The 144,179-nt window shown below is 42.1% G+C and overlaps 1 protein-coding gene across 4 annotated transcripts; it reads right to left on the bottom strand.

Annotated features, from left to right (window-relative positions):
* Positions 1-48,841: 48,841 nt before the first annotated feature.
* On the bottom strand, positions 48,842-140,719 carry tspan11 (tetraspanin 11). Of its 4 annotated transcripts, none has more exons than XM_060903680.1 (9): positions 140,530-140,719; positions 130,399-130,493; positions 116,247-116,438; positions 94,461-94,535; positions 91,256-91,360; positions 77,365-77,523; positions 73,338-73,424; positions 58,345-58,469; positions 48,842-50,066 (listed from the first exon to the last, which is right to left on the bottom strand). In XM_060903680.1, exons 2-8 carry the CDS (start codon positions 130,483-130,485, stop codon positions 58,392-58,394), a joined length of 783 nt encoding a protein of 260 aa, XP_060759663.1. In that variant the 5' UTR covers positions 130,486-130,493; positions 140,530-140,719; the 3' UTR covers positions 48,842-50,066; positions 58,345-58,391. The 4 variants fall into 4 exon arrangements, with proteins under 4 accessions (XP_060759663.1, XP_060759662.1, XP_060759666.1 ...); XM_060903679.1 differs by having other exon boundaries at positions 130,399-130,490; positions 140,530-140,718; XM_060903683.1 differs by having other exon boundaries at positions 58,345-58,420; positions 130,399-130,490; positions 140,530-140,717.
* Between the last annotated feature and the right edge of the window lie 3,460 nt (positions 140,720-144,179).

The raw sequence follows: 144,179 nt of genomic DNA, 5'->3' as shown, positions 1-144,179 counted from the left end.
CGCGTTAATCAAATTAACATTTAACATTTATTATTAACATTTAACATTAACATTTATTCGCGTTAATCCCTGCCTTTAGCACAGTGTAATAGAATTCACATACATCACTTAATTGTTCTGTCACCTCCAATTAAAGTGATGTTCAAAGTGTATGCTATGAGACATGCAACGGTCACTGATTGTATGCCACTGAATGTGAATGTAGCCTATACCAAGATAACGGTATGATTCGCATCGTCCGCAGTGCCTGCGCCACAATGAGTGTCTATTTGAGTTACATGGGTTTTGAAAACAAAAAAAACACCTTTAGTGCTCTAATGTGTACATTTTTTCGGGGACACCCTGTATTTGAGGAAATGTCTTCCTCTCTTAGTAGGCCCAATATTCCTAGCCACATGTAACCAGAAATAAAACATGTGCACATATTTTCCACAATAGGATTTTAATGACAAATGTATTCTAGCAGGGTGCCAGGGAACAACAGGAGGCCCCCAGTCCATCCCACCCGAGCAGGAAGAGGACCCCCAGCCGAGTGGATCCAGCGTCACTGTCACCTGCCCCCCTTCTCCACCGCCTGCCCCTGTCGCCAGGTCCACAGGCCGGGTGCTGACGCGCGCGGTCCTTGAGTCGCAGGGGGAAATTTTAAAGGGGATAGAGGCGATTAACAACAACCTCGAGGGAATCCGCGAGGAATTGAAGGAACTGAATAACACATTAAAAGAATATCTTAAAAAATGAATGGTGTCCCGTGTCCCGTCTGTCCTTACCTTTTCACATTGTGGCTATTAAGCGCTGCCGGGTTTGTATGCCATGTCGCTGTGGCACCTCGTTGTGAGGCCCAGGGTCTGGGTCCTCCGGCAGGTCTCGCTCCATTATTGGTACGCCGTGCCGCTGCGCCACATTGTGTAACACACCACACACCGCGGTTGTGTCTGATTTGTACGCACTTGGAAATCGTTTCATATATTGATCTTGGTAATTATGTGATAAGGCTACCCCACGCAACATCAACTAATAATATTTCAGTCTGACACCTCGCGGCAAATGCGCAAGGAAGATCTATTAAGCTAGCTGCAATGCATGGTCCTGCATGTGCATTCTTTAATTTAATTAACCAATAGTCAATGGGAATAATATCGAAATGATATTGCTGGGGTTTCTCATTTCCCGTAATTCCAATATGGAAGGGATGGTTGATGGATCTGTTGGCATTTACCCAACAGTCTCGCATTATGTGTCTCGACAATGTCGTATGACTGACATACATTTCAATTCACGCATCCTGATGTTCCGATGCATTTTTGGATGCCTCTTATCGCCATGTCATGACTCTTGACCGAGTAGGCCTAAATGTAGTTGCGTTGCTCTGCCTCTAAGTGTCGCCAAGTACCAAGATGCACCAGAAATGTGCGTACGCCAGCCATGAGGTTTGCGTAGAGTACCGCACTTTTCCACACCAAGTCAATCTTTGTACATACGAATGTTTGCGCAGAAAGTGACGTACGTAGCTTTTTTGTGCGTACGCAAGCTTTGTACATGAGGCCCCTGGCGACTTGTCCAGGGTGTACTGGGATAGGCTCCAGCTTGCCTGGGACCCTGTAGAACAAGATAAAGCGGCTAGAGATAATGAGATGAGATAAAACCAGCAACATACAGTATCTTGAGCATAAAGATAATGATAAACACAGATATATGCTCATTAATTTTTTTTTCTAATCTTGAAAGAGTCTTGTTTAATTTTTGATTCTTTTTTGAAATAATTAAACAAGACAATTTTAAGGTTGAAATATATAAAAATGTTTCACAATAGTTTCAATAATCAGATATTTCACAATTATTTGAAAACGAGAAAAACAATTAAACACTAGAAAAGCACTCGGAGAGCGCAGACCTCTGCCAAGAATCCTTTAAAAAAAAAATCCGGGATCCAGAAGGTGATCCGGATCACCGCCAAAATTTAATGGATTGTTACTTGTGCCCAGTGACACCTCTGGAAAAAATTTCAGAGCAATCCGTTCATTACTTTTTCCGTAATGCTGCTAACAGACAAACCAGCAAACAAACAAACAAACAAACCAATGCTACCGAAAACATAACCTCCTTGGCGGAGGTAAATACTGGCTGGCACTGAGTGGTATATCAGATATATTCCATTCAGCTAGCATGATATTGAATGAGTTGAAGACAAGTAGCTGAATGGAATATATTTGATATAGCATGAAAAAAGCCAGCCAATATTATTATTATTATTATTATAGGGTTCATCAATTTCATTTCTATACAAGTTATATCCAGGTATATACCATACACCTGGGGAATATAACTGTCAGTCATGTAATAGGAAGCACTTTCCATAGGATATGTACAGTTCCCAACAGCATTATTTTCTGAATTTGTTTGATCTCACTAACTCCTGGTATTCTCCCAAGGTACTCACTTATTCCCTTTTTTATCACCCCAAGCGCTCCAATTACGACTGGGGTCATTTTAGTCTTCATGCCCCACATTCTCACGGTGGTGTAGTGGTTAGCACTGTCGCCTCATAGCAAAAAGATTCTGGGTTCGAGCCCCGTGGCCGACGAGGGCCTTTCTGTGTGGAGTTTGCATGTTCTCCCCGTGTCTGCGTGGGTTTCCTCCAGGTGCGCCGGTTTCCCCCACAGTCCAAAGACATGCAGGTTAGGCTAATTGGTGGCTCTAAATTGACCGTAGGTGTGAATGTGAGCATGAATGGTCGTTTGTCTCTATGTCGCAGCCCTGTGATGATCTGGTGACTTGTCCAGGGTGTATCCCGCCTCTCGCCCATAGTCAACTGGGATAGGCTCCAGCTTGCCTACGACCCTGTAGAACAGGATAAATGGCTACAGATAATGGATGGATAGATGCACCACATTCTAGACACTTTGATTTCCAGATCTTTGTATTTTGCTAACTTTTCAAATTCTTTCGTTGACACATTTTTGTCTGATGGAATGATGATATCAATCAGGGAACATTGTTTGGTGCTATGGTCTTTGACATGGTCTTGATATGGTTTGGTGATATCAGGCGTATTGTTGCTTAAGGCTCTGTCAGTCATGATTGGCATGTCCCAGAGGATCGTGACCATGTTGTTTTCTTCCACTGTTTTTGGTTGATGTTCATACCAGCTTTCTTTAGTTTCAATATTGTAGTGTTTGTTGATATTTTGATGGATATAGGCAGCAACATTATTATGCCTAGTTATGTACGTACTCAGTTTTAGCCAACACTGGACATCCTGAAATAATACGATCGACTGTCTCTTGAAAAGATCCACATACTCTGCACGTAGGATCTCCGCCATCATTTACGATGTGGTGGTGGTAAACATACGTTGGCAGGCTTTGATCCTGTGCTGCTACAATAAATCCCTCTGTTTCTGATTTTAATCCTGAGCTTCTTAGCCATTCATGTGTCCTTCTAATATCTGCATCTGGTTTCTGTGTTCTCTGTGGAAATTGCCTGTGTAATGGTTTTTCCATCCATTTTTCTTCAAGTTTCGACAGTCCAGCTCTTTTTGCTTTTGTTCTCTCATTATCTCATCTCATCTCATTATCTCTAGCCGCTTTATCCTGTTCTACAGGGTCGCAGGCAAGCTGGAGCCTATCCCAGCTGACTGCGGGCGAGAGGCGGGGTACACCCTGGACAAGTCATCACAGGGCTGACACATAGACACAGACAACCATTCACACTCACATTCACACCTACGGTCAATTTAGAGTCACCAGTTAACCTAACCTGCATGTCTTTGGACTGTGGGGGAAACCGGAGCACCCGGAGGAAACCCACGGGGAGAACATGCAAACTCCACACAGAAAGGCCCTCGCCGGCCACGGGGCTCGAACCCGGACCTTCTTGCTGTGAGGCGACAGCGCTAACCACTACACCACCGTGCCACCCTTCTCTCATTATTATTATTATTATACATTCCTTTCAGGTGTTCGACGCAGCTTTCTCTTTCAAAATTCTCTCAAAATCTTCCATTTTTAACAAAGCAAACCTGGCGGCCATGCTTGTTTACAAGTTGTCACAGTCATTCACAAGCACAGAAGTTTTACATCTCTGATATGAGATGTCATGTTGTCTTGACAACCATGTAATATCGTCACCATATTCAATGCTCATTCTCCATTGGGTAGAGTGACGTAATACATGTAGGATAAGCGATATGCTAACAATATTGCATGCTATCAAACCAAATGAACGAAACCCGCTAGAAGGGAACAGAACACACGTTTTTATTCCATCGAAAAAGTGTCCTGTATGTATAATAATTCCCAATACTGTAGAGATTTTCACATGCAGAGATATTATTGCTGCAATTTGTTGCTGATGTTTGTGGATTTGCAGTTAATTAATTTATAATGAACATGCTGTAAAGTCTTTTACATTTAGATCAACTGTAATATATTCAGTACATTTTGTGAACCCAAAGCAAATTTAAGCAATATTTTAAGAAATCTATGTGAACCGGTTTGTCTTCCCAAACCAAAATGCATATATCTGAGATGCTACAGAAGATTGCTATGGATGTTGCTCAGCACTCTAAAGTGATATGGCAAGGTTTGGCATGAGATAGCCTGATAGAGCCAATGCAACCTGATGTGCAGATCTGAAATATGGAAGCTGATAATAGTGGTTATTCTATCCACATTCACTGGATATGAGCAATCGCACACTCTGATTGGCTACTCTACTACTAGGCTATCAGTTCATATACCGTCAGTAGAGAAAAACAAAATGGCGGAGCGTGTTTCTGAACCAACTGAGGACAAAATAAAAACTTTACTCGAAAACAAACACCACCCTCCCCCCCAAAAAAGCAGCAACAAAATATGGAATATAAAGTATAGTTAGTTTTTTGTTTCTTTTTTATCAGACATCTAGTTTTTGGGTTTGTTTACCTGACATGTTTCGACGTACGACTGTCGTCTTCCTCAGAGTGTCACCGGATGTTATTGGTGACGCATCTTTTATCAGCTGATGTTTCCGAAGGCGTGGCCTTCCTGTCTGGATTGACAGGTCGGTCACGCCTTCTACTGTCAGTTCGTCCCCTGCAAGATGGCACTCCAGGTATGGGAGAGCATGTATGCTCCCTCATCTCGGTTGATGGTCCTCGGGCTTCGCTTACGGATCTCTATGGCCTCCCTGATCCAGCGCTGATGTTTATTATCTTCTGTGCGGATGACTCTGGCATTCCCCCAGTCCATAATATGATTTTCCCTTTTGCAATGATCTGTTATGGCTGACTTATAATTTTCCTGTTGTGCCTTTTCTTTTATTGTTCGGGTTTGTCTTATAGCTGTCTCCTTTTCGCACTCTTTCTTATGTTCATTTTTTCTTGTGTTGAAACTCCTTCCTGTCTCCTCAATGTAAGTTTTATTGCATAATTGACATGGAATCTCATATATGGTGTTGCATCTGTTGTCCGGATGTATTCTGTCTTTGGGATGAACCAGGATCTGACGGAGTGTTGTGTATGGTTTGACAGGTGTGTTAATGTTGTGTTTCCTCATTGCTCTTTGAATGCGTAGAAGGCGTGACCGACCTGTCAATCCAGACAGGAAGGCTACGCCTTCGGAAACATCAGCTGATAAAAGATGCGTCACCAATAACATCCGGTGACACTCTGAGGAAGACGACAGTCGTACGTCAAAACATGTCAGGTAAACAAACCCAAAAACTAGATGTCTGATAAAAAAGAAACAAAAAACTAACAATATTTAATATAAGACATAATGAACGTAATCGAAAGATGGAAGGAAAGTATTTGATAGTAAGAACGTATCTTTTTTTATTTTTATTCTAAGCGGAAATGATTTTGTCGGACGTTTTGTATAAAGTTTTTATTTATCAAATTTGCAAAAAATAAAAATGCTCTGTTTCTCAAAATCCAGTGAATGTGGATAGAATAAAATAGTTATTCCACTCAATCTCGTTGTACATGGCTTATAGCCGACTTGTCGCTACGCGCCTTGTCGGCTATCAGTTCATGTATGACTCGATTTCATGGAATAATTGTTAAATAGTCACTATTCGCTAAATTATACATTCACCACTCAAAGATAAACATCATATCTTCCCGTCACCATGTAATATACTTTATGTATGTCATTGTAACATCAAAGCTTCAAAACCCTACAAAGGCCACATACTTCTACAGTAGGCTTCCATGGGAACATCCACCAAAAGCATCTAAAAATGGAGCCTCAAACATGGAAAACAAGGTCATGGGTCACAGAGGTGACAGGTCAGGGGCATTCATCACATGTTCTTGGTGCTTACCGATGGCTTCATCAGATGTTAAGTGTCATGTTATTGGTTTTACTGTCAACATGGGTATGAGAACTATAGTCTACACTGAAACCTCTTAATAAGCCCCTGAGTAATCCAGAAAAGCAGCGTGTAATAAGAGATGGAAGTGTTAAAGAGCGGACATGGAGTTCTTAAACTGGGACAAGTGCACCCGGATAGAAATCGCGATAGCAGACACTGCGGCGGCGCTAAGGCAAGATTCTGTAGCGAGATACTGTAGCTTAATGATTTTATTTAGCCTGGGTGCTGATGGGAGGGTGATGATTTATTAATAGAGAGGGATTGAGCCGAGCTGTTAGATTACCATGTTTATTCCTAGTGGGATTTTCCTGCCTATTTCAGGTGTCGTTGAGAGACAGCATGCAAACAGGGGTCGTCTTTCCAGCCTGCAACCCAGCTCGGATTCCTTCCCCCGTGTACTAACCTTTGTCCTTTGCCCCACACATCACAGTGTATTCCCATATCAGCACTTGGTTCATGACCGGGAATGGAAAACTTGAAGCGGAAAGTGCTAGCACATGATTTTGTGCCAATCTGTCCACTCTGTCAGGCTTGCTCTGACTGTCTTGGCTGCATCTCTACACCCTGTGGGTCTCAAACTGCTATTATATGAAGGTGAGTCCTCTCCATTACAGGAATCAGACACTGCACTGGAGGGGTCCGTAATTAAACACATCCAGTGTTGGTCATTTCCAAATACCATCCCTAATTGCCCCTTATCTGAGGTAATTACTGCCTAACAGGAGAAAATGACTCTATATCATGTGGCGAGAGGGTGTGTGTGTGTGTGTGTGTGTGTGTGTGTGTGTGTGTGTGTGTGTGTGTAATTCACAGAAAGATGGGTACTGAGGGCCAGTGGATGTAAGAACTGCTTGTGATGCAGTGGTAATGGCCTAGTTCTGTACTTGAGCAGGTGCATTAATGTTGAAAACACACACACACACCTCTAATAAAAGAGGAGATTAGAAACACAAGAGGGCAAGTAGCTCAACCATACACCTTGTTGAATCTAATGCTGAAAGAGACGACACAATAAAAACATGTTTTGGCTGGTTTGGGGTTGTTTTGGTGGACATTAAGTACACACACACACACACACACACACACCAGAAAAGAGCTGGATATCGGCTTTTGTGGAGACACACATAGATCATGCAGTCTGAACCAATAGATTATACACAGACGATTGAGCGCTACCTCTATCTCAGCGCTTTTGGACCTGCTGCTGCTCTAAGCATATCACTCGTTCGTTCTCTCTCCCTCTGTGTGTGTGTGTGTGTGGTTACACAGCACTGGAGGATCGATGCCTTATTCTGTCTGACACAACTATGTCGATTCAGCATATACCCGAACAAAGACACACACACACACACACACAGTGCACAAACTGTGGCAAACTCTTGCAAACTCTCTCAAGGTCGGTTCGCTCATTACAGCAGCCCATGGGACCTAAAAACCCATGTCCTACTTTAATGTCATGCTCTAACACAAGAGGTGAAGTTATTAAGTAGCACAAAGAGTCAACACAAGCCTTGCAGAGTCCTCCTCAGTTCACAATGATAGTTTCCCGTCTGAAAAAAGGACGCTCATCAAGGTGTCTTAATGAACTACTGGCTATTTGTACAATCTGTCTTGTTAAATTTTTTGACTTAAAGCTGTACTGCCTTTCAGATTTTTCAAGTGTAGGTCATAAAAAGAATTTTCCCCGACATCCAATTATTTTTGTTTCGTGGAGCAAAAGCTACTGAATTCGAATCACAGACTTCCAATTTTTTTAGGTTTTTTTTAATAGAACAATTAATGAATTTAGAGCCACGTGGCCCTAAATTCTCTGCCATTTTTTCCTGCTTCACCATGACCCAATTCAAGATACTACGTCATGCATCACGTGGTGGGCTTTCCCCGTTCACGCAAGGCATTGTGGGATACAAATTTGAAACAGGAGAGAAAAATGGAGGACATGAGTGTCACAGTCCGGTCCAGTCCATCCATGCCTGAGTTTGTGGGACTTCCATGCCGGCTTCAGGCCGGATCTGGGACAGGAATTCAGTCCTGCCTTGCTGAAGGCCATTTTCCTGAAGCGGCACTCACACACCTGCTACCACTCTTCTCCCATCAGCCAGGGCCTTTTTAAGAACTGTCTGGAGCTACAGAGTTGCCAGACTGTCTCTTGTAGACTTTCCTCGCCTCGCCTCGCCACAGCCCTTTGGTATTGTGTCTTCTTGATTCCCCCTGCCTGAATTGTTCCTTGTTTTTTGTCTAGTTTTCTGTCTAGTTTTTGCCCCTGTTTTACCTGCCTATTCTTTTGGATTGTGTTTTTGCTTCCTCTGCCTGGATTTCCCTTGTCCCTGTGTTCTTCGGTTTTTGTGAAGATTTTTCTGTCCTGTTTTTGTCCCTGACCGTGCCTACAGTACCTGCTCATCTGTGTTTTGACCTCCTGGCCCGTTCTTTGACCACTGATTTTTGCCTGAACCCTACTGTACCTCTGTCCTCTACTTCATTAAAGAAGTTTTTTTCTGTATACTGCCTGTTTTGAGTCTGCTCTTGTGTCCTCACTTCACCTCAGCTCGCCATTTCTGACAGCACAGTCTGGCCAACATGGACCAAGCAGATTTCGCCCAGCTAAAAGCAGCGGTGCAGAAATAGGGAGCTCTCCTTGGGACCCACCAACAGGACATCCAAAAGGTGAATCAAAATCTTGTCACCATCTCTGACACTCTCAATCTTTTTGCCACTCAGCTACAACAGCTTCAAGTAATGTCTGTTCCTCCACAACCCCCTCCACCTACCGCTCCTCCAGCTCCTGCTCCAGCCCTCTTCAGAGAGCCAAGACTTTCCGCCCCACAGCCATACGATGGAGAACCAGATACCTGCAGATCATTTTTATCTCAATGCTCGCTAACCCTTGAGCTTCAACCACTGGCCTTCCCTACAGAGTGTTCCTGAGTGGCCTACACCATCCTCACTGACAAAGCTAGGGAGTGGGGAACAGCCATGTGGGATGCCAATGCACCATGCTGCGCCAACTTCAAGGATTTCAGAGAGGAGATGAGGCGAACCTTTGATTGCTCCCTGTCTGGCACAGACACAGCAAGAGAAATCATAGGGCTGTGACAGGGTGCCAGGTCTGCTTTTGACTATGCAATTGAGTTTCGCACTTTGGCGGCATCTTGTGGCTGGAATGAGAATGCCTTGTTTGACACATTTTTGAATGGGCTGTCAGACTCCATCAAGGATGAGCTGGTCTCACGAGAACTGCCACCTGATCTCCCCGGTCTCATGGACCTCGCCAGTTGTATTGACTCCTGGATCAGACAGCGGGTGAAAGAGAGAACTCGGATTAGTCTTGCTCCCCCTCAGCCCCCCATTCCTTCCGCTGAGCCAATGCAGGTAGACCGAGCCCACATCTCACCTGAGGAACGACAGCACCATCAGGACATGAGGGCATGTTTTTATTGTGGACAGCTGGGGCACTTCTGACTATCTTGCCCTCTAAAAGGAAGAGCCTACCAGTGAGTTTAGGGGCCCTGGCGGGCAATGTCCAGAATCATCCCCCTACCAGTCGACCGCTACTCCCAGTGGTCATTATCCATGGCAATCAGCCCCATGACCTCCAGGCACTCATTGATTCAGGGGCTGACAGAAACCTGATCTGTTCGACCAGTGCCAAGCACCTGGGGATTCCACTACTGGCTCTGAACCCATCCCTCACTGTCCTGACCCTTAATGGTACTGGTCTGACCACTATCACCCGTAAAACAGCCCTGGTCACCTTAAGAATTTCTGGCAACCATTCTGAATCCATCCAGTTTTTTGTCATGAGTAATCCCCATGTGCCCATAGTTATTGGTCTGCCCTGGCTAACTCTACATAACCCCCATGTCAACTGGACTAACAACACCATTTTAGGATGGAGTCAATTTTGTTTATCATCGTGCCTGAGATCTGCCCTCCCTCACGCCGAGCTGCTCCAGCCCACCATTGGTGAATATCCTGACCTCTCTAACATGCCTCCCAAGTATAATGACTTAAAACCTGTGTTCAGCAAGTCTCAAGTGGTTTCCCTTCCTCCCCATAGGCCCTATGACTGTAGAATTGACCTTCTCCCTGGGACTGCACCACCTAAGGGGTGACTTTACTCGCTCTCTCCTTCTGAAAGGCAAGCCATGGATAAATACATCACTGAGTCCTTAGCAGCTGGAATTATTCGTCCCTCCTCTTCTCCTGATTCAGGATTCTTTTTTGTGGAGAAGAAGAACAAATACTTGCACCCTTGCATTGATTACCGGGGGCTAAATGGCATCACCATCAAGAACTGTTACCCCCTACCTCTTATGTCTATGGCATTTGAGTTACTCCAGGGAGCCTAGATTTTCACCAAGCTAGACCTGCATAATGCTTACCACCTCATGAGAATCAGGGAAGGGGACAAATGGAAGACGGTGTTCAACACCCCCACGGGCCACTACGAATATCTCGTGGTTCCGCTCGGCCTGACTAATGCTCCTGCGGTTTCCCAGGCCCTCGTTAATGATGTCCTGAGGGACGACCTTAACCTTTTTGTTTTTGTTTATCTGGACAATATATTGATTTTTTTCCCCGCTCCCTTGATGAACACCACATCCATTTCAGGCAGGTCCTTCAGTGACTCCTGGAAAATAAACTCTTTGTTAAGGCTGAGAAATGTGAGTTCCATAGAAGTTCTGTCTCCTTTCTGGGTTTCATTATCTCCCCTGCACAGATTCAGATGGATCCCCTGAAACTCAAGGCAGTTGCTGACTGGCCCACCCCGTCCTCTCGGCGAGAACTCCAGTGGTTTCTTGGGTTTGCGAATTTCTACAGGCGATTGATCAGGAACTTTAGTATGGTGGCTGGGGCACTCATGGCTCTAACTTCCACCAAGGTCCCTTTCAGCTGGGGGGAAGGGGCCAAGAAGGCGTTCTCCGAGCTCAAAAGAAGGTTCACGTCAGCACCTATACTCACCATTCCAGATCTGTCCTGGCAGTTTGTGGTTGAGGTCAATGCTTTGGAGTCAGGGGTCAGGGCCATATTGTCCCAAAGATCGGCTAGTGACAACAGGCTTCATCCTTGCTCCTTCTTCTCTCATCAGCTTTCCCCCTCTGAGAGAAACTACGACGTTGGCAACAGGGAACTGCTGGCTATTAAACTGGCCTTGGAAGAATGGAGACATTGGTTGGAGGGGTCAGACCTTCCCTTCATCATATGGACAGATCACAAGAACCTCGAATACCTCTGGACTGCCAAGCGCCTCAATTCTCATTAGGCCCGATGGTCTCTCTTTTCTCGCTTCAAGTTCACACTTTCCTTCCACCCAGGCTCTAAGAATGGTAAGCCCGATGCCTTGTCCAGAATGTTTTCTCCCCTCCAGGAGGAATTGACCTCCCCTGAGACCATCCTTCCTCCACGGATGTGGGGTCATGGTTCCAGAATGGCGTGCCACCCAGGAGTAGCCTGGACTCTGGCACTCATCCGACAACGCTTTTGGTGGCCATCCATCAAGGAGGACATCCAGAGGTTTGTGGCAGCTTGCAACATCTGCACCAGGAACAAGACTGGCAACAGACCCCCTGCTGGCCTGCTGAGACCCCTTCCTGTTCCCCATCAGCCCTGGTCACACATAGCCCTAGATTTCATCACAGGACTCCCTAATTCAGGTGGCAATACTTGTGTCCTCACTGTTGTCAACTGTTTTTCTAAAGATGTTCATTTTATCCCTCTGCCCAAGCTTCCCACTGCCAAGGAGACCGCTGAATTGCTGATACTCCATGTTTTCCGTCTACATGGACTCCCCTCAGACATCATATGAGACCGCGGACCCCAGTTCTCTGCCCAATTCTGGAAGTCTTTCTGTAAACTCATTGGTGCTTCTCACAGTCTGTCTTCAGGTTTTCACCCTCAGACCAATGGACAGATGGAACGGGCCAACCAGGAGCTGGAAGTGGCTCTCAGGTGCATGGTGTCCAAGGATGCTGCCTCCTGGAGCAAGACCCTTCCTTGGATAGAGTATGCTCACAACTCCTTACCCACCTCTGCGACAGGTCTTTCCCCCTTCCAGTGCTCTCTGGGTTACCAGCCACCACTCTTCCCCATCCAAGAAGAAGAAGTTGCCATGCCCTCTCCCCAGGTGTTTGTGTGCCACTGCAGGAGAATGTGGGTGTTGACCAGGAAAAAGCTCCTACATTCTGTCAAGATGTTTAAAGAGCAAGCCGACAAACACCACTCGGCAGCTCCCATCTATCGGGTGGAGCAGTGGGTAATGCTCTCCACTTGCCACCTGCCCCTCAAGACGGTCTCCCGCAAATTGGCTCCCAGGTTCATAGGACCTTTCCCCGTCTCCAAGGTAATTAATCCCTGCTCTATAAGACTGTCTCTGCCCGTAACCATGTGCCGTATTCACACAAATTTCCATGTCCCCCAAGTCAAACCCCTTGTCTTCAGTTCCCTGTCCCCACCCTCCAAACCCCCTCCTCCTCCTAGGTTCATAGATGGTGGTGAGGTCTTCACTGTCAGAAGGTTGCTGAAGGTACAACACCAAGGCAGAGAACTCCAGTACCTGGTTGATTGGGAGGGGTATGGTCCTGAGGAGAGAAGCTGGGTTCCTGCCAGGTTCATCATGGATCCCACCCTCATCACAGACTTACACCCTGAGGCACTTCCTAAGGTGCCTGGAGGCGCCTGTTGAGGGGGGGGGGGGGTACTGTCACAGTCCGGTTCAGTCCATCCATGCCTGAGTTTATGGGACTCCCAGGCCGGATCTGGGACAGGAATTCAGTCCTGCCTTGCTGAAGGCCATTTTCCTGAAGCAGCACTCACACACCTGCTACCACTCCTCTCCCATCAGCCAGGGCCTTTTTAAGAACTGTCTGGAGCTACTCCAGTTGCCAGACTGTCTCTTGTAGACTTTCCTCACCTCGCTACAGCCCTTTGGTATTGTGTCTTCTTGATTCCCCCTGCCTGAATTGTTCCTTGTTTTTTGTCTAGTTTTCTGTCCAGTTTTTGCCCCTGTTGTACCTGCCTGTTCTTTTGGATTGTGTTTTCGCTTCCTCTGCCTGGATTTCCCTTGTCCCTGTGTTCTTCGGTTTTTGTGAAGATTTTTCTGTCCTGTTTTTGTCCTTGACCATGCTTACCTGCTCCTCTGTGTTTTGACCTCCTGGCCCATTCTTTGACCACTGATTTTTGCCTGAGCCCTACTGTACCTCTGCCCTCTACTTCATTAAAGAAGTTTTTCTCTGTACACTGCCTGTTTTGAGTCTGCTCTTGTGTCCTCATTTCACCTCAGCTCGCCATTTCTGACAGTGAGTGTATGAATGAAACATGAAAGACTGACTACAGTAACGGAAAGCGAGAAGAAAACATGTTACCAGTATGTTGCGAAGGAAAGGAAATGCAGGACCAAACTAATAAATATCAGCGGTCAGCAAACACCTCGGTGTGATCAGCTGTTCATTTAGTGACAGAATGATGGAACTGTCAGTGCACTGTCAAAGGTAAACCTGTGCATGCGCACACGGACTTTCTCTGTCTGCTTCACTGCACGAAGCGAGCGATTTCATGCACACTATTTGCTCGGGGATCCCCTCAAATTAAATAACTTCCCAGCCACTGATATTTTGTGAGATATTACAGAAATAAACATATATCACAATGACCAAATTTCAGAAAGAACTAAATTTCACTGATTTTATGAAAACGAAAGGCCGTCTCGCTTTAATCTCTATTACCAGTATCTATAATGTACTTGTGATTGACATGGACAAAAATTTCAGTATAACTCACTGGCCAGAGAAAAGAACAAAAATAAGCTTAATCTCACTTATAGTGAAAGTCTAAAGAATGTTGTTCGGGTGGTCAAATAAACAATAATGCAAAGCTAACTAAACTATATAGGAACATATTGCTGCCTCACCAGAAAAAGAAAAACGGATAAGTGCCATGTTATAATGTGAAAAGTTTATTCTGATAAGATATTTTCATGTTATTACAAGAACTTTTCTTGTTATAACAATGTACTATTTACCTTCTAATAGGGTGACCAGATTTCCCTAGTCTGAAACCGGGACACTTTTGCGCGCAACCATGCTCGTGCACACACACCTTTTTTTACGTAAACGTGACACTCAGAGAGGTGCTATTATCATTTTGTTGAAGCTCACATTTATCAACATCTCACATGAAATAAAACAAACAGGCATTTTGTTATCTAGTAGCATAGTGGTATACAGATCAGTTAAATTATGGTCAGACAACAGATTTTGTAATGGCTGAGAATAGGCCAGGCTATGTCCATCGGCCAAATTTAAACTAATTTATTTCACCTGTTTGTGAGAACACCAAGAAGAATGCATATGCACATGTAGGCTATATCTCTAAAATTGTATGCACTATAGCATGAACTTAAAAAGTAGATATGTGACCTCAACATAGCCTCGGTCAGAATCAACCTTACTAACCATTCCCCACAACTGAATGAATAAAGCAAGAAGATGTGTACAAAAGTGAACACTTTAATGGAAGGTGCAACAAGCTGTTCAACACAGCAATATGGCCAAACTGTCAGAACGGTATGTTAAACAGAAACAAAAAAGAGACAAGTGATTTGAGAATATATACCTTTCTTTTTCTCTCCTCCTGTGTAAAGTCCACAAGCGGAGGCCATCTGATCTGCTTTAATATCAACAGATCTTCATTTAAGGTACGTGAATCTTTTCATCATGGCACACCTTCAGCCTGTTCAGTGTGCTGAGTGCAGGATGTTTAGTCATTCTTCCTCCGTCACTAGCGATAGCTCTATTAGCTTTACTTGTGATAAGTGCAGATTAGTTAGCTCTCTGACGGAGAAGATTTCAGTGCTAGAAGCGCGTGTCCAGGCTTTAGAGCAGGTTAGTGAGCGTGAGAACAGTGTAGTTTCTGTTAGGGAAAGTCTGGACGCCCTAGGTGGAGTTAGCAATCCCCCAACTCCGGCATTAGAGCCCTTACAGCGGGGCGAATGGGTGACGGCTCGGCGGCATAAGCGTAGAGCCAAAGCTACCGCAGAGGCTCGCCCACGGGAGCACCACTCCTCTCCGCGTCACGTGTCGAACAGGTTTGCTCTCCTTAGTGATGCACCCACTGAGAAACCTGAAAGAGCTCTGGTTATAGGGGACTCTATCATACGGCATGTGAAATTAGCTCAGCCTTTAGGGGCACCAGCAGCTTTAGTCAGGTGTATACCGGGAGCCAGGGCGCCGGACATAGCAGGTAATCTTAGGGTCCTAGGCAAGCACAGGTTCTCAAAGATAGTTATCCATGCAGGAGCTAATGATATACGCCTTCGTCAGTCTGAGGTTACTAAGAGTAACTTTGTAGAGGTGTTTAAATTAGCGAAGGCGATGTCCGATGCTGTAGTATGCTCTGGCCCCATCCCAATGCGGCGTGGCGATGTAGCTTACAGCAGGTTATGGTCGCTGAACTGCTGGCTGTCCAGGTGGTGCTCTGAAAACAGTGTGGGCTTTATAGATAATTGGGCTAATTTTGAGGGCACTGCTGGCCTGTTAGGGCGGGACGGTATCCATCCCACTCGGGAAGGTGCTGCTCTCATTTCCTGCAGCATAGGTCATAGTCTCAGAACAGGCCTAGTTAATTTCTGACAATCCAGAGCCAAGGCCAGGGAGCAGACAAACAGGCTAAACCGACTGTCTGCTAGCTGCACAGAGTCGTCACTCAGGGCCCACTACATCGAGACTGTGTCTGTTCCCCGAGCTCAACAAAAAGGTAGAAATTTTCAGAGAGTTTGTTCCAGTAACCTAATCAATATAAAATTAGATCAGACTGACTGTACAGCTGCTGCCAGCACCTTTGATCTAAAGGTGGGGCTATTAAATATTAGATCTCTTACATCTAAAGCGCTAATGGTTAATGAACTCATTACTGATCAGGAGTTTAATGTACTGTGTTTAACAGAAACATGGATTAAGCCAAATGAATATATAGCATTAAATGAAGCGAGTCCTCCTGGATACAGTTATATACACCAGCCTCGTCTAACTGGCAGAGGAGGAGGCGTCGCGGTTATTTATAACGATTATCTAGGTGTAACACACAAACCTGGTTATAAATTTAATACATTTGAAGTTCTTCATACTCATATAATGTATGTAGCCTCGAAAAATAAGTCTACCCAGTTAATTCCATTGCTTATTATTTACAGGCCCCCGGGGCCATATTCTGAGTTTCTTTCTGAATTTGCAGATTTTATCTCAGATTTGGTTATTTCCTTAGACAAAGCTTTAGTTGTCGGAGATTTTAATATTCACTTTGATAACCCAGAAGACCCTTTAAAAACAGCATTTGTGTCCATCTTAGATTCAGTCGGGATTAAGCAGAATGTCATAGGACCGACCCATAATGGTGGTCACACCCTTGATCTAATACTAACATTCAGATTAAACGTAGACAATATAGTCATACTTCCACAGTCTGAAGTTATCTCAGATCATTGTCTCATCTCATTCAAAATATGTCTGAGTAATAATATATGCACCTCACCACGCTACTGTATTAAACGTACTTTCACGTCAACTACTGCACAGAGCTTTATAAATGATCTCCCAGAGCTGTCAACTTTGATTGGGTCACTGTCAGCCCCTGCAGAACTTGATCAGGCAACTGAATGCTTAGAGTCAACATTCCGCCATACTTTAGATAATGTAGCTCCTCTAAAAAGGAAAATGGTCAGAGACAAAAAATTAGCACCCTGGTATAATGATGACACTCGCACTTTAAAACAGACCACTCGAAAATTGGAACGTAAATGGCATCAAACAAAATTGGTAGTGTTCAAATTGGCGTGGAAGGAGAGCTTCCTGAAGTATAGAAAAGCTCTTAGTGCTGCGAGATCAACATATCTCTCCTCCCTAATAGAAGATAACAAAAATAATCCTAGATTCCTATTTAATACTGTAGCAAAATTAACCAGGAATAAGTCCACTATAGACAGATGCACACCTGCAGTATGTAGTAGCAACGACTTCATGAATTTTTTTAATGACAAAATTGAGAATATCCAACAAAAAATTCAAACTACTAATTTAAGGTTAGACAATGAAAGTGACCTTGTAGTTAACAATATAACTGTATCAGATCATCAGTTAGAATGTTTTACTCCCCTAAAAGAAACTGAATTACTTTCATTAATCTCTACATCAAAAGCCTCAACTTGCGTACTAGATTCCTTACCGACACATCTATTCAAACAGATAATGCCTGGAGTAATTGAACCGCTTCTAAAAATAATAAATTCTTCACTTATGATTGGCTATGTACCCAAATCCTTTAAACTAGCAGTTATCAAACCCCTGATTAAAAAACCTGACCTTGATCCCTGTCAGCTGTCCAATTATCGGCCAATATCAAACCTCCCCTTTATCTCCAAGATCCTTGAAAAAGCTGTGGCACAGCAGTTATGCTCATATTTACATAGGAATAACATCCATGAAATGTATCAGTCAGGATTTAGACCTCATCATAGCACAGAGACAGCACTGGTTAAAGTAGTAAACGACCTACTGTTGGCGTCTGATCAGGGCTGTGTCTCGCTACTTGTGTTGCTTGACCTTAGTGCAGCATTTGATACCATTGATCATTCCATTCTTCTGGATAGACTAGAAAATGTTGTGGGAGTTAAGGGAATGGCCCTCTCCTGGCTCAGGTCTTATCTAACGGATCGTTATCAGTATGTTGATATAAATGGTGATATTTCTAGACGTACCGAGGTAAAGTTTGGTGTTCCACAAGGTTCTGTCTTGGGTCCACTGCTTTTTTCTCTATATATGTTACCTCTGGGCGATATTATTCGTAAACATTGTATTAGTTTCCACTGTTATGCTGATGACACACAGTTGTATGTCTCTGCAAAACCTGATGAGAGACACCAGCTTAATAAAATTGAGGAATGTGTTAAGGACATTAGACACTGGATGCTTATAAATTTCCTTCTGCTTAACTCTGACAAGACTGAAGTACTTGTGCTAGGACCACATACAGCTAGAAGTAAGTTTTCTGATTACACAGTAACTCTGGATGGCCTTTCTGTTTCTTCACGTGCAGCAGTAAAAGACCTCGGAGTGATTATTGACCCCAGTCTTTCATTCGAAACTCACATTGATAACATCACCCGGATAGCTTTCTTTCATCTCAGAAATATTGCAAAGATAAGAAATTTAATGTCATTGCATGATGCAGAAAAACTAGTCCATGCTTTCGTTACCTCCAGGTTGGATTATTGTAATGCCTTACTGTCTGGATGTTCCAATAAGTGCATAAACAAGCTCCAGTTAGTTCAAAATGCTGCAGCAAGAGTCCTTACTAGAACTAGAAAATATGACCACATCACGCCTGTCTTATCCACACTGCATTGGCTCCCAATCAAATTTCGTATTGATTATAAAATACTACTATTGACCTTTAAAGCACTGAATGGTCTCGCACCACAGTACCTGAGTGAACTTCTGCTCCTCTATGACCCGCCACGCCTACTTAGATCAAAAGGTGCAGCCTATCTGCTGGTACCTCGTATAGTGAAGGCTACATCAGGGGGCAGAGCCTTTTCTTACAAAGCCCCACTGTTATGGAACAGCCTTCCAAGTAATGTTCGGGAATCAGACACAGTCTCAGCATTTAAGTCTAGGCTAAAAACATATCTGTTTAGTCAAGCCTTTTGTTAATGGTGTTTGAGGTAAAGGAGTAGATCTGGAGGGTCCTCAGACATAGAGTGTTTTGGTAAACTGGGATGTATGGATGCTGTCAGTCCCCACTCGCTTGCTCACTCGAGTTTGTTGACGGTGCAGTGGCTGGCTGCTTTATGTCCCGGGGCTCCCTCATGCCTGTGTTACCTTCTGGCTCTCTCCTTTTAGTTATGCTGTCATAGTTAGTTGCCGGAGTCCCTGCTTGTACTCGGTGCAATATGTATACTGTTCCTACTTATTCAGGTGACATTGGGCATACCTAACCACCTGTGTTTTCTTTCTCTCCCCCCCACTCCAAATCTGTCCCTCTGAGTTACATGGAGTCAACAGGAAATCTTTTGGTGGAGACGGTGGGGACCTCGACTGGCTATCGTAGCCTGCAGGGAATCGGCCGTCAGACATTCTGTCGCATGTCCCAGACCCGGTGAAATGTAACTGAATTGTCTTGGCCAGGCCTAAGGGTCCCATCTGCATCTCATCATTGCTGAGGAGTGTGCTCCCATCACCCAATCAAGCATCCAGCCAGAGCAGGTCATGATATATTTTTTTTTTACCATATTAACATGCCATTGTGTGTCATGCCTGATGTAAAGACTCTCGTCTCTGCGAGCCTACCACACAGATTTAATACTTGTCATTTTTAGGGCATACCTAACAACATGTTTTCTTTCTCTCCCCCCCCCCCCCCCCAATCTGTCCCTCTGAGTTACATGTTGATCCTGGGATTGAGATGCTGGCCTCTTCTGCCCCTCGGACCTGCTTGATCCATCCTGGTGCCCTGTGTCTGGTCGGAGTTTTATCGCCCCACTCCTGTGAAGGACGGCCCCATGAGGACAGTTGAGGGTTATACCTGTTAAAACTGTTAATATTATAGTCAGGCTGTCTGTTGTTGCCCAAATGAGGATGGGTTCCCTTTTGAGTCTGGTTCCTCTCGAGGTTTCTTCCTCATGTCGTCTGAGGGAGTTTTTCCTTGCCACCGTCGCCACAGGCTTGCTCATTGGGGATAGATTAGGGATAAAATTAGCTCATGTTTTAAGTCGTTCAAATTCTGTAAAGCTGCTTTGCGACAATGTTTATTGTTAAAAGCGCTGTACAAATAAACTTGATTTGATTTGATTTGATATACCTACGGAAGCCGAGAGAGGCCCTTCATATAATCCTTTTTTTTATTCACCTTGTTATCCCGAGATAACGACATAATTAATTCAGGATCTCAAGAAAACAACACAACTAATTCAAGATCTCGAGAAAACAAAACCATTATTCCGAGATCTCGAGAAAACAAAACAATTATTTCATGATCTCGAGTAAACAGCTGAGAAATGGTTCATTCAGGTGCGCCAAGAGACTTGTGATATGCTGACTTTGGGGCTATTTCTCATTCTGTATAGACGCAACTTTGGTCATTAGAATGTCTGGAATAATCGATCACCTAATAAGGCAATATTTTGATCAGGGGTTGACACAGGGAGAGATTGCATTAAGTCTTTTAATAAGGGATAATTTCAAAATTAGTCCCCGGCACCTCCGCAGAAGACTGGCCCGGCTTCGTCTCTACCGACGGAGATACAGTGATCCAGCTGAGATCATGAAATAATTGTTTTGTTTTCTCGAGATCTCAGAATAACGGTTTTGTTTTCTCGAGATCTCGAATTAGTTGTGTTGTTTTCTTGAGATCCTGAATTAATTATGTCATTATCTCGGGATAACAAGGTGAATAAAAAAAGATTATATGAAGGGCCTCTCTCGGCTTCTGTAAATATACACTCAAGCAAAACAGCAATAAAGGAGGAGAGGGGCGACAGCCCGAGGAAAGCCCCCACAGGAGCACACAGCATTTGCAACATAGGCTACCCAACTCAGTACAAGAACAAAGCACTTACAGTGTGTGCAGTAGGCTTCGTGCGCATTGTTCTGCACCTCTCGGAAGAAGGGGTAGGTGCCCTGTAAATCTTTGGAAAAGGTACATTTTCTTTTCGGCATAATTGCTGCGGCATTACTGCTGCTAGCTGCTAGACAAAGAACATTCGCGCCAGTTAATGTTTATTTTATTGTTGCATGGCAACACGTTCTGTTGTCTGGAATAATGTGGCTAAATAAACACCCATGCCACAGGGCCAGGGGGCAGTAACCAGGAAAGTTTGCGATTCCTGTCAATTCATCAAAATAGTAAATGCAGACACTTCTCCGCTAATGATTCCCACGCTGCTCAGTCGCAAACGTCGCAAGTGGCGAAAACCGGGACATATCCGTGTCCCGACAGACTTTTGTTGGGACTCGGGACACACAACCCCAAATCGGGACTGTCCTGGTAAAACAAGGACGTCTGGTCACCCTACCTTCTAATGACATGAAACATTTCATGCTAAAACGTGATAACATAATAGAAAACTGTTTGCCATATAATCTAGAGATCACTAGTTTGAATCCCGATGATGCCACAGCCATCCATGGTTGGGAGCTCAAGAGAGCAAAATTGGTCTGTGCTTTCAGGGAGGGAGGGGTGGCAGACTCTCTCACCCCTGTGAATTACAGCGACACTAGCCAATCATGGGTGTCTGTGAGCTTGTGCATGCAGAAGTGGGTGGATAGCGCATTCCTCTGAGTGTGTTACGCCAGCCCCGAACATTGTAACAGAAGCAGCAGTTCGAAATGATGCGGTTGGTTGGTGTTCACCTGCCTCAGAGGAAGCACGTGATTGCCTTTGTCCGCCCTGGTTGGTAGCCATCATGTCGTAGGGGAGAGTTGTCTGGTGTGAGGGAATTGGCCATAGCTAAATTAGGGACAAAACTAGGGGGGATTACCGGTACGTAATAAATTTGTTATAACACGAAACATTTGACGATATCAGGAGACAAGTTGGTCTCAGGCAGAGATGGACTCTCCATGATATGTAAAATCCTTCTGACTGTGTGCATACTTATTACAATATCATCCACTGTGTTCAATAACAGCAAAATCTTGCCATGTCTCAACCCAAGGACGAAGTAGAACTTAATCAAAATCATTGTAAACGAGCCGCATTCCTCAGTTTATCCATTCTCCACACACTATTTCCTCATTCAAACATGGGTTTCACCTTATAGCCTAGCAATATAAATTAACTTGTTATAACATGAAACCTTTTATGTTATAACAATAATTTATCATGTTCTAGAAGAACAACAACAACTTTATTCATCACATGTACACTTAAGCACAGTGAAATTTCTCTTTGCATTTAACCCATCTGAAGCAGTGAACACACATGAGCAATGAGCACACACACACACACACATACCCAGAGCAGTGGGCAGCTATACTCCAGCGCCCGGGGAGCAGTTAAGGGTTAGATGCATTGCTGAAGGGCACTTCAGCCCAAGACTACCCCATGTTAACCTAACCACATGTCTTTGGACTGTGGGGGAAACTGGAGCACCCAGAGGAAACCCACGCAGACATGGGGAGAACATGCAAACTCCATACAGAAAGGCCCCCGTTGGCTACTGGGCTCGAACCCAGAACGTTCTTGCTGTGAGGCGACAGTGCTAACCACTACACCACCAGATAACAATGATAAATAGTATATTGTTATAACAAGAAAGGTTTCAACAAGATCAAAAACAGCTGCCTTATAGACCTGCATCATAGACTTTAAAGACATTAAAGACTTGCGTTATAAATTATTTTCGACTGAAAAGATTTTCTGTTAATTTCTCAGTACAGGGAAATATATCCATCCATCCATCCATCCATTATCTGTAGCCGCTTATCCTGTTCTACAGGGTCGCAGGCAAGCTGGAGCCTATACAGGGAAATATATCTGAATCCCTATTCAAGGTAATGACAGATTAGGTTGAAAAATTGTCCTGTATTCCTTTAAAAGCAGTGATTACTATTGGTATAATTAGTATTATGCAGAATATAACCTCCTTATGCCCTGTGTCCCCAGAGAAATCCCTTTACTCTTGTGTGAATTGAAAAAAAGAGCAAAATTGTATTAAAGTGTTTGCCTGTTATTAAGCATCCTCCTCCCATTATGTGTGTGAAATTGGATGGAAAGTGACAGCATGAGTGCATCTGACAATTTAAAGTGAAGCACTCAGAAAGCCACAGTGCTCCTGCATTACACACTCACTCAGATAATGGCATTTCATTAGCATAGCGGCGGTCTGAATCCTACACACCGGTTTTAAGGAAGACATCTGTTGTGTGCTTATATTATGATAAATATCTTGTGAAAACACTACAGAGTATGGATTTAATGCAGCTTATGGTACTTTCTGTATGCACACAGCTTTCTTCTTGCTTGAATGACTTCTAATGTTTGAACACTATTACAAGTTTTATACTATTTCTATATTGAATGGGGGCGGCATGGTGGTGTAGTCACTCATGCTGTCACTGTCGCCTCACAGCAAGAAGGTTCTGGATTCGAGCCCAGTGGCTGGCGAGGGCCTTTCTGTGTGAAGTTTGCATGTTCTCCCCATGTCTGCGTGGGTTTCCTCCGGGTGCTCCGGTTTCCTCCACAGTCCAAAGGCATGCAGGTTAGGCTAATTGGTGGCTCTAAATTAACCGTAGGTGTGAATGTGAGTGTGAATGGTTGTGTGTCTCTATGTGTCAGCCCTGTGATGATCTGGTGACTTGTCCAGGGTGTACCCCACCTCTCGCCCGTAGTCAGCTGGGATAGGCTCTAGCTTGCCCGCAACCCTGTACAGGATAAGCGGTTACGGATAATGGATGGATATATTGAATGGCAAAAAAATTTCCAGTTTCAATAAATGGTTACAGATAGTGACATTGCATTACACCCATGGTGTACAGATTTCAAAAACCACAACCCTATATTTAATGTTGTAATTAAACCTTTAAGGAAATACTAGATGTAAATAGTATTTACATGTATAGTATTTAATAGTAATGTAATAGTATTAATTATAAAGCCATAATTATTAATTATAATACATTAATAGTATTTAAATGTAATAGTCTGCGAGGTCACAAAGGACTCCAGGGTAACTTCTAAGCAACTGAAGGCCTCTCTCACATTGGCTAATGTTAATGTTTATGAGTCCACCATCAGGAGAACACTGAACAACAATGGTGTGCATGGCAGGGTTGCAAGGAGAAAGCCACTGCCCTCCAAAAATAACATTGCTGCTCGTCTGCAGTTTGCTAAAGGTCACGTGGACAAGCCAGAAGGCTATTGGAAAAATGTTTTGTGGACGGATGAGACCAAAATAAAACTTTTTGGTTTAAATGAGAAGCGTTATGTTTGGAGAAAGGAAAACACTGCATTCCAGCATAAGAACCTTATCCCATCTGTGAAACATGGTGGTGGTAGTATCATGGATTGGGCCTGCTTTGCTGCATCTGGGCCAGGACGGCTTGCCATCATTGATGGAACAATGAATTCTGAATTATACCAGCGAATTCTAAAGGAAAATGTCAGGATGTCTGTCCATGAACTGAATTTCAAGAGAAGGTGGGTCATGCAGCAAGACAACGACCCTAAGCACACAAGTCGTTCTACCAAAGAATGGTTAAAGAAGAATAAAGTTAATGTTTTGGAATGGCCAAGTCAAAGTCCTGACCTTGATCCAATCAAAATGTTGTGGAAGGACCTGAAGCGAACAGTTCATGTGAGGAAACCCACCAACATCCCAGAGTTGAAGCTGTTCTGTACGGAGGAATGGGCTAAAATTCCTCCAAGCCGGTGTGCAGGACTGATCAACAGTTACCGGAAACGTTTAGTTGCAGTTATTGCTGCACAAGGGGGTCACACCAGATACTGAAAGCAAAGGTTCACATACTTTTGCCACTCACAGATATGTAATATTGGATCATTTTCCTCAATAAATAAATGACCAAGTATAATATTTTTGTTTCATTTGTTTAACTGGGTTCTCTTTATCTACTTTTAGGACTTGTGTGAAAATCTGATGACGTTTAAGGTCCTATTTATGCAGAAATATAGAACATTCTAAAGGGTTCACAAACTTTCAAGCACCACTGTAAGAGTGTAACAATTGTGTAGTACGCTGTGAGAGCAGTACGGTGTGTTTTGATTGGCTGAGAGCAGGAAGCAGTACAGTGTGTTCTGATTGGCTGAGAGCAGCAGAGAATCAGAACCATGTTTATTGGCCAAGTATGTTCACACACAAGGTCAAAATCAAGGTCAAGGTCACCAGAAAGGTCAAAATCGGTTTTTCACGATATCTTCCTTCATATTCATCATAAGTGCTACCGGGCAAGGTTTGTTTTACCTGGCAACACTTGTTGTTGTTTTTTTTGCTTTTTTCACTGATATGCAGGGTAAAACCAAACCAACCAATTTCACTCTGATTCAGACTCAGTAAACAATCCAATAGGTGTGAAAGCATCCTTAAATATCATTCTAATGGAAATTCAGTGAACTCAAGAAGTTATAAATGCTGTTGTGTTCTACCCGATGTAGGTAGCATAGAGTATATAGTGAACAGAAAGCTATTTGAGATTCAGCCCAACTGTGTTTTGTAGGGGGTTTGACTAAAATGCCTTTGCGAATACAAGTTAAAAATGGTGTGTGTGTGTGTGTGTGTGTCTATATATATATATATATATATATATATATATATATATATATATATCAATGCTAGGTAACTAAATATTAATTACTATCGGTAAATAACTCTAAATATGTCTAAAATGTACGTGCTATGCTCATTATTTCTTTTGCATCCACAGTCAGTATTATTTTAGATCCAAATTTATAGAAAAGGCACATATTTCATGAAAAAAAGGTATGAAGACAGAAACACTTTCGCAGCTATGTGGATGTCAGGGTGCTTGTTAATTCTTGCCAGCTCGCTCCAAGTGCTTGAGTGATGTCTCATGTCTCCATCTCCCTGTGGCCCTATTAAGCAGCACAGCCTGTCCAAACGTCTCTGCCGTCCAGCCGCCATGGATCTCCCTGCTCTCCCTTCACAACCTGAACAAGGTTTGGACAGAGCTAAAAACCTGCCATCCCCCAACTGTTTCAAATGAAACAAGAGCGCCGCTACACTCCAGCATGGTCCCTCCGCAAGGTGTTCTTTTCTGCCAGAACCAAATCAATATCGACTTTCTGTCTCCGCCTAAACAAAGTGACCATCAGCTCCTGGCCATAACATCTGCCCGAGGGTTTTTAGTCCCCATTCATCAAGATCTTTCATAATATTTACAGCATGCAGCAGTATATGAGGTCTGCACACATGTCCCATATGGATGAAGGTGTTTAACAGATGGGAGAGGTTGACATGTATAAGTATCTCCCATAATTTCTTGCTCTTAAACCATTCCAAGGAGTCTGTTGCTACTCTGTTCCTCACCATAAATGTGAAGTGACGTAGTAGTATTTTGGTGTCACAGAATTCGTGGGAAAATGCGTAGATGATTTAGTGGATGATTTAGCACTTCAGGTTTATAAAACTACACAGGGCACAATGCCAAATATATTCAGAATAGGAAAAATCCTGTCAAGCTGATACGTGCAGCACATGACTATCAAGGCACCCAAGGCAACAATAAAAAAAATATATTTTCCTGCAACCTTCAGAGTTTCTTCCAAAAGCTAAATAATATCCTCCATCCAGAAACATCCCCTGGGATTGTTTGTATGAAACTTTCCAAAGCAAGCTCCTGCTGATGTTCTTTCTTTCATACCTTAATGAATTCCAGTACTGCACAGGAAGCTAATCCAGGATTGATGATGACTGTCTTCCACTGAGGTGCATGATATTCTGTATATAGGTTGCTGATTTGCACTGACTGGGGATTCATTGAGAGAGTGTGAATTATTGAGAACACTTCTTGGATGATGTCTATGAGGGAAGAAAAGACAAGACAAATCTTGGCAGCTGAATAGCTGGAAAACATTACAAGCTGTGGAATTTCTACATTTTTAAATTTCACTTTACTCTACATGAAGCACTTGCGTCTGTCAGGACTTACCATAAATGAGTGCTGCAAATATCTTGTATGAAGAAGTTATAAGTTCAAGTCTCTTCTCCAGAAAATTATTTGAATTCAGAACATGTAAAATATATCTCTATAACAGGGCTCGACATTAATGGTGGGCCGACTGTCCGGGACAACCACATGTTTGGTCCGGACAAGTTAAATTGACATCATCTGCCTGTCTGACAGGACAAGTTGAAGATCACCATTTTTATAGTAATTATTCAAGAGTTACATCAATAAAGTTCCAACAAAAGTAATTCTATCCTCTCAGTGATCCAGCCATGTTATTGTTTACGAAATTCCACAGAAGCTGAGTACAGCAGGTGTGTGTGTGTGTGTGTGTGTGTGTGTGTGTGTGTGTGTGTGTGTGTGTGTGTGTGTGTGTGTGTGTAAAAATAACCACATCGTAGTATCTAATTATAGATTATTAGACTTTGAATTCATCAAAATCAGAGAAATGGTGTTCAAATACTTCAGTGAAATAAATATATAATAATAATAAGTTAAATTTATATAGCGCCTTTCAAGAAACCCAAGGACGCTTTACAATTATAGACAAAGAAAAAATAAATAAATAAAAATAAAAAAATAATAAATAATAATAATTAAAAAAATAAAATAAAAAGTAAAAAGTCCACTGAGTAGGGGTCAGGATGTAATTCCCGTGGTGTAGCAGCCACAGTCCCACCAAAAGGCGCACGAAAATGAGTCCCACATCTCCAGCACCGCCGCCGTGACGCCATCAGCAACATCGCTCAACACCATGCCATGGATCCACAAAGCGAGCACAGAAGCTCCGCCACACAGAGCGCTGGTGTGTCCCAAACCGCCTGCACAGCCGCTGCGACGCCACCGAGCAACATCGCTCGGAACATCACAACAAGCATTAAAGCACAGAGCACTGGACAACCACGAAGTAAAATGAGCAACAGGCTCACTGCAGTCCATAGCTGAGAGCACAGGCATCACCCACAGTGAACCAAGGCCTGGAGGGAACCGACACCCAAAACTGGGTCTGGAGCTACACCACAACCAGCGGACAAAACACTCAAACAAACATCAAACTACACAAACACACAGAAAAAAATAAATAAATAAATGAAAATAGAAAAAGAAAGAAAATAAAAAATAAAATAAAAAAAGCTGTGGTGAGAAGCGGCAGCCAGAACATGCATGACGTACTCTCAACCGGAAACGGAAACGAAAGAAAAAAAAATGTCATTCGGACATTCATTGTATTTTTCTTTTGTATGGTTCACATTAACCATCACAAACGTCGCAAAATATTTCGTGGGAATTTTACAACAGTGCCGAACTCACTTATGGTTTGTTTTCATTCACAGTGTGATTCTGTCACCCTTATCATGTCCAACTTGTCTTCTTTCAGCTTCATTTCGTCAAAAGAAAGTGAAATAGACAACAATCCCAATTCTTAAAATTGCATATCAGGTAATGGGTTATAACAATACATGCACCAAAATTTGGCATTGGATAGTTTTTGTTTATTTTTACAGTTAAAGTTTGAGTCTTATTTAAACATTATAAATCATTAAAATATATGATTATCATAACTATACCTGCTTTTTGATAAACTGTGTTAATCACTTTCCTTTCATTGAACTAGCAAATCAAGTCAAAGTCCCTCTCATGCCAAAATCTAGTCTTCCCAGGCAGTCTCCTGTCCCAGTACTAACCAACTCTTTAAGGCGTATGGGTGTGGCGCCGATCTCCGTTTCGATATTCCTCGCTTGTACAGCTAGGGTTATAGTGGGGGGCTAGTCCTCTGGTAACCATGAGAGTTTGACTCCCCCACTCACATCTGTATAAGGTACCATTCTTATGATGGTCTTTGGTATGACCCGACCACGAGTAGAACTCGCGATCTCCCGGTCGAGAGGCAGACACGCTAACCGCTAGGTCAACTCACAGTGAACTAGTAAATGCACTGTGATAAAAAGGTTATCGTCTGGACAAGGGAAAAATCTTGCTGCTTGTCTGACTGGACAAGCAGATTAAAAAGTTAATTTTGAGCCCTGTATAATAAGTAGGACTAATGAAGGATGGACATATCACTAGCTTGGGTGCCCAGGACAAGCAGATTTCATGTCTGAACTATTAGTTTTTTATTCATAGAAGCCTGATGGACAAGTACATAGGTTAAAAAAAATCAGAAAAAGAGACAATAAGTCCTCCCATATCAAGAGAAAATAAAGACACCAGCTAGACCCGAATACATTTTACTCATAGCCAAAATGCTGGTCAAAGAATGTCATCATGGGCGTAAACACAATGCGCTAAATTAATAAGAATAATCAATTTGTCTATTCCTCTTAGTCTGTATTTATGCACAACTAGCTTGCTTAGGTTATTATATTACCGTTGGTACCAATGGTTTATCTAGACAAGGTTTCCTGGCAAACAAACCATGGGATTGGGTATCACTTTGAAGCTTCCTTGCGTTGTGTGCTAACTATTAATGTAGGATTTGTCCAGCCCTTGGGGGCACCTTGATAAATAGAGAGCCCAAAAGTGAACTGTGGGTTGGAACATGGCTCCTTTAATCAGCATATAATCTGTTCTGATTTAGCTTGCACTGATAACCCCCATCACCCCAGAACTGTGAAAAAGAACTACACGCAACAAACAAGTGGCCTTTCACACAGCCTGCTCCTATTTATCTTCCTGAAAAGGTCTTCTTATAATTGGAGGCCCCTCACTATATTAAGCAAGAGAACGGATATGCGATCTATAGGAGACATGGCCCCGCAGTCAGATGCTGAACCAATTAAGTGTGTGACATGCATGCGATGCAAGCGGTTAAAAGACGAATAACTTGATTATGCTGACATTAACGCTCGATTCACTCTCGAAGCTCCTCATCGATAGTATTGACCACAGACTTGCACTGGAACAAAAGGGAAGTTATTTCCGACACCACAGCAAAGCGTCTCGTCTTGCTCCTCAGAGTCCCATCGAGGGGAGGATATGAATTGATAGACTGTAGTACCCATGTGCCCAAATTCTCTCTGTTTCTGCTTCCTTCATAAATGTCATCCCACTCTTTCTACACATTAATAACCATGAGGCCAAATGGATTTTTCTGGGGTTGCTGGCTCATGCCCCACTGGATTACAGGATGGCAGGTTTTGAGGACTTGTGTTTGTGTGTGAGAGAGAGAGAGAGTCCATTTTTCATACAGACGAGACTACAGCAGCAGGGGTACGAGTGGGAAAATATGAGGGGCATTATGAAGGCGGTCATTCCTGCAGTCAAAGGCAGACACAGAGGAAGCATGGATACCGACCAGCACAAAGAAGAGAATTGCAGCACTGTGTGACAAGACAGCAACCACATGAGGAAAAAAAAGTCTCAATCAAACAAAATTGAATACATTTTATGTATCTGTTTATTTGTGCACCACAGCATTGCATACTGCTGCGATATAAATACCAAACAGCAGAACCATTTGTGCGCCAACATTTGATATAAACAGGAACAAATGAGAGAGCGTTTGATGCTCAGGAAAAACAATCTGACATCACTGTACAAATACTCCATTGAATACCGGCCTGCATCATGCCAGGAACTGTGTGAAACTGCTGGAGTGTGAAGGAGGGGGTTCGAGGGCAGTCTCGCATTGCACTTGGGTGCTGAAGTTGAATTGAAGCATAATTGGGATTCATTCCTTTGACACTGACCCATAGCTGCTTGTATAACATCCGATGACCCCTATGGCACACACCCAAAATTAAATACATAGATCCCATTGGTCGAGGGCTTTAAACAGAAGATCGTGACCTTTGGCTGAGAAACGGTTTCAAATGCCATAGCGATTTTCCTTGATGCTAAGTTTAAGGCGGCTTGTGCTGGATTACAAGACTTTATTTTGAGCGCAAGACGAAACAACAACAGCAAGTCCAGTTTGTAATTAAAGAAGCATAAAAGTGTCGCGTCAGAAATAAAATATCTGTATTTCTACAAGCTGAGCATGGATAATCACAGTTCTGTCTAATTTGGCGCAAGAAATACTACCTCGTGCATGCAGGCCTTTGTGGCAGATCTATTCATAAATGAATTAAAACGAGAGATGAATGAATATAGCTTACATGTCAAGAGATAGCCTCAAAACCTCCATTACTTTTTAGAAGGCAAAATGAATGGCGAAATCCTTTAGCAACAGCGTGTCCATAGCAACAGCAGAACCATCTCGTCTCCTAATAAATGAGGGGTCAGAACAGTGTTTTATTTATCTGTCACTATTAATGCTGAAGGAACTGTGAGACTGCGAGAGTGATGCTCCTGATGATGCACAATCGCTGCACTCTAAAAAGCTTCGATGAAAAAAAAAGTTGGGCAGGATGTCAGTTTCTCCAGGTCTGTGTTCACCTCGGACCCTTTCACAGCTTCCTGACATATCGTTCTCTTTGTGTGTGTGTGTGTGTGTGTGTGTGTGTGTGTGTGTGTGTGTGTGTGTGTGTGTGTGTGTGTCTTTTCTGCACCTTTTTGAAAAATAAGGTTTAAGCAACCAAGAGGGCTAATCTTGTGAAAGAGGACAAGATTTTATAACTGCCTCTTTATAAAACTCTCTCTCTCTCTCTCTCTCAAGTTGTCAATGGTTTAAAAAATGACTCCAAAGCTGAGAGGCTGAACCCATTACTCATATACAGTTGTACAGACATTACCGAAACCCTCCCCCACTTCACCCACTCAGACATAGAAAATGTGCTTTTAATTTAATAAGTATTTTTCTTAAAATGATTTTTGTTGCATAAGTTCAACATCACCGCATCTGGCAAGCTGCAGATTATTCTCTTGGTATCGTATTATTCTCTTGGTATTGTAGTAAATGTTGCCGTAAGTGATTTTCCCCTAATGACTAGCTGAAATAAGCAGTTTTGGGACAAATAAAATACCAAGTGGTTAGTACAGAGTTATTAATAGGTCATTCATGGTATTTGGTGCCATTTGGAAATCTGAAATGATCTGAAAATTACATACAAGTCTTCTGTGGTTTAATAACAAAAGGGATATATTACGGTTTTCAAAAGGCATGTAGGTCAAGATATAACTTAGGGGCACACACACACACACACACACAGACAAGGTTTTATATTAATTTTAAATTATATTTCAGAGACTCAAACAGAATTACCACCCTGTGAGCTGTTCTGATATACATAGTGGACCATAACAAAAAGGACACTAATATCCAGCTAGCCATTACACTGTGTGTTCAATGTGATGGTTTTGTAATTCTGAATTCATACAGCATTTTCCGATTCAGGGCAATCACAAGAGAGTGGACATGTTATGATTGAACACATCAGCCTACTAATATAATATGAAAAAAATGGGCAATGATAAAGTGGAGCTATGTTTTCGCCTTCCAGAGCTGATGAAAAATTGATGAGATGATGTTGAATAAGAAAACATTAACAAACAGGGTGGGGAGTATCTTGTTGGACAGGCGATGTAAGAATGAAAACACCCTGAAATGAGTTATTTTCCTATAACAGTATTCTGAAGTGTTTTATTCCTTTTATACCACAGCAATTACAATTTCCCATCTCATCTCATTATCTCTAGCCGCTTTATCCTGTTCTACAGGGTCGCAGGCAAGCTGGAGCCTATCCCAGCTGACTACGGGCGAAAGGCGGGGTACACCCTGGACAAGTCGCCAGGTCATCACAGGGCTGACACATAGACACAGACAACCATTCACACTCACATTCACACCTACGCTCAATTTAGAGTCACCAGTTAACCTAACCTGCATGTCTTTGGACTGTGGGGGAAACCGGAGCACCTGGAGGAAACCCACGCGGACACGGGGAGAACGTGCAAACTCCGCACAGAAAGGCCCTCGCCGGCCACGGGGCTCAAACCCAGGACCTTCTTGCTGTGAGGCAACAGCGTCAACCACTACACCACCGTGCCGCCCCATTACAATTTCTAATTTGTTAATTACATGAATGGCATTTAGCAGACACTCTTATCCAGAGCGATGTATAACATGCCCAGAGCAGGCACTTCAGCCATTCTTGCTGGTTCAGGGAATCAAACTGGTAACCTTTAGGTCCCAAAGCTGCTTCTCCAACCATTAGGCCATGGCATCCCCCCTTAAACAACTTACGTTAAAGCATATAGAAATAGTGCTATCTATACCCATCTCTCTTTTTTCTGCCTCTTGTTGTTGAGGGAAAATGCAGCTTGTTATATTTGGGAGAAACTGGAAAGTACCAAGACTCTTCCATGGAGGAAAACTACAAAGCATTGGCTAATACTGGAGACTCCTTTCCAAAATGTTAAATGTGATCATTAACGGAAAACTGCACCACATCGGCGATTACGGTTTTACTTTGTGAAATAAAAATTCATTTTAAAATCAGTTTCTGATGAACATTATCACTGTTAAAATGTGAGAAAAGCTTATAAAGAGGACTTAATCTAAAATATTAAAAAATTTTAGAAGGCTTACAGGGTTTGACATTAACTTTTTAATACACTTGTCCAGTTGGACAAGCAGCAAGATTTTTCACTTGTCCTGACCATAACTTTTTTATTCCTATGTATTTACTAGTTCAATGAAAGGAAAGTGGTTCACAAAGTTTATCAAAAAGCAGGTATAGTTACGATAATCATTATGCTTTAATGATTTATAATTTTTCAGTAAAACTCTAACTGGAACAATAAACAAAAAGTATCCAATGCCCCATTATGTTGGACATGATAAGGGTGACAGAATCATGTTGTGAATGAAAACAAACCATGAGTTCGGCACTGTCTGAAAATTCCCACGAAATATTTTACAACATTTGTGATAGTTAATGTGACCCATACAAAAGTAAAATACAACGAATGTCCGAATGAAATGAAGATTCACCACAGATGTGTATTTTACTGAGGTATTTGATCATCATTTCTCCAATTTTGATGAATTCAAAGTCTAATAATCTATAATTAGATATTACGACATGGTTATTTTTACACACACACGTGCTGTACTGAAATTTTGTAAACAGTAACACGGCCGGATTGAAGAGATTGAACTAGTTTTGTTGGAACTTTATTGATATACAGTAACTGGTGAATAATTACTATAAAAATTGTGATTTTTGACAAAAGTTCATCTTGTCCCATCAGACATACAGATGTGGATTTGACTTGTCCAGACCAAACATTTGGTTGTCCCGGACAGTCGGACTATCGTTAATGTCAAGCCCTGGCTTATATATCTGTTCTTTAGAGAAATATGATAAAAATCTTTAAGGGTGTGGAAAAAGCACTAGTCTGAACAATCAAAATAGTGGAACATGTGTGAAATTCCCATTTGTAATTTACAAAAAGTGCTTAGCTTTAGCCTGATTGTTGGAACTGATATTGGTTAACATTTTACCAAATAAATATAATTGTACATACTGCAGAGCCAAAAGGCACCGCATTTTGTCCATTGGACCAGGAGAAAGAGTTTCGGTTTTAGATATTTATCTGTACACATACACATTTTTTTTGACCATTATTTCTGTAGAGAAAGTATGCATGAATGCATATTTATTCTTAGATATTTTGGAGCAGAATTTGGCAGGAAGCTCACATGCATGGATTTAAAGGCTTGTCGTCATGGTGATTTGTATCAACGCCCATGTGATCTGGCCCCCCACATCTGTTTTTCTTTCTCTTCCCTCTCTTTAATCTGTCTAATTATTTATCATTAATTATTTATCTCTCACCACTGCCATGTGCTAAAATGGGCCATTCATCTGTAATAGCAGAAATATTTCTATATTGATTTTTTTTTTCTTGAGTGGTGAACATGATAAACATTAGTGCAGTTTTCAAGGTTTCATTTTATTAATCTAATACATGTATCACATTTCCTGTTATCTTTGAAAAAAAATCATATTAGTTACTCTTAGTCCTCAAAGTCATAAATGCTGTAACTGTTGTGTTCGAGTTGCATGACTTTGGTCTAACATTGCCCTCTGGTGGACATCTTCAGTACTACACAAAAGATCAGCCATTTTGTATTGGTTTTTATTGTACAATAATTTAAGCACAGACATTAAATCTGAAACTGAATGGAAAAAAACAACAACCCAAGACTATGATGTATTTCATACACCTTATTTTCACACACATGGAAATGTCTCGTATAGCAGCAATGAAGACGCCAGCTGTAATGCAAGGCATGTGTGTGTCCGACCGTATGAAGGCCTTACAATGTTTAGCATGACTGCGGTGAGGTGTGGAAAGGATCTCTGTGTGTAATGATATGCAAAGCTCTGTGTCAACTGAAGTTCAGTTCAGAAAAGACGCATAGCCACACTTCCCTTGGGCAGTAATATGCTGAATCATTTGCCGTTTTGCTCTAGGGAAGAAGACATAAGGAATAAAGACAGAGAACAAGTGAGAATGAGAAACAGAGAAAGCACTAAAGAAGGTTCACCACTGATGACCGGTCTCTCTGACGCCACCACTCATCAAAACAACTGCCAAGAGAATTCCATTAACCACTGACCTAAACTTATGCCGCTTTTCCACTACAAACGCGGCTGAGTCGGGCTGAGCCGTGCCGTGCTGAGTCGGGCTGAGCGGGGCTGTTGGAGTTGCATTTCGACTACAACCGCGCTGAACCGTGCTGGCTGGAAGTGGGTGGACACATTGGGTGGAGTTAGCGAAAGTGGGTGGACGTCGTGATGTCGTTAAGCAGCGCAAACAGTGACATCAGTGAGCTTTTAAGCGGTAGTCTCACGACCCGGATAGTAAACAATAAACATGGAGGACATGGAGTCGTTAGTGTTGCTGGTCTTGGTGCTGTGGCTTGTTGTCACCGACAACGCCAACAGATACTGGCAAGAGCGTATAGATGAGGCGAGGCGCATAAGGCTTCAGAAATTCTCGTAATTCGTAATTCTTCTTCTTCCGGGTTTACGGTGTTTACAGATCCCAGCGTGCTCGCGGGGCGTGTGTGGGCATGTGAGGACACTCCTCCTCACCAATCAGTGCACAGGGGAGTGTCTGCTCACGCCCCCAACCTCACTCGGCACGGTTTGGCTCGCTTCAGCCCCACTCCAAAACCGTGCGAGTTTTAGGGGCTAAGCAGGGCTGAAGCGAGCTGAGTCGTGCTGGTTTTTGGTAGTCGAAACGCGAGCCGTGTCAGGCTGAAGTGAGCTGAAGCGAGCTGAAGTGAGCTGAAAAAGGGTAGTGGAAAAGGGCCATTAGATTCCTCAGGTGATTCCATGCTAGCAAGCCAGAATGCAATATTCTGCAATAAGGCATTACACAAATCACTAAATGCCAGGTATAACTCACATATAGGATGTCAAAACTAGTCTTAACTATGATTTCATTTCATTTCATTTTTAGTCCCTTAAATAAAAACACCAACAAGTAGTGCAATGCCTCATATTTGTCTCAGATCATAAATTCTGATCTGCATTCACTGGCCACTTTAATAGGAGCTTGTTCTTGATTCTAAGGTTCCTGTTCTTGGCTGCAGGACTGGAACCCAATGTGCTCTTCTGCTGTTGCATGCTGAGATGCTTTTCTGCTCACCACGGTTGTAAAGAGTGATTATATCCTTCCTGGCAGCTTGAACCAATCTGGCCATTTTCCTCTGACCTCTCTTATCAACAAGACGTTTGTTTCCACCTACAGAACTGTCGCTCACTCGCTCGGGTGGCACGGTGGTGTAGTGGTTAGCACGGTTGTCTCACAGTAAGAAGGTTTTGGGTTCGAACACAGCGGCTAGCGAGGGCCTTTCTGTGTGGAGTTTGCATGCTCTCCCTGTGTCTGTGTGGGTTTTCTCCAGATGCTCCGGTTTCCCCCACAGTCCAAAAACATGCAGTTATGTTAACGTGGGGCGGCCTTGAGCAAGGTGCCTAACCCCTGACTGCTCCCACTGCTCTGGGTGTATTAAATACAGACGTTGTGGTAAAAGCACAGAAATGTTGCATTGTACTCCAGGATTAAAATATTACCGAGGTCTACACTGTGACCAACGTCAAATTTAATGCATTACGATACTGATTGTGTGCAACACCCAATGGCTCCACCTTAATTTCTAATCTCTGGTATATTTCCGTTCTTCTATAAACTGCCCTGAGTCAAGTAAGACCAATTAATTCTATTGAGTTAATCAGTTTGATTTACACTTACTGATCTCTCTTTCTGACTTATTCTCATTTCAGGGATTTAAAAAAAAAAAAAAAAAAGCATGTATTAATAAAGCATAAAAAATCAGACATTAAAAATTCCATGTAACTTCCCCACAATTAGGACAGAGTACATCAGCAGCCATTACTGTGATCAGCTTAGTTTACCACAACTCCCAATGTTACAAGCTTTGTCATTATGGCTCATTGTGGGATTTTCAGATTGCTCGCCAAAAATGGTCAATTGAATCCATTTTAAATTGAATCTACAGTGGTGCTTGAAAGTTTGTGAACCCTTTAGAATTTTCTATATTTCTGCATAAATGTGACCTAAACCATCATCAGATAAACTGAATCTCAAGAGAAGGTGGGTCATGCAGCAAGACAACGACCCCGAAGCACACAATTCGTTCTACCAAAGAATGGCTAAAGAAGAATAAAGTTAATGTTCTGGAATGGCCAAGTCAAAGTCCTGACCTTAATCCAATCGAGATGTTGTGGAAGGACCTGAAGCGAGCAGTTCATGTGAGGAAACCCACCAACATCCCAGAGTTGAAGCTGTTCTGTATGGAGGAATGGGCTACAATTCCTCCAAGCCGGTGTGCAGGACTGATCAACAGTTACCAGAAACGTTTAGTTGCAGTTATTGCTGCACAAGGGGGTCACACCAGATACTGAAAGCAAAGGTTCACATACTTTTGCCACTCGCAGATATGTAATGTTGGATCATTTTCCTCAATAAATAAATGACCAAGTATAATATTTTTGTCGCATTTGTTTACCTGGGTTCTCTTTATCTACTTAGCCCCCATAGCTCGTTATGACAAGGAATAGCTTCATTCACTGTCTGTATAAGAGACAAAACCTGCCCTTGACAACTAAATTATTAGTCCTATAAACACGTCCAAATTTCCCAGACAAATTTCCGCCATGGCGGCATGGTGGTGTAGTGGTTAGCGCTGTCGCCTCACAGCAAGAAGGTCCGGGTTCGAGCCCCGTGGCCGGCGAGGGCCTTTCTGTGTGGAGTTTGCATGTTCTCCCCGTGTCCGCGTGGGTTTCCTCCGGGTGCTCCGGTTTCCCCCACAGTCCAAAGACATGCAGGTTAGGTTAACTGGTGACTCTAAATTGAGCGTAGGTGTGAATGTGAGTGTGAATGGTTGTCTGTGTCTATGTGTCAGCCCTGTGATGACCTGGCGACTTGTCCAGGGTGTACCCCGCCTTTCACCCGTAGTCAGCTGGGATAGGCTCCAGCTTGCCTGCGACCCTGTAGAACAGGATAAAGCGGCTACAGATGAGATGAGATGAGAATTTCCGCCATGTTTAGATTGCAATGATTAATTTAGTAGCAGAGTATTTTCATTATACTCTTACTGTTGAGACTAAAAATAAAGTCAGGGATTAAAAAGCATGAAGAAATAAAATGTTACGTAAACCTAAACCACTTTGCACAGCTGCAGCTCGGGTAATGTAGTGCAGCACCTGTTACTTCAGAATCAAGCCTGTCTGTTTATATTCACTCTTTAATTACATGATAAAATATCAAGGGAGAAAAATATGTTGGTTGGTTCTTTCAAAGATCAGCTAAAGGTGTGGAACAATACAGTGTTTGGGCGTTACTACATACAGTGCAATCATTTTTACCATGCATTAATTTGTTTTTGTTTTTGTGTGCCTCTTTTTAAAGAACAGAAAAGTCTTACATCTGCTCTTCAATTCATATCTCATTACTTTTCTCACAACTTCTGTTCAATACCAACACACAATCAAATGTGAAAGAAAAAAAGCACAACTTTATTCATCACACACTTGTGAAATTTCCCCTCTGCATTTAACCCATCTGAAGCAGTGAACACACACATGCACAACGAGCACACACACATGCCCAGAGCAGTGGGCAGCCATGCTAACAGCGCCTGGGGAGCAGTTGGGAGTTAGGTGCCTCGTTCAAGGGCACCTCAGCCCAAGGCCGTCCCATATTAACCTAACCGCATGTCTTTGGACTGTGGGGGAAACCGGAGCACCCGGAGGAAACCCACACAGACACGGGGAGAACATGCAAACTCCACACAGAAAGGCCCTTGCCAGCCGTTGGGTTCGAACCCAGAACCTTCGTGCTGTGAGGCGACCGTGCTAACCACTACACCACCGTGCCACCCTTTTTTTTTTTTAAGTTGATGTTAAAAAAAAACAAAAAATTGGCTCAAATTTAAAGGGCTTTTAATAATGTAGAATCTACAGTACCAGTCAAAAGTTTGGACACACCTTCTAATTCAATGGTTTAGTTTTTCATTTTTATGAATTAAAAGACACTTCACTGTCAGAAACAGGGGTACAGTAGGAGTTCATTTCTATCCCCCAAGGTACAATCCACACTAATGTACCCCGTAGGGCTCATTATTGGACCTCAAGGTAACTAATGCCGCTTTTCCACTACAAACGCGGCTGAGTCGGGCTGAGCCGTGCCGTGCTGAGTCGGGCTGAGTGGGGCTGTTGGAGTTGCATTTCGACTACAACCGCGCTGAACCGTGCTGGCTGGAAGTGGGTGGATACATTGGGTGGAGTTAGCGAAAGTGGGTGGACGTCACGTGATGTCGTTAAGCAGCGCAAACAGTGACATCAGTGAGCTTTTAAGCGGTAGTCTCACGACCCGAATAGTAAACAATAAACATGGAGTCATTAGTGTTGCTGGTCTTGGTTCTGTGGCTTGTTGTCACCGACAACGCCAACAGATACTGGCAAGAGCGTATAGATGAGGCGAGGCGCATAAGGCTTCATAATTCTCGTAATTCTCCTTCTTCCGGGTTTACGGTGTTTACAGATCCCAGCGTGCTCGCGGGGCATGTGTGGGCATGTGAGGACACTCCTCCTCACCAATCAGTGCACAGGGGAGTGTCTCCTCACGCCCCCAGCCTCACTCGGCACGGTTTGGCTCGCTTCAGCCCTACTCCAAAACCGTGCGAGTTTTAGGGGCTAAGCAGGGTTGAAGCGAGCTGAGTCGTGCTGCTCTAAGGTAGTCGAAACGCGAGCCGTGTCGGGCTGAAGTAAGCTGAAGCGAGCTGAAGTGAGCTGAAAAAGGGTAGTGGAAAAGGGCCATATGTGTACCTTTTAAGCCTTTAAAAGGTACATACTCGTTCCCAAGCAGTATATAAAGGGGTAAAATTAAGTACTTTAGAGGGAACTGGCCCAGTGACAAACCATTGTACCCCTAAAGGAACAATAATGTAGTTTATTTTCTGAGAGTGTTCATGCCTTACGAATACGAATACTTTATTGTCAGCAATGTGGAAATTTATCTTCAGTTTCACCACAGACATTTAAACAATTAAACCTTAAAATCACAATACACAAATCAAGCATTCAAGCACTGCATTTTGTAAAAACAGAAGAAGAGAAAACTAAGTTATTATAAAATACATTAGCACTCAAAAGAGTGTTTAAAAGAATAAAATAGCTGAAAAGTACTAAATATCATAAATATAATAATAAGTAATCAGACCAATAAAAAGGACTGGGGTGAATTAAATAAAAATCCCTGTATTATTTATTGCCCTTATTCCTTTTGGGACGAAGGAGTTTTTAAAGATGTTCTTATTAGTGTTGGGCACTCTAAAACGCCTCCCAGAGGGTAGAAGCTCGAATTCACAGTGAAGTGGGTGGGAAGGGTCATTTATGATTTTCCTGGTTTTGTTTAAAATCTGTTCATCATACATTATACTTAAGTGCTTTTGTGGCTTTCCTATTATCTTTGTGGCCATATTCACTATTCTCTGTAGCTTATTTTTTCTCTGCATGTTCAAGTTACCATACCACATGATCATATTAAATGATAGAATGCTTTCAACAAGGTTTTTATACACTGTTTGTAGGATGTCCTTGTTCACACCAAAGTTTTTGAGTCTACGGAGTAGGTAAAGACATTGTGAGCACTTTTTAAAAATAAAATCTGTGTTTTCTTTAAAGGTCCCATGGCATGAAACTTTCACTTTCTGAGGTTTTTTAACGTTAAAATGAGTTCCTCTGACCTTCTTAAGTCACCCCAGTGGCTAGAAATTTCATAATGTGTAAACCAAACTATGCCCAACATTTGAGAATGGCGCGTCAAAACGGCGCGTTGATGAGCTCTTCCCTTTACTACGTCAGCAAGGGAGATGATCCCCACGCCCCCCCCCCCTCTGGATTCCCACCCACTGTATGGATTGCCCCGCCCAGTTGTAGTGAGGAGACCATAGAGGACACAACAACATGGCATCACCTAAGCGAGCGAAACATGGGAATTGCGTTGTACATGGATGTGACAACACAGAAAAGAGTCTGTTTTTACTGCCGACGGGAGAGCCCCTGAAGACGCAGTGGCTTAATTTTATTTACTTCAATAATACGCTGTCGAGTCTACCTAAGACGGTGTATGTTTGTCGGAAGCATTTTCCTGAGGAATGTTTCCACAACTTGGGACAGTACAGGGCAGGTTTTGCACATCAACTGTCACTGAAGCCTGGGTCCGTACCAAGCATCCCTGCCGCATCAGCCACAAACACCGAACAAGTAAGTGTATAACTGGTCGTTTTGTCGTGTTTTAAAATCGGTGCGTTAGCCTAGCAATGGCTACATTAGCTGTGCAGCTAACCGCTTCCTGCAGTTAGCCAGGTAATCTGCGCTACAAAACTAAAGAGCATGCAGCATGTTCTGTTAAACTGAGTTTAGTCTGGAAATTGACTGTAACTTATGAGCTTATGTTTGACTATTGCTCCGCAATGCATGTCTTCTGTTGGATAAGCGCTATGTTGCTGTAGTTGCTGCTTCTATCCTCTTTGGTTATGGAGTGCGTGTTCAAGCCTAGGGTATTATACGTTCGTAAACTACCACTCCGAACACTCTCACTCTCTGTTCTCTGTGTCACGTTGAGTTTACGAAAGGAGTCCGAGGGAGAACGGGGTTTTGTCTTAGCAGCGTGGCTACAGGCGCTGATAGCAGCGAGTATGTGTGTGCGCAGCTTGGTCAAGCCCCTCCCCTCCCCCCATGGCCCGCCCCCACCCTCTACCCTTCCCTGCCTCCTGCTTCTCATTAGCAAAACGACGCACTGGGAAAAGCGCTGAAATGGGGCTTTCTCCCAGGAGGCTATATTTACGTGCCGAGGGTTCATTTCGAGAAAGGCTGCGGATATAACATCCGGAAGCCTCCATGAGCCCGTTTAAAGCATCAACAAACCACCATGCCATGGGACCTTTAAAAATGAGTTTACTGTCTATAAAAGTGCCAAGATATTTAAAATCATTCACAACTTCCACTGTCTGTTCCTTGATGATTATTGGAGATAACAGGTCCTTATCATTTTGAATGACAAGTTCTTTAGTCTTACTTACATTCATTTCTAAAAAGCTATTTTGGCACCATTCTTGAAGAGATGATGTATGGCGGGCGTAGGCATATTCTCTTTCCATATCACCCTGCTGCAGTAGACCAACCAGAGCCATGTCATCAGCATATTTAAATAACCTAAAATGTTCTTCTTGGATTTTGAATTCGTTCGTATATATAGAGAACAGTAAGGGAGATAAAATGGTGCCCTGCGGTGCCCCAGTATTCAAAACAGTGAGATCTGACTCAATATTCCCCAAGATAACCCGTTAAAGTAATGATTGATGTAATTTATTTTTACTTTGTTGAGCGGTTCTTAACATAATACTGTATGGATTACAACAGTTGTGGAATAGGACTATTTCCTGTATTTTTATTATTAATTTGCGTTAGTGGTGCTGGTGCAAATTGTTACATGCTTAAAATGTTTTTGTTTGCTTTTTATTTCAAGCTATATCTAAATAACTGAAGCAGAGTGATCCATCCAAATAGGAACTGTTTACCGTCTGCTAATCCATGAGTTGCTTTTTTTTTTTTTTCCTTTCAGCTTGTAAGCTTTTTCTTTTTGGCTTCATATTTTAATTCGCTTGAGATACTACTTTATTTGAGATATTAATAAGAGTCTAGGTGCTTATTTATGGTTCTCTACAATTATAAGTCAAATCCTACCCATAACATTTTAAAAGTCGTTCCTCAAAGGTTCTTTGAACAGTTGAGGATGTTATCTACTTGGGACATTTTCTAAAATTTTTACTTAACCATAAAACCCAAGGAAACCTTCGAGGTTTTCATGGAACCCTTTTTCGAAGAGTGTACATGATTTTGTTTGTTATATTATTTGACAACACATCACGGAAGTCTTGTACAAGGGATGGACAGATGTGGTCACTTCCTAGTCGAAGGCTACAGTAATGCATACTGCAGCTAGAAAGCACATCTGTCAATATTGTAGTGTAATAAAATCACTATGTATAATTAATAACTCTGTTTAAACCAACAAACTCAATTCTTCCACACATTACTCTGTCTGTAGATTCACTCGAGAACAATGTTTGGCAGACTTCTTGAGCAGGCCTGACCTGGGAAACTAACATCTGGAGTACGTGATGTCTCAGAAAGCTGCATGTTTCTGACACATGTCCACATGCTGACAGTAATACAGGGGCAGATTTATGCTGCTGCAATGACCAGCTCTGGCTCTGGGCCCTTTCACATGCAGAGCTTTTGCTATCTCAAAGGCAATATCTTTCATGCTTTGATCCCCATCCTAAATCTGTCTGGCACGTTTACTGCAGGGTATAACGCAGGACTGGAGTCAGGGGTCACGGAGTCTGTGTTACAGGAGCCTGATCACTTGCACTTTCGAATTTATGGAAGACTGATCTATAGCCTGATATACAGTATATTAATGTATGTTCTGTGTGTATATGTACAGTGCTCAGCATAAATGAGTACACCCCCTTTGAAAAGTAACATTTTAAACAATATTGCAATGAACACAAACAATTTCCAAAATGTTGACAAGACAAAGTTTAACATAACATCTGTTTAACTTATAACGTGAAAGTAAGGTTAATAATATAAACTTAGATTACACATTTTTTCAGTTTTACTCAAATTAGGGTGGTGCAAAAATGAGTACACCCCACAACAAAAACTACTACATCTAGTACTTTGTATGGCCTCCATGATTTTTAATGACAGCACCAGGTCTTCTATCCTCCATCCACTCTACATCCAGCATCCAGTCACTAAAAGAGGTCGTTGTTGAAGAATGGAAAAAGATTGATGTTGCAAAATGTCGCCAACTTGTTCATTCCATGCCTAGAAGACTTGGTGCTGTCATTAAAAATCATGGAGGCCATACAAAGTACTAGATGTAGGAGTTTTTGTTGTGGGGTGTACTCATTTTTGCACCACCCTAATTTGAGTAAAACTGAAAAAATGTGTAATCTAAGTTTATATTATTAACCTTACTTTCACGTTATAAGTTAAACAGATGTTATATTAAATTTTGTCTTGTCAACATTTTGGAAATTGTTTGTGTTCATTGAGATATAGTTTAAAATGTTACTTTTCAAAGGGGGTGTACTCACGCTGAGCACTGTATACACACACACACAACATATGTGATTTATGGGAGTTTGGATCACAACAGAGAAATAGAGTAAAGCCTTTTGGCTGACCGAGCTCATGACGCTCAATCAGTTATGAAACAACATCCTGTATAAATAACATTGCTGCATGTCCGGTAAAGCACACTGTATATTTCATTTACGGTGTGTTCTGCAAGGCTTCACACTCTTACAGGTCTTCCTTCTGTATGATGTATAGAAGGAAAACGGCACCTGTGTTAACTCACTGTATAAAGACAAGTTGGGGTGGGAGGCAATTTGGCATATCCACCCACATGTACAGGAATCATCCTCCATGTAGTCTATAAAGAAGAAAAATAATCAGTGACAGGATGATGTGAGGCATTATAACCCCTCCTCCTTCCTCATCCAGCAGTGTTGACAGGTCGGGGTCCATGTGGACCCTACTGATTCACGTTGTATTAATTGGAGCATAGTTTTACGCCGGATACCCTTCCTGCCACAACGCTCCCGTTTCTGGGCTTAGGAAACAACCATTCACACACATTAGCCTAACTGCATGTCTTTGGACTGTGGGAGGAAACCAGAGCACCTGGAGGAAACCCACACAGACATGGGAAGAACATGCAAACATTACATTATATTACATTAAGGACATTTAGCAGACGCTTTTATCCAGAGCGGCATACAACATACAGTACCCAGTGCAGTCTGGGGAGCAGTTGGGGGTGAGGTGCCTTGCTCAAGGACACTTCAGCCATTCCTGCTGGTCCAGGGAATTGAACTGGTGACCTTTTGGTCCCAAAACTGCTTCTCTAACCTTTAGGCCATGGCTTTCTCCACATAGAAAGGCCCCCGTCAGCCACTGGGCTCGAACCCAGGACCTTCTTGCTGAGAGGTGACAATGCTAACCACCACACCACCGTCCTGCCCGCATTATCACCCCAAAATGTATAATTGTTTTTTTTTATAAAAGCATTTTTTATACCATAGCAATTTGCCAATGATGACATTTTTTATTTGCCCAATAACACATACTTTTTATCCATTTATAGTTACAGTTACTGTTCTGGAACATACAGCTGTAAACATTCGCCTCCTCATCAGCCTTTATTTTTTCTCATATTTAAAAAAGTTAATAAGACTTTTATTAGTTGGTTTGTTCTTAAGCAACCACAAAACCCTCCATCATAAAGACTATCCTGTGTCAAGGAATGCTGTTACAAAGTATTGACACTGGAGACTACTTCCAAAACTGCTAAATAAACATTTCCTCACAGAAAACTTCACCATATCAAAAATTACACCCATTTTTAAAAATGTGTTTATTTCCCGTGTCTGCCATTGTAGCCCCTGTGAAGTAGATGTTACTCGAAAAACTATAACATATTAGACAGAATGATCACTTTAATATAAACACGTGATTGGCTGCTGCACTATTCTCAGATCACCTTCTGACCAATCAGAATCAGGAATTCAGAAGCACTGTGGGATTTAAATGAGGAAATGATGAAATAGCTTCTCATAGGTTGAATAAAGGTGTTCTGGGAGAGATTTAATTGAGTTCTCAGCCTATGAGAAATCTGTGTTTAATTCCTCTAGGACCTCTGACTTGCTTTTGACTATAGATGACTTGCAACCACGTGATCAAAATGTGCTACGTCATGAGCGTCCGCCATGATGGTGGATATACAAAGCAATTAGGATGGCAGCCGCTGAAAGCGTGTCTGTAAACAATGCCAAATTTTCTCAGTATTATCACGATTTGAACGATCAAGTGAAGATTCGATACAAAGAGAAGATAGATATGTGTGGTTTTGACCCATATTATTTTTAAAAGTCTGATTTTTCTGAGGCTAAGATGCTTCTACCGACCATCCAGTACCCAGATATTGCGTTCTATCTGGTTTGGCGGACTTTCTGGGTTCACTCTAAAATTATAACAATGACTGAGTGAGCCACGACAAGAAAACTCTCATTTTATAGCAAGATTCTAGCAAGACAAAATAAAATTCTTCCATGATTTTATTGAGGGAGCTTTTGAATCTCGCCTGAGATAAAATGATCACTGCAAACACGAGCTGTTTTGGTTTTAGCCTCTGTTAGATCAGCCCTGCCGATGTTGTTCAGCCTTGCTCGTCTCCTCTCCGTACTAAGCCTCAGAGTTTCCTCGCCCTCTTTCCTAATCACGGACAGAATTCTAAAAAATCGGAACATGCCACGGTCACGAGTACTGCCGTGACCACAACCATAAGAGAGTTGCGCACGTGTGACTACGTTTTGTATGGAATGTCGCTTGACCCCGCATTTGTATATCTACCAACATGGCCGACATCTGGGTTTCTAATTTGCTTTGACATCACTTGCAAGTCAAGGATACTTGGATAAAATAGGACTGTTTCTCATTTCTCAACTTTCCCAATTGACTCCGTGTGATGTCAGGGCCACCATGCACCAATCCATCTATGAAACAGGCCCACAATGTGACACCAGCTGAACTCAAAATTCTCCATGCATGACTGTCTGGAATGCATATTCCGTACATCAACACACCAGTTAGCCCTGTAAATAGGTGTTGTCTCTGTCTCCACCTGCTGGCTAAAGCACATCGCATACCAAATACTCACTCACTCACTCACTCACTCACTCACTCACTCACTTTCAGTACAGCTTTATCCTGATCAGCATTGTGGAGGATCCCTGGAACACTAAGCGTGAGGTGGGAATACACCCCATTTACACCTAGAGGTAATCCGTCTTAGCCAATCCATCTAATGGCATGTTTTTGGGAGGTGGAAGGAATCCACAAAACCTGTCAGAAACCCACAGAGATAAAGAAAGAACAGTCACCTGAGTTCAGTATCAAACCCGGGACCCTGGAGCTGTGAAGTTGCAACGTCTCAACACAAACACGACATTTGCATTTAGCAGATTTATCTCAAAAACGTTTTATTTTCAATAACAAGGATCAGTATGCACACCTAATATATAGTCCATGCCATTGCTACATCTGCATTAAGAAGTACATCTGCTGTCCTTTCAAAGAGGCACATATTTGTTTAAAGGCATCTAGGCAACAAATATAATGACATATTAGACAGACATCGTTATAGTATTAAAATACAGCTGAATAAATGATAAGTGAAATGAAGCATAGTTGGACATCTGACATGCAGAAGTTATTTTTGCGCCATCCACCGCCATCCAAGTGCTTCGATATGCATCTACATACTAATATACATCCAAGCCAAATTAAAAGTCGGAGTTTAAAACATGACCTGCTGATGATAAAATGCAAAGGTTGCATTATTTTCCCAATAAAACTGAACCTCAATGAGATGTCAGTTGCTACAGCAACCACATTAAGCAGTGGCAGAATTTTTTTTTTTTTTTTGGTATTTGCTCTTTTATGGTCCATATTTGCTTTGATAAGTGATGAAGACTTCATGAAGGTTTCATGGATGCAACACTTCCAAATCTTTGCAGCCCTTAAAGTTCTAATATCAAAGGCAGTTGTGCGTCAGTTATCGGTGCTCTGTCTGACAGCCTGATGGAGATAATAACCTGGAGATAATAATAAAAAAATATATACTGACAGAGAAGCTGAAAAAATGCTGGCATACAACATTACAAAGATTAGAAGAATCACGGAACAGGTTTCAAGCAGTGAAAATAAAGTCTCTATGTATCCAAATATATATATACACACACGTGTCTTAGGAGTGCTACTGCAGTGCCTTGCAGACTCCTGAGCTTTTCCACATCATGTCGTGTTACAACCTAGAAATGAAATGGACTTTGGGGGTAATTTCATATCTTTGGCAGAATTTCAACACTGCTCATCACTCTGAGAATGCCATTGTGCACTGCAAAAAATGATCTCTTGTTGAGAGAAAATATCTTTAATATGGGTGAATTTATCTATTATTTCTTATTAGAAGTTTACTAGAACTCAAATATAAGATTATTTAGCTTACTTTGAGACGCTTACTAATTTCAAGCCTTAAATTTTCTTATTCTATTGGCAGATAATTTTGCTCATTTTAAGCATTCAATTCTAGAAAGAAGCAAAATTATCTCCCAATAGAATAAGAAAATTTAAGGCTTGAAATTAGTAAAAGCGTCTCAGAGTAAGCTAAATAATCTTATATTTGAGTTCTAGTAAACTTCTAATAAGAAATAATAGATAAATTCACCCATATTAAAGATATTTTCTCTCAACAAGAGATCATTTTTTGCAGTGTGAAGCATGGTGGTGGAAGCATATTGTTTCACATACAAGGATTGGAAAACTGTTCAGGGCTGAAAGCAAGGTGGATGGAGGGCATAATAATACAGGGCAATCCTAGAAGAGATCCTTCAGAGTAGGATAAAGGTTCCAACTCTACAACAACCTTAAACATACTGTAAAGTGGTTCAAACAACAAGAACCTGAATGTGTTCAAATGAATAAGTCAAAGCCCAGACCTCTATCTGATAGAGAATCTGTGGCAAGGATTAAAAATGTCTGGTCAGCATTCATTTTCATATTTTTTTTTCCAAGAAGAATGAGCAAAGATACCAGGATCCAGATGTGCAAAGCTGACAGAGACATATTCCAGAAGACTTGCAGCCAAAGGTGGCTTGAGCTAGTACTGACTCAGGGGGTGAATATTTATTTATGCAACTAATAAATCTTTGCTGCTTTTTTTTTTTTTTTAAATTTAACCTTAGGCATGATGGATAAATTAAATGGTAATAATCCCAAATAAGTCAATTTCAGGTTCACGCTAGGTTGTAACACTACAAAATGAAGAAAAATTCTTATACAAGGCACCGTTGGGTGCTTATAGAGTGCGATATAGTCCAGAAATCCCTGTTATTTTTAGCTTCTTAGTAGTTTTTTTTTTTCAAGGCCCTCAGTGTACATTATGTTAGCAGAACATACTGAATACTATTACATATATATCGATCATCCATAGTTCATGTAAAAATGCAAACCTCTGACTATCACATGACCTTTATATGACTTATATAGAGTTAAACAAACATACGCAGTGCTCACAGAGGGGAAAAATAGATTTCTACCTTGTCTTCTTTTTTTTTTCAAAGGTTTTTTTTTTTCTGTAACATTATAAAAAGCCTCTTTTGTGTGTAACCCGGATAGCAGCGTTTAACTGCATTACATTCTTGTGAGACGTCTACATTACAGAGGCAAGACCCTTGGAAATAAATATATTAAAAGAAGGAATGTCGTATTCATGTAAGACTATACTGGAGGGAGAACACATTCAAGCAGTTTAGGAAAAGAAAAGGAGGAAAGAAAAACCAAGTGTGTGAACTGGTAGCAAGCGGTTGTGGCGACCCGTAGAGCTCCTGCTGATCGGTCAGTACGGGTCGAGCTTTATCCGTCTGTGCAAGCAACAAGTAAACACCATCCCACAGATCTGGGGGGGGGGGAGACAAAAACATACATATGTATGCAATATTTCATACAACGTTGCATAAAAATGAATTAGCACATGCATCACAGAAGCCCATAGATGAATCTTTGTATTCTAGCGGACTGAGCACTTAAAAAAAAAGTACAAAAATGCAGTTCGTTACTGACTTGAAGGCCAGTGCTGTGAAGAAATGTTCATCGATGGGCATCTTGATTTATAATAAGTGACTGGATGCATAATCACAGGAAAAGAAAATAGAGCAGACACACCATGCAGTTTTGCTTTGATTTTAGTTTCTGGCATCATTCTTCTTTTGCTTGAGCATTTTCATAGTGAATAGTGCACTGTTTTTAGATATCACAGTATATTAATTCTACGTGTATGTGGTTACACTTGTAGAAGCTCTTTATAGAAGCATCTGATGAGGAGACTGAACAGCATCCAGTTACTATGGGAACCGAGGCGTAAAGCAGCCCTTATGGCAGCAGTTCTGTAATCGGGTCAATTAGCATGTGTGGGAGTGTGTATCTATACACGTGCATGCGTTTGAAGAGTTAGACTGGTGGCAACTGTTAAAATCAAAAAGAGAGACAGAGTAAACAGCCTGTGTGTAAACATTCAACGACAAATTGTAAAATGGTATATTTCGTGTTCGGGTGACAAAGGCACAAATAAGAGCAAAATCTGAAGATCTGTGCAGAAGAGGCTGTAAGACATCACTCCATACCGCTTATTAAATTTATACAGTACAATTTATATAGAACAGAATATAAAATAATAAAACATGAAATAAAAAAAAAAGACAGATCTAGGAACGTTCCCTCAAACTACAAAAAATTAAAAAAGAAAAATTAATAAAACCAGGAGTAAATCATGTTCTATCTCAGCTAATAGATCTTAATCCATATTGAGAGTTTTTTTTTTTTTTTTTTTAAAGTAAATAAATATTTATTTTAGGAGAGGGAGGTTTTGTGCAGGCTGTATCCTGGACTATTATAGTGGGCGATTATTTCTATAAAAATAATTGAACCTCCTCCTACCCATAAAACACAGACACAGAGCTCTGCTAAAGAAGAACACTGAAATATGAAATTAATTTGAGCACCATGTGTCTTTAAACGGATAGATCACTTTTTTTTTTTGGGGGGGGGGGGGGGGGGTCATCATCATTTTCATGGCAGCTGATCAGCCAGGAAGTGTTTGGTGTTGGTTGCTTGCTTCTTTAGATTTCCATTGGCGTTATGAGGATGACTAGAAGTCTATCTTTACCAAACACTTCTTCATGAAGACATTCCCATATAATGTAAATATAAACCTAAACCAAAAAAAAACAAAACAACAAAAAAATCCATATTCTTACATAATGAAATGCAGAATTGTTGATACAGACTTTTTAAAAACAAGAACGACAACAACAATTCCTATTCCTTTAAAACCCCAAACCCCACCTCTGATTTTGTCCCCAATTTGTTAATTTGCCAAATCCCACGCTCGAGCTAATTCTATATAGCATGGCATCTATCAAAGAAAAAGGATGAAGGCTAACAAGTGCTTCCTCTGAGACACTTCTTGAAGGATTTTCTCCTCTTCCGCATACAGTTGAGGCCAAACAAAAAATTATATACAACTAAAGATATTCAATATCACGGGCGATTGCTCTAAGACAACGAGGGAGGCTCAGCCTCCTCTAAAAATGACGAACATCATGCAGGATGAATTGCGCTAGGCTTATGTTATAGCCGACCTTATAACATTGCTATTTCAGATCCAGAAATCAGAGAAATATATGTGCTCAACCCAACTACAGTGCGAAATCATTCCGGTATAATTTTCCCCAGTTCGCCTAATGTGTGCGTGAGTTTTTCCCCCTCGTGACAGCGTGATGCAGCCCAGCCTCGGTGGACTTCAATGGCATTTGGGAGCTAAGCGCTTTCAATATCAAAATGCAAGATGATTATTGGACAAATACTGTGAAAACGCCCGCCCACGGAGTCCCACAGACTCCCAGCCTCAGTGGACTTCAATGGCATTTGGGAGCTATGCGCTTTTCAATATCAAAATGCAAGATGGTTATTGGACAAATACTGCGAAAACGCCCGCCTACGGACTCCCAGCCTCACAGTGGGAGGGACATGGCAGTTTCCGCGAGGAGACTGGTGATTGGTGAAAGCAGCCGGATATTTTCTTTGATTGACAGCTCGTTTCAAATATAGACAGGCAGCGGTGAATCTCAGTTCAGTCCCATGCGGATTCGCAAGTGCTGTGGTGTATTGTAAGAGATCAGCTTACATTTCGATTTCATTCATTACATACGGTTTCTACCAGCTTTTTTAGTTTGTATATATTTTAATTGTAAATAAAGTGTAAATATAGTGTCAAGTTTGCTATCTTAGTTCCAGAAATTTCGTTTATTTGAGTGACTGAACTTGAACTTGAGGGGGCTAGTCAGCTAGCAAGAAAGCTGCGCACAGATGCCAAGCATTGCTGATTTAATTTTAGCGAAGCCATTTGCCAGTCTTCCTTTCGAGGAAAAAATTAAAATTAAAGAGCAGGGTAGACCAACGCCTCAAATTGACTTGGTGAAAAAGGTAGGGAATAATACTCGTTCCTTTCAGCTCTCCTGGTACGAGAAAGTGAATTGGCTAACAGCAAGTGACCCACATCAACAACAGTAAATAGGCTACTTTAGTAATATGTCATGGATGGACCAAAAATATAGAATCTATTTAAAATGTTTATGCTGAGTATATTATATTGGAATATATATTTTTCTGGATATGAATTAAACACAGCTACAATTTGGAAAACATTTTTAAACAAAAACACAGCCGAGAACATTTCATACTACAGACCTGGATTAAAAGTGAAGGGTTTTCAAAATTGTCAGTAAAACATTTCTCAGTCAAAATAAGTAAAATATAGGGAAAGTGTCATTGAATGAAATGTGTGGCACCCAGCTCTATGTTTGGCTCCCCAAGGTCAGTGCTTGTGCCTATTCCAGAACACTCTGCTGTTACTGCTGAGGTTCCTGACAAAGAGCTGCTTTCAATAATGATCAATTTTTAAACAACATGCCACAATTTTAAAATATAAAATGTTAAAATATACCCCCCCCAACACCACCATCACGTATATTGGACAGTAGGCTAATGGGCCAAAAGAACCTGTTATTTCACAGTTTGTGACCCTGCCAACAATCAGCCAGATCAGAGGCAAGAGTATGGGCAAAATTGATGTGTTTTTTCTTTTTTCTTTTAAAATCTGAAAATATCGTAACCGACCAGCCTCCCCCGTTTGAAAGGCTACCAGCCACCACTGTTCAATATCCATTTTCCAGAATTCTGCACAATTCATGTCATCCTACATTTCTGTTACAACTCTATTTGAGCCGCTTTTGTTCACATCAGAGAGCTAAATTGAATCAATCAATTAGTTACAGATTCATCTCAGTTTTAATTCACTATATCAGTTCCAGTATACTTGATCCAGTGGATCAAAAATTTACATACGCCAAGTTGACAGTGTCTTTAAACAATCTGGAAGATAACAGAAATTAATATCATGACAAAATGTTTCTGATTGGCAAATTGTCTTAAATAGGATTTCATTGTGACTGTACCTGTGGCTGTATAAGGCCCTACCTTTAGGGCCTTTTTTTGCCCTTGATACCATGAGAAAATCCAAGCAAATCAGCCAAGACCTCAGGGAGAGGACACTGTGCACATCCACAAGCCCAGTTCCTCCTTAGGAACAATTTCCAAACAACTAAAGGCACCATAAGCATCTGTACAAACAACTGTATGCAAATATAAAACCTTGGTGTCATATGGACACTGCATCATTCATGAAAGGGCACAAATCAACTCCCAGAGATGAACAAACTTTAGTCCAAAAGGTTCAGCTGAACCTCAAGACAACAACAAATGGTACTGGTAAGGATGTTGGAGGTACCAGGTACCAAGTATATACATCCACCATTAAGAGATTCCTACATCACCATGGCCTGAAAGGCTATTGTCTAAGGAAGAAGACTGGCATAAAAAAGCCAGACTGAAGTCTGCAGGTGATCATTGGCCTTTTGGAGGCATGTTCTCTGGCCAGATGAAAGAAAAATTGAACCATTTGGCTATAGCTACGAATCATGAAAACAAGGTGTGGCTTTGAATCCGAACAACACCATCCCAACTGTAAAGCATGGGGATGGCAGCATCATATTATGGATTTTTTTTTTTTGCTGGAAAAGGGACTGGTGCACATCAGAAAATAGATAGCATCATGTGGAAGGAGGATGTTCTAGAAATACTGATGCAGAAACTCAAGGCATCAACTAGAAAGTTAAAACTTGGTTGCAATTGCAGCAACGTCTAACAAGGTAATGATTCCAAGCATACCACCAAAGGTGACTGTTGTTAAAGACAACAAAGTGAAAGTATTAGAGTGGCCATCACAAAGCCCTGGTTAAAAAAAAAAAAGAATAAATTTGGACTTCAGGTTGCTTTCTAAAGTATGTATATGAAGCTTTGAGCATGTATTTGTCAAGAAGAGACCACGAGTTGGCCGAGTGGTTAGCGTGTCTGCTTCTTGACCGGGAGATCACGAGTTCTACAAGTACTTGCAGTTGGGTCATATCAAAGACAATCATAAAAATGGTATCTACTGCTATCTGGGAAGGTACGCTGCAATACAGATGTGACTGGGAAGTCAAACTCTTGTGGTTACCAGAGGATCAGCCCCCCACTGTAACCCTAGCTATATAATAGCCGAGAGGCCGAGGGCTATGGAAATGGAGATTGGCGCCACACCCATGTGCCTCAAGAGCCTGGTTAGTACTGGGACAGGACATTGCCTGGGAAGACCAGATCCTGACATGGGAGGGACTTTGACTTTTGATTTGTCGAGAAGAACTGGGTGACAGACAGCTAAGATTTGTTTGCTACATATACCAGTGTTATAAACAAATCTCAGAGGAAGACTGTGCACATATGATGTTCCACTTGGTCTGCAAGTGTTATTTGAGGTTATGTATAATTTGATACGAAGAAGCACTCAGTGATATGCACCCAATCGCACGTCAGTGCAACATAAGTGAAAGATACTTCCTTCAGTGCTAAAAAAAAGTGATTCCTTCTCTGCATGTGAGGCTCAGCCATTTCATTCTTTCACTTATCCATTTGAGAGAGAGTGATGAGGGAACATCACTGGCTTTATTTCACCCATAAATGGGAAGTCACAAATAATTCATGAAAGGTAGAAGTGGCTGAGTATTTTGCTGTAAGACAATCTCTTAAAAGCATCAACAGGAAAAAAGGTTAGGAGAAGAAAGACGCTCTAAATGGACAATGTACAGTACAGTATATCCTATTTCAGACAATCAGCATATTCCTCTTCAGCATCAATTTCAACAAGAAAAGTTGGCTGAAACTGAGTTCACACTGGTTCTGGGTTATACTCTGCATTTGCTGTTTAGGCTACTATCACACTCTCTCATATCTTACCACGTAAGCGGCGTGTGGGTCAAACAGCAAGAAATGAGGCGTATTTTGTCCAAAATTAAAGTCCTGTGACGTACACGGCGTAGGTGTGGCATTCCTGTGGCGTATCTGGGGTTTGTATGGGGTTCAAGGGACAAAGTTATGGCGTACTGAGACATATGCATTGGCGTATGATGTGTTGCCGTGGCATAACCGTTTCATTGCTTTCGTTGGTGTGGCGTTTCGTTCTCACATGTGACGTTGCTGCTGCGTACCTGCAGCGTTCACAGGTGGGTATAAAAGGGGGCCCCACACTGCATTCGTTGTCATTTGTCACAGTCAAGAAACCATCATGCCAGCGAAGAAGTCAGGACTCAAGAAGGGCAAGGGAAGAGGGCAGACATCAGCAGCATCCATCCGCCCACCCAGCCCCGGAGCCACCTTCATCAGACACTCTTGCAATGCCACAAATACTTCGACAACGCAACATCTACGCAGCGGCACAGACACAGCAGTGAAAGGTACGTAGTATGTACGCTGTAGATATGCCGGGATACACCAAAGAAACAAAAAATATGGCATTCATACACAGCTGATACACAGTGGATAAGAAAAGAACGCCATGGGTATGCAGTGGCAATGCTTTGTACGCCACAGTTACGTCGCATGTCAACTAAAGCATTCGCACGGCGTAATAGGTGTTCGAGCAACATTCTCGCTGCGTCACTGCTATGTAGCTTTCATTTTTACAGCATACACGTGACGTATGTGTGCCGTATGAAAGCTGCACTGTACTGTATGTGCTACGGATTTTTAAGTGCGGACTTAAAAACACGCCGCACCCTGGCGTACAAGGAGATCATGTTACGCATCCTAGAGTATTAGGTATGTAAGCTGGCAATGCTGTGACGTTCCTTTCTTACTGCCACGTATCCGTACATACGCAAGGCTGAAACGCCAATGTGTGAACCAAGCATTAGGTGGAAACTGTTCAGAAAAAAATGAATGAGGAATTAAAAAAAAAAAAAACGACCAGGTTTGGCACATGTTTCTCAGAAGAGTGGAGGAGGATCTTCAGCATGCTAAATCAACTCAAAGACAAGAAGGAATCTTTTATTGCAATATACAGTAGCAGTCGAAAAATTTTGGACACACCTCCTAATCCAATGTTTTTTCTTTCTTTGTAATTCAAGAAAATGAAAGATTTGTATTAATTAATAGACATTTCAAGTCTTAAAGTAATGATGTCGTTTCTCTTTACTTAACTGAGCAGTTTCTTGACGTAATATAGATTAGTACAGTTGTGGAATACAGCCATTTACTGCAGTTGTATTATTTACTATTTGATCTCAAATGCATTAATAAGGCAAGAAATCAATGCACTAATTAACTTTTGATGAGGCAGACCTGTTAATGGAAAAGCATTTCAGGTGGCTACCTCATGAAGCTGGTTAAGATAATGCCAATAGTATGTAAAGCGACTTCAAGGTAAACGCTGGCTACTTTGAAGAATCTAAAATATGAAACATATTGTTTTTAACACTTATTTTATTTACAACATAATTCCATATGTTATTTCATAGTTTTGATGTCTTCAGTATTGTTCTACAATATAGAAAATAGTCAAAATATAGAAAAATCGATTAATGAGTAGGGGTGTACAAACTTTTGACTAGTACTGTACATTTAGCCATATAGTGTATTATCTTGTCACCTTAATACTTTAATTTATGGTCACAGTTATTTAAAAATATTAAATATTCAGATTAAAAAAAAAAGAACAAAAAAAACCCTATCATGTTATTTCTGTACCTCATAATCCACATTTTCAGACACTTCAAAAATCAATTGTTCTTCCATCTTATTCAGGGCGAAGAACCAAACACACACCCGTCTCCTGCTCTCCTACTGGCTGTACAGATTGTCAAGCAAATATCGAAAACCGGGCGGCACAGAGGTGTAGTGGTTAGCGCCGTCGCCTCACAGCAAGAAGGTCCGGGTTTGAGCCCCATGGCCGGCGAGGGCCTTTCTGTGCGGAGTTTGCATGTTCTCCCTGTGTCCGCGTGGGTTTCCTCCGGGTGCTCCGGTTTCCCCCACAGTCCAAAGACATGCAGGTTAGGTTAACTGGTGACTCTAAATTGACCGTAGGTGTGAATGTGAGTGTGAATGGTTGTCTGTGTCTATGTGTCAGCCCTGTGATGACCTGGCGACTTGTCCAGGGTGTACCCCGCCTTTCGCCCGTAGTCAGCTGGGATAGGCTCCAGCTTGCCTGCGACCCTGTAGAACAGGATAAAGCGGCTACAGATAATGAGATGAGATACTGAAAACCTTTAAACTTTATATAACCCTGCATGTTGACCTTTTTGGCACCGAGTCCACTGCTGATCTCAGTAAAACATCACATCTGTGCCAGACGATAAAGTGTTCAAAAAAGCAATGATGAATTTTCTTGAAAACAGTGCAAAACCAAAAGGTAGCACTTTTTAAACCAAGGAAAATCCATGCAATGGCTTACACACTTATGTAAACTATCCATTTGATGTTTTTAAAAACAGAAAGAGTCGTACATTTGTATACTCTACGATTATGGGTTGAATACGCTGAAGAAGGAAGATAAGCCATGCCAAGCTGGTCTGCATAATGACGAAGCCTTGTGATGTGCAAGCAGCAGAACAAGCATTTTCTGTATTCATGTTCTGAAAGCACAGCCATGGTGAGGTCATAACAACATGCTGCAATACCACGCATGATGCACTTACACATACGCACACATACGCGCGCGCGCGCACACACACACACACACGGCAGACCTTCCGCCCGCTTGGCTGTTGAGGAGCCAAATAGCAGGACAGTTCATTCAAACATCAGAGAAGTCTTCTTCCTCTTCTTTATAAAGCAGATAAATAAAGCAGGCAGTCAACAATGCTCCTGCTAACTACAGATACAGAACCAACACACACACGCACACACAGAGAGAGAGCATATACACATACAGAGAGAATGAGAAGACATAAGACAAATCATTACAATACATAAATATTAACTGAAGCACTACAGTATATACACACACATCAGTCTATGAAGTAATCCTGAGGGAAGAGAAATCATCACATTACACACACATACATACAGAGAGAGAGAGAAAGAGAGAGAGAGAACAAGACAGAACAGTAATCTAACAATCTAAGACAAATGACAAGGAATTGAGACACAAATGTTAACTGATGCACAAATGTATGCCATCAATTTATGAGAAATTACTGAGGGAATAGAAAATATCATATCACATCTCTCTCTCTCTCACACACACACGCACACAAACTAACTAACTAACTAATTAATTAATTAATTAATTAGGGGCGGCACGGTGGTGTAGTGGTTAGTGCTGTCGCCTCACAGCAAGAAGGTCCGGGTTCGAGCCCCGTGGCCGGCGAGGGCCTTTCTGTGTGGAGTTTGCATGTTCTCCCCGTGTCCGCGTGGGTTTCCTCCGGGTGCTCCGGTTTCCCCCACAGTCCAAAGACATGCAGGTTAGGTTAACTGGTGACTCTAAATTGACCGTAGGTGTGAATGTGAGTGTGAATGGTTGTCTGTGTCTATGTGTCAGCCCTGTGATGACCTGGCGACTTGTCCAGGGTGTACCCCGCCTCTCACCCATAGTCAGCTGGGATAGGCTCCAGCTTGCCTGCGACCCTGTAGAACAGGATAAAGCGGCTAGAGATAATGAGATTCTCATCTCATCTCATTATCTGTAGCCGCTTTATCCTTCTACAGGGTCGCAGGCAAGCTGGAGCCTATCCCAGCTGACTACGGGCGAAAGGCGGGGTACACCCTGGACAAGTCGCCAGGTCATCACAGGGCTGACACAGAGACACAGACAACCATTCACACTCACATTCACACCTACGGTCAATTTAGAGTCACCAGTTAATCTAACCTGCATGTCTTTGGACTGTGGGGGAAACCGGAGCACCCGGAGGAAACCCACGCGGACACGGGGAGAACATGCAAACTCCACACAGAAAGGCCCTCGCCAGCCACGGGGCTCGAACCCGGACCTTCTTGCTGTGAGGCGACAGTGCTAACCACTACACCACCATGCCGCCTAAAATAAAACTATTTATTTATTGATTAACATCTATAAAAGGACTCCAGTCACAAGTCTGTGGGAAAGTCATGGCCTAATGTTTACAGAAGCTGCTTTAGAACCAAAAGGTCACTAGTTCAAGTCCCTGGACCAGCAGGAATGGCTGAAGTGTTCTTGAGCAAGGCACCTAACCCCCAGCTGCTCTGGGTATGTTGTACATTGCTCTGGATAAGAGCATCTGCTAAACGCTAGTAATGTAATGAAACGAAACATTATTAAGATCACTTACTTGGCCTGATTTTCCATAATTATTTCTACAGCGCACTCGACCTCGATGGAGCAATACTGTGTGTTTTATTAGCATAATAACGACAGCTTGCTAAAGAGCATCAATTTAATTGTTGCACTCACTTGAGAGGTGCTTCTGCCCACTTTGAGGCTGGTTATCTATCTATCTATCTATCTATCTATCTATCTATCTATCTATCTATCTATCTATCTATCTATCTATCTATTTTTTATTCTTTAAAATAGTTTCAATAGTAGATTGCTCAAACGATTCAATGGTTTCCATGGTGACTTGACACTCATGTGACACACCGGTGCAGTGGGGGGCTCAACAATGCGAGCAGCGCTACTGCAGTTAGATGATCACTCTTATTCCTGATTTATTATGAACTGATTATTGTAACCTTATCAGTAAAAAAGTTCTATTTATCGTGACCTAAAAACAAAATAATGCTGTAAAGGCCGTCTAAAAAAAAAAAAAAAAAAAAGAGCTTGGTAAGACAAGTCCATGCATAAATTCAATCTCACTTTATTAGACAGCTGTGCTAAGTGTAATGTAGATGCTGATAACAAAAGACATCTAATATACCAATGAGAGCAAAAGTTTGTATACCCTTAGAACAATTTAAAACTAGAACTGCGAGTAAACTCACGATAGAATCCCCCCCCCCCACAAGTCTGTCATCATATATTGCCATATGGAAGGGAACAAGTTGAATTATCTCCCCTTTGAAACATCGGACCGGGATTATTTTCCTTCATGCACATCTTCAGGTGGTATACTGCAACTGTGTAAAGTTTCATCAAAATCCACCAAACAATTTAGGAGGAGCTGTGCTTACAAGACACATGGACAGACGGATGGACGGACAGGGTGATTCCTATATATCCCCCCCCCCCCCAAACTTTATTTGCGGAGGGTATAAAAAAAATTCAACAAGGCACTTAGCATCTTAGGTTTCACAGTTCCTCATTATCAAGTAACATAAATGGTTAAATAGTGTATGTTGATTGATTGATTGATTGATTGATTGATTGATTGATTGATTGATTCCGAACAGTAAAGAAGAAAAAATAATAATAATAATAAAAAATATGCAATAATCAAAACATTGTCATGAACAAACAGAATAGCATAGCCACAAGGCAATAACATAATAATGTTCGGAAAGGATTAGGAAGAAGTAAATAACTTATCAAATCCTAACCCTCTATACCACCGCTAATCAAACGTCACTTTCTGCCATAATAAAAATATATATAAAAGAAAACAAAAGCAACAAACAAAAAAGAAAACATACCAACATGGTATAATATAGACCAAATCAAATCATATATACAGATACTTATTATGTTATACATATATACACATACAATACATATATACAGTACATACATGTACACATACATATAACTATACACATTCACATATCATTATGCATATTATATATATATATATATATATATATATATATATATATATATATATATATATATATATGAGTGATTCCACGCTTATGGGTACTGAAATGGGGACATGAACTTATTTTTAAAAATTCACCTAAAACCATTTCTTTTTTTACCATCAGGTCACAAAACATGTAATCTTTAATGAATGATATGTTAAAAGATAACTTTAATTTTCTGAGATGTAATAAAAACATATTTATATGCCAAAGTCAGAATGTAACAGAAGTGTTGTGGACATATATATTCTCAATTTTAACAATGTAGAATTACTTTTTGAAACATAGGAAGGTGATGTTTTAGCAAATATAATTAATAAACATGTGTAGTAGAATAAACATACACATTCTTTCAATAAGATTAACATGGTATAGAGCTAGATTGTAATTAATTTGTAACAGACGCGAGATGGACAATCGTAACAGAAGTAATGTAACAGACATCATTTTGGAACTCATAGGCTTGACTTTGGCATATAAATATGTTTTTATTACATCTCAGAAAATTAAAGTTATCTTTTAACATATCATTCATTAAAGATTACATGTTTTGCGACCTGATGGTAAAAAAAGAAATGGTTTTAGGTGAATTTTTAAAAATAAGTTCATGTCCCCATTTCAGTACCCATAAGCGTGGAATCACTCATATATATACACACACACACAATACTCATGATGATATAAATATATATCCGTACATACCCATACACACATATATACACTTATATTATCATTAGAATGTTATTGTAATTCCTCCTCCCTATACCTCATAAAGATCTGTTCCTTATACCTTTTTTGAACTGGTTTATAGTTTTACATTTCATGAGCTCTACATTCAAACTGTTCTATAGCTTTACTCCACAAATAGAAATACTGAACATTTTTAATGTTGTCCTAGCACTGCGAGTTTTAAATTTCAATTTCCCCCTAAAATTATAGCCCCCCTCTCTATCCGAGAACATTGTTTGAACATTCCTTGGTACTTTATAATTCCTTACTTTGTACATTATTAAGGCAGTTTTATATTCTATAATATCCCTGAATTTTAAACATTTTGAATTTAAGAATAGTGAATTAGTATGCTCTCGGTAACCAGCACTACAAATTATTCTTATAGCTCTTTTTTGAAGTATAGTTATTACATGAAGTGAACATTTATACGTATTTCTCCACACCACTGAGCAGTAATTTAACTACAGTAAAACCAAGGAACAGTAAAGAATGTGGAGTGAATTATAGCCGAAATTACTTATCGGGTAGATCACAATGTGTCCAGATGGCAGGGTCCTCATCAACATTTTTGACGGTTTCAAAGGGGGTACCACAAGGGTCGGTGTTAGGGCCCATTTTGTTTTCAATCTATATAAATGATCTTTGCAATGATTTGTCAGATGCTTTGTATCATTTTTATGCAGATGACACAATAATTTATTGTTTTGCATCATCTGTTGTGCAAGCTTTCGTTGTTCAGGCCCGTCTGCAAAGGCTGAAGCTGGTTTTGAACACTGATAAGATGAAGGTCATGCTGTTTTCCAGGGCTACTGTGCTGTCAAAAAATCTCCCCGTTTTAACTTGCCAGGGTACAGCCATTGAGCTGGTCTCGTCCTACAGCAGGGGTCTTCAATCCTATCCGCAAAGGGCCGGTGTAGCTGCAGGCTTTCATTACAGCCAAATTGGAGGCTCACTTGATTGTTGATTGGAGACGAGGATGAAATGATTAAACAAGTGAAATCAGGTGTAGCTCCTGCTTGGTTGGAATGAAAGCCTGCAGCCACACTGGCCCTTTGTGGATAGGATTGAAGACCCCTGTCCTACAGTATAAGTACCTGGGTTTCCATGTTGAGGAATGTTTAACTTTTAAGTACTGTACCATATTTCAAGTTTAGTTTCTAAACTTAGGGTAAAATTGGGCTTTTACTTTAGGAATAGATCTTGCTTCTCTCTTGGAGCCAGGAAACACCTTGTGTCAGCAACCTTTCTTCCACTGCTTGATTATGGTGATGTACTGTACATGCATGCACCAGTTACATGTTTACGTTCTCTGGATACTGTACATCATTGTGCTCTGAGGTTTGTCACTGGATGCAAGAATCTGACCCATCATTGCACTTTGTACAAAAAAGCTGAATGGTCATCCCTGTCTGTTAGAAGATTCACTCATTGGTTGACTTTTATTTATAAGGCTCTACTTGGTATGGTCCCATCCTATCTCGGAAATTACCTTGTTAGGAATCATGGACATTACAGCCTACGATCCACTGGCTTTTTTACAACCCCGATTCCAAAAAAGTTGGGACAAAGTACAAATTGTAAATAAAAACGGAATGCAATAATTTACAAATCTCAAAAACTGATATTGTATTCACAATAGAACATAGACAACATATCAAATGTCGAAAGTGAGACATTTTGAAATTTCATGCCAAATATTGGCTCATTTGAAATTTCATGACAGCAACACATCTCAAAAAAGTTGGGACAGGGGCAATAAGAGGCTGGAAAAGTTAAAGGTACAAAAAAGGAACAGCTGGAGGACCAAATTGCAACTCATTAGGTCAATTGGCAATAGGTCATTAACATGACTGGGTATAAAAAGAGCATCTTGGAGTGGCAGCGGCTCTCAGAAGTAAAGATGGGAAGAGGATCACCAATCCCCCTAATTCTGCGCCGACAAATAGTGGAGCAATATCAGAAAGGAGTTCGACAGTGTAAAATTGCAAAGAGTTTGAACATATCATCATCTACAGTGCATAATATCATCAAAAGATTCAGAGAATCTGGAAGAATCTCTGTGCATAAGGGTCAAGGCCGGAAAACCATACTGGGTACCCATGATCTTTGGGCCCTTAGACGGCACTGCATCACATACAGGCATGCTTCTGTATTGGAAATCACAAAATGGGCTCAGGAATATTTCCAGAGAACATTATCTGTGAACACAATTCACCGTGCCATCCGCCGTTGCCAGCTAAAACTCTATAGTTCAAAGAAGAAGCTGTATCTAAACGTGATCCAGAAGCGCAGACGTCTTCTCTGGGCCAAGGCTCATTTAAAATGGACTGTGGCAAAGTGGAAAACTGTTCTGTGGTCAGACGAATCAAAATTTGAAGTTCTTTATGGAAATCAGGGACGCCGTGTCATTTGAACTAAAGAGGAGAAGGACGACCCAAGTTGTTATCAGCGCTCAGTTCAGAAGTCTGCATCTCTGATGGTATGGGGTTGCATTAGTTTGTGTGGCATGGGCAGCTTACACATCTGGAAAGACACCATCAATGCTGAAAGGTATATCCAGGTTCTAGAGCAACATATGCTCCCATCCAGACAACATCTCTTTCAGGGAAGACCTTGCATTTTCCAACATGACAATGCCAACCCACATACTGCATCAATTACAGCATCATGGCTGCGTAGAAGAAGGGTCCGGGTACTGAACTGGCCAGCCTGCAGTCCTGATCTTTCACCCATAGAAAACATTTGGCGCATCATAAAACGGAAGATACGACAAAAAAGACCTAAGACAGTTGAGCAACTAGAATCCTGCATTAGACAAGAATGGGTTAACATTCCTATCCCTAAACTTGATCAACTTGTCTCCTCAGTCCCCAGACGTTTACAGACTGTTGTAAAGAGAAAAGGGGATGTCTCACAGTGGTAAACATGGCCTTGTCCCAACTTTTTTGAGATGTGTTGTTGTCATGAAATTTAAAATCACCTAATTTTTCTCTTTAAATGATACATTTTCTCAGTTTAAACATTTGATATGTCATCTATGTTCTATTCTGAATAAAATATGGAATTTTGAAACTTCCACATCATTGCATTCCGTTTTTATTTACAATTTGTACTTTGTCCCAACTTTTTTGGAATCGGGGTTGTATTCTGACTGTCCCTCGTGTCTTCACAGAACTGGGGAAAAAGGCATTTCGCTTTGCTGCTCCCTCTGCATGGAACTTTCTGCAAGATGAATTAAAATTGTTGGATTTGATTCCTCTTGATAGCTTTGTTAGAATTCTTAAAACTAAGGAACTCAAAAGCATTGGGCTTCGTCACTGTTTTTAATTCAGATGTTAAAATGTGTGACAGATGTTAATCTATTTCTGATATTTTTATTTATTGTATGATTGTTATTTGTATTATTGTTTGTACTATAAAATCTGCTGCCTCTTGGCCATGTCACTTTTGAAAAAGAGATGTTATATCTCAATAAGCTTTACCTGGTTAAATAAAGGTTAAATAAAATAAATAACTAAATATAGTCCAGGACGTGGGTGGCACAGTGGTGTAGTGGTTAGCACTGTCGCCTCACAGCAAGAAGGGCCGGGTTCGAGCCCCGTGGCCGACGAGGGCCTTTCTGTGCGGGGTTTGCATGTTGTTCGCGTGGGTTTCCTCCGGGTGCTCCGGTTTCCCCCACAGTCCAAAGACATGCAGGTTAGGTTAACTGGTGACTCTAAATTGACCGTAGGTGTGAATGTGAGTGTGAATGGTTGTCTGTGTCTATGTGTCAGCCCTGTGATGACCTGGCGACTTGTCCAGGGTGTACTCCGCCTTTCGCCCGTAGTCAGCTGGGATAGGCTCCAGCTTGCCTGCGACCCTGTAGAACAGGATAAAGCGGCTAGAGATAATGAGATGAGATGAGATGAGATCATGCCCTGTGGATGGGGGTGGGGTTACCTTTGAAGAGACCACCCCCATCAAGATAGAAATGTTTCATTATACAGGGTGTTTCAAAAAATTTGATATCATTTCACAATCTAATAATTTTGCCAATTCTCGTACAACTGACCTCAAATTTTAACGGCATGTGTGGAAACAGGTCAAAATTTTATGTTTAATGTTTTTTGTTTTTATCTTTTTAGGTACCATTCACTGGAAAAGAAAAGGCGTTTTGTGTGTTAGAGTACGCTCGAGTACGCACAATCGAAGAAAGCAGCGTGCGTTTATAAGAGAATTCTCTAAAAATCCACCAACTGCAATGCAGATTTGGACACGGCACAAAAAGTTCAAAGAGGAAGGCTGTCTGTGCAGGGCAAAAGGATCTGGATGACCATCAGCATCGGAAAAGACGGTCGAGCAAGCAGGTTCACGAATATTGAAAATTTGTGAAATTGTTCATGGAATCCACATATTTTTGAATTTCTCATTCAAATTTTGAGGAATAAATCTTACATTGCTCAACATTAAGCCTGTTCAGTTTCATTTGCCTAGACTATGTATTTTCTGGGATATTTACAGTGGTGCTTGAAAGTTTGTGAACCCTTTAGAATTTTCTATATTTCTACATAAATATGACCTAAAACATCATCAGATTTTCACACAAATCCTAAAAGTAGATAAAGAGAACCCAGTTAAACAAATGAGACAGAAATATTATACTTGGTCATTTATTTATTGAGGAAAATGATCCAATATTACACATCTGTGAGTGGCAAAAGTATGTGAACCTCTAGGATTAGCAGTTAATTTGAAGGTGAAATTAGAGTCAGGTGTTTTCAATCAATGGGATGACAATCAGGTGTGAGTGGGCACCCTGTTTTATTTAAAGAACAGGGATCTATCAAAGTCTGATCTGCACAACACATGTTTGTGGAAGTGTATCATGGCACAAACAAAGGAGACTTCTGAGGACTTCAGAAAAAGCGTTTTTGATGCTCATCAGGCTAGAAAAGGTTACAAAACCATCTCTAAAGAGTTTGGACGCCACCAATCCACAGTCAGACAGATTGTGTACAAATGGAGGAAATTCAAGACCATTATTACCCTCCCCAGAAGTGGTCGACCAACAAAAATCACTCCAAGAGCAAAGCGTGTAATAGTCAGCCAGGTCACAAAGGACCCCAGGGTAACTTCTAAGCAACTGAAGGCCTCTCTCACATTGGCAAATGTTAATGTTCATGAGTCCACCATCAGGAGAACACTGAACAACAATGGTGTGCATGGCAGGGTTGCAAGGAGAAAGCCACTGCTCTCCAAAAAGAACATTGCTGCTTGTCTGCAGTTTGCTAAAGATCACAAGGACAAGCCAGAAGGCTATTAGAAAAATGTTTTGTGGACAGATGAGATCAAAATAGAACTTTTTGGTTTAAATGAGAAGCGTTATTTTTGGAGAAAGGAAAACACGGCATTCCAGCATAAGCACCTTATCCCATCTGTGAAACATGGTGGTGGTAGTATCATGGTTTGGGCCTGTTTTGCTGCATCTGGGCCAGGATGGCTTGCCATCATTGATGGAACATTGAATTCTGAATTATACCAGTGAATTCTAAAGGAAAATGTCAGGACATCTGTCCATGAACTGAATCTCAAGAGAAGGTGGGTCATGCAGCAAGACAACGACCCTAAGCACACAAGTCGTTCCACCAAAGAATGATTAAAGAAGAATAAAGTTCGTGTTTTGGAATGGCCAAGTCAAAGTCTTGACCTTAATCCAATGGAAATGTTGTGGAAGGACCTGAAGTGAGCAGTTCATGTGAGGAAACCCACCAACATCCCAGAGTTGAAGCTGTTCTGTACAGAGGAATGGGCTAAAATTCCTCCAAGCCGGTGTGCAGGACTGATCAACAGTTACCGCAAATGTTTAGTTGCAGTTATTGCTGCACAAGGGGGTCACACCAGATACTGAAAGCAAAGGTTCACATACTTTTGCCACTGACAGATATGTAATATTGGATCATTTTCCTCAATAAATAAATGACCAAGTACAATATTTTTGCCTCATTTGTTTAACTGGGTTCCCTTTATCTAGTTTTGGGACTTGTGTGAAAATCTGATGTTTTAGGTCATATTTATGCAGAAATATAGAAAATTCTAAAGGGTTCACAAACTTTCAAGCACCACTGTACATCTCAAATATCATCAATTTTTTTAAACACACTGTAGAATAAACGTGACTAGTCAGAAGAACTTTGTATTTATTTGCAGTGATACAGTACATTCCTCTAAGTTAAAAAAATATTCAGCTAATCCAGACCTGCAAAATAAAAATGTTCCCTCATTAGAACAGTACTGCTTTTTCCCTTTAATCTGTCACCTGTCAACAATGTTAAAGGGGGACTGAAGTCATTTTTAAACTTGCTTTATTTCTTAATTAACGTGTTATTCAATTACGTTTTCAGTTTTATTAACCTTATATCATGACTCATATTGGCATATTATATTACACTTATCAGCCTTTTCGGTTTTTAGCCATGTTGAATGTAGTTCATTTGGTCCACAGCAGGCATTGCTTATCCGCGCGATCTTCACGAGACTTGTGTGAGACTTCAAACGTGAAGTGTCAGCGCCGACATTTTGAAAACTGACTCAGCTCAATTAAGGAACTATGTGTTTGTCTATTTAAGGACTGTGCTGATGCATTTGCATCACGAAGTATTACGATACGCTTGTACGCATTACCGAGCCTTTCTACCCATTGTCTTGATTCCCTGTTTCGCGATCCTTGTGCCCATTTCTCGCTCTTATCCTCGCTTGGCCTTTGATGAACCTTTGATGTGCCTCGACCGACCCTTTTGCCTGTATTCTCGTTTTTGATCTAGCCTGCCATTTTGGATTGTTTGCCTGTGTATATATTGTCTCACTGCATATACTGTATATTCTGCACTTTATTAAACTGTATACTTCTGCACATACATCCGCCTCCCTCGCGTACGTGACATGGAGATGATTCCATACGACTTCGAACCAACGTGGAGTAGAGAAGAGCTGGAAAGACGACAGGATAAGGACTAGTCCGTCGCGCTGGTATTTACGTCATTACTGTCGCACAATTAAAATGTGCCAGATCAGGCGGCTGGTTGGTTTTCAAAATAATAAATACATGCATGTGTTTTTGTGATAAATACATATTATACTGAGCGCATTTCCCACATAATCCTCACTAGGGTTTCGGACAGCACTACAAAATGGCGTCCCCACTATATCATGCCCTATATAGTGAGTAGGGAGCGATTTCGGACACGGGAAACTTCCGGCTTGATTACGTCAGCATTTGAAGGAGGGCGCGCGCGTCTTTTGATAACGCTGGCAGATGTTGGTCACTTTGATTTCCGCTGTATGTTTTATTTCCGTCCTACGATGTCTCGCACAGGTCTCGGCGAATCTTGTTTACGGTCGTCGCGTTGACATATGGACTGATATATTACATAGCATATTTCAAACACTCATAACTTGCTATAGCAGTGACAAAATAGCTGTCAGAAATGCATTCCTACATTTTATCAAATGAGATAAATGGAATTTTGATAATAAAAAATTTGCCTTCAGTTCCCCTTTTATGTATGTACACACATCTTGAAAGATATATCTTTACAAGATGGTGAGAAACAATGTTGGATGCACTGAACAGTATAATCCTTTAAGTAATTAAAGGGAATAAACCTATCATACTTTCCACAACTCAAAGATCTTGACGTATAATGCAATCCAACTCAAATAGAGATAAGTGCCTGAGTCTATTTAAAGACTTTATTCACAGCAAATGGATCAATAGCAGCCAATACTCCAACAGTGAGCATAAGTTTAATCATGGAAGGCTGCATTTAGCCATGAGAGCTTTCTCTTCTCGCTCTCTCTCTCTTCTTGAAATAGAGAGGAATCTGTCAATACTGCCTACTTGAGGTCTGAGGCAAGAATAGTCTTCCATTTCACACTGACCTATAGATCTAGGGAACAGTCTATTCTAGTCGGCACTTAAACATCAAATCAATGTTTAAGTTCCTGATTGTATTGAATCAGTGGCTCTGTATAGGTTTGTGGTTTAGGTGTTCAGTCTTATTACAAGTATACTGGACCTAAAAGCCACTTCACCTGGTGTAGTGGTTAGCGCTGTCGCCTCACAGCAAGAAGGTCCGGGTTCGAGCCCCGTGGCCGGCGAGGGCCTTTCTGTGTGGAGTTTGCATGTTCTCCCCGTGTCCGCGTGGGTTTCCTCCGGGTGCTCCGGTTTCCCCCACAGTCCAAAGACATGCAGGTTAGGTTAACTGGTGACTCTAAATTGACCGTAGGTGTGAATGAGAGTGTGAATGGTTGTCTGTGTCTATGTGTCAGCCCTGTGATGACCTGGCGACTTGTCCAGGGTGTACCCCGCCTCTCGCCCGTAGTCAGCTGGGATAGACTCCAGCTTGCCTGCGACCCTGTAGAACAGGATAAAGCGGCTAGAGATAATGAGATGAGATGAATTAAGTTAAGTTAATCTTTGTTTGGTAGTGAAAATCCACCAGTTACTTCGTAAATACAGCAATTTTCAACTCACACAACCTTATTATAGTTCATATAAAATGTAATCTCAAAAGAACTGCTGATGTTGACAAGGAGACGTCACTGACCTGATATGATCAGCTAGTTTTTAATTCTGATTAAACAAAAGCTAAGAACATAATATTCCTATGTTCAATCTTCCTGAATTAAATCTCCCCATGGTAAATGCTTATTACATTTCAGATCTTTATTATCATATCGATAAAATAATAATATTAGTAAATACACCCACTGGCCACTTTAACAGGAACTTGTTCTTGATTCTGAGACTCCTGTTCTTGGTGGCAGGACTGGAACCCAATGTGGTCTTCTGCTGTTGCATGCTGAGATGCTTTTCAGCTCATCACGGTTGTAAAGAGTTGCTATGACTTGCTATATCCTTCTTGGCAGCTCAAACCATTTTATCTGGCCATTTTCCTCTGACCTCTCTTATCAGCAAGGCGTTTGTTTCCACCCACAGAACTGTCACTCACTCAATGTTTTTTGTTTTTCGCACCATTCTGTGTAACTCTACAGACTGTTATTTTAAGTTCGTTTCTTAAGACAAGGATTTTTTAAGATGTTATCTTGTTGACAGTTTTGGCGGGAATCTTCCACCTTCTTCAAAACAGTCACCAGATGTCGAGTGGTGACGTGCCTTATCAGCTGATGTTACACTATGGAGGCATGAACGTCCCGCCCAATTTGACAGGTAGTTCACACCTCCTGCTGTCAGGTCGCTGCCCCAGGACTGCGCTCCAGGTGTGTGACAGCGCATACGCTCCCTCATCCCGGTTCATCGTCCTCTGCGCCCGCTTGCGTATCTCCACTGCGTCTAAAATCCAACGCTGGTATCTATTTTCTTCAGCGCGAATGACTCTGGCCTCTTCCCAATTCATTATATGATTATGTCGTTTGCAGTGGTCTGAAATGGCTGATTTTAAGTTTTCTTGGTTTGCTTTTTCTTTTTCGGATCTTGTGAGTCTTTTTGTTGTTTCTTTTTCACATTCTATTTGGTGTTCTTTCCTACGAGTATGGAAGCATCTGCCCGTTTCACCAATATAGACTTTATTACATGTACGGCAAGGGATTTCATAGATGACGTTGCTGCTGAGGTGCGCTGTCACACACCTGGAGCGCAGTCCTGGGGGAGCGACCTGACAGCAGGAGGCGTGAACTACCTGTCAAATTGGGCGGGACGTTCACGCCTCCGTAGCGTAACATCAGCTGATAAGGCACGTCACCACTCGACATCTGGTGACTGTTTTGAAGAAGGCGGAAGATTCCCGCCGAAACTGTCAACAAGGTAACATCTTAAAAAATCCTTGTCTTAAGAAACGAACTTAAAATAGCTTTAATAGTTAGACATAATGAACTTCCACTACATATCTACAGACTGTTGTGTGTGAAAACCCCAGGAGATCAGCAGTTCCTAAAATACTCAAAGAAACCAGTCCATCCGGCTCAAACCAACACCCATGCCACAGTGAAAGAAAGTCACACTTTGAGATCACAGTTTTTCCCATTCTGATGTTTGAAGAAGTGAACATTCACTGAAGCTCTTGATTTGCATCTGCATGATTTGAGGCACTGTGCTGCTGTCAAAGGATCGGCTGATTAGAGAACTGCATCAAACAGCAGGTGGATGGGGTTCCTAATAAAGTGGCCGGTAAGTGTAAATGAACCCATTTAAGGATGGAATTACTTGGGGCACCACAGGAAAGATTCAGGGTTCCATGTTTTGAATAGCATCACTACATAGTTTTAAAAATAAAGATATAAAAGGTGGATTGAAAGCCACTGTCTTTATTTTAATAGTTACTATTACTATTGGCCTTTATAGTTTTGATAAATAAGCCAGTATCTCACTGGGCTGCGACAGCTTGCGACAAATTGCGAACATCATTCGCGAGAGAGTTTCAAAAGTGTCTTGAAACATTCGCGGGGCTTCTCAACTTCCTCGCATGAGTCGCAAAGTGTCGCTCCTTCGTCGCTGAAATTTTGAGCATGTTCAAAAAATTCGTGCGACAAAATTTCTCTCAAAATAGCCGCAAATGCGTCGCTGGTGTCGCAAAGCCGTCACGAACCCTTCTCAAGTCAGTTTCCGTGAGACAGGAAGTGCGAGTGTATCTCACTGGGCTGCGACAGCCTCCGACTAGTTGGAGACACAACAATAGCGATAAAATATGCAAATATCAATTCAGTGTGATTCCAAGTGAAAATTGTCGCTAATTCGCATATTTTATCGCAATTGTTGTGTCTCCAACTAGTCGCAGGCTGTCGCAGCCCAGTGAGATACTACCCATAGTCCGATGGATGAGTTAAGCAAGGAGTAAAACACCGCAGGGAATGCTATTATAGGAAAATAATCAACAGTGTGTCCAAGAGTGTTTTATTCCACTTACACTACAGCAATGTGTCACATGACTTATTTAGTATAGATAAACACATGTGATATGACATCAAAATGTGGAAATGAGGAAACATCTGCGACAACTCTGATCCCAAAAAAGTTGGGATGCTATCTATGTAAAACGTAGAGCATTAAATATCGTGTCTTTGTATTGTATTCAACTGAATATAAGTCAAAAAGGATTTGCAAATCATTGCATTCTGTTTTTGTTTACCCAGCGTCCCAACTTTTTTGGACTCGGAGTTGTAATAGGTTAAATAAAGGTGACAATTAACATCTGTGGACAATCAGAAAGTTACAGCGCTCTAATAAAGAAGGCATTACCTGTAGACAGGCCACACCGATCCCCACAGCGCCGATGATGAGCAGGTGGTCAGCCAGGAACTGTTCCAGCTTAGTAATACAGCCACCCTGCGAGACATAACGGCACTTTAAACTCCACAGAACAGCTACAAACAGCAATCTGCGCCTGTGCTGTGCTGTCGTTGGGTGATAGCAGGTCACCTTCACGCGCGCACACACACACACATGCCTAATTTATTTTCTGTGCAGACTATACTGTTTTCTAGAAGCTTGGCACCAGATTTTCTTCTCAATCAGACAGAAGTTAAAGACTTCCTGCATTCATCAGATACCATATCATTTATTCACTAAAACCTCTTATAAACACTTTTTGTACTTCTCTGTTTTGCTAGTTTAGCAAAGGTTCAAGACAAAAAGCTGAAGCCACAGATTTGTGTGTGTGAATTTACTCCAGGTAACACGAAATATTTCATATTAACATAACATGGAAGGAAATGTGCCAGGGACAAAAGAACAGCAAAGATGGGAACAAATTACATTGTTAATTATACCGTACTGTTCATAATAGACCCCGAAGCCGTTTGTTTTCAGGATAATGGCTGGCTGATGAAATTATTGGCTGGCTAGCTGACTCAGCCAAAACCTTAATGGCTGCTGCAGCCACCAAAATGTTTATGGCTACAAATGGCTGATACTGGACGTCACTGTGTGGCATATATCCGGGCGAACGGATCAAACAAATGGGGGGAATAAATAGCAAATTACCACAGGTCCCCTGGTCTCTTACTTCATTGTAAATATAAATCTAGCAAGATTGTAGTTCAATGCTAATAATAAGCTAATCTGGATTGTTCGAGGAAGGCATCTAGCTATCTACTCTCACTAGCAATGACCAGTGAAGGACTGGCAGCTATCTTACTATGATGAAAGTAGAGTGGTGGAGTACTTTTTTTTTTAATCAATCTCGAAGTATGTGAAACAAACAAACAAACAAAAAAAAAATACCTTTACACTTTCCCTCAGCAGCGGCAAAGAATGCAGCCATCTCGTCGATATCGGAGTCGATTGATGCTCTGGGTGGGTTCCCGGGTTCCCCAGTGTATCGTGGTAACGGTGTGAGGGGCGGGAAGCCAGACAGGTAGTCACAACGGCAAGCTTGTGGTGGCTCTCTGTGCTGTGATATCAGTTCTAAATCTCTACAGTGTATGCCTATACGTCTCTATTGTGTTACTACTAGTGTGTACAGTTGATCATGTTTGTGTCACTTTTCTTGTAGCTCATGATGTGGATAAACCCATTATTTGATGTACACAATTCTTAGTGGCTCAGCCAAATTTTATTAGATAGCGGCTCAAATTGGCTTACAAAATTATTGGCTGGCGGCAGCTCAAATTCTAAATGGCGGTTTTAGCGGCGCCTGGCGGCGGCTTCGGGGTCTAGTTCATAAAACCAGAACCTCAAGGGCGTAGTAGCACATCTGGCCTGCCATCGAAACAACCATGACTACCAAAACATCAAACAGAACTGAAATGTGACAATGTGAGAGAGGACCAACCTCTGCGACAAATTGTTAACAACAGGAAAATCAACAAAGGACTAAATTTTATTCCCCAACGGAAGATCTACCCAAAACATCGATCAGAACTGAACTCGCATGATAAATGAGAGAGGAGATCCAATTCTAGTCAGAAGAAAATGTGTTAAGTTGATCTAATTACTAATTTGTTAGCAAAAAATTGACAACACAATGACCAAGTTTTGTGCAGAAGGTCTAGTTCTTTCAAATAAAACGATCAGAACTGCAATCCATCGAGAACTGAGGAAGGAGACACGATTTAACTGAAAATAAACAAAGTTGTAAACAACTTGTTTACAAGAAGGAAATCAACAAATAAATGACCAAGGTTTGTTCCGTGAGGGAAGATCTACCAAAAACATCGATCAGAACTGAAATCGGGCGAGAACTGATTTCTCAGGAGATAAAATTCTAGTGAAAAGTCCCAAAACTCGTTAAGGTGACCTGATTAGCAGTTTGTTAGCAAAAATTTGACAATCCAATGACCAGGCATTGTGCAAAAGGACTAGTTCTTTCAAATAAAACAATCACAACTGAAATCCATTGAGAACTGAGGGAGGAGATCTGATTTAACTGAACATAAACAAAGTTGTAAACAAATTGTTTACAACAGGAAAATCAACAAAGAAACGACCAAGTTTTGTTCCTCAAGGGAAGATCTACCCAAAATATCGATCAGAACTGAAATCGGATGAGAAATCATTGAGGAGATATAAGTCTAGTGAGATGCCTGGAGAATTCATTAATTTGGCCTAATTAGTAACTCGTTAGCAAAAAATTTGACAAAACAACAACCAAGTTTTGTGCAGAGTGATGAGTTCTTTCTCGCAAAACAATCAGAACGGAAATCCGTGGAGAATTGACGGAGGAGATACGATTTACCTGAATTGTGGATGACAGACGCCACGCCATGGCAACAGCTCATCGGCCTTATGGCCAGATGAGCTAATCATCATAAAGTGATTATATTTTCATCTGATTTTCACTGTTCAAAATCTAATAGTTTATATATGTTCAATAATTTTCTAATAGCTACTGGTTAAAAGGACACATTTGTTATATACCAAGTCAGATAAATCATACCAAGTTAATAATAAACAATAAGTCAGCTAATGTTAGCTAGTTAACAAAGAAATATGTCCTGCAACCTGTGGAAAACAAATATTATTGGATAAAATACACGTGATATAAAATGTATGGATCTGAAAATTAAAAATAAATAAATAAATAAATAAATACACAGGGCGGCACGGTGGTGTAGTGGTTAGCGCTGTCGCCTCACAGCAAGAAGGTCCTGGGTTCGAGCCCCGGGGCCGGCGAGGGCCTTTCTGTGTGGAGTTTGCATGTTCTCCCCGTGTCCGCGTGGGTTTCCTCCGGGTGCTCCGGTTTCCCCCACAGTCCAAAGACATGCAGGTTGGTTAACTGGTGACTCTAAATCGACCGTAGGTGTGAATGGTTGTCTGTGTCTATGTGTCAGCCCTGTGATGACCTGGCGACTTGTCCAGGGTGTACCCCGCCTTTCGCCCATAGTCAGCTGGGATAGGCTCCAGCTTGCCTGCGACCCTGTAGAAGGATAAAGCGGCTAGAGATAATGAGATGAGATGAGATAAATACACACCCCAGAAGTGATGAGGCATGAGAGTTTAGTTTTCTCAATTGTCTTTTAGCTATCTAACTCAAGTTGCTCAACTAGGTCACTACCATGGGTTTAGAACACCAGGCTATGTCTAGCGCAAGTAAACTCACTCTGCGGTCCTGTACAAACAGCGTAACCGTTTCCCTTAAAACAAAACAAATGTTTGTACTTTAACTAGCTTGTTAAGTAGTGAATTTCAATTATGGCAAGTCGCTGATTAATTATTAGCCTAATAATCGCAAATTTCTCTCTCACGTTAACCCCATAAACAGCTGGCTGATTGTTCAGTTACTTTTCTTAAAGCATATTATAACAACAGTTATAACAACAGTTAATCAAATTGGAAAGCTGTGTAGCTATAAGAGTAAGTACAGTAAGGCTGGACCCGCTGACAGGTCCTGGGAATTTGGGGAGTTCAAATATTTACTCTTTATCATCTGACATTACAAGATTTCATTAAGTTAACGGATTTTGATGTATGACTACACCCTTCTCTTAAATCTCACCCGTGGGGCTAATCGGGTTGTGGACTGATTTTCTAACGTAAAGTACTGTATATGGCTCAGTGGGGAATTAGCCCTAGCATTAGCACCTTCTCTTCAGTCCAGAGAGTCTCTTTATAATGTCAATATGAGCACCTGCTGGACTTGCAGCTGTACTGTCCTCATCCAAATCTTCCCCAAGTGGCGTATTAAAAGAATTATGGAGTTCCAGCGTTCAGCAATATTACAGCTCCACCAAACAAAGCAGCAGCTCAGCTGGTTAGATATTTACCTCATTTAAAATCACATACGTGGTTCTGTGGGAATGAGACCAATATTCACTTTAACACCCACCTCCACTTTATAGATGTTGGAAGGGTGGTCTCTCTGGCCACACTGATGGGTCACAGTCTTGCAGCAGCTGTCAGGAACCACCCTGTTTTGAGCCTCGGAGGACATGACGTACATACTGTGCAGCCAATCATCGGAGTTGTTGCTTCCACAGCACTTAAACTGCAATGTGAAAGGTTAGAAGGGGTTAATTAATTCTCAATAACAGCAGCTCTAACTGTAGTGCTGGCTAAATCACAGGTTTATGTTAATGTGCTCATTCTAATACATAATATTTTCTATAGTAAAAGCTAATCCACAAGGATTAGTTGTCAGCTGTCTATCACTAGCAATTACTATCACTAACTGCTTCATTAGGACGTGCAAAAACGCAGATGGGCCGCACCAGAGCGAAAGAGTCACCTGCAGCAGTAGCACAAACAGCCTGGCCGAGCCGCCATGGAATTTCTGGCCTCGTGAGCTCTCGCACACTATTCTCCTCTCCTAACGAAGCGCCTTGGTAAGGTAAGACAAATGATGTCGTGCCCCCATCGTGTTGTTTCTCTGGACCTTCAGACCTGATGCCAAGTGGTACACAAAAGTACCACAGACTTGAAGGGAATGGAACTTGCCCCACAGTGACAACTGAATTGCCAACTGATGCCATCCATTGGCCATTTGTGCGGCTCTTCCGCATACCATCTGGTGGTGTGCCATTGACCCTGTTGGGTTCATCTGCCACGTTGCTCTGAAAAGCGCCTTGCTGCCAGCACTTTATTGGTGATGTACTATTTAACCCATAGCTGGAACCCAGGCAGGTGCTACCACTCCGGGTCAGAGCGGACCTGGGAGCAATGGTGATTAAGGGGTAACCCCACTTTTCCCCAATACTCAAGTCCTCCTGGACCTGAGACTCACCACCAGTTACAGTTTAAAGTCATACCCAGGACTATATCCACAAGAATTAGCATTAATGTGATAACAGAAATCGACAAAATTCAAGTGGAATCAAATAGAAATATTTTAGGGATAAAAAAAAAAGAACCAGCATGCACATGCTTTTATAATGGAATGTAGCACGTGACTGTGCTTCAAATTCATGTTCTAAAGTCATTATCATACACTTGTCTTCAGTGAAGTGATTCTGATTAACTACAGTAAAGATCAGCCGTTTCTGTAGGATTTTCTTGACATCATCTTGATTTCATCCGAATGCTTAAGCCATGGTCTGCAAAGAGCTTACAAAGCATATACAGGATCACATTTTGAAAAGGTATCAGTAAGGACAGGGGTACCAAAATGTTTCATGAAACATTATAAAGGCCATCATCAACAACTGGAGAAAGTGGGGCACCATAGTAACATTTCCATGAACAGAACATCCTTCCAAAGTTGACGAAAGGGCAAGAAGAAGAAGAAGAAGAAGAAAAAAACATACCCAAGCTAAATCGCCAATCCAATCACCCCAAAACATGTTGCAAAATGTGTTATGGTCTGAAGACAACAAGGTAGATTTTCAGGGGATAATTATAAAAGAACACGATAACCACAGTGAAGCATGGTGGTGGCAGCATAATATTTTGAGGCTGTTTCTCTTCAGCTGGCACAAAACCTGCAGGCCTCTGTTAGGTCAAAAGTCCTTCCCATGCCACAAGGCACATCAGGCTCCATCTCAGTCGTCCTCTTACCTATTAAATAGGTAGGGTTACAGTGGAGGGCTGGTCCTCTGGTAACTGCAAGAGTTTGACTCCCTACTCACATCTGTAGTGCAGCGTGCCTGACCAGATAGTTTTTGGTATGTCCCAACCGTAAGTAGAACTCACAATCTCCTGCTTGAGAGGTAGACACGCTAACCACTAGACCAACTCGCGATATCGGTTAGGTGGTTGAAGATAAGGAGAAAAAATTAACCTTCCAGCATGATAATGACCCAAAGAAGATCAAAGTTTTGGAATGGCCCAATCAGAGCCCAGATCTAAATCCTATCAAAAACCTGTGGAACAACTTGAACAGGACTGTACACAGAAGAACCACCTGATAGATAGGGAGGATTTTTACAAAGAACAGTGGAATAAAATTGACAAATGAAGATTTGTTGAAGTTGTTAGACTCTTACCCAAAAATACCGAGTGCTATATTACAAGCAAAATGTGATTTTAAGACTTGGATTACATTTTTTATTTGTTTTTCAGCACTGGCGGCCCCATACAGCAAATTCCTCAGTGTTGATTTAACACTTTCAGAGTTCATTTGTGTCCAATTGGACCTATATAAACACAGTAGGGTGTTAAATCAACACTCTGGGTGTTAATTCAACACTGGGGATTTTGCTGTGCATGGTGTATTAGTTCTCTAGTCCTGCTCACCAGTAAAGGCACATGTAGCACTGCTAATCATTACATGTTTAAGTTTTTCAACGACAGCTATCCTGGGTGGCGGCACGGTGGTGTAGTGGTTAGCGCTGTCGCCTCACAGCAAGAAGGTCCGGGTTCGAGCCCCATGGCCGGCAAAGGCCTTTCTGTGAGGAGTTTGCATGTTCTCCCCGTGTCCGCGTGGGTTTCCTCCGGGTGCTCCGGTTTCCCCCACAGTCCAAAGACATGCAGGTTAGGTTAACTGGTGACTCTAAATTGACCGTAGGTGTGAATGTGAGTGTGAATGATTGTCTGTGTCTGTGTGTCAGCCCTGTGATGACCTGGCGACTTGTCCAGGGTGTACCCCGCCTTTCGCCCGTAGTCAGCTGGGATAGGCTCCAGCTTGCCTGCGACCCTGTAGAACAGGATAAAGCGGCTAGAGATAATGAGATGAGATGAGCTATCCTGGGTCTCATGTCTGACACATCAGACAGCCATATACAAACATGAGTTTGATAACTTTGTCCAGTGTTGCAACAAACACTTCCTCACCCTGAAAACTAAGAAAACAGAGGAAATGGTGGTTGACCCCAAATCCATTAGAGACTACTCACCAGTGGTTATCCATGACCAGAGCATAGCCCAGGTTGACTCCTACAGATACCTGGACATACATATTGACAATAAACTAACATGGAGTGTTCAGGTACAGAATGTCTGACAATGTCCAACAGCAGCTACACTTCCTTCATAGGCTGAGGTGCTTTGGTGTCAGCCAGAGAGTGTTGTTCCTCTTCTACCATGCTGTAGTTGAGAGCACCCTGAGGGACGGCATCTCAGCCTGGTTTGGCAACCTCAGTGGACACCAAAGCACAGAGAGCTATCAAAATCATAGGAGTCAAGCAATGCTTCACACTCCAAACTGTTTTTGATGAAACAATCATCAAAAAGGCCCAAAAAATTATTTCTGATCCCACACATGCCCTCCATCCTGAGTACCACCTTCTTCCCTGAGGCAGACACTTCAAAGTCCCCCAGTGCAGACTCAATTCCTTTGTCCCAATGTCCATCAATAACCCTAAATAGCAAGTAGCCAGAGGCAACCCCCTTGTAATGATGGTATTAACTGTACGCATGTACTGTACACTTTAGGATGACTCAATATTGCTGAGGCTGCTTACACCTTCTAAAAATATTAAGTATTGGACTATTAAGTGTTGTACAATTGAGCAGTGTGCAATCTGTTGGTTGATAGAAGTCTGTGAATGCACTATAGGTAGAGGTATTGTGCATGTACGCTTGTGGACAAATGCCTGTACATGTACAAAATATAATGTGCACTGTGGTGCTTGAAAGTTTGTGAACCCTTTAGAATTTTCTATATTTCTGCATAAATCTTCTTCTTCTTTTGGCTGCTCCCGCGGCAGCGGCTGTGCAGTCAGTGTGGGACTTATTTCCGTGCACCTTTTGGTGGGACTGTGGCAGCTACACCATTGGAATGACATCCTGGCCTCCTTCTGGTGGACTCCCCCCCAATTGTAAAGCGACCTTGGGTATATGAAAGATGCTATATAAATTTAACTTCTTTTCTTCTTCTTCTTCTTCTTTTGGCTGCTCCCGATTAGGGGTTGCCACAGCGGATCTTTCGTCTCCATTGCTCCCTGTCTTCCGCATCCTTCTCTACTACATCTGCCACTTTCATGTCCTCTCTCACCACATCCATGTATCTCCTCTTCGGCCTTCCTCATTTTCGTTTGCCTGGCAGCTCCATCCTCAACATTCTCCTTCCAACATGCTCTGCATCTCTTTTCAGGATGTGCCCATACCATATGACCGAAAAAAATCATCAGATTTTCACACAAAAGTCTTAAAAGTAGATAAAGAGAACCCAGTTAAACAAATGAGACAAAAATATTATACTTGGTCATTTATTTATTGAGGAAAATGCTCCAATATTACATATCTGAGTGGCAAAAGTATGTGAACCTTTGCTTTTAGTATCTGGTGTGACCCCCTTGAGCAGCAATAACTGCAACTAAACGTTTGCGGTAACTGTTGATCAGTCCTGCACACCAGCTTGGAGGAATTTTAGCCCATTCCTCCGTACAGAACAGCTTCAACTCTGGGATGTTGGTGGGTTTCCTCACATGAACTGCTCGCTTCAGGTCCTTCCACAACATTTCAACTGGATTAAGGTCAGGACTTTGACTTGGCAATTCCTAAACATTTTTATTCTTATTTAACCATTCTTTGGTAGAACGACTTGTGTGCTTAGGGTTGTTGTCTTGCTGCATGACCCACCTTCTCTTGAGATTCAGTTCATGGACAGATGTCCTGACATTTTCCTTTAGAATTCGCTGGTATAATTCAGAATTCATTGTTCCATCAATGATGGCAAGCCATCCTGGCCCAGATGCAGCAAAACAGGCCCAAACCATGATACTACCACCACCATGTTTCACAGATGGGATAAGGTTCTTATGCTGGAATGCAGTGTTTTCCTTTCTCCAAACATAACGCTTCTCATTTCAACCAACAAGTTCTATTTTGGTCTCATCCATCCACAAAACATTTTTCCAATAGCCTTCTGGCTTGTCCACGTGATCTTTAGCAAACTGCAGACAAGCAGCAATGTTCTTTTTGGAGAGCAGTGGCTTTCTCCTTGAAACCTTGCCATGCACACCATTGTTGTTCAGTGTTCTCCTGATGGTGGACTCATAAACATTAACATTAGCCAAAGTGAGAGAGGCCTTCAGTTGCTTATAAGTTACCCTGGGGTCCTTTGTGACCTCGCTGACTATTACATGCCTTGCTCTTGGAGTGATCTTTGTTGGCCGACCACTCCTGGGGAGGGTAACAATGGTCTTGAATTTCCTCCATTTGTACACAATCTGTCTGACTGTGGATTGGTGGAATCCAAACTCTTTAGAGATGGTTTTGTAACCTTTTCCAGCCTGATGAGCATCAACAACGCTTTTTCTGAGGTCCTCAGACATCTCCTTTGTTCATGCCATGATACACTTCCACAAACATGTGTTGTGAAGATCAGACTTTGATAGATCCCTGTTCTTTAAATAAAACAGGGTGCCCACTCACACCTGATTGTCATCCCATTGATTGAAAACACCTGACTTGAATTTCACCTTCAAATTAACTGCTAATCCTAGAGGTTCACATACTTTTGCCTCTCACAGATATGTAATACTGGATCATTTTCCTCAATAAATACATGACCAAGTATAATATTTTTGTCTCATTTGTTTAACTGGGTTCTCTTTATCTACTTTTAGGACTTGTGTGAAAATCTGATGATGTTTTAGGTCATATTTATGCAGAAATATCGAAAATTCTAATTGGTGCTTGAAAGTTCACAAACTTTCAAGCACCAATGTCACATCACACATCACATTATCTCTAGCCGCTTTATCCTTCTACAGGGTCGCAGGCAAGCTGGAGCCTATCCCAGCTGACTACGGGCGAAAGGCAGGGTACACCCTGGACAAGTCGCCAGGTCATCACAGGGCTGACACATAGACACAGACAACCATTCACACTCACATTCACACCTACGCTCAATTTAGAGTCACCAGTCACCAGTTAACCTAACCTGCATGTCTTTGGACTGTGGGGGAAACCGGAGCACCCGGAGGAAACCCACGCGGACACGGGGAGAACATGCAAACTCCGCACAGAAAGGCCCTCGCCGGCCACGGGGCTCGAACCCGGACCTTCTTGCTGTGAGGCGACAGCGCTAACCACTACACCACCGTGCCGCCAAGCACCAATGTATGTATGTTATTTGTATATTAACAGCAGATACTGTATGCATCCGAGACAAATTTCCTTCAGAACAACAATAATGTATATCTGATCTTTTCACTTGAATTTTGTTGGTCGTTGTACTGCATTAAAGGTGAAAGAAGATATCTGATTGAGATAAATAATCAACCTTGGAGTAGTAAGAGTAATTTGGCTTCGACTGTTCCTTACATCTGGAATTCTGTTTACATGATAAATTGAGAAACATAGTAAGAATCAAAATTGGATAATGTGTACTGTCTGTGTTAGTGTGCATGTAGATGAAATTGGTTACAAAGTGCCTCAGTCATCTTTTTTTTTTTTATACAAAGAAAAAACCCACACACTTTTGTTAGCGCCAACAATGAAAAAAAAAATCTGGAAAACAGGTTAAAAATAGAGAAAGCTGATAGCTGTGTTTCCTCTCACAGTGTGTCTTTGTTTTTGTGTGTGTAAATCTGAGTTGACTTCAACACAAGTAACACTCAAGCATAAAGTTTGATGTTTAAACTTGGAGGCTTTTGTTGTGAATTTGTCAAATAAAATCTGAGATAGTTCAACTATCTTAAAACTTTTTTTTTTTGGTTTTACTTTATCCTTTAAAGTCTCAGTTTATTGTTCAGTTACTCATTCAAACACATTATCTAGTAACTATCAATCCATTATCTGTAGCCACTTTATCCTGTTCTACAGGGTCGCAGGCAAGCTGGAGCCTATCCCAGCTGACTACGGGCGAAAGGCGGGGTACACCCTGGACAAGTCGCCAGGTCATCACAGGGCTGACACAGAGACAAACAACCATTCACACTCACATTCACACCTACGGTCAATTTAGAGTCACCAGTTAACCTAACCTGCATGTCTTTGGACTGTGGGGGAAACCGGAGCACCCGGAGGAAACCCACGCGGACACGGGGAGAACATGCAAATTCCGCACAGAAAGGCCCTCGCCGGTCGCTGGGCTCGAATCCAGGACCTTCTTGCTGTGAGGTGACAGTGCTAACCACTACACCACCACGCCGCCTATCTAGTAACTACTATTACTAATATGAATTATTCATTAAAACACTAGCTAACTTCAATTATTTTTGTTTTTAAGCTAGTGCTGTGATATTACACAGAGTATAATAAATATATAACTTAAAAATAAAAAGAGAAATAAAATAATAAGGAAAGAAATTAATAAAATCTAAGGTAAACTGGCAATCAAAGGTAGTGTTACTTTTCCTAATTTTGCTTTGATTTTCCTTGTCAATATTTCCTTCTTTTAATTGCTCTTCCCTGAATAAGATTTTAGTAGAGCTGAACAAATGTGTTATTAACTGTTAAGATCTCAGTGAACAAAAAGAAATTACAATAAAAACTATCAAGTAATAAACTAATAAAAAATAAAACCTGACAACAGAATGCAGTGTTAATTCTGTTTTCCATAAATATGTTAGATTTTATGTTGAAATGTCCTTGTTTCAATTGATATCAATTTAATAAGCTTTTAGTGGGCCTGAAAAATTGTTTGCTTTAACTGTGGTCAAAACCAAGCCCCAACATTCACACAAACGGACTCTGCAGTAGTCAAATTACATGCTTATCCTGACATCATACTGGCGTCTAGAGGTGTGACGATTAATCAGTCCCCGAGCTATCGATCCATTTCAATCCGCGATTCAAAAATCGATTAAAATTTAACAAACCGTGATTCATTGACGATTCACTAACTATACCTAATTTCATCCCGATAACCCGAGATGCACAACAAATTTCAACGGCATAATTTTGATATTAAAAATTCAGTTCCCCCTCCTAGAACTGTCACCTTATTGTGGTGGAGGGGTTTGTGTGCTTGAATGATCCTAGGAGCTATGTTGTCGGGGGCATTATGCCCCTGGTAGGGTTTCCCAAGGCAGACAGGTCCTAGGTGACAGGCCAGACCAAGAGCAGTTCACCAAAAACCCCCTATGGAGAAAAAAATCCAGGACCGTGACGTCGCCCGGTAGGACGCAGCCGGGGCCCCACCCTGGAGCCAGGCCCGGGGTTGGGGCTCGTATGCGAGCGCTTGGTGGCCGGGCCTTTGCCCATGGGGCCCGGCCGGGCTCAGCCCGAAGAGGTGACGTGGGCCCGACCTCCTGTGGGTTCACCACCCACAGAGGTAGCAGTAGGGGTTTGGTGCAATGTGGATTGGGTGGCAGTCGAAGGCAGGGGCCTCGACGACCTGATCCCCGGACACAGCGGCTGGCTGTTGGGACATGGAATGTCAGGTCGCTGGGGGGGAAGGAGCCTGAGCTTGTGCGGGAGGTTGAGAGGTACCGGCTAGAGATAGTCGGGCTCACCTCCACGCATAGCTTGGGCTCTGGAACCCAGCTCCTCGAGAGGGGCTGGACTTTCCACTTCTCTGGAGTCGCCCGTGGTGAGCGGCGGCGGGCTGGTGTGGGCTTGCTTATAGCTCCCCAGCTCAGCCGCCATGTGTTGGAGTTTACCCCAGTGAACGAGAGGGTCGCCTCTCTGCGCCTTCGGATTGGGGAGAGGGCTCTTGCTGTTGTTTGTGCCTACGGGCCAAATAGCAGTATAGAGTATCCGGCCTTCTTGGAGTCCCTGGGAGAGGTACTGAGGGGTGCTCAGACTGGGGACTCCATTGTGCTACTGGGGGACTTCAATGCTCACGTGGGCGACGACAGTGACACCTGGAGGGGCGTGGTTGGGAGGAACGGCCTCCCCGATCTGAACCCGAGTGGTGTTTTGTTATTGGACTTCTGTGCTAGTCACGGTTTGTCCATAACGAACACCATGTTCGAGCATAGGGGTGTCCATAAGTGCACGTGGCACCAGGACACCTTAGGTCGGAGGTCGATGATCGACTTTGTAGTCGTTTCATCTGATCTCCGGCCCTATGTCTTGGACACTCGGGTGAAGAGAGGGGCTGAGCTGTCAACTGATCACCACCTGGTGGTGAGTTGGATCCGCTGGCGGAGGAGGAAGCTGGACAGACCTGGCAGGCCTAAACGTATGGTGAGGGTCTGCTGGGAACGTCTGGCCGAGCACTCTGTTGGGGAGGTCTTTAACTCCCACCTCCAGGAGAGCTTTTCCCAGCTTCCGAGGGAGGCGGGGGACATTGAGTCAGAGTGGACCATGTTCTCTACCTCCATTGTGGACGCAGCTGTTCGGAGCTGTGGCCGCAAGGTCTCCGGTGCCTGTCGTGGCGGCAATCCCCGAACCCGGTGGTGGACACTGGAAGTAAGGGATGCCGTCAAGCTGAAGAAGGAGTCCTATCGGGCCATCTTGACCTCCGGGACTCCTGAGGCAGCCGACGGGTATCGGCAGGCCAGGCGTGCTGCAGCTCGGGCAGTTGCGGAGGCAAAAACTCGGAACTGGGAGGAGTTCGGGGAGGCCATGGAGAAGGACTATCGGTCGGCCTCGAAGAAATTCTGGCAAACCGTCCGGCGCCTCAGGAGGGGGAAGCAGTACTCTGCCAACACTGTTTACAGTGCGGGTGGGGAGCTGTTGACCTCGACTGGGGACATTGTCGGGCGGTGGAAGGAATACTTTGAGGATCTCCTCAATCCCACCGTCATGTCTTCCACTGAGGAGACTGAGGCTGATGACTCAGAGGTGGACTCGTCCATTACCCAAGCCGAAGTCACTGAGGTGGTTTGCAAGCTCCTCGGTGGCAAGGCACCGGGGGTGGATGAGATCCGCCCTGAGTATCTCAAGTCTCTGGATGTTGTGGGGCTGTCTTGGTTGACACGCCTCTGCAACATCGCGTGGCGGTCGGGGACAGTGCCTCTGGAGTGGCAGACTGGGGTGGTGGTCCCTCTTTTTAAGAAAGGGGACCGGAGAGTGTGCTCCAATTATAGGGGAGTCACACTTCTCAGCCTCCCAGGGAAAGTTTACTCCAGGGTACTGGAGAGGAGAATTCGACCAATAGTCGAACCTCAGATCCAGGAGGAACAATGCGGTTTTCGTCCTGGTCGCGGAACACTGGACCAGCTCTATACCCTTCATAGGTTGCTCGAGGGTTCATGGGAGTTTGCCCAACCAGTCCACATGTGCTTCGTGGATCTGGAGAAGGCATTCGACCGTGTCCCCCGTGGTATTCTGTGGGGGGTGCTTCGGGAGTATGGGGTTCGGGGCTCTTTGCTAAGGGCTGTCCGGTCCCTGTACGAACGGAGCAGGAGTCTGGTTCACATTGCCGGCAGTAAGTCAGACCTGTTCCCAGTGCATGTTGGACTCCGGCAGGGCTGCCCTTTGTCACCGGTTCTGTTCATAATTTTTATGGACAGAATTTCTAGGCGCAGCCAGGGGCCGGAAGGAATCCTGTTTGGGAACCACAGGATTTCATCTCTGCTTTTTGCGGATGATGTTGTCCTGTTGGCTTCTTCAAACCAGGACCTTCAGCATGCACTGGGGCGGTTTGCAGTCGAGTGTGAAGCGGCTGGGATGAGAATCAGCACCTCCAAGTCCGAGGCCATGGTTCTCGACCGGAAAAGGGTGGCTTGCCCTCTCCAGGTTGGTGGAGAAGTCCTGCCTCAAGTGGAGGAGTTTAAGTATCTCGGGATCTTGTTCACGAGTGAGGGAAGGATGGAGCGTGAGATCGACAGGCGGATCGGTGCAGCCTCCACAGTGATGCGGTCGCTTTACCGGTCCGTCGTGGTGAAGAAGGAGCTGAGCCAAAAGGCGAAGCTCTCAATTTACCGGTCGATCTACGTTCCGACTCTCACCTATGGTCATGAGCTTTGGGTAATGACAGAAAGAACAAGATCGCGGATACAAGCGGCCGAAATGAGTTTCCTTCGCAGGGTGGCTGGGCGCTCCCTTAGAGATAGGGTGAGAAGCACAGTCACTCGGGAGGAGCTTGGAGTAGAGCCGCTGCTCCTCCACATCAAGAGGAACCAGCTGAGGTGGCTCGGGCATCTTTTTCGGATGCCTCCTGGACGCCTCCCTGGGGAGGTGTTCCAGGCATGTCCCCCCGGGAGGAGGCCCCGGGGAAGACCCAGGACACGCTGGAGGGACTATGTCTCTCGGCTGGCCTGGGAACGCCTCGGTGTTCTTCCCGAGGAGCTGGCCGAGGTGTCTGGGGAAAGGGAAGTTTGGGCTTCCATGCTTAGACTGCTGCCTCCGCGACCCGGTCCCGGATAAGCGGAAGAAGACGAGACGAGACGAGACGAAAATTCAGTTCAGTATCTGGAGCTGTACGTGGGCGCAGCCATGTTTGTGGTTGCTATAGCAATCTTGCGAGATCATGCGTTGCTTTCTGAACAGCATGGCGGACAACTCGGAATTCCTGAAGCCACCGGGTTTTAAAAGCCCAGTTTAGCGGCATTTCTTACCATCTCGTGACAGAAAACAAGTGTTGTGTAAGAGGTGCGAGTCCAAGTTTCCTCATCATGACAATAAATTATTGTTGTCTCAGAACTGTAAAGTTTTAGACTTTACACCTCCCCTCCTCTCTACTGCACTCATCTTGCACTTGATTCCATTTTTGTACTCACACTCTAAAGCTCCCTTTAGTGATATTTCTTTTAAGACTTCTTTTATGTATCTTGATTGTTAATTTTCTTTTTGTAAGTTGCTTTGGATAAAAGCGTCTGCTAAATGAATAAATGTAATGTAAATGTAACTTATTGAATCTCAGCGCCTTTTGTACTCTCTGGTCAATGAATGTTGTGTCTCGAGAGGTGGCATTCACTTTAACACAAGTGACTGTATTTTTATGTTTTAAAAGATTGAGACAAAAGTCATGAAGTTTTCATTGCTTTTTTTGTTTCTTCGTGTTTTGCGGTTTGAAAATTAAAATGTGCCAAAATGACTGAACTGAGATACAGTCATAGTTACATTCAAAGTCAATGGAATGACTGGAGTCTGAATAAAGACTACAAAAGCAACACTACTTGTTTTTTTTTTATTGCTCAACATTTCTAGGCTGACAGTTAACAGAATACTGACAATGATTTGCATCAGTTATACAACCCTGATTCCAAAAAAGTTGGGACAAAGTACAAATTGAAAATAAAAACAGAATGCAATGATGTGGAAGTTTCAAAATTCCATGTTTTATTCAGAATAGAACACAGATGACATATCAAATGTTTAAACTGAGAAAATTTATCGTTTAAAGAGAAAAATTAGGTGATTTTAAATTTCATGACAACAACACGTCTCAAATAGTTGGGACAAGGCCATGTTTACCACTGTGAGACATCCCCTTTTCTCTTTACAACAGTCTGTAAACGTCTGGGGACTGAGGAGACAAGTTGCTCAAGTTTAGGGATAGGAATGTTAACCCATTCTTGTCTAATGTAGGATTCTAGTTGCTCAACTGTCTTAGGTCTTTTTGGTCGTATCTTCCATTTTATGATACGCCAAATGTTTTCTATGGGTGAAAGATCTGGACTGCAGGCTGGCCAGTTCAGTACCCGGACCCTTCTTCTACACAGCCATGATGCTGTAATTGATGCAGTATGTGGTTTGGCATCGTCATGTTGGAAAATGCAAGGTCTTCCCTGAAAGAGACGTCGTCTGGATGGGAGCATATGTTGCTCTAGAACCTGGATATACCTTTCAGCATTGATGGTGTCTTTCCAGATGTGTAAGCTGCCCATGCCACACGCACTAATGCAACCACATACCATCAGAGATGAAGGCTTCTGAACTGAGCGCTGATAACAACTTGGGTCGTCCTTCTCCTCTTTAGTCCGAATGACACGGCGTCCCTGATTTCCATAAAGAACTTCAAATTTTGATTCGTCTGACCACAGAACAGTTTTCCACTTTGCCACAGTCCATTTTAAATGAGCCTTGGTCCAGAGAAGACGTCTGCGCTTCTGGATCATGTTTAGATACGGCTTCTTCTTTGAACTATAGAGTTTTAGCTGGCAACAGCGGATGGCACGGTAAATTGCGTTCACAGATAATGTTCTCTGGAAATATTCCTGAGCCCATTTTGTGATTTCCAATACAGAAGCATGCCTGTATGTGATGCAGTGCCGTCTAAGGGCCCGAAGATCACGGGCACCCAGTATGGTTTTCCAGCCTTGACCCTTACACACAGAGATTCTTCCAGATTCTCTGAATCTTTTGATGATATTATGCACTGTAGATGATGATATGTTCAAACTCTTTGCAATTTTACACTGTCGAACTCCTTTCTGATATTGCTCCACTATTTGTCGGCGCAGAATTAGGGGGATTGGTGATCTTCTTCCCATCTTTACTTCTGAGAGCTGCTGCCACTCCAAGATGCTCTTTTTATACCCAGTCATGTTAATGACCTATTGCCAATTGACCTAATGAGTTGCAATTTGGTCCTCCAGCTGTTCCTTTTTTCTACCTTTAACTTTTCCAGCCTCTTATTGCCCTGTCCCAACTTTTTTGAGATGTGTTGCTGTCATGAAATTTCAAATGAGCCAATATTTGGCATGAAATTTCAAAATGTCTCACTTTCGACATTTGATATGTTGTCCATGTTCTCTTGTGAATACAATATCAGTTTTTGAGATTTGTAAATTATTGCATTCCGTTTTTATTTACAATTTGTACTTTGTCCCAACTTTTTTGGAATCGGGGTTATAAAATAGAGGACAAAAAATGCGAATCGGGATTCAAATCGAATCAGAAAGTCAAAATCGTGATTTGAATCGAATCGTGAAAAAACTGAATCGTCACACCTCTACAGGCGTCTATGTGAACGGTAAAAAAAAAAAATTACACCCCCCAACAAAGTTTTGAATTATGACCCTATGACTTGGTCAGGATTTCGATTTGGAGTTTCTTACATCCTGCTGCAGTCGGTTCACGGCCTGAGTGATGCCCTCCTTCCCTGGCTGAGCGTAGTTCTCCGTCATGGTCTTACTCAGGTGCTGCTTCAGCTCCTCACTCAACTGAAAGAAAGTTGAAGAAGAAGGGATTCAGTTAAATGACAGACATGAGAAAGAGATTTAGACTGAAGTACAAGAAGAGTGTGAGACATTTGAGATGGACTGAGTGTATGAAACTGAGAAAAGAAGAAGTGCAGCGGGTGAGAGAGCTATCTGAAATCCCCACAAGCATACAGCTATAACTGTTGCTTTACGATGCCGAAGTTAAAAATGATTATGATGGAGGTTTGCTATAACATAGTACATTGTCGTCGTAGTACTTATACCACAGTGCTGGTCTTTTCACAGGAACTAGTATGGTGGACACTCCATATAAACAAAACGGTGTTGTTATTTAACAAAGAAAAACATAACTGTCGATATAGTCGGAGTCTCCAGTGTCAGAGCTTTGTAAGGGTTGGTAAGTTTTCTGCCTTGGGAGTCTTCAGGAAGACAGAGGACTTGGCGCTTTCGCTGGAACATGACAAGCTGCATTTTTATTAACTTTGAGACAGGAAACAGAGAAGCAGGTAGGGAAACGACTGTTTATAACCGCTATAACATAAGTAATACAACCCTCTTTGCATAAAAGTTTGGATGCTATGTAAAATATAAATAAAATCAGAATGCTCTGATTTACAAAATCATAGAAACCCTATATTTCATTGAAAAATAGTACAAAAACGACACAACAAATATCAAAACTGAGAAATCTTAATATTTTTTGGGAAAAAAATATACATGTTCATTTTGAATTTAGTGCCAGCAACATGTTTCAAAAAAGTCAGGACAAAGGCAACAAAAGACTGTGTGAGCAAACAGTGCAACAGTTTAAGAATAGTGTGCCTGAATGTAAAATTGCAAAGAATTTGAAGATCACATCATCTATGGGTCATAATATCATTAAAAGATTCAGAGCATCTGGAGAAATCTCTGTACACAAGGAACAAGGACAAAAAACAACACTGGATGGCTGTGATCTTCAGGCCTTCAGGTGACACTGAAAAAACAAACGCGATTCTGTCATGGAAATTACTGTATGTGCTCAGGAAAAGGTCAGAAAACTATCGTCTGTGAAAACAGTTCATTACTGCATCCACAATGCAAGTTCAAACCATATATCAACAAGATCTAGAAACACCACCACCTTCTCTGGGCCCAAGTTCATTTATAATAATAATAATAATAATAAGTTAAATTTATATAGCGCCTTTCAAGAAACCCAAGGACGCTTTACAATTATAGACAAGGAAAAAAGTAAATAAATAAAAAATAACAAAAAAAAGAATTAAAAAATAATAAATAAATAAATAAATAAATAAATAAATAATAAAAAGTAAAAAGTCCACCAAGTAGGAGTCAGGATGTAATTCCAGTTGTGTAGCAGCCACAGTCCCACCAAAAGGCGCACGAAAACGAGTCCCACATCTCCAGCACCGCCGCCGTGACGCCGTCAGCAACATCGCTCGAACACCACGCCATGGATCCACAAAGCAAGCAGAGAAGCTCCGCCATGCAAAGTGCTGGTATGTCCAAACTGCCTGCACAGCCGCCGCGACACCACCGAGCAACATCGCTCAGAACATCACGCCAAGCATTAAAGCACAGAGCGCTGGACAACCACGATGTAAAATGAGCAATGAGCTCACTGCAGTCCACAGCTGGGAGCACAGGCATCACCCACAGCGAACCAAGGCCTGGAGGGAACCGACGCCCAAAACTGGGTCCGGAACTACACCACCACCGGCGGACAAAACACTCAAACAGACATCAAACTACACAAACACACAGAAAAAATAAATAAATAAAATGAAAATAGAAAAAGAAATAAAAATAAAAAAGCTCTGGTGAGAAGCAGCAGCCAGAACCCGCACGACATACTCTCAACCGGAAACGGACTGATGGACTTATGGACTGAGATAACATGGAAAATTGCCCTTTTTGAAAATCATGGACTGCAGGCTAAAGAGGAGAGGGACCATTCGGCTTGTTATCAGGGCATAGTTCAAAAGCCAGAGTCTATCACAGAACAAGGCAGACCTTCATCATAGATGATGGTATGGGAGTGCATTAGTTCACATAACATGGGCAGCTTGTATATCTGAAAAGACAACATTAATGCTGAATGATAAACAGGTTTCAGAGCAATATGTTACCATCCAGATGACATCTTTTTCAAGGAAGGCCTTCCTTCTTTCAGCAAGACAATGCCAAACCACTTTCTGCACATATTAAAACTACATGGCTCTGTAGTAAAAGAGTCTGGGTGCTAAACTGGCCTGCCTGCAGTCCAGACCTGCTTCCCATTTAAAACATTTGACACATTATGAAGCACAAAATATGACAATGCAGACGTTGAACTGTTATATGCAACTGAAATTGTATATCAGGCAAGAATGGGACAACATTTCTCTTTCAAAACCACAGCAATTGGTCTCCTCAGTTCCCAAACACTTACAATGTGTTGTAAAAAGCAGAGGTGATGCAACACAGTGGTAAACATGCCCCTGTCCCAACTTTATGAAACATATTGCTGACATCAAATTCAAAATCTTTCAGAAAGAAAAAAAAACAATTAAATTTCTAGTTGCAACATTCAATGTGTTGTCTTTGTACTCTTTTCAGTTAAATATAGCATTTCCATGATTTGCAAATCAAGTTCTGCTTTTACACAGCATCTCAACTTTTTTGGAAATGGGGCTGTAACAGAACTAACTTGTCTCAACATTCCACAAGATTAAATGTAACTATAAACTGATAAAAAAAAAGGACTATTGTGTTGTTGTTGGCAATTTGCTATGGTGTTTCTTACATAATTAGTTACACGTATGAAGCTTACACCTTTGTTTGACTCATTTGCTTAACATTTCCAACAGTCACATGTATCCAACAGGTATCTAGTCATCTGTGAACATTATAATTACGAGGTAGATTCTGTGGCTTACTTTAATTTAATATTTTTCACAATAATGCTCACAACTTACTCATTAAATATTACCATTTTCTGTGAATTGGTTTAACTGCTTCAGAGCTGGTGAAGTTACAGTGATGCGTATTTGTGTGCCTTTTTGCGCACGCGTGTGCATGTGTGTGTGTGTGTGTGTGTGTGTGTGTGTGTGCTCACCCTTTGATAATACACATATGCTAGAACTCCAGCAACAAGTTCAATCAGGAATATCACCAGCAAACAGGAGAAGTACTGCAGGATGACAAGAGCAAAGAAAAGGGCAGTAAACACATCTTACAGCATCAGTTTTATACAAACAGGAGTCCTTTAGCTATCAAAATCTTACTTATTCCAATAAAGTCCAATATTTTTCAAAAGCTCAATAATGAAACCATTAGGGCTGAGCAGTGCATTCTATCACAAGGTCTCACTGATGACAAAATAAGATTGATGCAGGCTTGTAGTACTCGAGTCCAGGACTCGTGCCCTAATTTTACGGACTCGTGACTTGACTTGACTTGGACTTGAGCACTGATGACTCGGACCTGGACTCGTAGATTAGAGACGAGGACTCTGATTTTTTCTTTATTTTTTGTAACATGCCATAATAATTTGGCATAAGATATTTATATCTACATTAATTTTTGTACTAATTTCATGCAAGAATGTCACACCTGTGCACCTTGGAACATGCATCAGACAGACACTCGGGCGTGCTCCAGACAGCACACACGCCAAGCAGACTCTCACGCGTCCCGTAAACAATTCGCACCTGCACAGGATTAAGGCGCAATCAGCGTGCCTATATAAAAACTGTGAAAACAGACTTACTTTGCGAAGTATTGAGCTGCGTTGCTGACACATTACCGAGCCTTATTTCCTTGTTTGGGTTCCTGATCCCTGATTTCCTATTTCTCGTCTTTGGTTCTGCCGAGTCTAAGATAGCCTGTTTGTGCCTCGTTCGACCTATTGCCTGTTTCACCGTTTTACGATTTTGCCGGCCATTCTGGATTGTTTACCGTCTTTGCTTGTATTAATAAATACACCTTCTGCACTTACAGTGGTGCTTGAAAGTTTGTGAACCCTTTATAATTTTCTATATTTCTGCATAAATATGACCTAAAACATCATCAGATTTTCACACAAGTCCTAAAAGTAGATAAAGAGAACCCAGTTAAACAAATGAGACAAAAATATTATACTTGGTCACTTATTTACTGAGGAAAATGAGCCAATATTACATATCTGTGAGTGGCAAAAGTATGTGAACTTCTAGGATTAGCAGTTAATTTGAAGGTGAAATTCGAGTCAGGTGTTTTCAATCAATGGGATGACAATCAGGTGTGAGTGGGCACCCTGTTTTATTTAAAGAACAGGGATCTATCAAAGTCTGATCTGCACAACACATGTTTGTGGAAGTGTATCATGGCATGAACGAAGGAGATTTCTGAGGACCTCAGAAAAAGCGTTGTTGATGCTCATCAGGCTGGAAAAGGTTACAAAACCATCTCTAAAGAGTTTGGACTCCACCAATCCACAGTCAGACAGATTGTGTACAAATGGAGGAAATTCAAGACCATTGTTACCCTCCCCAGGAGTGGTCAACCAACAAAGATCACTCCAAGAGCAAGGCATGTAATAGTCGGCAAGGTCACAAAGGACCCCAGGGTAACTTCTAAGCAACTGAAGGCCTCTCTCACATTGGCTAATGTTAATGTTCATGAGCCCACCAGTGTTCAGGAGAACACTGAACAACAATGGTGTTCATGGCAGGGTTGCAAGGAGAAAGCCACGGCTCTCCAAAAGAACATTGCTGCTCATCTGAAGTTTGCTAAAGATCACAAGGACAAGCCAGAAGGCTACGGGAAAAATGTTTTGTGGACGGTTGAGACCAGAATAGAACTTTTTGATTTAAATGAGAAGCGTTATGTTTGCAGAAAAGAAACCACTGCATTCCAGCATAAGAACCTGATCCCATCTGTGAAACATGGTGGTGGTAGTATCATGGTTTGGGCCTGTTTTGCTGCATCTGAGCCAGGACGGCTTGCCATCATTGATGGAACAATGAATTCTGAATTATACCAGCGAATTCTAAAGGAAAATGTCAGGACATCTGTCCATGAACTGAATCTCAAGAGAAGGTGGGTCATGCAGCAAGACAACGACCCTAAGCACACAAGTCGTTCTACCAAAGAATGGTTAAAGAAGAATAAAGTTAATGTTTTGGAATGGCCAAGTCAAAGTCCTTACCTTAATCCAATCGAAATGCTGTGGAAGGACCTGAAGCGAGCAGTTCATGTGAGGAAACCCACCAACATCCCAGAGTTGAAGCTGTTCTGTACGGAGGAATGGGCTAAAATTCCTCCAAGACGGTGTGCAGGACTGATCAACAGTTACCGGAAACGTTTAGTTGCAGTTATTGCTGCACAAGGGGGTCACACCAGATACTGAAAGCAAAGGTTCACATACTTTTGCCACTCACAAATATGTAATATTGGATCATTTTCCTCAATAAATAAGTGACCAAGTATAATATTTTTGTCTCATTTGTTTAACTGGGTTCTCTTTATCTACTTTTAGGACTTGTGTGTGAATCTGATGATGTTTTAGGTCATATTTATGCAGAAATATAGAAAATTCTAAAGGGTTCACAAACTTTCAAGCACCACTGTACATCCATCTCCCAACCATTTCTGACAGAATACTTTGCACTCCCTGACAAAGAGAAGCACATTCACCTGTTCAGACGTCATGTTCAGGAACAAACTAATGTTAATGGCGCTGAAACCGCCACCGTCAAATGGTGCAGTTGGAGTCTTGGACTCGACTCGGATCAATAGTGGACTCGACTTGAAATTTTCTTTAATGACTTGGACTTGAACACTGGGGACTCGAGACTGGACTCAGACTTGAAGTTTAGTGACTCGACTACAACACTGGCTTGATGTAGGGTGAACTCTGACACACACACGCACTTAAAAGCAGATAGAAATCAGCTCCATCATCGCTTCTTCATATCAGTCTGTGTACTTTTCTTATGGCCACTGGTGGTGCTGTTGCACTTGGTTCCACAAAACTAAAAAAAAAATCTGACTTGGTAACGGAAAATCTAACATGGTTGCCAAAACTCAAACATGATGTCTTATCTGCTTTGTCGAGCGTCACCTCGTATTCAAGGTCCTCATTATGATATCTCATCTCATTATCTGTAGCCGCTTTATCCTGTTCTACAGGGTCGCAGGCAAGCTGGAGCCTATCCCAGCTGACTACGGGCGAAAGGCGGGGTACACCCTGGACAAGTCGCCAGGTCATCACAGGGCTGACACACTACGTTTACATGCACATCCAAATCGAGCTGCTGTCGGTAATCGAGCTGAAGGTCCCAGCAGGGTGTCAGAGAAATCCAATCATACATGCACACAATGAAATCGGGCTATTGTGTGAGGTGCATTGTGCACCCGAGCCACAGGTGGCACTACACGCCCCATCGTGTTGGTACACTTCCGGTTGTCGTCATGAAGAAGAGCTATTCAAGAGTGTAAACAAAGTTATCAGTTCCGTGTTCTCCATTGCGCGTTTTTCTCCCGTCCATGAATTTTAATATATTCAACTCCTTAAGCTGAATGAGCATGAACTCTGTCTCCTCATTGCTCCAGAAGTGCACGTTTCTGCTTGCCTGTGGCAGTGGGGGCGTGGTCAAGCGCCGGTCTGGGACAGGAGGGCGGAGCCAGGGAAGGTGAGTGGCAGAACGACGGTACACCTGATGGTAATTAACCTGTGTTTGCGCGCCCTATTTAAGGAGGCAGAGGGGAGAGCTCATCCCGGGACTAGAACACAGCGCGTGTGTGTGTGTGTGCGGGCGCGCGCGCTTCTCTCAAGAATAAAAGTAGGCTGTTAAACTGAAAAGTCTGACAATAAAAAGCCTATTAGTACCAGAAGCTTTGTCCTGCCGTCCTCTGTGCTCCACCCACACTTCAGAGAGCTCTACATCGCCATTTTCTCTTCTTCGTTTGTTCCTCCTGACCTCTTCTGCTGCTCGCCACTACTGTTGTCATGCCGACCGAGGCTGTTGTGTTTCCCGCTTGTGGTCTCGTCACTCGTCACTTCCGGAAGTAGCTTGACAACTAGCTCGATAGGGTATACATGCACAAAGTAGCTCGGCAGAAATCGCATACCGTAAATCCTCTAATATAGGCCGGGGCCTTTATTTCACTCAAGTGCATCTTGGTCCAGGCCATTATTGGAAGGAGGCCAGAATTAGAGGCAGGCCTCTATTTCTATTTGAGCAAAACAGACTACCAGTGGAATGAATAAAAACGAGATTTTGTGTCTATTTGAACCTATAAAATAGGTTGATGCTTGGTTGCCTGGTTATCACCAGACCTACCGGTAATCACAATCAGGGGCGCCAGCAGGGTTGAACTGTAAGGTACGCACTAGTGGTGTAATCCCCCCCCCCAAAAAAAAAAAAAAACGCTTGCGTGCTGCAGTTTCTATGAAGAGTCGATCTATAGGCTTATACACAAAACAACGATAGAACTTTAACTTGAAATTGAACAATAGCCTTCCATGAACACAGGCTGATATTTGAACAACGTATGTGAACTACACACGACAATAAACAATAAACTCTTTATAGCCTCGATTAGAATCTAGTGAACTTGCTCAGCACTACCGCACGCACGACTCTGACACACACTGTAGCGCAACGTGGGGTACAGAGACTCGCTGAAAAACTCCTCGGGGATTTTTCTGAGTTTACCGAAAATCAGAGTAGAAGGAGCCACCCACCCTCTGTCTGGTTTGAAGCGGTTCTGTAGGACATTGAGCTTTACAGAGTCCGGTGCACATTTTAAGGCATCTGGTTGAAGTTTACCTATGTCTGATAAATCTGATGTCAGTGACAGCGGGCTGACTCGTGGCTCATTAGTAAAGCTATCTGATGGCTCATTTGTCAGCAAGGTGGAGCAACCATCTACGTCTGATCGTAAGGGACATGGGGAGATGTAGGTGTTCTTATATGAAATTCACTGGATGTATGGCTAGTTTCAAACTCAGAGGTAGATGAAGGCAATTCCCTCAAAGGAACTGAGCTCGCATCCAGCTGCAGCGTACTGCTGCTCGGTTGCGGAGGAGTGGAAGCTGCCGGTGCCGTGTTACTAGCTGATACTGGAGAGGACTGGCAAGCAGATGACACCCCTGGATCACTGCTTTTGGACTTTTTCGTAAAAGTCTGAAACAAGCTCGTTTGTTTCAGGGTTCGTTTACTCATTTTTGACTCGCTTCTCAATAAATTCTCGCACAAGCTCTGACTACTGACGATTGTCTGTCTCCGTTTCTCAAAACTGGAGAGAATCTCAGTGGTGCAAGAAAAGTATATCTGCATTGACCAATGAGCTTTCTTGGTCACGCACACCCCGCCCACTCCTGAAGCACACAAATGCGCCGGCACACACACGTCTCTCTCTCTCTCTCTCTTTTTCTTTCTCAAATTATGTTGCATTGCCAAAGCATTCAGGTAACAATTATAATTTAAAAAATATATCTCTCTCCCCAAGGTACGCCTAGTGCATACGGCCATACGCCTGGCGGCGCCACTGATCACAATTGTCTTTCAGATTGGAACGATTGCGTAAGGCCACTATGATCTCAGAAACATCGTTGGTTATAGCCCCGGCCTGTATTAGAGTCCGGCCATTATTTACCTCCTCCGACAGCGAGACCGGCCAATATTAGAGTCCCGGCCAGTAATGGAATACAGGCCAGTATTAGAGGATTTACGGTAATCTAGGTCGTGTAGCTCGATTCCGAGAAATCAAGTTCGGTTCAATTTCAGCCGAATTAAGGTGTATACATGGCATTTTGAACTTCGATTTCAGTTGAGCAACGGCAGAAATTCGATTCTCTCTATGTGCATGTAAACGTAGTGACTGACACAGACAACCATTCACACTCACATTCACACCTACGGTCAATTTAGAGTCACCAGTTAACCTAACCTGCATGTCTTTGGACTGTGGGGGAAACCGGAGCACCCAGAGGAAACCCACGCGGACACGGGGAGAACATGCAAACTCCGCACAGAAAGGCCCTCGCCGGCCACGGAGCTCGAACCCGGACCTTCTTGCTGTGAGGCGACAGCGCTAACCACTACACCACCGTGCCGCCCTCATTATAATATTTAATCTATTATATATTTTACTTTCACATATTCCATTTAAAATTAATCAAACAAAATCCAGCCACATCATTAAAAAAAAAAAAGACTCACAACCTACAAACACTATTGTTTAGTCTCAGAAGTCAAGTCTTTTAGAGCGTGACACTTATCCAAAATGTCATGACTTTTTTTTTTTTGCACACGCGTCTTTTTATCACAAACTCTCAGGAGCTGTTTAACATCACAAAGCACAAACTTATTCAGCAAAGACTAGAGAAGCATGTCAGTACGATCAATGTGAAATACTATTAACAGTGTCCTTGTGATAATGAAATGCAAGTCAGGTACACAAAAGATGACAAGAATATTTTTGTCAGGTAAAGGGAACAAAGGAAAGGCAAACAAACCGAGTTGATTAGCAATGTAAAAGCACCTGCTGGCTGAATATTCCTATTCAGCACTACTATCAGTGCCTTTTCAGTTACAGTCTCCTTGACTATCACCTACATGTCTGTGTACTTCCAGTACCATGCAAAATTTATCAAGCATCTTTTAGGTCAGGTAAAAGCTTCGTTTCCATCTACACCGGTTGTTAAGCGCACCACAATAAAGCACACCCAGCTATCCTGCTGCCATTTTTAATTTATGCATAATTGAAGTCTAAACTCTTTTTAAAAAAATCACAATATTAAAATACATTTATTTACATAAAAGTCTCAGGGCTTTCCCCAAAACACGGATACGCGGCGCTCTGCGACATCAGCGCCACGCTGTTACTTTTGTACACCAAAAATCAATACCATAAATTGAACAATGCAGAATACTTTCCGCACCTACAGTAAATATCTCCTATTCCCCTCTGAAAATAAGTACTAACTATAGAAATAGGAAGATATTGTATAGGTCTAGATTATCCTGATACTCAACCCAGAAGTGAAAATAAAGGCTTTCGCTGCGTGCACTGACTGCCATTCGCAGCCATACATAAAACCGTGTTCTTGGCGCTGGTCACTAGATGGCACTGTTGAATGAATTTACTTTGATTCTGTTCCTGGCACTATATTGCAGGCTTCTGTGTGTGACTTTTGCCTGTTGGGTTGCAAGTCTGTAGTTGACAGCTGTATTGCTAATCTTCTAATTTCAGCTGCTACACTGTTCAATATAATGCGTTTTTTTATTGTGCAATAAAATTAAATATTTCTCTGAATTGGGTGGCACAGTGGTGTAGTGGTTAGCGCTGTCGCCTCACAACAAGAAGGTCCGGGTTCGAGCCCCGTGGCCGGCGAGGGCCTTTCTGTGCGGAGTTTGCATGTTCTCCCCGTGTCCGTGTGGGTTTCCTCCAGGTGCTCCGGTTTCCCCCACAGTCCAAAGACATGCAGGTTAGGTTAACTGGTGACTCTAAATTGACCGTAGGTGTGAATGTGAGTGTGAATGGTTGTCTGTGTCTATGTGTCAGCCCTGTGATGACCTGGCGACTTGTTCAGGGTGTACCCCGCCTTTCGCCCGTAGTCAGCTGGGATAGGCTCCAGCTTGCCTGCGACCCTGTAGAACAGGATAAAGCTAGCCTGGGCCCGCCCATCCTAAGCGTGACGCAACACGAGGGCCTGTTCCGAGCTTAGTCTGGCCAGGCAGGCTATCTACAGCATTTCCAAGCTCCCGAAAAATCGGGAACCAATCAACTTTGAGCATCTCCAACGGCCCTGGGTAGAGGCGTGTTCAAGGCAGTGACGTAGTAGAACTGCGACCGGAAGCCATAGATTCACATCATTCACATCACGAACATGGAGCAGGGGCAAGCCTTTAACACAGCGGTAGATGCTGTATTGAAAGCATTCAACGGGACGTTCTCATTGAAAATGGAGCAAAGAGCAGCCCTGGAGGTATTTATTGAAAGGAAGGACGTTTTCGCCTTGCTCCCGACCGGCTTCGGTAAGAGTTTAATCTACCAGTTAGCCCCGTCGCGTTGCATACGTCAGAGGAAAGAGTGATGTGATTGGTTTAAGCTTCGTCACAGCCTTTTCTGGCTTCGACCAGTAGCAAACTGAGGCATTTCAGGGAGGCGGGTCAACCACAGGCTCTGGGAAACGGTTTGGCTTAATAGCTTGGCCAGACCAAATGCTCGGAGAGCTTTGAAGTCGCGTTAGCCAGGCTAGGATAAAGCAGCTAGAGATGAGATGAGAATGAGATGAGATCGTCCTTGATGTTAGGACATACAAAAAAAAAAAAAAAAAAACTACAAGCTTGACAGACAGATCAGACAACTAAAAAAAAATAAAAAATAAATAAAATTTAAAAAACATCATAAAAACAAATAAATATCACAACTCTGCTAAGTACAATCTCAACTATTTTATCATGGATCAGTTACTCTGTTCCATAGAAAGGTTTTTACCTGACTTCTAAAAGCCCCTCTAATGTTTAAAACTTTAATGGAAAGAAGCAGGCTATTCCAAGCCATGACACCAGTATAGTAAAATGTATTTTTAACTGCGTTATTGACTCTGGGCACTATACAAAAGCAAATACTTGCCCTAGTGTAATGATCATGCTGTGCATGTACCATTTCTATATGAGAGTGTAGGTAATTGGGAGCATGTCCATGAATAACATTAAACATGTGATTTAGCTTCAGCTGCTCAACTCTAAGATATACTGGCAGCAATCCTACCCTTTTAAATTCAGTGCTACCAATGTGAGTATGAGGGGATGCATTTAATAGATACCGTATAACGTTATTTTGCATCACCTGCATTTTACATTTAAGTTTAGCTGATAAACAAGAATACCAAGCAGAACATGCATAATCAAAATGGCATTGAATCAATGACAAAACAAGAAGCTTCTTGACAGAGGAAGCAAAATTCTTTGTCCTACGAAACAAAAATTTGAGTTTACTGGCACTCTTGGATAATGTCATCTCATCTCATCTCATTATCTCTAGCCGCTTTATCCTTCTACAGCAGGGGTGTCAAACCTGATCCATAAAGGGCCTTGTGGCTGCAGGTTTTCATTCCAGCCATGCAGCAGCACACCTGACTTGGCTCATTCAATCAACTGAACTGTCTTCACACAGTCAAATACTTGCAGCCACACCCACCCTTGATTAAAGGGTGGGTGTGTCAGTTGATTGAATAAGCCAAATCAGGGTGCTGCTGCATGGCTGGAATGAAAACCTGCAGCCACACGGCCCTTTATGGATCAGGTTTGACACCCCTGTTCTACAGGGTCGCAGGCAAGCTGGAGCCTATCCCAGCTGACTATGGGCGAAAGGCGGGGTACACTCTGGACAAGTCGCCAGGTCTCTTGGATAATGTTTTGGTAGCAATAAAGTCACAAGTTAGTGACTGCTCTAATGTTAACCCCAGGTATGTAACTCTTTCTTGAGACACTATTTCAGTACCATTACACACTGGGTGCGATTTGCTGGGGGGGATCATTCCCCCCCCGGTTTTTATCTCTGCTGAAAAAAAATCCTCGGGGACAACCCCGTCAATAAAACAAACAAACCAAAAAAAAAGTTGACATGACAGGTATGTTGTGAGACAGTTTTCTATGGTCTACACTGCACTCACTTTCAAAATGACCCGAAGTGGCAGCTTTGATGTTCACAAACGTCCCCAGCAAATAGATACATTGTAGATAATAACAATATCTTTGCGTTCTATGCAAGGATGCAAACAGCGCGCCTTTTGGCGGATGCCGCCTTTTTCACGGCCAATTTTTTTTTTTAGGGGGGACGCTGGAGTGTCTGATTATAATTTCAAAGTAAATTCTGTATTAAAATTACTAAATAAGCAAATCCGTTACAGTCCATGAAACAGGAAGTATAAGGATGAGAAAAAAACAGTTTAAATCGGAAAGCTGCGCACAATGTGAACTGCGCCATCAGAGCAAACTGTTCATTTAGTATTCATGTATTTTAGTGATTTTCGAGTCACTGTCCATTTAATCCGGAGGGAGAGAAACATCACAGCAACACGACAAGCAATGCGAACTTTGTTGTGTTAGTGTTCGTGTATTTAGTCAGAGAGATAGGAAGATGAATTTACTATCTCTGGTTTAGTGTTCGTTTTCATTTAGTGTTATTCATTTGATATCATCGGATGTTATTGAGCTGTTAGCCTATTGTTACCTTAATTTTGTGACGTTTCATGATTTAAAAAAAAAAAAATCCCCCCTTCTGGTTTTTTGACAAATCGCACCCTGATTACACATAACCTTCAGTGCATTTGCTTTTGATAACTTTTTCTTTGTTCCAAATAAAATGGATTCTGTTTTACCCAGATGTATTGAAAGCTTATTGTCAATAAGCCACTCACTAACCCTCTCTAACTCCTTCCCAAGAGTATTTTTAATCTCACAAACATCACTCCCAGCGACAAGTAACGCAGAATCATCAGCATATAAAAGCATACATGTCAACCTATACGGAATGTCCGTATTTTATACGGATTTGATTCAATAAACGTAGTATACGGGCGTACAAATAAAGTTATACGGATTCTTTAAAAAAAACTTCAATATTTATTTAGAGCTATAATCAATTCCCACTAGGGGTGGGCGATATGGCAAAAATGTCATATCACGATTTTTTAACATAAAATCTCGATTTCGATTTTTTTTATCACGATCTTCCATCAAAAAAAAACAAAAAGGCATTTTGGGGCTACAAACCTTTCTGAACAGATTTTAATGAATAGTAGCAATTTTGCATGTGCAAACATTGTAAACACACTGATAACACTGATAAAGTGCACTAGTGGTTGTGAAGACCACAACACTAAGTAAACATCACTTTGATAAAGTGAACATCCTCACTCTGATAAAGTAAACATCACTCTGATAAAGTGCATTCTTAGAATATAAAAAAAGAAAGTAAAATATGAAATGTTGAATAACACACAGTCTTCGGTTATTTTGAAATGATTTAAGTATCAAAACACCAAATAGCTTTTTGAAACTGGTCCAGACTGGTGGCGGGGAGGCTTCTGCATAGCTTTATTGTGGCTGTTTGAATGTTGCTAGCACCAGCCTCTTGTGCTCGAAATGTAGTTTATATTTAAAGAAGCCTTCCCCAAACTTGACAGCCAGAGACCTCTGCCCTCTCCCCAAAGAACCAGCGCGGGCACGGCGCGCCAGCCCAGCGCCTCGGGACGTATTTGGCCCGAGGCGCGCCGCGGGGCTCCGCTTAGGTTTCGTTTCTATCCCGGGCTCCAGCCCGACTTTACAGCGCCTCGGGACGAAGAGCCACGGTGCTCGGCTTTAGTTTCGTTTTCCCATCGGCGGCTTCAGCCCCACTTTGGACGCCCGTAGCTCGGGCAGGGGAGGTCCCAGCCTCCCCAAGCTTAGAATGTGTAGATTCCATTTCTGACAATAAATTCCGTTTCAGATGCATAATTCCGCGATTTCCGTCCGTTTTCCGCGATCGCGGATTTTCAGTTCCTCTACAGGTTAAGGACGTCTTACGTATGCCGCGTCGGTGGGAACCAGCATAGAACGTCAAGTTATTGTACCCAAAGGGAAAAAAAGTTATTGCGCTCATTGGCCAAGGCGATCTATACGATTTCTCCACTTTGGCAGATCGTCTGCGATCTTCTACTCGTTCTTATTCTTAACGATTTTATATCGTCAGATCGCACACCCCTAATTCCCACGATGATAAAAGAGCGCATAACATTTACAAACGTACTGTACACCACAGAAAGCACAAACAGCCAGTAAAGAGTCTTATGAAATCGCGCGTTATCTTGTGGTAGCGAGACTTCGTTCCACTTCTGATCATGTGCACACCGCATTGCGAGAATCCCGCCAACCGGAAAGTAACATTTTGTCTGAAACGCGTATTTCCACCTGAGCGACTTTCAGTAGCGACTGAAAAGATTCTGAATGGGCACTCCGGCAAGATCAACACAGACACTTGCTGTGACATGCAGCCTAGTGAGGTATTGGTGCAGAGTGCTAAAAAAGCTGTCATGGAGTACAATTCAGAACATTAGAGTGACACTTTGTGTTTTTGTCAAACATTGGAGCTTTGTATTCATTCTGAAGGTTAATTGTTATTAATACTGAATAAAAAGTAACTTGGATATATCATTGTTAATTATCATTCAAATTTTAGGTAAATTATTTTAATTTGCATCTTATACGGATTTTATAAGGGAAATACGGATTTTGGAGGTTGGTTATACAAATTTGATTGACCAAAGGTTGACATGTATGTAAAAGAAGCTTACATTTGACTGCAGCTGGCATATCATTTATATAAACCAACAATAAAAGAGGGCCCAAAATAGAACCCTGGGGCATCCCACATGGAATGCCCAAGGGATCTGATACCGTCCCCTCAACATCACAGACTTGAGTTCTACCATTAAGATATGATGTAAACCATTTAACAGCAGTAGGTCTAAAACCCAGACACTGTAGTTTTAATAACAGTATTGCATGAATTACCATAAAGACTTTCTGCAAGTCAAGTAGTATCATACCAACATACTTTCCTTCATCAAGATTCTGCCGAATGTAATAAAATAAGTGGATGAAACAGGTTTCAGTGGAGTAAACTGCTCTAAACCCAGATTGAAACTCATATACGGTAGCAGGTTTTGTTTAACCAAAAACTCCTCCACCTGCTCAAACACAAGATGCTCAAACACCTTTGAGATGGCTGTCAGAATTGATACTGGCCTATAATTGCCAACATCCGATCTGCTGTTTTTCTTAAAAAGGGGAACAACCCTAGCCCTGCTCATTTCACTTGGAAAAATACCCTGGCTTAAGGATAGATTTATTATATGGGTGAGTACACTTGCAATTGCACTGGCACTGTCTTTCAGAAATCTGGATGGAATAAGATCCAGTCCAGTGGCTTTATTTATAGGCAATGCAGATAAACATGACCTTACCCTTGCCTCTGAGACAGGGCTCAACTCAAAAGTGCTAGAAGTAGCATGTTTACCTTCATAAAAAGAATTTAAAAAGGGTTGGTTGTATCTGCCTGATGCAACAGGCAACTTATCAACCAAACAGGCTGCAAAGGTTGTAAAAAATGTGTTAAACTGACAAGCAACCTGCTGTTTGTCAAAGCATAACTTATCCTCAATGACTAGCCCAATGTTACCAGGTTTTGATTTACCTGTAGAGCCCATGTCATTGAGCACTTTCCATAACTTTTCTGGCTGATGTGAGTTTGCAACAATAGCATCAGCATAAAATTCAGACTTTGTTTTCTGTACCTTGTAACTCGCTTGATTTCTCAAATAAATATATTTATCATAATCAGTAGGTGACTTGGGCAGCACGGTGGTGTAGTGGTTAGCACTGTCGCCTCACAGCAAGAAGGTCCGGGTTCGAGCCCCGTGGCTGGCGAGGGCCTTTCTGTACGGAGTTTGCATGTTCTCCCCGTGTCCGCGTGGGTTTCCTCCGGGTGCACCGGTTTCCCCCACAGTCCAAAGACATGCAGGTTAGGTTAACTGGTGACTCTAAATTGACCATAGGTGTGAATGTGAGTGTGAATGGTTGTCTGTGTCTATGTGTCAGCCCTGTGATGACCTGGCGACTTGTCCAGGGTGTACCCCGCCTTTCGCCCGTAGTCAGCTGGGATAGGCTCCAGCTTGCCTGCGACCCTGTAGAACAGGATAAAGCGGCTAGAGATAATGAGATGAGATGAGTAGGTGACTTGGATTTCTTGAACTTTTTAAACCAGCCATCACGTTGTCTAATAAGATCCAGAATTTCAGATGTCATCCAATTTGCACTATTCTGCTTCATTCTCGGTTACTTCATTGGTACAACAGAATCACATGCAGATATAAAATGCTGCTTGAAAAAAACCCAAGCACTATTAACATCATTACTTCCTAGGACATCAGACCAATCTCTTTCAGAAAGCCTTTGTATAAGCCCTTCAGCGCTGGTCACTAGACGGCGCTGTTGCATGAATTTACTTTGATTCTGTTCCTGGCACTATATTGCACTTTTTATTTGAAGTCTCTAATGTGAACATTTTCTGGAGGAGCATGCCCCCGGACCCCCCTAACAGCTTTCAAGGCCCTCCAGCTGGGCCAGCCCTTACGGGCTGGGATCCGCATCATTAGCGGCGCCCTGATATTTTTTCCTGGGGAAAGCCCTGAGTCGACAGTTTCAGTAATGTGCGGACATCAGAATGTTACTCGGTGTCAATTTTGTAAATTAAGCAAGATTTATCAAAAAATGTCAAGAGTAGGTTTTCCAAGTAGTTAAAAAGCTGGAACTGAATAAGATTGGAATGATTTTTTTTTACTCCTTGAGCCCACCCACCCATTTCTACCCACATACACAAAGCTCCGCCCCTTTCTGTAGGGCTCAACTTGAAAGTATTGTCCAAGTACACTTAACCATTAAGATGTTTGAAAGCCAAGTTACAACCCCGATTCCAAAAAAGTTGGGACAAAGTACAAATTGTAAATAAAAACGGAATGCAATGATGTGGAAGTTTAAAAATTCCAAATTTTATTCAGAATAGAACATAGATGACATATCAAATGTTTAAACTGAGAAAATGCATCATTTAAAGAGAAAAATTAGGTGATTTTAAATTTCATGACAACAACACATCTCAAAAAAGTTGGGACAAGGCCATGTTTACCACTGTGAGACATCCCCTTTTCTCTTTACAACAGTCTGTAAACGTCTGGGGACTGAGGAGACAAGTTGCTCAAGTTTAGGGATAGGAATGTTAACCCATTCTTGTCTAATGTAGGATTCTAGTTGCTCAACTGTCTTACGTCTTTTTTGTCGTATATTCCATTTTATGATGCGCCAAATGTTTTCTATGGGTGAAAGATCAGGACTGCAGGCTGGCCAGTTCAGTACCCGGACCCTTCTTCTACGCAGCCATGATGCTGTAATTGATGCAGTATGTGGTTTGGCATTGTCATGTTGGAAAATGCAAGGTCTTCCCTGAAAGAGACGTCGTCTGGATGGGAGCATATGTTGCTCTAGAACCTGGATATACCTTTCAGCATTGATGGTGTCTTTCCAGATGTGTAAGCTGCCCATGCCACATGCACTAATGCAACCTCATACCATCAGAGATGCAGGCTTCTGAACTGAGCGCTGATAACAACTTGGGTCGTCCTTCTCTTTAGTCCGAATGACACGGCGTCCCTGATTTCCATACAGAACTTTAAATTTTGATTCGTCTGACCACAGAACAGTTTTCCACTTTGCCACAGTCCATTTTAAATGAGCCTTGGCCCAGAGAAGACGTCTGCGCTTCTGGATCATGTTTAGATACGGCTTCTTCTTTGAACTATAGAGTTTTAGCTGGCAACGGCGGATGGCACGGTGAATTGTGTTCACAGATAATGTTCTCTGGAAATATTCCTGAGCCCATTTTGTGATTTCCAATACAGAAGCATGCCTGTATGTGATGCAGTGCCGTCTAAGGGCCCGAAGATCACAGGCACCCAGTATGGTTTTCCGGCCTTGACCCTTACGCACAGAGATTCTTCCAGATTCTCTGAATCTTTTGATGATATTATGCACTGTAGATGATGATATGTTCAAACTCTGCAATTTTACACTGTCGAACTCCTTTCTGATATTGCTCCACTATTTGTCGGCGCAGAATTAGGGGGATTGGTGATCCTCTTCCCATCTTTACTTCTGAGAGCCGCTGCCACTCCAAGATGCTCTTTTTATACCCAGTCATGTTAATGACCTATTGCCAATTGACCTAATGAGTTGCAGTTTGGTCCCCCAGCTGTTCCTTTTTTGTACCTTTAACTTTTCCAGCCTCTTATTGCCCCTGTCCCAACTTTTTTGAGATGTGTTGCTGTCATGAAATTTCAAATGAGCCAATATTTGGCATGAAATTTCAAAATGTCTCACTTTCAACATTTGATATGTTGTCTATGTTCTATTGTGAATACAATATCAGATTTTGAGATTTGTAAATTATTGCATTCCGTTTTTATTTACAATTTGTACTTTGTCCCAACTTTTTTGGAATCAGGGTTGTAGTTATAGTACTATAATCGCATAAAATTCAATGAACACTGATTTATAAAGACTGTCAAGTGTGACTTCGGTGTCTTGTTTTTCTTTGTAATGAGGTTTTGACCTTTTAAGCAGCAGTATTAGCATTTTAAGCTACACGACAAGCCATGCAGCTGCTTGAAAGCCAAATTATAACACTATAAAAACATTTAAAATTCAGTTCATCCCGATTTATGAGAATTTAATGTATGATAGCAGTCGTACTGAGTTATGAGGTCAAAAGTGCCTTTTGTGGTTTTATTTATCATTCAGTTCAAATACATATCGCATTTATATGCCTTTCCAGAAGCAACATCGCTAATTCCATGTCCCGCTTTATCCTCGTGACCAGTAATAAACTCGTCCATCATGGAAAAATGCACCAGTGTTTATTCTGGTTTTACCACAGCATAGCATAGTTTATTGCTCATAGGAGAATTATCTGGCTGTTCTGGGCGCATACCAATTTTAGGCTGAGATGGGGACAAGTGAAGTGGTGTTAGGGAGTGTCTATAAAATGACTAGAGGTTTCCCCTTGGGTTCTGAAAAATATTCTTCACTTTTTTCCTTGAAAAATCAACTCAAAGAAGTACACTTCACTTTCACTTATTTTTTTCTTCACTTCATCTGTATTTTTTCTTAGTTACCAACTTATCAAAGTGGACTTAATACAGGTTTATACCAACCAAACTGGCACAATTCAAATATGTGTACAGATACAGCTAGCCTTCTCCATTACATATAAAATTTGGGCGCCACTCCAGCCTCTAATAAGAAAGACTTGATTTTGGGCTCCCTGTGCACCATCAAGCTCAAATAAACCTCTTTAGTTTGAGGTTACTGAAGGTTATTTTAGCATGGGATTATTCAAAAGAGGTATTAGGACTCCCTTTAGCCTTTACCTCAACACAAAACTTGATTTACAATTAAACTGAACAGAGTCGAGAACAAACAACAGTGAAGGAATCCAAATTCCCTGTCGATTTATGAACCAAACACAGAATGACACTGCGTTTTTCATCATATGTTCGCTGTGGGAACTCAACACGCCACGCTGCCCGAAACATAGCTCCCTTCGGTTGCTTACCAGCTGACAGCACTTTCACTGCGCCGTTTTTTTACCGACACTATCTGACGTGCTCAGGGACGGTAAGGGCTCCGAGTGTGCCTCCTCCGTGGCTGTTTCAACCCTTAAATCATCTTCAGTGCTTGAAGAAGCTCGGCCAAAAAATTTCATCACCATTATTCGGTTCACGCAGAGATAATTACACCACCACACCAGGCTGATTAAGACGCACTGCGATTGATCAAAAGCTTGGCGCTCATTTGGTCATTATGTGTAGTCAATTTTTATTGGTCACAAGCACGTGCTCATTGTTTACACTCTGGCTTCCCGCTGTTTCTTCACTGCGGTTGGATTTTGGCAAAAGGAGGGATTTCTAGAAAAGATGACTTATAATAATGATAAAGATGACAAATACATTCATCACTGTGATGACTGTTAGTAATTTTCTCTTCGTCACTGATGGATTATATTCGTCAATGACAAGTGTGACGAATGCCAGCGGGAACCCTGTGACAGACAAGAGGACTACAGTGGTGCTTGAAAGTTTGTGAACCCTTTAGAATTTTCTATATTTCTGCATAAATATGACCTAAAACATCATCAGATTTTCACACAAGTCCTAAAAGTAGATAAAGAGAACCCAGGTAAACAAATGAGACAAAAATATTATACTTGGTCATTTATTTATTGAGGAAAATGATCCAATATTACATATCTGTGAGTGGCAAAAGTATGTGAACCTTTGCTTTCAGTATCTGGTGTGACCCCCTTGTGCAGCAATAACTGCAACTAAACGTTTCTGGTAACTGTTGATCAGTCCTGCACACCGGCTTGGAGGAATTTTAGCCCATTCCTCCGTACAGAACAGCTTCAACTCTGGGATGTTGGTGGGTTTCCTCACATGAACTGCTCGCTTCAGGTCCTTCCACAACATTTCGATTGGATTAAGGTCAGGACTTTGACTTGGCCATTCCAAAACATTAACTTTATTCTTCTTTAACCATTCTTTGGTAGAACGACTTGTGTGCTTAGGGTCGTTGTCTTGCTGCATTACCCACCTTCTCTTGAGATTCAGTTCATGGACAGATGTCCTGACATTTTCCTTTAGAATTCGCTGGTATAATTCAGAATTCATTGTTCCATCAATGATGGCAAGCCGTCCTGGCCCAGATGCAGCAAAACAGGCTCAAACCATGATACTACCATCACCATGTTTCACAGATGGGATAAGGTTCTTATGCTGGAATGCACTGTTTTCCTTTCTCCAAATATAACACTTCTCATTTAAACCAAAAAATTTTATTTCGGTCTCATCCATCTACAAAACATTTTTCCAATAGCCTTCTGGCTTGTCCACGTGATCTTTAGCAAAACTGCAGACGAGCAGCAATGTTCTTTTTGGAGAGCAGTGGCTCTCCTTGCAACCCTGCCATGCTCACCATTGTTGTTCAGTGTTCTCCTGATGGTGGACTCATGAACATTAACATTAGCCAATGTGAGAGAGGCCTTCAGTTGCTTAGAAGTTACCCTGGGGTCCTTTGTGACCTTGCCAACTATTACACGCCTTGCTCTTGGAGTGATCTTTGTTGGTCGACCACTCCTGGGGAGGGTAACAATGGTCTTGAATTTCCTCCATTTGTACACAATCTGTCTGACTGTGGATTGGTGGGGTCCAAACTCTTTAGAGATGGTTTTGTAACCTTTTCCAGCCTGATGAGCATCAACGCTTTTTCTGAGGTCCTCAGAAATCTCCTTTGTTCGTGCCATGATACACTTCCACAAACATGTGTTGTGAAGATCAGACTTTGATAGATCCCTGTTCTTTAAATAAAACAGGGTGCCCACTCACACCTGATTGTCATCCCATTGATTGAAAACACCTGACTTGAATTTCACCTTCAAATTAACTGCTAATCCTAGAGGGTCACATACTTTTGCCACTCACAGATACGTAATATTGGATCATTTTCCTCAATAAATAAATGACCAAGTATAATATTTTTGTCTCCTTTGTTTAACTGGGTTCTCTTTATCTACTTTTAGGACTTGTGTGAAAATCTGATGATGTTTTCGGTCATATTTATGCAGAAACATAGAAAATTCTAAAGGGTTCACAAACTTTCAAGCACCACTGTATGTGAACACAAACGTCCAGGTCTATAAAGCAGTTTTCCAAACAGTTTTTCTCAGCTGTTTAATACATGTGCGGAGGTCATGACTTAAACCATTATTTTTTATCATGTTCTACATATTTTCCAGGTTATGGAAGATGGGCTAATGCACCTTTAAGTCTTTGAGCAACTCTTTGTTTGCTTGTAAGGGAATCTGGCCTAATTAGTACAGGCAGTGATCCATGAGTATTTAGAAAAATTATTTAGTGATATTATTAAATAAATTGTTTGATTGGATATTTTCACTATCTACTCTAGCCTCCTGGGGGTTTCAGGTGAGCTGACTTCGGTCGAGATGCGGCGTACACCCGTGACAGGTCACCAATCTATTTCAGTGCTTATTTAATAGAGCATTTCTTTTGCCCATTATCTTTAAAAGTACAAATAATTTTGGCACCCATCAATTTTTGGCACCTGTCAAATCATAAACATGTAAAACATATGTTAATAACATAACATACAGTACGCAGCTTATATGGGATGAAGACTTGACATTGACATAGTGATAAACGGAAAGGAAAAAACCAAACAAACAGAACACAAACACAGGCAGCGTCGCTGTCAAGAGAACAGCTGGCACAAACACACACACACATAGATGGGTGAAGATAATTAAGCCAAACTGTCAGCAACACAGGAGACGAAAGCATTACAGAGGCAAACTCAAGGCCAGTCATTACAGTGCAGTGCGGTGCGGTGCGGTACAGCTGCTCGCTCTCTCCTAGCTGTGACCAGTGTGTGTGTGTGTGTGTGTGTGTATGCATTTGTGTGAGTGTGTGGGTGTGTTTTTCTGGGTTTATGATCAGATGTAAGAGAAGGACAGTATGAAAAGTTTCCTTTTAAGGTGAGCAGTATGTTAAACGTACACAGAGTTCAGTCGCAGGCTTTCTGAGAAGTAACTCGAACTGCCGTAATCAACAACGCAATCTAAACAAGCAGAAAAAAAAGAACATGAACAAGAAGATGCATCTAAAGATGGCACTTTTTCTCTGCTGAGCATCATGTAACACAGAGAGGGTCAGCTATAAATAGAACTACTGCAATCGCAGTCACAACCTCTCTCGCTTTCTCTGCTTTAAAAAATGGCGGTGAGTGGGACGTGTGTCAGTTCATTTGTCATTCTGTCATGCTCGGAATCAGCGGCAGGCCGTCAGATAGCGGACAGGAAGCTGGAGACTAAAAAGACGTGATTTATCTGCTTTTTTTTAAACAAATGATATAGTCAGTCATGTTAGTCTGGACAATAGCTTAGCTTCTGGACATCATGTACTCTACATCAGTGTTTCTCAACCACTGCACCACGGCTCATTAGTGGGCAGTGCATTTTTTTTTTCCAAGTTGAAGCTCATTTTTGTTCGTAGTAGGGTACAATTACTGGGTTGTATCCGATGTCACATCCACCTCATTAAGCTACGGTCACACTGCAGCTCGCGATGCTTGCGATGGGTTATCAATGAAAATGAGGTGTTTTGGTGGCGATATACACATGAGCTAAAAGTTGTGTTCGCACAGCAGGTGAACATTTGACTGTTGCGCCTTTGCGCACTTGAGTCTGGTGCAGTTCGAGCGGCCATGCGTGCTCACGGAGTGCGTTGTGCGCGCTCTTGGGACCCAGTCGTTATGGGAAACACCTGATACTGATTTAAGCACAATCAGCATGCACATATAAGGACGCTGTTTTCACAGAGACTTTGCGAAGAATTATCATTATCACTGTCATGTTTGTCTCTAGCCATGTTTATGACGCTGTTTAAATACAGGTATGCTGCTTTATGATTCTGCCTTCTGTTTTGCTTTTGTAAATCTCACGCCTGCTAATAAACACTATTCCTGCATTTAAACCCATCTACTGCCGTCTATCTTGTAGTGTCCTGATCTGCAGATCTTTAACCCAGCCACATATAAAAAGTTGTACACCTCCATGCTCTTCCAGGTTTTCATCTGTGTGTCCGTGTAGAACGATGTCTGCAGCGCCAGGTAGTCTGAGATGTTGGGGAACTAAACAGATGGATAATTTTCCAACTCATAGGAAAAAAATCCTTCTTTGTTAGCATGTAAGGATCTATCCCATTGAGTGGTTTCTATATCCACTTCTTTTGAGTGGACTTCTTGGTTTTAATAACTTGCTGGTTTGCTGAACACAAACATGGCAATAAGTTCTTGTGTTAATGGACCAGACTCCACTTTTGGATCATTAATCCCTTTTGACTGAGAATGCCCTGCATGCATGGTTTTATGTTGGCTTCTGGCACATCCATACAGTTTTAAATGCAATACCTACAATTAAAAACAGTTTGTGTTTATTGCATTTATTTAATTCCTGGGCTCCCATCTGTAACAGGGAGTGATGTTGCATCCCATTAATACACTTTACAATAGATTATTAGAGTCTAATAGAATAGATGAGCCAAAATAATTGGGGATCTTTTATAACGGGCCCCGACTCGTTACGAGTATAAATAGGTGGGGCTTAAAGCAGAAAAGGCTGAGAACCCCTGGTCTACATGAGTAACCAGTGGTGTGAGGATCAGGAAAAGTGAGCATACTGTAGAAAGGAGGCTCCTCTGCTCACGGATGACGGCACAGCAGCCCAGGAAACCCGTGACCATGACCAGGCCACCAGCCAGGAGGAGGATATAGGCCGACACGGCGAATGTGCTGGAGGCCAGCAGGCTCAAGTAATCTCCTTTATCAATCAGAGTCCAGATCCCCACCCCCATCACGACCCCTCCACCCATCTGAAAGGAGAGAGAGAGAGAGAGAGAGAGAGATGAGCTGGCAAGGAACAATTTGGCCTTTCCAGGAAAATGCTTGTTTTCACTTTTTCATGCAAAAAGAATGACCAGCTACAGACATCAGATTTCTCGCCTTCTAGATGAAAATGAACGAAGGTTCATAATTTACTCATAACATGCTTGTCATTAATCTCAAGCGTTTCTGTTTCTGAGTCATTTCTATTGTTTAACCTGAAAAAACACAACAGATTTAACATTTAAAATGATTAATAATGTCTCATCTCTCTAGCCGCTTTATCCTTCTACAGGGTCGCAGGCAAGCTGGAGCCTATCCCAGCTGACTACGGGCGAAAGGCGGGGTACACCCTGGACAAGTCGCCAGGTCATCACAGGACTGACACATAGACACAGACAACCATTCACACTTACAGTCAATTTAGAGTCACCAGTTAACCTAAACTGCATGTCTTTGGACTGTGGGGGAAACCGGAGCACCCGGAGGAAACCCACGCGGACACGGGGAGAACATGCAAACTCCGCACAGAAAGGCCCTCGCCGGCCCCGGGGCTCGAACCCAGGACCTTCTTGCTGTGAGGCAACAGCGCTAACCACTGCACCACCGTGCCGCCCCTGATTAATAATGTAATATATAATAATGAAACTTGACTATACAGCCCTTTTCACATTACACTTGCAGCTCAATCGGTTCCACAAGCTGTTGTTGATAAAATACAAAAAAAAAAAGCCTTTTAGACACGTAAAACGTAAAGAATTAAACATTATGGGGTGCACTGTTACAGAAAAATTGTGCTAATGCTAATGCATGATGCAGAATTGATGCATTTTCTTCTAACAGCACAGACCAGTGTTTTATTCCATTCACACCACAGCATTTTTTATTCATTATAAAATGACACCACATTTTTAGTTACACTTACTGTTATGCAACAAGTTAGTTCCTGTTATTACTTATGTGATAATAGCAGTCCCTCAACAGCCACTCATTTTTCTTGATGTATAAGCCAATAATGTAAACAGGCCTGCCACTGAGAAATCACACAGCATTTTGCTGACACTGGAGACTCCTTCCATTCATGTTAAAGGGGAAGAAAGGGCAATATATAGAGTAAATATAACAATAAAACACACATTGACGAACCTTATTCAAGACTTACAAAAGTTTTTTGTTCTAAGGTTGGAAAGTTATAGTGTTTTGAAAGTAGCTCGAGCAAACTATTCCCGCAGTTTGAACAGCCTGCCATGATATTAATTTTATTCAATCAGAATGCACGTTCATTTTCTCTGCGTAACACTCATGACGTATGTATGTGCCCAGTTGTGTTGGCTCATTGAGGTTGGGAATAGCACGTGTGAATCGGAAAGTAGGATGAATCGTAAGTGATCGGCTACACAATGCCACAGTGTGTTGCTTTCGGGTGTAATAACAGGACCGATGGAAAGCATAACGATCCTCCAGACGTGTCTTTTCACTCGTTTCCGCTGAAAAACACCAAGCGAGTTCGAGCTTTCTTCTCTTCTTTCGTCATCACCGGAGTCGAGAGTACCTCTCCTAGGTTCAAACTGGTACCCTTCTAAGCCATAGCCTGCTTGCAGTGTGTCTTGCGGGATCTCTTCGTACGATTCGACAGAGCTGTCGCTTTCAGTTGATGCGCCCGACGCCATAATTACACGCTTCTCTCCTAGTGCAGTGGGTAGGGCTGACGTCATGGTCTTTTAAAAATGGCGACTCTTGTGCGGTTTAGCGTACCGACTATTATATTTACAATTACCAAGATATTTCGTTGTTTTCTAGTACATAAATTTGATAGAATACTTAAGAATACGTTACTTTGTCACATCAGCAACCGTATATATTGCCCTTTCTTCCCCTTTAAATAAACACTCTCCTTATAAAAAGCTTCACCATAGCAATGATTATACTTTTTTTTGGCTAAATAACATTTTTGAATCATTTTTTGCTAGAATTAAATGGCGTAAACATCCATTGTGATTCCTGTGTATTAGTTGTTACTATCGAAACGATAATATATTAGAACAGGCACATTCATACAGTATATACGTGAGATGGACAGGCAGATTGGTGCAGCGTCAGCAGTAATGCAAGTGCTGTACCGGTCCGTCTTGGTGAAGAGGGAGCTGAGCCAGAAGGCAAAGCTTTCAATTTACCAGTCAATCTATGTTCCAATCCTCACCTATGGTCATGAGCTTTGGGTAGTGACCGAAAGGATGAGATCGTGGATACCGTACAAGCACCTGAAATGAGCTTTCTCTGTAGGGTGGCTGGGCTCAACCTTAGAGATAGGGTGAGGAGCGCTAGTAAGCCCGCAGATAAAGCGGAAATGTTTAACAACTATTTCTGTTCTGTTTTCACTTCTCCCAGCTCAGACAAAGCGTTTTGCGGTTATACATGTCCCTTGAGATCAGATGAAAAAATAGCTGAAATAACGCTAACCGTCGACGAAGTGCGTGACTGTCTATGAAATCTAGATGTAACAAAAGCCACCGGTCCTGATGGAATTCCTGCTCGTATTCTAAAAGGAGTGTAGCGCACAAATAGCCCCAAGTCTTTGTGATTTATTTAATCGCTCCTTAAAAACTCGGCGCTTTCCTTCAAACTGGAAATGTGCCGACGTCACTCCTGTTCACAAGAAGGACTCAAAGGAGCCTGGTGCAAATTATAGACCTATCTCTTTGCTTCCAGTTGTAAGTAAAGTTTTGGAGCGCTGTGTTTGCAACAGACTTTATGATCACATCTTGCGACTAATAACATCACTCCAGCATGGCTTTGTGCGCAGTCGCTCGTGCGTCACACAACTTCTGTCCGTACTTCACAAAATCGGTGAAGCTCTAGCCAAAAACAAACAGATATTTTAGATCTGGACTTCGCAAAAGCTTTTGACTGTGTTGACCATACTATCCTGGTCGAAAAGCTGAAATGGTACGGTATCGATGGGTGTCTGCTAGAGTGGTTTCGAGACTATTTTGGGGGAAGAACACAAAGAGTGGTAATTGATGGCGCGGTCACTAAGCCTCTGCCCGTGACCTCCGGTGTGCCTCAGGGCAGCCTGATCGGTCCTGTGCTTTTCACTATTTTTATCAACGATCTTCCCGAGGTCGTGGATAAAGAAACTGGAGTCACTCTATATGCAGACGACACAAAACTTTTTCGCACTATCCTAACATCCGAAGACAGCGAGCAATTACAGCGCGATCTAGCCAATGCCGAGGGGTGGAGTTGTGAATCGAACATGCAGTATAATGCCAACAAGTGCAAAATATTGACCATCATGCGGAAAAAAACTCCAATCATTCACGACTACCACCTGGGCAGCACGTGCCTTCAACGAGTTGACGAAGAAAAAGACATGGGCGTGGTTATTTCAAGTAATTTAAAATGGGATTCGCACATCTGCTCAATAGTCAACAAGGCTAACCGGATGCTTGGCTTTCTAAAAAGATCCTGTCCCTTGCTGACGGAAATTCAAGTGAGGAGGACTTTATATTTGTCGCTCATCAACTCACAGCTCTGTTACGCGTCTGAAGTATGGTGCCCTGCTAGTGTCAACCTTAGAAGACTGTTAGAGAGAGTCCAACGACGTGCAACGCGCTGGATACTACAACAGCATACTGGGGATGCTACTTAGGTGGGGTTTACATTAGACCGTATCAGCGGATCATCAGATTAACGTTTTTAAAACGATTAGCGTGCACACAGCAACGCCAATACATGATTCGCGTGCACACAGCAACACCAATACACGGATACGCTCGGCTCCGCAGGCATCCTGCGCTCCAAATCACTCCGCCTTGAACAGCGAGTGCCCTCTGGAGGGTGCGCACTCCGGCCCTGCGCAGCTCACAGAGCGCGCGAGTATAGCGCACGAGCAGTGATTCGGGACTGAGCCGCTGTGTGTGTGATCCCAGTGCATATCACTTACCACTTGCAAGTGGAAGGATGGCAAGCCTAAAGACAATCATAAGTATACAATGGGCAGTATTTGCATCAGTATTTGCAGTATTTTCATACTTTTATACTCTTTAATGAAAGGTGATACAAGGCGGAAGTCCGCGCCGTTTTTCAGCAGTCGCGTCACATGACCAACGCCAGCGAATCAGGAAGGTGGATGTCACAGTGACGTTGTCCAATGACAACGCCAGCTAGAGCTCAGCACAGCGTATCCGCGTATCTCAATGTTTACACAGCACCGGACCAGACACGATCTAGACTGAATACGTGGACCCTGGCGGATTCCCGTTTCCCGGCGTTTTAATGTAAACGGACAGTGCATCCGCGAAGAAAACGAGACAGATACGGTCTAAAGTAAACTTGGCCTGACACAGACAGACTCAGAAGCCTGCACTTGCTTCCTCTGATTTATGATAGGGAGATTAGAGACTTAGTCTTTGTATATAAATGCATTAATGGCCAAACAGATTTGAACATAAACCACTACATGTCTTTTGTAACTCATGACCGGTCTAGGGCCCAAAACTCGAAATTAATTTTAAAACCTGCACACTGCAGAACTTCAACTTATCAGGCCTCATTCTTCAATAGGATTGTTAAACCATGGAACTATGTATGTAAATATTTTTCCCCAGATAAATTCCGTAGCCTCCCTGTTTTCAAATCATCCCTGTTAGAGCTGTACTTTGAATTACTGACCTCCACCTATAATACGGACTTTTCATGTACTTGGTCTGTGTACCGTGACTGTGGTTGCCACAGATCAATTTAGTCTAATTTTAATTGTATGATTTTTCTCTTTTATACCTTCGGGGAAACGCCTTGCATGGGTCGCCCGGTCGCGTTCTCCCCTTTGGGCTGACTTACTTTATTATGTTTATTTTTATGTTTATTTCACGTCGAAAGGAGTCAGCTGAGGTGGTTCGGGCATCTGATTAGGATGTCTCCTGGGCACCTTCCTTCGGAGGTTTTCCAGGCACGTCCAACTGGGAGGAGACCTCGGGGTAGACCCAAAACATGCTGGAGAGATTATATATCTCATCTGGCCTAGGAGTGCCTTGGGATCCCCCAAGAGGCACTGGAAAGCATTGCTGGGGAGACGGACGCCTGGAATATCCTGCTTAGCCTGCTGCCACCGCGACCCGACTTCAGATAAGCGGAAGGAAATGGATGGATGGATGGATGGATGGATGGATGGATGGATGGATGGATGGATGGATGGATGGATGGATGGATGGATGGATGGATGGACGGACGGACATTCATATACGCATGGATTTTGTCTTGCAGCTGGCACTAGACACAATAACCTACACCTTCTGACCAGATCAGAATACAGACTTTAACAGCAGTGCGGTATAAGAAACGTTGTTGATTAACCCCTTAAGATTCCTATAATCTTGACATTGGCTTATGTCAATTTGCTGTAAGGGCTTTTTCACAATCTGGGTCCACAATAGTCCAAAAATCAAACCTCAGATTTTTGTGTTTCTCTGCTCCCAAAAATTATCTTCTGAGGTAGAAATGAACTGCAGAATTTTAGAGCTACAGGCCATGTAGTGGGTGTGTTAGTTGTGGTGAGAAGACGGCATATACAGTAGTGTATTTCTAAAATTGACCCAGTTTCATATAGTCTACAAGAGTAAGGTATGCAAACTGAAAAGCTGTTGAAATGGATGTGATTTTAAGGACAAATTTTCAAGTCCTGTGCAGTACACGGTGGTAACTGTAATAACTGAAGTGATGATGATCCTTGTGGCTTTCTGAACAGAGAGGACCCTCACATTTCAACCACATGTGAAGCTCTGCTGCAAATGTGTCTCATGTCTGTTTCAAGTCCTGTTTTTTTACTGTGCAACAACAGAGTATTCTGCTTCAGAAGAGACATATCTTTTCTTCAACAATCATTTGCAACTTCATCATATGCTGAGTGTTTTCTGGAGAGGAGATTTTTGATAGACAAAGGATCTTGTTAGATGCGCTTAGTTTACAAAAAAAAAATCATAAATCTAACTTCCACTGAAATATCTTTTTTATTGTGAATGAAAGTACTGTATACATCCCAAAGTAAAACCTAGTTAGTGCTAAAAAATGCCATTCTGAATTTAACCAGTCAAATCTAAGTGTAATAATTAAAGTAGAATTAAATGAAATGACCACAAGGTCAAAACTAAGCCGCATTTTACTCTTAAACATATTTATAAGAACTTATAAGAGATGTTCTTGCTGTAGGTAGGGCTGTAGGTGTGTTCCTGTAAAATAATGTATAAGAAACTCCAGTGTATATATAAACTAGACCTAATTGCAAGAGTTAGTTGGTGTTATTCAAAAGGACGACCATGATTGTGAAACAACCCATACACACTTTCCTTGTTTAACACAAAATACACTTTTTACCCTAAATGTGCACGATAGTTTTGTTTTTATCTCTCTCTAGCCGCTTTATCCTGTTCTACAGGGTCGCAGGCAAGCTGGAGCCTATCCCAGCTGACTACGGGCGAAAGGCGGGGTACACCCTGGACAAGTCGCCAGGTCATCACAGGGCTGACACATAGACACAGACAACCATTCACACTCACATTCACACCTACGGTCAATTTAGAGTCACCAGTTAACCTAACCTGCATGTCTTTGGACTGTGGGGGAAACCGGAGCACCCGGAGGAAACCCACGCGGACACGGGGAGAACATGCAAACTCCGCACAGAAAGGCCCTCGCCAGCCACGGGGCCCAAACCCGGACCTTCTTGCTGTGAGGTGACAGCGCTAACCACTACACCACCGTGCTGCCAGTTTTGTTTTTAATCACAAATTATTTAAAAAGCTATATATTTGATTGATTGCACTGGCTGAATAATAAATAAATTAATAAATTAATAAATGAATACGCAAGCAAGCTGGTTCCACTGTCGTCAGTATTGCAAAGCACTGAAAATTTCTTCTGAAGCCATCTTTAAAGCTTGATTGCCTTTCAGATTTTTCAAGTTTAGGTCATAAAAAGAATTTTCCCTGACACCTAATTACTTTTGTTTAGTGGACCGAAAGCTGCTGAATTTGAATCACAGACTTCCAATTTTATTAGTTTTTTTTATTTTTAAATAGAACATGGCCCTAAATTCTCCGTTATTTTTTCTTGCTTCACCATGACCCAATTCAAGATATTACGTCATGCATCACGTGGTGGGCTTTCCCCGTTCGCGCAAGGCATTGTGGGATACAAATTTGAAACAGGAAAGGAAAACGGAGGACGCAAATGAAATGTGAAAGACTGACTACAGTAACGGAAAGCGAGAAGAAAAGACATTATGTTGCGAAGGAAAGGAAACACAGGACCAAACTAATAAACATCAGCGGTCAGCGAGCACCTCGGTGTGATCGGCTGTTCGTTTAGCGACGGAATGATGGAACTGTAAGTGCACGGTCAAGGTAAACCTGTAAATGGCAGTAATGCAACACTGTGGATGCCAGCTGCTGTAAAACCCAAAAGATGACGAAGAAGAAGAAGACGACGACGACGAAGGTAAGCGTGCACGTGCACACCGGACTTCCTCTGTCTACTTGACTGCGCGAAGCGAGCGATTTCATGCACATTATTTGCTCAGGAGTCCCCTCAAATCAAATAACTTCCCAGCCACAGAATGGCCTGGGTTTTTTTTTTTTTAGATATTACAGAAATAAACATATATCACAATGACCCAGGGGCGTGTTTAGCCTATTTTTGGGGGTGCTCAAGCACCCCCAAAAACGAGCTCAGCACCCCCTAGCTCAGCACCCTCAAAAACAATGCTTTTGGACGTAATTTTCAGAAATAAGTGCCCTTGCGCACTGCGCAATGAATGTGTGCGCGGGCGTGTGTGTGTTCTTGAATTCACCTGTTACGTGATAGTTCTATGACCAGTAAAATACCTCTCCTCCTTGCGTCCCCTCTGATTGGGTTGCCTGTCTGCGCGAGTGCTTGCTACGACATGGTGTTTTTTTTTTTTAACTGGATTCCACGCCGATGAGGAACTCGAAGTAGCACCTGAGTATTACTGGCATAGCGAGATGTGAAGGTACGGACTGGAGTTAAGTAATTAACAATTACCACTGTTCAAAATGAATAGCTCCAACATTACAAATGCAGTAGTAGGTCTTGTTTAGTTAAAATATAACGTAAATATTGTAAATGTGTAGATATCATAGTTTATTGGGTCAGCTTCTGTTAAAACATTGCATAAGTCTAGTCTTGTCTAGTCTAGTCTTCTTGTCTAGTTAAGTCTAGTCTAAATGCGGAATAAACGTGGAAACACTGTCGTTCAAGCCAGGTGCCTCTGTCAGCTCTGGGGGCTAAGCACCCCCAAAGATCAGATGCTAGAATCGCTCCTGCAATGACCAAACTTCAGAGGGAACTAAATTTCACTGATTTTATGAAATCAAAAGGCCGTCTACTTTTAAATAATAAACGATACGCTTCATAGATTGTAGAGTTTTACAATCCACAGTCTGCATCTTTAAACATCAGTATAATTTGAACTTTCACTTCTATTCTTTCCTTACTTGACCTATCCCTCATAATTTGAGGAAGTACTGAACTCTCCTACATTCCAGCTCTCTATTCCCTTCCCTTCTGAATCCAAACAAAAGCCAAAGCAGAATCAGACACACCCACTGGGGACTTCTGCCTGATGAGCTTCCCCGCATACCACTCTGCCCACTGCAGTGCAAAAGCCAGCTTTGTTTCAGACAAAAAAAAAAAAGTGTTCCAAGGTTTCCTAGGCCCAAGAGACGATCAAAGGTTAAAAGATGTGAACAAAATATTATATGCAGTAAACAATACGCAGAGCAGCTCTGACAGTAGCACTAGTTGCAGGGTTTATATTAATATATCAACATATCCGTTTCCGTTTGAGAGTACGCTGTGTGCATTCTGGCTGCCGCTTCTCACCTGGGCTTTTTCTCATCTCATTATCTGTAGCCGCTGTATCCTGTTCTACAGGGTCGCAGGCAAGCCGGAGCCTATCCCAGCTGACTACGGGCGAAAGGCGGGGTACACCCTGGACAAGTCGCCAGGTCATCACAGGGCTGACACAGACACAGACAACCATTCACACTCACATTCACACCTACGGTCAATTTAGAGTCACCAGTTAACCTAACCTGCATGTCTTTGGACTGTGGGGGAAACCGGAGTACCCGGAGGAAACCCACGCGGACACGGGGAGAACATGCAAACTCCGCACAGAAAGGCCCTCGTCGGCCGGCTTTTTATTTTAGTTTCCATTTTGTTTTTCTTTTTTGTGTTTGTGTAGTTTGATGTTTGTTTTGAGTGTTTTGTCCACCAGTTGTGGCGTAGCTCCGGACCCAGTTTTGGGCATTGGTTCCCTCCAGGCCTTGGTCCGCTGTGGGTGATGCCTGTGCTCCTCACTATGGGCTGCAGTGAGCTCATTGCTCTTTTAACATCGTGGTTATCCACCGCTCTGTGCGGCGGTGCTTTTGTGCTTGGCGCGGTGTTCCAAGCGATGTTGCCCGGTGGCGCGGCAGCATCTGTGCAGTCAGTGTGGGACTTATTTTCGTGCACCATTTGGTGGGACTGTGGCAGCTACACCATTGGAATGACATCCTATCCTAACCTCCTTCTGGTGGACCCCCCCCCCCCCCAGTTGTAAAGCGACCTTGGGTATATGAAAGGTGCTATATAAATTTAGCTTCTTTTCTTCTTCTTCTTTTGGCTGCTCCCGATTAGGGGTCGCCACAGCAAAGCTTTCGTCTCCATTGCTCCCTGTCTTCCGCATCCTTCTCTACCACACCTGCCACTTTCATGTCCTTTCTCACCACATCCATGTATCTCCTCTTTGGCCTTCCTCGTTTTCGTGTGCCTGGCAGCTCCATCCTCAACATTCTCCTTCCAACATGCTCTGCATCTCTTCTCAGGATGTGCCCATACCATCTCAGTCTCATCTCTCTTAGCTTAATTCCCAAGCTCTCCACATGTGCTGTCCCTCTGATGTGTTCGTTCCTTATCCTGTCCAACCTCGTCACTCCCATCGCAAACCTTAACATCCTCAACTCCACCACCTCCAACTTTGCCTCCTGTCTCTTCGTTAAGGGTACGGTCTCCAATCCATACATCACAGCTGGTCTCACTACTGTCTTATGCATCTTACCTTTCACTTTTGCTGGGACTTTCCTATCACAAATGACTCCTGAAATCCTTCTCCAACTGCTCCACCCTGCCTGCACTCTCTTTCTCACCTCAATATCGCAGCCCCCATTTTCCTGCACAGTTGACCCCAGGTACTTGAATTCACCAACTTTCTTTACGTCTACTCCTTGCATCTTCACTACACTCTCATCCCCATTCTCACTGATGCACATGCATTCTGTTTTGCTACTGCTCACCTTCATTCCTCTTCGTTCCAATGCATACCTCCATCTCTCCAAACCTATATATAAACACATATACACACCTGCCACTTTCATGTCCTCCCTCACCACATCCATGTATCTCCTCTTTGGCCTTCCTCGTTATATACCTATTGCTATATAAATTTAACTGATTATTATTATTATTATTATTATTATGTTCAATTGAATAAATGATCATTTCTATAGAAACGGCTCATTCATAGGGACTTGTATGGCAAACACTCACCTTAATCTAAGACTCATAATAAAGGCATGTAAAAAAAAAAGTATTGCTATTAAGAAAAAAACCCTCTAACTGTTGATATAGTGAAGCTTCCTTGAAGATTATGTTTATTTCACATTTATGGAAAAAGTCTCTAGTGTCAGTCAGTGAGTTTTCCAACACAGGGACGTCTGAACTTTCTGATTTCTTGGAAAAGTAGACAATCTGTGTGTCTTATTAGCCTCAAGAGAGGCCTGTTTATAGCTGCTATAATGGAAATGATAACTGGAACTAATTTGTCTCACAGACTTTCCACAACAAAAGAATGATGTTCATTAATATATTACAACCCCGATTCCAAAAAAGTTGGGACAAAGTACAAATTGTAAATAAAAACGGAATGCAATGATGTGGAAGTTTCAAAATTCCATATTTTATTCAGAACAGAACATAGATGACATATCAAATGTTTAAACTGAGAAAATGTATCATTTAAAGAGAAAAATTAGGTGATTTTAAATTTCATGACAACAACACATCTCAAAAAAGTTGGGACAAGGCCATGTTTACCACTGTGAGACATCCCCTTTTCTCTTTACAACAGTCTGTAAACGTCTGGGGACTGAGGAGACAAGTTGCTCAAGTTTAGGGATAGGAATGTTAACCCATTCTTGTCTAATGTAGGATTCTAGTTGCTCAACTGTCTTAGGTCTTTTTTCTCGTATCTTCCGTTTTATGATGCGCCAAATGTTTTCTATGGGTGAAAGATCTGGACTGCAGGCTGGCCAGTTCAGTACCCGGACCCTTCTTCTACGCAGCCATGATGCTGTAATTGATGCAGTATGTGGTTTGGCATCGTCATGTTGGAAAATGCAAGGTCTTCCCTGAAAGAGACGTCATCTGGATGGGAGCATATGTTGCTCTAGAACCTGGATATACCTTTCAGCATTGATGGTGTCTTGCCAGATGTGTAAGCTGCCCATGCCACACGCACTAATGCAACCCCATACCATCAGACATGCAGGCTTCTGAACTGAGCACTGATAACAACTTGGGTCGTCCTTCTCCTCTTTAGTCCAAATGACACGGCGTCCCTGATTTCCATAAAGAACTTCAAATTTTGATTCGTCTGACCACAGAACAGTTTTCCACTTTGCCACAGTCCATTTTAAATGAGCCTTGGCTCAGAGAAGACGCCTGCGCTTCTGGATCATGTTTAGATACAGCTGCTTCTTTGAACTATAGAGTTTTAGCTGGCAACGGTGGATGGCACGGTGAATTGTGTTCACAGATAATGTTCTCTGGAAATATTCCTGAGCCCATTTTGTGATTTCCAATACAGAAGCATGCCTGTATGTGATGCAGTGCCGTCTAAGGGCCTGAAGCTCACGGGCACCCAGTATGGTTTTCCGGCCTTGACCCTTACGCACAGAGATTCTTCCAGATTCTCTGAATCTTTTGATGATATTATGCACTGTAGATGATGATATGTTCAAACTCTTTGCAATTTTACACTGTCGAACTCCTTTCTGATATTGCTCCACTATTTGTCGGCGCAGAATTAGGGGGATTGGTGATCCTCTTCCCATCTTTACTTCTGAGAGCCGCTGCCACTCCAAGATGCTCTTTTTATACCCAGTCATGTTAATGACCTATTGCCAATTGACCTAATGAGTTGCAATTTGGTCCTCCAGCTGTTCCTTTTTTCTACCTTTAACTTTTCCAGCCTCTTATTGCCCCTGTCCCAACTTTTTTGAGATCTGTTGCTGTCATGAAATTTCAAATGAGCCAATATTTGGCATGAAATTTCAAAATGTCTCATTTTCGACATTTCATATGTTGTCTATGTTCTATTGTGAATACAATATCAGTTTTTGAGATTTGTAAATTATTGCATTCCGTTTTTATTTACAATTTGTACTTTGTCCCAACTTTTTTGGAAACGGGGTTGTGTAAATTGTAACTGCTACTGCGAATGTTGTGATATAAGAATAAAAAAAACACTTCAGAATGTGCTGTTATTGGAAAATCAACTTCAGGATGGTAACAGGATCACACCATCACAGCACTGTGTCACAGATTACTTTCTTCTAACAATAATGTATTTTATTCTTGCATAGCTAAAACTAGCATGATGTAATACCCAAAGCTCAGATAATATGTGTTTTTTTATTTATTTATTTATTTATTTATTTATTTATTTTTACAGGCGGCACGGTGGTGTAGTGGTTAGCGCTGTCGCCTCACAGCAAGAAGGTCCGGGTTCGAGCCCCGTGGCCAGCGAGGGCCTTTCTGTGTGGAGTTTGCATGTTCTCCCCGTGTCCGCGTGGGTTTCCTCCGGGTGCTCCGGTTTCCCCCACAGTCCAAAGACATGCAGGTTAGATTAACTGGTGACTCTAAATTGACCGTAGGTGTGAATGTGAGTGTGAATGGTTGTCTGTCTATGTGTCAGCCCTGTGATGACCTGGCGACTTGTCCAGGGTGTACCCCGCCTTTCGCCCGTAGTCAGCTGGGATAGGCTCCAGCTTGCCTGCGACCCTATAGAACAGGATAAAGCGGCTAGAGATAATGAGATGAGATTTATTTTTACACACCTCATATAAAGCATAGGAGTTATACGTGACATTTCAAGATTTGTTTTAAAAAGGGTTTGATTTAATTTCCTGGGTGTAGCTGCTCAGTTCTTGCCCCTGGATTTATTCAAAGCCTGTTCCTGATGCCGTTCAATTTCACTAAGGATCAGCGCCAAGCGATTCCCTTCTACAGACGTATCTGTATGACAATGACAGGGAATCAGTACACACTCGAATGGGTTTAGAAAACCGTACCAAGCTTAGCTTTTTCTGTTGCCTTTAAAACACCTCAACAAACAGATACGACTCTAGAGGGTGCTGTCCCAGTTCATGAGCTGCTGCTCTGCCTGATTAGAAACGAGAAACACTGGCAGGCAGAGAGGAACCAAGAGCTGAGAGGTGGTGGGAAAATAAAAGACTGACTTGTATGTCTACCCCCACATCGCTCCTGACAATGACTCACACACATACATCAACACACGCTCAAACTTCCTCCCTTTCAATTTAACAGCGATTTCTCTTCTAGCCCTGAGCTTTGTGAAACATTAGGGCTTGACTCAGCTCTATTATTAAACACTCAGTGTTTAAGAATACCCTATACACACACAAATACGCACGCACGCACACTCACACACAACCCACCTCAGACTCCCTAACATCGATTTGATCTTGTACAGTCTTTGCTTCCACCCTCTCTGACTCTAGTTTTAGCCCACAGATCAAACTCCCACACTTTTCCCTTACATTGAAATGCATAAAACAGACAGCACACGCTCTACACTCACTCCAGACTCACCCAGAACAGGAAGTTGAAGATGAAGAGAAGGTACTTGAGACAGACTGTCACCCAGTCATCCTGCTCATCCTTATACATGCTCCCCATCTTTCCTGCTAAACAAAAGACATACAATAAAGCTATATTATTTAAGGCTACATGATAACAGCTAAAATGATAGCCATGATGATTTTTCAAGATTGACATTAGGAATTATTTTATCCGCATTCACTGGATACGAGCAATCGCACGCTTTGATTGCCTACTCGACTACTATCAGCTCATATACCGTGAGTAGAGAAAAACAAAATGGCGGCGAGTGTTGCTGAACCAACCGAAGACGAAATAAAAACTCTACTTGAAAACAAAACCTCCAAAAATTATCAAGTGTTTAAAAGAAACAGAAATAGTTAAAAGAATATAGTTGTTGGGTTTTTTTTTATTCTTTTCCCCAGTATCTCCTGTTCCACACTCCAGCCCAGTCGGTGGCAGTAATGTACCTTTAAAGTGCCATTCCACCATTGGATGTATTCTTTGGCATAAAATACAATATATTTTGACAACATATATAAATGGTATCACTAGATAGAGAAATCTTTTAGCTTCAAAATGATATATCAAACATAATTTTTTGACAACGACAAGTATATTAATTTTGCGACCAAAGTCACCTACCCTTTTAATTTCCGCGCGTGATGTCATCGGCAGGTTCCCCTTCTTGTGTACCACGTGACGTGTGACGTGGCACATATTATCAGCAATGGCGGATAGAACACGATAAAAATAATACCAATAAATCTAGCTAATACCAATAAATCTAGCTAACTGAAAGATAAACTCAAAATTTTTCGCAATTTTTTTGGCCCCCATATACGAGGAGAAATGACTCTCTCACTTTGGGGGTTTCCTGGTCTAAAAATAGACCGACGCGTGGTACACAAGAAGGGGAACCTGCCGATGACATCACGTTTCACTACCGCGCGGAAATTAAAAGGGTAGGTGACTTTGGTCGCAAAATTAATATACTTGTCATTGTCAAAAAATTATGTTTGATATATCATTTTGAAGCTAAAAGATTTCTCTGTCTAGTCATGTTGTCATAAAATATATTGTATTTTATGCCAAAGAATACATCCAATGGTGGAATGGCACTTTAAGTTGGTTTGCCAACCACCAAAAAACACGAAAAAAGAAGCATTAGCAAACCCCCCAAAATACAAAAAAGCATCAAAATATGGAATAAATAAAAGTATTTGAACGCATCTTTTTTCATTTTTCAAGAATTATTATTATCGCGTTTTTCACAAATTGCTACTGTCATTTCACCGGTTTGTTTACATTCTAAGCGGAAATTATTTTGTCAGACATTTTGTATAAAGCTTTTATTCATCGAATTTGCAAAAAATAAAAATGCTCTGTTTATCAAAATCCAGTGAAAGTGGATAGAATAAAACAGTTATTCCACTCAACCTCGTCGTACAGGTTGAGTGGAATAACTTATAGCCAACTTGGCTTATAGCCAACTCGGCTATCAGCTCATGTATGACTCGATTTCGTGGAATAACTGTTAATTATACAACTGCAGTTTTTACCTATGCCAACTTTGTTGGAGGAGGTTATGTTTTCACCTCCATTTGTTTGACTGTTCCCAACGTAAATCAAAAAAAGTAGTCTTGAACTCAAGACTCAAGACCACTTTTTGAAGGTCTCAGAATCGACCGCATTTTTATTCGGTCTTGTTTCAGTCTCGGATATGGAGGACTCTGGATTTTATTTCAAAACCGGTCAAGACCACAACTGTGGTTGTTTCACTAAATTCCCTGTGTATTGTCTGATTTATTTGTTAACATCATTATTGGGATTGGATGTAAAATTTCCTACTTCAAATGCAACCAGTAACATGACTCAATGCTAATTAGAAATTTTTCTTCCTGTTAATGGCTATTCATTCCTCCCCACCCCTTCACACACACTGGTCCTGGTCTTGACTCGGTCTCGCCCTGCCTTGGTCTTGGTCTTGACTTGGTCTCAACCCCTCACAGACTTGCCGTGTCCGAAATTGCTCACTCGTTCGCTACTCCTTACTCCCTACATAGGGAATTACTATATAGCGGACTATACAGTGAGCTCATTGGTAAAATGAAAAAACGTTTTCGGACACTAGTCCGTCGTGCTGGCATTTACGTCATTACTGTCGCACAATTAAAACGTGCCTGGTGGGTTTTCAAAATAATAAATACATGCATGTACACTACCGTTCAAAAGTTTGGGGTCACTTTGAAATGTCCTTATTTTTGAAAGAAAAGCACTATTCTTTTCAATGAAGATCACTTTAAACTAATCAGAAATCCACTCTATACGTTGCTAATGTGGTAAATGACTATTCTAGCTGCAAATGTCTGGTTTTTGGTGCAATATCTCCATAGGTGTATAGAGGCCCATTTCCAGCAACTCTCACTCCAGTGTTCTAATGGTACAATGTGTTTGCTCATTGCCTCAGAAGGCTAATGGATGATTAGAAAACCCTTGTACAATCATGTTAGCACAGCTGAAAACAGTTGAGCTCTTTAGAGAAGCTATAAAACTGACCTTCCTTTGAGCAGATTGAGTTTCTGGAGCATCACATTTGTGGGGTCGATTAAATGCTCAAAATGGCCAGAAAAATGTCTTGACTATATTTTCTATTCATTTTACAACTTATGGTGGTAAATAAAAGTGTGACTTTTCATGGAAAACACAAAATTGTCTGGGTGACCCCAAACTTTTGAACGGTAGTGTATTTTTGTGATAAATCTATATTATACTGAGTGTATTTCCCACATTAATCAGTACAAACTCGCTGCATCTTTCAGGGTTTTTTTTTTCAAGGCTGAATACTTTCTTCTTTGCCAGTGCCTTTTATTAAATCAAATTTGAGACTTTAATTTGATTTCTTTCAGTGCGACCGCAATGCATGATGGGATATATTGCTTGGTTAGTGACCATCGATTGTACACTACTTTTTGTGATGCACTGTGGGATACTTTGAGTGCACTATATAGGGTGTAAATAATCCTCACTATCATTTCGGACAGCACTACAAAATGGCGTCCCCACTATATCGTGCCCTATATAGTGAGTAGGGAGCGATTTCGGACACAGGGTTGGTCTTGTCTTGGTCTCGATACACTCTAGTCTTGGTCATGACTTGGTCTCGGTTTCCGTGGTCTTCCCTACAACACTACTCAACAGTGCTGAGGTACAGTATAATCTGCGACTTGACTTGAATGTTCTATCAATCTGACCATAAACCTGACAAAGAGAGGTTTTTATAGTTACTCAGTTGATAATGGTTTAAATAAGCTATAGGTAGTATACCTTTCAAAATGTTTATGTAGGTTTATATGAATGAAATACAGTGAATATAAATTAAATTAAGGGCCCGTTTACACGAGGACGCTGTCGGGTAAAAACGACTAAATATTTTATCGGAAGTGCCTTTCGTCTACACGGGGACGGCGTTTTCGAGGCTGAAAAACGGAAAAAATTGAAAACGCCTTCCAGAGTGGATAAGTTAAAAACAGCCCCCGTTGCATATCCGTCTAAACTACCCAATACGCGAAACTCTGCTCGGATCTGCTCACGTCGGGTACGCGTTTACGTCATAGTAAGAGCATGTGTGGCAGCGGGGGCGTGGTCAAGCGCCGGTCTGTGACAGGAGGGTGGAGTCAGGGAAGGTAAGTGGCAGAATCACTACACCTGATGTCAATTAACCTGTGTTTGTGTGTCTTCCCAGTGACCGCGCCATATTTAAAGAGGGAGAGCAGAGAAGCTCATCCCCAAGCTAGACGCCGGTTGCGTGTGTCTCTGTTGGTTTAAAAATATTGTTAGACTGAAAAGTGTAGCAATAAAGCCTATTTGTAAACCTGATCTCTGTCCTGCCGTCCTCTGTGCTCCACCCATTCATATAGAACGGCTACAGCATGTCTGATTACATCGATCCAACGGACCTTCAAGCTGCTCTGGCAACCTCACGAGTAGCCATAGGCAGAGTAGTCAAAGTTTTCGCGGCGCAGATGTGCAGATCAGACAAGACGGAAGACGTTGCGCATGCGTGCAGACATAGCGGAGGTCTTTCACAGCACCACTAAGCCGCCTGGCATGCACATCCAATTGAATTCCACACATTTATGCGTCACCGTATAGACGCAGACTTCCTCCTTGAAAACGGTCGTGTAGACGCGGAAAAAAGTGAGAACGAAAACGGACTTTTGCGTTTTTGTTTCAGACCGTCCCCGTGTAAAGTGGGCCTAAATGCAGTAGCCCTGTGAATAGCAGCAGTCAGGGGCGTGTGTAGAAATATACCAGCATAATATGCAACCAAATAGACAGTCAAACAGATTTAACATATTATAATTTATGCTCGTCAATAATACAGTCTTATTTTTAACCAAATATTCCAATTAAATTACAATTAAAACGTATAGCTACGCAGCTGAGGTTTCATTTGAAGTAGATTAAGCTGCTTTGTGACAATGTCCATTGTTAAAAGTGCTAAGTGAATAAAACTTAACTGAACTGAATTGAACTGATGGACTAAAACAGAACTGAAGGGAGTAACAGCAAAAACAACAGCACCAAGAGGCTGATAACTGGGGCGAGTTTTTAACCGGAGAGACAGCAGTCAAACTGCTCGTTTCTGCGACATGTTAATTAATAGCTGTGGCCCATGAATTGCCAGCGTACACGAGTGGCACAGACTATCTGAGGGCTGAGCTCGGAAAGAACATGTGTCAAAACAACGGGCAGATAATGGCCCCTGAAATAAGCATGTTTGGGGAGAAATGGTCAAAAATATACACCAAAACACGAGCAAAAGAACACCCAAATCCGCACAGCTGGTTTAGGAAGCGAAGACGAACCATATACAAGACCCCACTAGCCTTGAGTTTTCTTATTGCTGGAAGGTGTATTTATTATTTATTTCAGGTGTATATACAGGATGTGTCAAGAAGAAATGGATCATCCGTTAGTGTGCTAAATGATGAACAATTCCCATATCTCCGAGGTGCTCCATCCAGAGATTTTCTTTTGAACAATAAATACAGATTGGGCGGCACGGTGGTGTAGTGGTTAGCGCTGTCACCTCACAGCAAGAAGGTCCTGGGTTCGAGCCCCGGGGCCGGCGAGGGCCTTTCTGTGTGGAGTTTGCATGTTCTCCCCGTGTCCGCGTGGGTTTCCTCCGGGTGCTCCGGTTTCCCCCACAGTCCAAAGACATGCAGGTTAGGTTAACTGGTGACTCTAAATTGACCGTAGGTGTGAATGTGAGTGTGGATGGTGGTCTGTGTCTATGTGTCAGCCCTGTGATGACCTGGCGACTTGTCCAGGGTGTACCCCGCCTTTCGCCCGTAGTCAGCTGGGATAGGCTCCAGCTTGCCTGCGACCCTGTAGAACAGGATAAAGCGGCTACAGATAATGAGATGAATGAGATTTTTAACATGGTTCAAATCCAAAGGCTTAAATGGTCAATGCAAAATACTTAAGCTGTCCAACAAGCATTTTTGTGTTCATTTAGGTGTGTTTGTGGTCATTATCGCAAGCTGGCCTCGAGGTTCGTGTGTCCACCTCTTGGTTGGGAGATAGCGAGTTCTGCTCACGGCTGGGTCATGCCATCATAAAAATGGTACCTGCTGCCGTCTGGCAAGGCACGCTGCAATACAGATGCGAGTGGGGAATCAAACTCTCTCAGTTACCAGAGGACCAGCCCCCCACTGTAACCCTAGCTGTATAGGCGAGAGGACATCGGTGCCACCCAATACCAATGCCTGGTTAGTACTGGGACGGGAGACTGCCTGAGAAGACCAGGTCCTGGCAATGGGAGGGACTTTGACGTTTGACTTTTGTGGTTATCATCTCGTTCAAACTTCTGTCCAAAGTCTTAACCTCATGGCAGAGGCAGTCAGGCTTTCTGTTTCAATATAACATTATTTCATATTAAGACACATTATAAAAGTCATGATGTCATCATCTTGATGAAAACATCTGGACCACAAGCCACAAAACAACCCAAAGCATCAATGATCCACTACCAGGTTTCACACTGGGTTTGGGGGCTTTTCCATGCCGAAGGTGTCCACTGACAAAAAGTTGATGCTTGGTGAAGTTCAGTCACCTTTTTTTTTTGTGGGTTGCTCTCAGAAAAGGCTTTTCCATCACCACACCAAGTAAACTGCACGGGCGCCAAATGATTATGCACCTAATTCCTGGTAAACTTTTTCATTCTTTTGAAAGTTTCAAATTTGGCCCTGATTATGTTTGATGATATTTCTGGCTAGGTGTTTTGTTGTTGTTGTTTTTAAATACCCAGCCTAGCTGAGTGGCTTAGATGAACAATCCATTCTCTTTTGAACTGAAAGCTTTTTGGTTATAGGGAAATATGGAGCTTCTAGAGACTGATAATTTTTTTTAAAAATCCATATTTTTTCAGTAATAACTATCTATTTGCATTTGTTTAAAATGTTCTTTTGGGGTGGCAGCAAATTTTTTACCTACTATGATCACATATTCACATACTGCGATTGGGAGTCTCATCTCATCTCATCATCTCTAGCCGCTTTATCCTGTTCTACAGGGTCGCAGGCAAGCTGGAGCCTATCCCAGCTGACTACGGGCGAAAGGCGGGGTACACCCTGGACAAGTCGCCAGGTCATCACAGGGCTGACACATAGACACAGACAACCATTCACACTCACATTCACACCTACGCTCAATTTAGAGTCACCAGTTAACCTAACCTGCATGTCTTTGGACTGTGGGGGAAACCGGAGCACCCGGAGGAAACCCACGCGGACACGGGGAGAACATGCAAACTCCGCACAGAAAGGCCCTCGCCGGCCACGGGGCTCGAACCCGGACCTTCTTGCTGTGAGGCAACAGTGCTAACCACTACACCACCGTGCCGCCGCAATTGGGAGTTTCAGGGCATTACCATAGATGAAATGCACCTTCTCATATTTTTTAATATATGTGAGCACAAATTACTCACATGATCATGTGGGAAAAACATACTGTATAATTGTGTGAAATGAATGCTTTTTCCCCCCAATAACTTACCATTATGAAAAAAATCCAATTTGATTTTTAACCAATTACACCAACTACCAAAACACAGATTGAGCTGGTCAAACTGGTAACCGCCTCTGCCAACTAGTCATCTCATCTCATTATCTCTAGCCGCTTTATCCTGTTCTACAGGGTCGCAGGCAAGCTGGAGCCTATCCCAGCTGACTACAGGCGAAAGGCGGGGTACACCCTGGACAAGTCGCCAGGTCATCACAGGGTTGACACATAGACACAGACAACCATTCACACTCACATTCACACCTACGGTCAATTTAGAGTCACCAGTTAACCTAACCTGCATGTCTTTGGACTGTGGGGGAAACCGGAGCACCCGGAGGAAACCCACGCGGACACGGGGAGAACATGCAAACTCCACACAGAAAGGCCCTTGCTGGCCACAGGGCTCGAACCCAGACCTTCTTGCTGTGAGGCGACAGCGCTAACCACTACACCACCGTGCCGCCCGCCAACTAGTCAGTTGTTTAAAACTTAAAAACAACTTGTCCATAATGTTACAGTAGCAGCACTAAATCAGAAAATTTCCTTTCTAGGAGCACTTACCACTCGCCAAAACCAGAACTGGTCTACCAGTTCACCCAGCTCGCTCTGCATTTTGTCAGCTGGTAACTGGTAGCCAGACCAGGTTGAATTTTTCATTAGAGAATAAGTAAAGCGAATAGCATTTTAAACTTAAGATCTGTTTTTCTAAGTACTTTAGAAATATTAGCCTAATTCTCAAGGATTTTAAGTTACAGATTTTTTTTTAACTTAAAACCATATACACTCACCGGCCACTTTATTAGGAACCCCATCCACCTGCTGTTTTCTGCAGTTCTCTAATCAGCCGATCCCTTGACAGCAGCACGATGCATAAAATCATGCAGATACAAATCAAGAGCTTCAGTGAATGTTCACTTCTTCAAACATCAGAATGGGAAAAATCATGATCTCAAAGTGTGACTTTCTTTCACTGTGGCATTAGTGTTGGTTTGAGCCAGATGGACTGGTTTATTTGAGTATTTCAGAAACTGCTGATCTCCCAGGGTTTACACACACAACAGTCTCTAGAGTTTACACAGAATGGTGCGAAAAACAAAAAAACACTGAGTGAGTGAGCGACAGTTCTGTGGATGGAAACAAACGACTTGTTGATAAGAGAGGTCAGAGGAAAATGGCCAGATGAAATGGTTTGAGCTGCCAAGAAGTATATAGTAACTCATAGCAACGCTTTACAACTGTGGTGAACTGAAAAGCATCTCAGCATGCAACAGCAGAAGAACACATTGGGTTCCAGTCCTGCAGCCAAGAACAGGAGTCTCAGAATCAAGAACAAGTTCCTGTTAAAGTGGACGTTGAGTGTATACACTTCTGCAATTTGTGTTGAATTCAGCAGAAGGTTGAAATGTTCTTTCAGTTTCCATTGCTGACAGGCAATAAAGAAAAATATCATGTGAAATGGGAGATATTTGCTAAAAATGCTTTCGAGCTTATTAGCCAAATTCCCAAGGAGTTGAAGAAGAAGAAGAAACCTTTATTCATCACATACACACTTCAAGCACAGTGAAATTCATCCTCTGCATTTAACCCATCTGAAGCAGTGAACACACGCACACACTCAGAGCAGTGGGCAGCCACGCCAGAGCGCCCGGGGAGCAGTCAGGGGTTCGGTACCTTGCTCAAGGGCACCTGAGCCCAAGGCCGCCCCATGTCAACCTAACTGCATGTCTTTGGATTGTGGGGGAAACCGGAGCAAACCCACGCAGACACGGGGAGAACATGCAAACTCTACACAGAAAGGCCCTCGCCGGCTGCTGGGTTCGAACCCGGAACCTTGATGGAACCTGTTCTGATGGCTGTACTTGATCCTAAAACTATACACACTTCTGTGCGCAGTGGGATTTTTCCTGGATTGTGTTTATATTCAAAGGCTGGAATTTTCCTTCATTTTCCATGACTGATCCTGGAAGCAGATGATGTGAAACTTAAGACTTTAGCGATGTTAATATTAGCCTAAATTCCTATGAGTCGATGGTATTGATCTGTTTCTATGGCTTCCCTTGGCCTAAAAACGATACACACTTCTGTGCCAAGTTGGATTTTTTTTTCCCTGGACTATTTTTATATCAAAATGCCGGAATTTTCCTTTAGTCGTTTCTGTTAGACACTCGAAGTAGAGTGAATATAATCTGAAACTAAGATTTTCTGTTACTTTCACAAGGATTTTCATGTTATTGGTCTGTTTTGATGTACTTTTATGCCTCCTGGGAATTTTGCCTGGTTTGGGATTATTGTTAGACACAAATGCTGGAATTTTCCTTTAGTCGTTTCTGTTAGACACAGGAAGTAGAGCGAATATAATCTGAAACTAAGATTTTCTGTTACTTTCACAAGGATTTTCATGTTATTGGTCTGTTTTGATGTACTTTCATGCCTCCTGGGAATTTTGCCTGGTTTGGGATTATTGTTAGACACAAATGCTGGAATTTTCCTTAAAGTTTCCACTGCAGATACAGGCCTCTCTCTGTCAAATATGTGAGTAAGACTCGTGTTGGGTCTCTGTCTGTCTGTCTGTCTGTCTGTCTGTCCTGGTTGCCCAGCAGCACTGCGGGGTGTTTACTGAGGGGAAACTCTTGTGGTTTCTTGGCAACGCGGTGTGAGAGTAGAAAGCCGCCAGTGTTCCTGCACCCTCACTGGATACAGTGTGTCCTGTCTGAGTGCGGCTCCTTGCAGGAGAGGACATTACAGCCATTTATTTGTCCTCCAACAGGACTTCCTCCGGTAGTCGTCAGAATGCTGATATTTTTTTTTTCTCTCTCATCAGGAAACTGACTTCGGCATGAGTGAGATCAAATAAAAGCTACAAAATTGCTGTAGATACAGAAAGGCTTGTGTGTGTGTGTGTGTGTGTCCCCGCTCCAGCCGGGCACCTGCACTCGATCCCCTGCTGTCCTGCAGCATGTCGGGAAAAGTCGCCCAGAAAAGCCACAGCGGTGCCACACTGAGCTGCTGCTGTGATTCAGGCCAGAAAGAGGTTTAAAAATGAAAACTCACCCCAAAAGCAGAAACTCCTCGAGGATTCAAATGTTAAAATGTCTTCTTTTCTATTCCACAGGGTGTGTGAGAGAGAGAGAGAGAGAGAGAGAGAGAGTGCAGCTTGTTGCTCGCTGAGTGTGTCCGAGTGGAGGGTCAGTGAGGGGCGGGGAGGGACTCAGCTCCATCCCGCCCTCTGCTGCAGGCCGCTGCGCTCCACTCCCAACACCCCCCATATCCCCCTGCTCATGCAGTTCCACACTAAAGCCACAGCAACACAGGCATGCTTCAGCTTACATTACAGCAACAACAACAATCAGAAAAAGATGATAATAACAATAGCAAGAAGTATAATGGAAGAAGAACAATAACAACAACAACAACAATAAGAAAAAGATGGCAATGACACCAATAGCAAGAAGAAGAAGAAGAAGAAAGGACGCAGCAGCAGAAGAATAACAAATAAGGAAAAGATTATAATAGCAAGAAGAAGAAGCAAAAGAAGAAGAAAAGGAAGAAGAAGAAGAAGAAACAACAACAACAACAATAATAATAATAATAATAATAATAATAAGGAAAAGATGATAATAGCAAGAAGAAGAACAATAAGCAGAAGAAGAAAAGAAAGAGGCAACAAAAATAAGAAGAAGAAGAACAATAAGGAAAAAGATGATAATAGCAAGAACAATAAGCAGAATAAGAAAAGAAAGAGAAGAAACAACAGAAATAAGAAGAAGAAGAAGAACAATAAGGAAAAGATGATAATAGCAAGAAGAACAATAAGCAGAAGAAGAAAAGAAAGAGAAGAAACAACAGAAATAATAATAATAAGAAGAACAATAAGGAAAAGATGATAATAGCAAGAAGAACAATAAGCAGAAGAAGAAGAAGAAGAAGAAGAAGAAACAACAGTAATAAGAAGAAGAGGAAGAAAGGGAGAAGAACAAGATGATTATGATGATGATGATAATGATGATGATAGCAAAAAGAAGAACAATAAGCAGAAGAAGAAAAGAAAGAAGAAACAACAACAACAACAAGAAAGGAAGCAGAAGAAGATCAATAAGCAGAAGAAGAAGAAAAGGAAGAAGAAACAACGACAATAAGAACAAGAAGAAGAAAAGATGATAATAACAAGAAGAACAATAAGCAGAAGAAGAAGAAACAACAACAACAATCAGAAAAAGATGATAATAATAACAGTAGCAAGAAGTATAATGGAAGAAGAACAATAATAACAACAACAATAAGAAAAAGATGGCAATAACACCAACAGCAAGAAGTAGAAAGTAAGCAGCAGAAGAAGAAGTAGAAAAGAAGAAGAAAGGACGCAGCAGCAGACGAAGAAGAAGAAGTAGCAAAGAAGAAGAAAGGATGCAGCAGCAGAAGAATAATAATAAGGAAAAGATGATAATAGCAAGAAGAAGAAAGAATAAGCAAAAGAAGAAGAAAAGGAAGAGAAGAAACAAAAAGAAGAAGAAAGGAAGCAGAAGAAGACTAACAATAAGGAAAAGATGATAATAGCAAGAAGAACAATAAGCAGCAGAAGAAGAAAAGAAAGAAGAAGAAACAGCAATAATAAGAAGAACAAAAAGGAAAAAGATGATAATAGCAAGAAGAACAATAAGCAGAAGAAAAAGAAGGAGAAACAACAACAGTAATAATAATAAGAAGAAGAAGAAAGGAAAAAGAACAAGATGATGATGATGATAGCAAGAAGAAGAACAATAAGCAGAAGAAGAAGAAAAGAAAGAAGAAGAAACAACAAGAAGAAGAAGAAAGGAAGCAGAAGAAGAACAATAAGCAGAAGAAGAAGAAAAGGAAGCGAAACAACAATAAGAAGAAAAGATGATAATAGCAAGAACAATGAGCAGAAGAAGTAACAACAACAATAATAATAATAAGAGGAAGAAGAAGAAGAACAAAAAGTAGTAGAAGAAGAAGAACAATAACAACAAAAAATGACAACAGTAATAACAATAAAAACAAGAACAACAATAAGAAAGAAGAACAATAATAAGAGGAAGAACAAATAAGAAAAAGAATAATAGTAACAAGAAGAAGAACAAGAACAACAACAATAAGAAGAAGAAGAAGAAAAAGAACAACAACAATAATAATAATAATAATAATAATAATAATAATAATAATAATAATAACCTGTTCAGACACAAGGAAAAATGCTATGGAACTTCATGTGTATAACTGTACACATTATGTCCAAAGGGGTTAACAAGAAGGAAAAGAAGAACAACAACAGTAATAATAATAATAATAACAATAAGAAAAGAAGAAGAAGAAGAGGAAGAAGAAGAAGAAGAAGAAGAAGAAGAAGAAGAAGAACAACAACAACAACAACAATGGAGCAGTTTAATAAGCAATAAAATAAAGCAATCGAACAAAAACTTCACTGTAAGGCCAAAAGTATGTGAACACCCCTCCTAAAGGGACATACGCACAAGAAGATACTAGCAGCAATGTAGTGAGCAGAGACCATGGAATGTCATTTGGCAATGCAAAGTAGGCAGGTACCAAGTTAAACTAATCTCAGCCTTGAGGTAGCGTGATTGAGGTGACTACCAGTGGGAGCGAAGGATACTGCTGACTGACAGATGACACCAACACAGTTATAAATACTATAAATATACAAAAGGGATACCTAGGCACAGGGGCGCCGCCAGAAATTTTGGGCCCCATGAAAGATTAGAATTTTGGGCCCCTCAACTTTGCCCACCCTCGTCACAACTGCACTATTGTCATTATTTGACTTTTGATAGCCCATGAACCTTGAGTTTGTGACTTTGTTATTACATTTTATGTATTAACCTACCAGGGACTAGATGAAAACTGGTCAGTGACTAATTCTGGTGCATTTACAATCACAAATGAAAATTCAAGATTTTGCCACATGCCTTCTTGTGCTAGGACAATTGGTAGTGAAATGTGTGATGTGACTGCTAATAAATCATAGAAAAAGTTTTCTACCCAGGTTGTATTGTTGCTTACCTCCTTCTCCAAAGGGGGGTTCAGTGGTTTGGTAGGGCGGAGGTCCCCCTGAGGCTGAATCTGTGCATATTTAGGGCACCCCATTAGTTATGAAACTGGTTATTAGCACTAGTTATTAGCACCAGCATAACGTAATATTTCATCTTATCACACAAGTCAGTTCAGTTATTAAAATGGAAAAAATGTCACTGTACAAACTGTAAAAGTGTTCTCTTGATAGGCTAATCCAACCACGTTCATACCATTTACCATTCGCTAATATTTTTGAGTGACCAGTTGCCTGCCTCTCTGGTCCCTCTCAGCTTTCAGCTGCCTTTCTTTACGTTTTTGACAGCCACTCTTCATATTTAGCGATCATAGACTGTACGCACTCCACTGCTGGCTGGCTGCTGCACCGCGACACAGCAGCAAGTAGCGTTGCACTGATCAGCACACTGATTTAACGCATCGCGCTTCTACCAGAACTGGACCGTACCATTTCGCAAAAGGGGGAGGGTTAAATGACTATGTTGAAGAACTCAAGAAATAGACAACCTTGTTCAATTAGCTCATTTTACCAGATGGAATATTGCATTGTTGTTATTTCAAAAGTCTTATTAAAATCATTAAAAGCATATTATCAGCCCCTTAAAGGGCCCCATGGCAGTGCTGGGCCCCTAGAATTG

Source organism: Neoarius graeffei, chromosome 21, assembly GCF_027579695.1.
Source record: "Neoarius graeffei isolate fNeoGra1 chromosome 21, fNeoGra1.pri, whole genome shotgun sequence".
Lineage (NCBI taxonomy): Eukaryota > Metazoa > Chordata > Actinopteri > Siluriformes > Ariidae > Neoarius > Neoarius graeffei.
This window is presented reverse-complemented; position numbering and strand designations above follow the sequence as displayed.

Coding starts and splice junctions, on each gene's coding strand:
- tspan11 (XM_060903680.1), bottom strand. CDS start 130,485: ATGGGGAGCATGTATAAGGATGAGCAGGATGACTGGGTGACAGTCTGT. Junction 91,361..94,460: donor CATATGTGTATTATCAAAGG/GTGAGCACACAC, acceptor ACTTTCTTTCAG/TTGAGTGAGGAGCTGAAGCA. Junction 73,425..77,364: donor CCAACATCTATAAAGTGGAG/GTGGGTGTTAAA, acceptor TATGTCTCGCAG/GGTGGCTGTATTACTAAGCT.